The 131371-nt window shown below is 45.3% G+C and overlaps 1 long non-coding RNA gene across 1 annotated transcript; it reads right to left on the reverse strand.

Moving 5' to 3' along the window:
* Positions 1 to 3801: 3801 nt before the first annotated feature.
* Positions 3802 to 103334, reverse strand: LOC140484549 (uncharacterized). Its single transcript, XR_011962288.1, has 5 exons — positions 103194 to 103334; positions 40005 to 40128; positions 30936 to 31059; positions 11770 to 11921; positions 3802 to 3981 (listed from the first exon to the last, which is right to left on the reverse strand). It is a non-coding gene; the product is annotated as an uncharacterized lncRNA (long non-coding RNA).
* Positions 103335 to 131371: the final 28037 nt, after the last annotated feature.

Below are 131371 nucleotides of genomic sequence, written 5' to 3' on the forward strand. Positions count from 1 at the left end.
CAGTTAAATCGAAAATTTTAAAGATTTCATCACTTGTAACAAATTTGAGTTCCAATCATGAGCAAAAGCCTGAAAGAGATCCAATCGTGGAATACATCGCGGATAAAGAGTGTTGTTAATGAAAGGAAGAGTTGTGCACAGCTGATGTTGGGTTGTGGGAGGCGTTTTCTGGTGCAGTGGTAATGTGCTAAATGTATAATATATATATAAAGCTGACGTTAAACACCAGGCCTGGGGACGTGAACATTTTCTAATCCTGTAAAGCAGGGAGTAACAAAATAATGCATGGAATTAAACTGGTGAGTTCAAACATGTGTTTGAAACCATTTTCTATAGATAAAGCAAAATGTGCTCAGAAAAGACAAATATGTGCACTTGATTGGCAGCAGACGAAAACCTGCAATTGGGATAAAGTGAATAACAGAGAAATAAAGCTGTTATTTTGGGCCTGTCTTTTTTTTAGATTAGATTACTTACAGTGTGGAAACAGGCCCTTCGGCCCAACAAGTCCACACCGCCCCGCCGAAGCGCAACCCACCCATACCCCTACAGTTACCCCTTTACCTAACACTACGGGCAATTTAGCACGGCCAATTCACCTGACCTGCACATCTTTGGACTGTGGGAGGAAACCCACGGCGAGGACGTGCAAACTCCACACAGTTAGTCGCCTGAGGCGGGAATTGAACCCGGGTCTCTGTCGCTGTGGAGGCAGCAGTGCTAACCACTGTGCCACTGCGCCGCCCACAGAGGTGAAAATTTGCTAAGTTTCTCAACAGTACAATAGAAGCAATACCCTCGTCAAAATCAGGAGATAAACGAGTTGGTCATGAGCAAACAGAAGTAGTACTGGAGAAAATAATCCTGGAATCTGAAAACCAACGTCTCATTATCGATTGCAGTCATCGTGCATAATCGTACATATGTTGCTGGTTATCTTTCCAAATTCTGTGATGTTAGGTATGGCATCAATCCCAGTGAAATATAAGAATGCATTGTAAACGATGATGTAAGTGGACACTTAAAAATAAAATGGTCTGATTGGATGGAGTCAATGCAAATCTATGAAGATAGACATTATTTCACAAACTCTGTTGAGGTTCCTCCTTGGAAGAATTAACTGGCAGAATGCTTACAATGTAAATAGGGAGGGTTTGGTATCCAATATGACAGAGGGCATGTAACTGTGGGTAACAAACTGGTTAGCATTCAGCATTGTTTAATGGGCAGCAAACAAATAATAGGAATACATATGCCATCCTCGGGTTATTTGTTGTGACCAGAATGCTCCCAAAAGGACCAGCCTTTTCACACCAACCAGTCCCAATCAGTATGCATAGTTTAAATTTCACCATAAAACCATAGGATATCAGAGTGGGAGTTAGGCTATTCAGCCCATCGAGTCCACTCCGCCATTCAATCATGGCTGATGGGCATTTCAACGCCACTTACCCGCACTCTCCCCATCTCCCTTAATTCCTTGCGAAATTAAGAATTTACCAATCTCTGCCTTAAAGACATGTACCGTCCCAGCCTCCACTGAGCTCCATGGCAGTGAAATACACAGGCCCACCGCTCTTTCCATTCTAAATTGACCCCCTCTAACTCTAAGGCTGTGCCCATGAGTCCTACTATCCCTGTTTGATGGAAATAATTTCCTACTGTCCACCCTTTCTAAGCCATTATCTTGAGGTTTCTATTAGATCTCCCCTCAACCTTCTGAACTCTAACAAATACAATGCCAGGATCCTCAGCCGTTCATCGCATGTTAGGCCTTCCATTCCAGGGATCATCCGTGTGAATCTCCGCTGCACACGCTGCAGCGCTAGTATGTCCTTCCTGAGGTGTGGGGCCCAAAACTGGACATAGTATTCTAAATGGGGCCTAAGCAGAGGTTTATAAAGTCTTAGTAGCGCCTCACTGCTTTTAAATTCCAACTCTCTTGAAATAAATGACAACATTACATTTGCTTTCTTAACTATGGACTCAACTTGCAAGTCAATCTTTTGAGAATCCTGTACCAGTACTCCCAGATCCCGGAGTACATTGTCAGACAGTCAATCCTCAATCCATGACAATAGCTCACCTCGAACACCACGGGCCCTCACCTTACTCAGTAGCCTCTCGTGAGGCACCTTATCAAAGGCATTTTGGAAGTCTCCGTAAATAACATCTATTGGGTTTCCCTGGTCTAAACTACTTGTTACCTCTTCAAAGAATTCTAACAGGTTTGTCAGGCATGACCTCCCCTTACTAAATCCATGCTGACTTGTTCTAATTCGACCCTGCACTTCCAAGAATTTTGAAATCTCATCCTTAACGATGGATTCTAGAATTTTACCTACAATCGAGGTTAGGCTAATCGGCCTTAATTTTCCATCTTTTGTCTTGATCCTTTCTTGAACAAGGGGGTAACAACAGTGATTTTCCAATCATCTGGGACTTTCCCTGACTCCAGTGATTTTTGAAAGATTACAACCAACATCTCCACTATTTCTTGAGCTACCTCCTTCAGAACCCTACGATGTAGCCCATCCGGGCCAGGAGATTTATCAATTTTTAGATCTTTTGGCTTATCAAGTACAGAGGAACCTCAATTATCCAAATGCCAATTATCCAAAAATTAGCCTGCTCCCTTGTGGGATCTATCACAAGCTGTTCCAAATGCCATCCTGTAAGCATTCCATGAATTCCCTTTCTTTGGATCTACTGGCAACATAATTCACCCAGACCATTTGCACATTGAAGCCCTATGATCACCATGACCTTGCCTTTCTGACATGCCCTATCTATTTTCTGGTACATCTTGCACCCCTGGTCCTGACCACTGCTGGGAGGTCTGTACATAAATCCCATTGTTTTTTTTTGCCTTTGTGGTTACTCAACTCCATCCAGACAGACTCCACATCATCTCACCCTAAGTCATTCAGTGCCATAGATTTAATTTCATTCTTAACGAACAAGGAACCCCGCCCCCTCCGCCCACCTCACTGTCTTTTCGATAAGTTGTAAATCCTTGGATGTTTAACTGCCATGTTTAAACGGAAGCTAGGGAACTTGGGGAAATAAATAGTGATGTCTTGAAAGCTGTCCATATTACAGAGGAAGAGATGCGAGAGACCTTAACATCAATAAAGGTAGATATTTCCCCAGGACCTGATCAGGTAATTCCAGAACTTTTTAAGAAGCCAGAGAAGAGATTGCTGGACACCTTCCTGAGATAGAGGATGGCAATAGAGGGTTATTTTCCTGAGATAGAGGATGGTGACTGAGGGTTACTTTCCTGAGATAGAGAGCGGCACGGTGGCACAGTGGTTAGCACTGCTGCCTCACAGCGCCAGAGACCCAGGTTCAATTCTCACCTCAGGCGACTGACTGTGTGGAGTTTGTACGTTCTCCCCGTGTCTGTGTGGGTTTCCTCCGGGTGCTCCGGTTTCCTCCCACAGTCCAAAGATGTGCAGGTCAGGTGAATTGGCCATGCTAAATTGCCCGTAGTGTTAGGTAAGGGGTAAATGTAGGAGTATGGGTGGGTTGCGCTTCGGCGGGTCGGTGTGGACTTGTTGGGCCAAAGGGCCTGTTTCCACACTGTAAGTTCTCTAATCTAATCTAAGAATGGTGATAGAGGGTTATTTTCCAGACTGGAGGCCTGTGACCAGGTTCAGTGCAGGTTCCACTGCTTTATGTCATTTATAAAAATGGTTTGGATGTGAATATAGGTTTGTAAGTTTGCAGATAGCAGCAAAATTGGTGGTGTGTTGGACAGTGAAGAAGTTTGTTTGACAGTACGACAGGACAATAGGCTGAGGAGTGGCAGACGGACTTTAATTGTGATGAATGTGACATGTTATATTCTGCTTAGGCAAACCATGCCCCTCCCCTCACAGCATGTTGCCGCCACGACTCAGTCCCTCTTCCTCCTTGCAGCTTGTCACGGCTGTGCCGCCGACTCGGCCGATCCTCCACTTCGCGGTGTCAGCGGACCTGAAACATTAATTCAGATGTTTCTTCACAGATGCTGCCAGATCTGCTGAGCTTTTCCAGCAATTTTTGTTTTAGTCTCTCACTGAGGCTAGCCTGATCTCCACACTTCCCAATAACTATACACGAATTATGAAGAGTATCGGAGTGACCCTGGCCTGCTCTCCACACCTCCCAGTAACTACACACTGACTGTAAGCAGTCTCACAGTGATTCTGGCCTGCTCTCCACACCTCCCAGTAACTACACACTGACTGTAAGGAGTCTCACAGTGATTCTGGCCTGCTCTCCACACCTCCCAGTAACAACACACTGACTGTAAGGAGTCTCACAGTGATTCTGGCCTGCTCTCCACATCTCCCAGTAACTACACACTGACTGTAAGGAGTCTCACAGTGATTCTGGCCTGCTCTCCACACCTCCCAGTAACTACACACTGACTGTAAGGAGTCTCACAGTGACTCTGGCCTGCTCTCCACACCTCCCAGTAACGACACACTGACTGTAAGGAGTCTCACAGTGATTCTGGCCTGCTCTCCACACCTCCCAGTAACTACACACTGACTGTAAGGAGCCTCACAGTGATTCTGGCCTGCTCTCCACACCTCCCAGTAACAACACACTGACTGTAAGGAGTCTCACAGTGATTCTGGCCTGCTCTCCACACCTCCCAGTAACAACACACTGACTGTAAGGAGTCTCACAGTGATTCTGGCCTGCTCTCCACACCTCCCAGTAACTACACACTGACTGTAAGGAGTCTCACAGTGATTCTGGCCTGCTCTCCACACCTCCCAGTAACAACACACTGACTGTAAGGAGTCTCACAGTGATTCTGGCCTGCTCTCCACATCTCCCAGTAACTACACACTGACTGTAAGGAGTCTCACAGTGATTCTGGCCTGCTCTCCACATCTCCCAGTAACAACACACTGACTGTAAGGAGTCTCACAGTGATTCTGGCCTGCTCTCCACATCTCCCAGTAACTACACACTGACTGTAAGGAGTCTCACAGTGATTCTGGCCTGCTCTCCACACCTCCCAGTAACTACACACTGACTGTAAGGAGTCTCACAGTGACTCTGGCCTGCTCTCCACATCTCCCAGTAACAACACACTGAATGTAAGGAGTCTCACAGTGATTCTGGCCTGCTCTCCACACCTCCCAGTAACAACACACTGACTGTAAGGAGTCTCACAGTGACTCTGGCCTGCTCTCCACACCTCCCAGTAACTACACACTGACTGTAAGGAGTCTCACAGTGATTCTGGCCTGCTCTCCACACCTCCCAGTAACTACACACTGACTGTAAGGAGCCTCACAGTGATTCTGGCCTGCTCTCCACACCTCCCAGTAACAACACACTGACTGTAAGGAGTCTCACAGTGATTCTGGCCTGCTCTCCACACCTCCCAGTAACTACACACTGACTGTAAGGAGTCTCACAGTGATTCTGGCCTGCTCTCCACACCTCCCAGTAACTACACACTGACTGTAAGGAGTCTCACAGTGATTCTGGCCTGCTCTCCACACCTCCCAGTAACTACACACTGACTGTAAGGAGTCTCACAGTGATTCTGGCCTGCTCTCCACACCTCCCAGTAACTACACACTGACTGTAAGGAGTCTCACAGTGATTCTGGCCTGCTCTCTACACCTCCCAGTAACTACACACTGACTGTAAGGAGTCTCACAGTGATTCTGGCCTGCTCTCCACATCTCCCAGTAACTACACACTGAATGTAAAGGGTCTCACAGTGAGCCTGCCCTCATCTACATACCTCTGTGTAACTGTACAGTGTCTGTAAACAGTCTCACACTGAGTGTGGCCTCATTTACACACCTCCAAGTCAGTATAAAGTCATTGTAAAACAGTCTCTCAGTGAACCTAGCCTCATTGACGCACCACCCAGTTACAATATGGTGAGTATAAACAGTCTCATTGAGAGTCTGGCCTCATCTGCATGCCACCCAGTTACTACATGGTGATTGTGAACAATCTAACGCTGAGCTTGGCTTTTTCTTTTTAAATTTCAAAATTATATTTGATTCATCCAAAATATCTTTCTATATATACATAGTCACAAATGCAGTTTGGTCCTTTACAGTTGCATATCACATGACAATAAAGGATATTACAACAAAGAATAATCTATTCAAGTAAACAAACATTGGACTTTGGACGAACCAAAAACCCAAAAAAGGTCTCTTACATCATTATATATACATCATTATATATCTGGGAGACACTGGGAAGGTCCGATAACTGAATGGACCCCCATTTCCCTTCAGCAGGAAAACCTTAGACAGTGGTCTTACCCCCCACTGCACCTTGGCAGCAGTTGCCCCAAGCTTTAGTCCATCCCTCAGCATGTAATCCTGGACATTAGGATGTGTCAGTCTGCAACATTCAGTCAGGGTCAACTCCTCGCTCTGGAAGACCAACAAGTTCCGGGCAGACCAAAGAGCATCACTTACTGAGTTGATGATCCTCCAGGCTCAGTCAACATTTGTCCCAGTAACTATTTGGTGACTGGAAACAGTCTCACAGTGAGCCTGTATTGTTCACCCTTCTACCAGTGTCTGTTGCCTGTTTCACAGTCAGCCTAGCCTCATCCTTACTTCCTGTGAGTCAATCCTTTGTGTCCTCTTCCATTTAGCCCCTGCCTTTGGGAATGCAGCCAGAGATCTCTCCAACCGCATTTCATTCTCCTCACTGTCTTAGTGTTCCCACTTACACCACTTGTCTTTCCCTCTCCCTCCTGACTAGATTTTGTGAACCCCAACCCTCTTCCCTGACCCCCACCATCCAGCTGCAATGTTCGAGAATCCCCACCATGGACGCTGCCATTACTTCTCCAGCTCATTCATATTTCTTCACAAAACAGAAACATAACTCATTGACAGGAATAAGTGGCAGGTGAATGAGATAAATCATTCTGTTTTCAGATTGCTGTTCAATGGTGAGATTAACTTTATTTTATGTGTATAAATCAAAAGCAAAAAAATCACGTGTAGTTCTGCATGCAAATCATTTCATTGAATACAGCTGTGCAAAGAAATGATATCTCTCTGTTCAAACCATTCCAACAGTACAACATTGGAGAGAGAACATTTGGAAATGATGCAGAAACTGCAGATCAATTAAGGGGAAACTGAAGGCATGCTCTGCACCGAAACTCTTAATCCATTTCACAAAGGAAATACTTTGTTCAGGCGATTAAATCTGTTTTTACTGGTCTCCTTCCCATTCAATTTTCATCCACTTTCTGGGTCGCCTCAAATGTGTGACTCCCTTTCCTTTCCAGTATGGCCTTACCCCTTCCTTTTCCCCGGGTATGTAACTGATTCTCTTTAGTGTGTGCTTTATTTCCAGGGGAAATATGAATTCCAGTGGTTGTGACCAGGACAGCCAGCTGGACCTCATAGAATATGAGTTCCCTGATTGGAGCTGTTAATCTGGACCAAGCGGGGAGCCCTGGCTGACAGATGAGAAGGGTCAATGTCAGAGATGCGGTCTCTGAATGAGGTCGTGATAAAGTCAAGGACAGTTCATGTGTAAATAGAAGGGGACTTGGAGAAGGCCACAAGCCTCAGTGCAGATTTCTTCACATCCATCTCCAGCACTGGGTTTAAACATTACTGCATACTCTTCCTTTTAGAGTCACAGGCATAGAGTCAAGAGATATACAGCACGGAAACTGACCCTTCTGTCCAACACAACCATTCCAACCACATATCCTATATAAATCTAGTCCCATTTCCAGCATTTAGCTCATATCCCTCTTAGTCACATACTCATTCAGATGCCTTTAAAGAGCGGTGGTTATGATCTACATGAACGTCAATGAGGTGTTCGACAAGGTTCCTCTACTGCTCACCCGTAGACTGCTGAGCAAGGTTAGATCACATTGAACACAGGGTAAAAACAAGGACTGCAGATGCTGGAAACCAGAGTCTAGATTAGAGTGGTGCTGGAAAAGCACAGCACGTCCTTGGATGCTGCCTGAACTGTGTTTTTCTAGCACTACTCTAATCTAGACTCATAGTGAACAGTCTATTCAGTCTCTCCCTATAGCTCAAACCCTGTAACCCTGGCAGCATCCTTGGAAATCTTTTCTGAATCTTTTCAAGTACAGTAGCGCCTCGACATACGAACGACCCCGTTCACGAACAAATTGGTTTACGAATAAGTACGTAAAACTTTGCTTCAACAAATGTACAAAATTCAAGGTGCGAACGCAAAAAGCCCGTGTGCGACCACGTGGTTTCATTGTTCTGCTTTGCTACGCACTTGTTGAACACAAATGCTCTCGGGCCCCGCATGATCTCATTCAGTTCGTGTTTGGCGCGTGCACTGTGAACAACCGTCCAAGCATTCTTACGCTATCCAAGCAATGGGAAAAATTGATTCAGTTCGCGAACTGGGTCCCAGAACGGATTAAGTTCGTAAGTCGAGGTGCTACTGTACTGTTGTCCAACATCTCAGTTTCAGTAAAGCGTTTGATAAGATTATCTACGGTAGGCTATCCCAGAAAATACGGAGGCATGGGATCGAGAGTGATCTAGTGGTTTGAATCATTAATTGGCTGGCTGTAAGAAGACAAAGGGTGGTGGTTGATGGGAATTGTTTCATCCTGGAGTTCAGTTACTCGTGGTGTACTGCAAGGATCTGCTTTGGTGCCACTACTGTTTATCAGTTTTATAAATGACCTGCATGATGGCATAGAATGATGGGTTAGTACATTTGCCATTAACGTTGGTGAAGTTGTGCCAAAGTATGTTATAGATTACAGTGAGACATAGATAGGCTGAAAAGCTGGGATGAGAGGTGGCAAATGGAGTTTAATGCAGAAAAATGTGACATGATCCACTTTGGATTGAATAACAGGAACACAGAGTACTGAGCTAATGGGTAAGATACTTGGTAATGTGGGTGAGCAGGTAGATCTCAGTGTCCATGTTAGAGCCCTGAAAATTTCCACCCAGGTTAAAGGGTTGTTAAGATGGCATATGATGTGTTAGGTTTTATTAGTAGAGGGATTGAGTTTTGGAGCCATGAAGTCATGTTGCAGCTGTACGAAACTCTGGTGTGGCCACACTTGGAGTTATTGTGCACAGTCCTGATCACCGCATTATAAGAAGGATGTGGAAGCTTTGGAAACGATGTAAAGGAGATTTACCAGGATGTTGCCTGGTGCGGAGGGTAGGTCTGATGAAGAAAGCTGAGGGACTTAATGCTGTATTCCGTAGAGAAAAAAAGGTTAAAAAGTGACTTGACAGAGGCACACAAGATGATCAGAGGAATAGATAGGGCAGACAGTGAGAGCCTTTTTCCTCGGATGGTGATTGCTAGCACAAAGGGGGCATAGTTTAAACTGAGGGGTGATACATATAGGACAGATATCAGAGATAGATTTTTTATTCAGAGAGTAGAATGGGCATGCAATGCCCTGCCTAGATCAGTAGAGGACTCGCTAACTTTAAGGGCATTTAAATGATCACTGGATAAACATGGATGATAATGGAAAAGTGTCAGTTAGATGGGCTTCAGATTGATTTCACAGGTCGGCAAAAAATCGAGGGCCTAAGAGCCCTGTACTGCGCTGTAATGTTCTACGTTCTAACACACCCTATCCCTGTAAGCTTGTTCAGTCTCTCAAACATTCTGTATCTATGTTCTATCTCTGTCTGCAGTGAGCAGCAGGGTTAGAATAAAACTGATACTGAGAATGTGGGACCAGTATTGGGTTGCATTTGCAGATGTGTTGATGGACAGGAAAAAGAGGTTGTGAATGGAATTGATTTTGACTGTGATGGATTCTTGAATTTATTGAGTTGATAATTGACTTTTATTCTCCGATGACATCTCATTTGATTCATTGAATGTTAAGCAGAAAGGATATGTTGGTAAATTTAAATTTTTATATTGTTTTGAAATGTGATTGATGTATTTGAATAGGCACTGCACCCATTTTCAGAAATTCCCAGATCCCTTAGTATGTTAAATCAATTATTGGAGTCTGTTCGATGCTGTATTCTGGAGTGGAGCATTCTTTACACCCGATTGGGTATTCCATAGCACACCTTCTGACATGAAACCCGGTATTCTCCACTGGAGCCAGCTTTTCCCGGATTTCCTGATGTCACCTCTGATCTGCATCATGTGCAAATATTTTACTGAAGCCAAAATGCTTGTGAATGTCTGGTTCAGTCCATATGTCCCGAAATGGGGATTTTTGCAAGGCAGGGATGATCTGACAATTCCCCGTGTTACTGAAACAGTGATCTAGACATGGGCTGTAGGTGGTGTAGAGAATGATACAGCCCACTGGCTGGTTATTGTGCTGGAGTCTGTTATTCAGCAGAGTTTGGAAAAGCTGAGACGCGGTGCGGTTCCTGTTGATCTGGACGGGGTTCAGCAATTTACTTTCTGGGCAACGACTGCTGCTGTTCGGGAAGACAGCGAGGTAATTTCTACCTGGGTAGTTTTGGAAAAAGTTCACATCGGAGGTAATGAAAGGATGTATTGATATGCTGGGGTTCAAGTCTATATATCTATTGGAGTTTCCGCACTGGGAAGCAGGTAAAGCCACCAGGAAGGCGAAGTGTTCTCTCCCATAATCAGACGCCCGGTGTCCAGCACCAAGCGGAAACTGAAAGGGGTAAAGTCAGGGTGTGAGTCTAGGGACAGACTTCAGGTGAAACATTCTCTGTGCAGTGTTAGTGGGCCCTGTTTGAGATGTGTTACTTGGAACAATGCCCATCATATTAAAGAAAAGGTGAAACCCTGCAATTCGCATTTCAAATTATTGCATGGGAAGGTCAATGTTGCTTCAGTTTGTATCCCTATCTCAGTGTTGTAGTAAATTCTGGGATCAGTGTCAGGTTTAAAGACAGAACCAGGGTGATGCGACAGAGCACAGAACATTGTTACTTATTTTTGTACAAATCCTCCTGCAATGAATCACAGAATGCCACAAGCCTTCTTGATAACTCACTGTACCTTCACCATAAGGTCCTTTGACTGATGCACTACTCGATGCTCCATGCCAGACATATTGATTAGAAACAGAGAGAGATGGGGAGAGAGAAAGAGAGAGACAATGAAGGCTACAGGAGCAGTGAACTCGAACTGGAGGTAGAGAGAATCCTGGAAGAATTGGAAAATAGAAAAAGTTTGGGGCATAAGGACAAGGTGTGGAGCAACGAGAAAGCAAGGGAACAGAAGAAAGGGACAGAGAGAAAACAAAGACTTGCAGACTGACAGGAAATGGGAATAATAGTGAAGGAGACAGAGGGAGACAAAGGGAAACTGAGAGGTGGGTGAGGCGATTCAGTAAACAGTAAAATGTTGCCTGTGAGTGGGATTTGGGCATTTTCTCCAAAAATCACTCCGATGTATTTCACTGTCTCCTTTATTTCAGGGTCAGCGGATGCTATCGATTTCACTCTTAGTGATGTACAGCACCTCCCCCCCCCCCCCCCTCCTCTGCTTACAGAGCTTTTTTTTTAGATTACTTACAGTGTGGAAACAGGCCCTTCGGCCCAACAAGTCCACACCGACCCGCCACCCACCCAGACCCCCACATTTGCCCCTTCACCTCACACTATGGGCAATTTAGCATGGCCAATTCACCCGGAGGGGAGAATATGCAAACTCCAGTCAGTCGCCTGAGGCGGGAATTGAACCCAGGTCTCTAGCACTGTGAGGCAGCAGTGCTAACTGCTGTACTACTGTACTACCGTGCCGCCCTGATCAGGTAAGAGCTGTTTCACTGACACTTACCTTTTAAAAATGCCAGTCACGGCATGGTTATCCAGTGCAGCCGCATCTGACATGGGGATTGTGAGCAGCACCAACACGAATAGGCAGAGTGTCCGCATTTTTCAGATTTGTCAGCACCCTTTAACCGTACGATAGGAAACACACAGACAAAACTGGAAAAGATGAAAGAAAAACTTGTTCAATTCAAAACTACATTGGCAAGAGCATGAAAGATATGCAGGGACACAGATGTTGGCAAACATAAACGTCCTGGGTGGTGTTTGCCATTAATTAAGCAGAAGGTCTGGTTACCTCCCATGAGTACAATTTGCAGGTGAAGGTTAGAGTTTCTTCCAGGAGTTATGGGGTATAGCCAACCTTTCAGAATAGGTGCAACAGGCCCACAGCTCTCTTGGAAGGGGTCGGTGGAGGAGATGTGTTCTCAGACTCCAAATACAACAGGACTTTGAAAATGTCCAAAACAATGTGCACTTACATAGAACCTTTAAAGGATTGAAACATCCCACAGGATATTGCACAGGTTCCCAGTATCATTCACTGATCACAAACTGACTCTGGTGCAGGTCCAGTTAATCACAATACATATCACCAATTTGGATGGGTGAATCAAGTATAAAATATCTAGATTTGATGACAATTCAAACTTGTGCATCATTGTGACTGATGTACAGGAGGTAAGAAGGCTTCAGAATAATATGAACAATTTCAGTAAATTGGGAAACACATGGAAGGTGCAAATGGGAAATTGTCCACGTCAATAGGAAATAAGATACATATTTGTAGAGTATTATTCAAATAGTGATCGAATGGAGCAATATTGTCATCCATAAGGAGAGGAGGGATAGGCTGGGACATTAATTCACTGGAATGTAGGAAGTTGAGGGGTGACCTTAGAGAGGTTGAAAAATCATGAGGGGCGTAGATGAGGTGATTAGCAACGGTCTTTTTCTAAAGATAGGGGAGTTCATAACCGGAGGGCACAGTGTTTAGGTGAGAGAAGAGAGATTTAAAAGGGACCTGAGGGGCAACATTGTTACACAGAGGATGGTTCGTGTGTGGATTGAACTGCCAGAGGAAGAGGGAGATGCATGTACAGTTACAACATTTAAAAGACAATTGGACAGATACATGGATAGGAAATGTTCAGAGAGATATGGGCCAAATGCAGCACAATGGAACTAGGTTAGTTTGGGAAACCTGATGAGTGTGGACACATTGCACTGAAGGGTCTGTTTCCATGCTGTAGGAATCTATGGATGGCCTTTTCCAGAGGTCACTGAAATTCAAAAGGAAGGTGCAGCTGGATAAAGCAACATGTTAGAAAGACAAACCGCCTGTTGGCCTTCATTGGCTGTGGATTTCAGTACAGCTTGAAAGCTTATACAGTTGGTGAGACCACAGCTGGAGTATTTTGTACATTCTTGATTCAAGTACCAATGGAAATTGATACCTACTGCGAGGAGACAGCAGTAAGGGTTTATCAGAATAATTGTTGCTGTGCCAGGTTGGTCCTATGAGGAGTGTTGGGGTTGGGTGGGCCGGCATTCACTGGAAGGTGAAGTGTCTCACTGATGTGTATAGGATTCTGACAGGGCTCAGGATGCAATGTTTCCCGGGCCTGGGAATCCAGAGAAAGGGGCCAGGGTCTTAGCATACACACGGGACACCATTTCTGACTGAGATGCTGAGAAATGCCTTCACTCAGACAGTGGTGACCATCTGGAGACCTCGACCACAAATGACTCTGGAGGCAAAGTCACTGGGTTTTTTTTAAAGAAAGAAACATATTGATTTCCAGGAGCTAAAAGTGTCAGTGGGTCTGAGAAAACAACAGGTATGTGACTGCGTGATAAAGGATCAGCCAGGATCATATCGGAAGATGGAGCAGGGCTGATGGGAAGGTCACCCTTTGTTTCATTGTCCATTCTCTCCTATTCTTAGCATCTATTATCACATATTCAACTTTTCTTCTATCCTGGCTTGCTCTCCATTATCTCCTTGTTTTCCCAGCCCTTTTGTATTTTATGGAACAGACTAAATGCCCTGAAGACTATCAAGGAGATAGCCTGGACTGTAACCATTATCTTATTTTGAGGCGAGTTTAAGGTGCTGCATTCCAGATGTGATTTGATTGGTCAATCTCATCGGATTTAAGCAAAAGCCACTTCGTTCTTACCCCACAGTTAGAAAATATGCAAAACAAAAAAATGGCTAATTTTAATTCTGTCGACATACTTAACAAAATAGTGTATTATTTAACTAATACTCATCAACGTCCTAGTATAGCAACATCACATAAATGCAGCCTTGGCCAAGGCAAAATCCAGCAGATTCTAGTCCAGGAGAAGGAACACTAACAGCAGGAATCTGGCAGCAGGAAGAGAGAGAGAGAGAGACCTGTATCTGGCAGCTTCAATTCCAAAACCCCCAACTTCAACAGCTGAAAGCAACCCCTAAAACCCTGGGTCTGTGTGTGAGGCTCACTGCACCCATTCATGCTTCTGTCCTTTCCTTTAAACTGTGACACTGCTCTCACTTTCACAAGGTTGTTTTGTCCCTGGGTTTTTTTTTAAGAGACATCTTAAAGGCAGAGGTGCTGATGGGTCTGGAAAGAACTGAGTTTAACAACGGCGGAGAAGTGGCCAGTTCTCCCAGTTCAGGGGGTTTTTTTCAAGTTTTGTTTAGCCCACAGTCTGAACATGATGGATTCCAGGGAAGATTGAAAACTTCAGCAGATGATTCCTCATTGCCTTTCTCTCTGAAATCGCTTTGGAAGTTATCCCCGCCTCTCTGTAAGAAGCTGTGTTGCAATTTACCTTTTTGCCAAGGGGTGTGTTGACGAGGTGTTGCTGTACTGGACCAGTGACCTAGTAGGAGTTACTGGACTGTGTCGGTTAATGCTTTCCATAGTTCGGTTATTTTAAATTCCGTTTTGTTTAGTTTGTGTTTCAACTGTAGGGTTTAAATAAATTCTGTTTTGCTTAAAGCTCAGTTATTTGAGCAGTTGCTTTTCACCGGGAATATCCACTTCACATCTGCCTTTAAAACAGGATGAAGTTAGGGTCTCGGCTACCTTCTTAAAACATTTTGAGGGGTTCTGGCCTGGTCTGTAACAAAATAAAAGCTACTTAGTCTGCTTTCCATGGAGCAGACATCCCAGCATCTCTTGAAAAGAAGCAGAACAGAACCAATCTCTCTTAAATGCGCATGTTATCACACACATCTCTCTCTCTCTGTCTCTCTGGGCTTCATCTCCATCTATCCACTCAGATCTCCCTTTCCCCCCACAGCACACCCAACCCAGTCTTCACTATAAATACCCCTTATTCCCTGCTGCTATCTGTTCTGATGAAGGGTCAACAGACTCGAAGCATTAACTCTGGTTTCTTCCCACAGATGCTGCCATAAATTCGCGGTCCATCGTATTCATTACAAAGATGGATGGATGGATAATAAGGGTTGATTTAGCCAGTGAATACACCAAAGTGCAAAAGCTGAGGTTTTTCCACTGCTACCTCAGAGGTTCGAAAACTGCACTTCCCTCCAGACACCGTACTATCTCTGAGCACAGATACTTCCAAAGTGCAAATCCAAGCAGATGCTTCTGCCTCCTGGAACACAATGTCCAGATAATCACCCCCTCAATGAGACATCAGAATGATCGAAGTTCAGACTCCATTACATTAGCACTGAGCTGATGTTCCTTGACCTGCAGGCATTTGCTCTGAGAGTTGTTGGTATCGATCACACTGGTGTGCACCACCCTACCCACAGTACAGCTGGAAAATATCATTTACCATCTATCCAAATTTTGGGCTTGAAGAATTAGAATTCAATGGTTCAAACAGGACCTTTTCCACACTTCTCTTACATTACCTTGTGAAACCCAGTAATTATAAATATAATGTTATGACTTCAGCAACCTGCTTCAGATAGAGAGAGACAAATGGGGGGGGGGGAGGGGGAGAGAGAGGCGGGCTGACAGACTGAGTGAGAGAGAAAACCAGACAGACGTGGAGAAACAGTGAGAGAAAGAGACACAGATACAGACAATGAGAGAAACAGTTTGTGAGAGAGACACAGACAGACAGACAACCAAAGATGCAGAGTGGGAAAGAAGGACCGAGAGGAGGTGAGACAGAGACAGTGGCAGAGAGAAAAAGACAGAGTGTGAGAGGCAGAGAAGGAAAGAGTGAGAAAGAGAGTGAGAGGCAGACAGGGAGTGAGAGACAGATAGAGACAAAGAATATGTGTGTGTGAGAGAGGGAGTTAGTGAGTGACTAAGTGGCAGAAAGAGAGAAAGACAGTGAGAGTGCAAGAGGAAGAGAGAGGCAGAAAAAAGAATGAGAGAGACATAAATGGTGAAAGAACAAGAAATACGGACAGAGAGAGCGACAGCAAGAGATCAAAAATGAGAGAAAGAGAGTGTGAGAGAGGTGATGTGAAGGACAGAGAGAGTGAGATAGAGTGAGTCAGAGACAGAGTAGAAACAGAGAGATACAGGAGAGAAAGATAGAGAGACATGAGAGAGAGGGGGCTGAAGGAAGAATAAGGAACTGAAAGAGTCAGTGAGAGAGAGACAGAGAAAGACATGAGAGAGAGGGGGAAGTAAGAATGAGGAATAGAGTCAGTGAGAGAGGGAGAGAGAGACAGCATGTGTGTCAAAGAGAGATACCCTGAGGGAGAAAGCAAGACAGTGTGAGGGTGGGGGAGTGACAGAGACAGTGAGAGACTCAGAAAGAGAGAGTGGGAGACTGTGACAGAGAGAGAGTCACTGAGATAGAAAGACAGTGGGAGAGATACAGTGAGGGAGATAGAGGGAGACAGAGAATGAGGAAGTTAGAGTCAGTTAGACAGAGAGAGGGAGAGTTACTGCGGCTGAAAGAGCGAGAGATAGAGACAGAAAGCACGAGAGAGAGACACAGGAAGAATGAGAAAGAGGGACAGAGTGAGATCAATAGTGTGAGAGAGAGACAGTTTAAGACAGAGAGTTTAAAAGAGAGAGAGAGACAAGAGACATACTGAAGGACAGAGAGAGAGAGGAATTCAGAAGCAGAGTACACCGAGACATATGAGAGAGAGAGGGGGAACGAGCAAGAAAAAGGAACAGAGAGAGATTCATTGAGGGAGCCAACAAGACAGTGAGAGAGAAGAGTGACAGAGACAGTGAGAGAGAGAGACATTGAGAGAGAAAGATACAGTGGGAGAGGAAGAGAAACAGCATAAGAGATAGACAGACAGAGTGCGAGAGAGGGAGAATCAGTGAAAGAGAATGAGACCGACGGAGAGAGGCACTGAGACAGAAAGAGCAAGAGAGGGAGAGGGACAATGATAGCGAGAGAGATGCAGAGTGGGAGACAGTGAGAGAGAAAAAGAGAGAGAGCCAAGTGAAGAGAAACAGACAGAGAGGCATAAAAACTTTTCACCAACCTGAACCACCTCTCCTCTGAACCAGTTAATGACTCTGCCCTTCAGCCCTCAATTTATGTCACTGTCCCTGTTGGGCCACTCCTTCTTTTGAGTCGGCCAGACATTTACATCTTGCAAAACAATCCTGTTGACCAAATGAACCACAGCACATCCACCCATCTCTTATCTCAACAGGGAGAGAATGCAAAGTGTAAAAACAATTTGATTCCATTTGCATGTTCCTTTGCTTCAAACCAAATTAATGCTAATACTCTGGTGGCTGGTTCCAAATTCTCCTCAAGGTGAGACATTGATTCAACAACCATTGCTTTGGGTGGTCTGGTGGCTCAGTGGTGAGCACTGCTGCCTTCCAGTGCCAGGGACCTGGGTTCGATCCCAGCCTCAGGTAACTGTATGTGTGCAGTTTGCACATTCTTCCCACGTCTGTGTGTGTTTCCTCCCATAGTCCAAAGATGTGCAGATTAGGGTGGATTGGCCATGCCTACAGCATCCAGGGATGTGGAAGCTAGGTGAGTTAGCTAGGAGAATGGACTGGGTGTAGGTCAGGCACTGTTTGGTGTGTCAGTGTGGGCCGAATGGCCTGCTTCCCCACTGTAGGGATTCGATGAAGCTGATCAAGTTTACAAATGTCAGTATTTCTGACAACTTTTAGAGTGGGTACGGTGGCTCAGTGGTTAGCACTGCTGCTTCACAGTGCTAGGGACTCGGGTTCAATCCCAGCCTCAGGCAACTGTCTGTGTGGAGTTTGTACGTTCTCCCTGTGTCTGTGTGGGCTTCTTCCGGGTGCTCTGGTTTTTTCCCACAACCCAAAGACGTGCATGCCAGGTGAATTGGCCATAGTGTATATTACCCATAGTGTCAAGGGTAAATGTAGGGGAATTGGACTGGGTGGATTGCTCTTTGGTGGGTTGGTATGAACTTATTGGGCCGAAGGGCCTGTTTCCTTACCAAGGGGGATCTGATCTAATCTAATCAACCAACAATTCAATGTGTGTGTTTAATTAAATAAACTCTACTTTTTTTTTAATGAGGTAAATACTTACTGTCAGAAGCAAGTACTTCATTTGAAGAAATATTTTCTTATTGATCTCTCCACTGGCAGCATACCCTTCCCTCATAAGATCAGCGATAATGTACACTTTATTCAAAGACACAACCCAGCTGACATCTGGCAAGTGGACAACCTGAGAGTGAAGCATTACCTCCCCACTGCTCCTGATAATGTGACAGTCTGTATACTCTGCAGTCTGGTTCGCTTGCAGTTAAATCAAAGATTTAATTGTTTCATCATTTGTAACAAATTTAAATTCCAATCATGAGCAAAAGCTCAACAAGATCTACTCATGGAATACAGGGAAAGGTAAAGATTGTTGTTAATTAAAGGAAGGGGTGTATAATGATGATGTTGGGGAAAGGGTGACATTTTGTGATGCAGCGGGAATGAACAAGGTGCTTTAAAAAAATGGGGATTCAGAATATCTTTTTACATTCAGTACAGTCGGACTAAAAAAATGCATTGAGAGAAAACAACATCAAATTCAACCAGTGACAGAGATGAAAATGTTTGAAAAAGCTTTCTATAGGTGAAGCAAAACATGATCAGAACACACAAATATGTACCGGAGTGGCAGTGAAAGATCATGATCACTGCAACCAATATTCTGAGGATTTTGAATGTTGATCTTTAGATTCTGGAATTATATTAATTTCCCAGTACGACTTCTGTTCACTCATGACCAATTCAGCAATCTGCTCATTTTCACTAGGACATTGCTTGTATTGTATTATTGAGAAGTGGAGTGAATGTTCCTCTCTGAAGACAGACCCAAAATATCATCTTTATTTCTCTGTTATTCACACCGTCCCAATTGCAGGTTTTCCTTCCTCTGCCAGTTGTCTTTTCTGATCACCTTTTGCTTTATCTTGAGAAAGCTATTTCAAACACATGTTCTTGTCTCTCACTAGTTTAATTTCATGTTGTTTTCTCTCTCAATGCATTATTTTGTTAATCCTGCTTTACTGAATTCGAAAGTGTTTTGAATCCACAGGCACAGGCTTAAACGTCAGCTTTTTATGTAGAATTTTTTAAAAAAATAACCTTTTCAGAATCAACCTGTTCAGAGATGTTAACACACACACCTCTGGAGCATGGGTAGGGACACCACCACTGTATCACAAGACACCCCTCCCACCCAACATCAGGTTTATACCCGTCTTCCTTTAATTAACAACAACCTTTACCTTCCCCTGGATTCCATGATCAGATATTGTTGAGCTGGTTTCTCATGTTTGGAACTTAAATTTGTCATAAATGATGCAACAGTTAAAATCTTTGATTTAATTGCTAGCTAGGCAGACTGCAGAGTATACAGACTGTCACATTATCAGGAGCAGTGGGGAGGTAATGCTTCACTCTCAGGTTGTCCACTTGCCAGATGTCAGCTGGGTTGTGGCTTTGAGTAAAGTGTACATTATCGCTGATCAGATGAAGTATTCACTTCAGACTGTAGCCTTGCACACAAAACCCTTTTTCACTCATTTTTTTAAAAAGTAGTTTATTTAGTTAAACACACACATTGAATTGTTGGATAGTGAATAAATGTCTTGCCTCGAGGAGAGTCTGGAACCAGCCATGGGAATGTCATCATCAAATGGGTCCGAAGCAAGGGAACATGCAAATCAGATTGGATTGTATTTGCATTTTACATTCTATCCCCGTTGACTTAAGAGATGGTTTAAATGTGCTGTGACTCGTTTGGCCAAGAGATTGTTTTGCCAGTTGCACTAAATTGGAAGAAGGCAAATTTTGATGGTGTTTGGCAAGAACATTCAATAGTTGATTGGTAGCAGATACTCGCAGGTGAAGGAACAGCTAAACAAAAAGGAAGCCATCAAAACTGAGATAATCAGAGTAGAGACACAAGGTGAAATACAGGGCTGGTAGGTGTAAGGTGGAGTAAACATTCCCATTAGATTCCCTGGACAAAAACCATCTGAACTTGGGACATGAGTTTGTGGAATTCACATTTAAACTGAGAGTCGCTGGGACAGACGAGGCAATATGCAAGCTCAGGGGCAGCAGTCTGGAACGGGGTAAGATAAAGGAAGGCCCCCACAAATGCATCAGCTCAAAGACAATAAAGGAGAAAGTGAGGACTGCCGATCAGAGTCGAAAAGTGTGGCACTGGAAAAACATAGCGGTCAGGCAGTACCTGGATTTGGCAGTGGAGGGGTCCCAGCACCTGCATGTCCTTGGCAGCGTGGGAGGGGGGAGTTGAACTGTTCAGCCACAGGGCAGTGGGGTTTGTTTGTGCGTGTGTCCCAGAAATGTTCCCTGAAATGATCGAGTGCAACAGACACCGCAGATGAGGTGTTTGGATGTGCAGGAAAATCTCTGTTGGATGTGGAAGGATCCTTTGGGGCCTTTGTTGGAGGTGTGGATGCAGGCTTTACACAGTGACAAGTGGAGGGGAGGATGGGTTAGTGGGAAGTGTGGACCTAACCAGGGAGTCACGGAGGGAAAAGTCTCTGTGGACCGCTTCCATATTCACTCCGTGACTCCCTGGTGAGGTCCATGCCCCCCACTAACCCCCTCCTCCACTCCCGGCACCTTGCCCTGCCACAGCACGAAGTGTAAAACCTGCACTCACACCTCCCTGCTCACTCTGTCCAAGGCCCCAAAGGATCCTTCCACATCCTGCAGAGATTTTCCTGCACATCCAACCACCTCATCTACTGTGTCTGTTGTTCTTGATAGTGTCTCCTCTACAATGGGGAGACAGGATGCCAACTTGAGGAACGTTTCAGGGAAAATCACTGGGACACATGCACCAAATAACCCCACCGTCCTGTGGCTGACCACTTCAACACACGGCATTAACGTCGACTTCACCAGTTTCCTCATCTCCCCTCCACACCACCTCTTGCTAGAACCAACCCTCCAACTCAGCACCACCCTCTTGAACTGTCCTACCTGTGCATCTTCCTCCCCACCTATCCACTCCACCCTCTGCTCCGACCTATCACCATCATCCCCTCACCTTCACCCACCTATCACCTTCCCAGCTACCTTCCCCAAGCCCCACTCCCACCGTCATATTCATCACTCAGCCCCCGTCCCCCAGCCACATATTCCCGATAAAGTGATTTTGCCTGAAACATCGACTCTCTTGCTCCTCGGATGCTGCTTGACCTGCTGTGCTTTTCTAGCACCACACTCTAAAAGACAATGAGCACCAGCCTGCAGAGCAAACAACAGAGACATTCTGCAGCTTGCAACATTACACGACCATTCAACTTGTAATCATTTGCTCGGACGCAGAGATCCTGAACACTCTACACCTTTGTACGAACATTTCACACCTTTGTTTGTCTTGAATGGGAAGGCCATCACACCATCAGCAACACCTTAACCTGCATCCCTCGAAGAGAAATAATGGACATTTAAAACTATTGTACACCCACTGACTTTAATTGGAAAACCATTCACACTCATCGAATACTCAGGAAGCTCATTCAGCCCCGAGAGGAGGACCAACAGCTCAGTGATCCAATCCAGATTTGGCAGGAAACATGGGGAACCTCCAGCCGGTATAACTGGGGAACCCTAATCTCTGGGGTTTGTTCAGTTAGAGGTCCGGCCATCATCAAGGGAATCAGTTACAGCCAGTCACAGACTCAGGAAAAGAAGGAGAGCGAGCAATCTTCTTATCCACAACCCTCTAACTACTGATGAGATGTGAGTGGAGAGCCAAGAGACTGACTAGGGCAGTGCCAGCGACACCCACCACTCTCCAAACCAGCACAAGCCAGTCTGGGGGCGAGCAGAAGGTCATCGAGACCCTCTGTCCCAGCTCAGTAAGAGAGGGGAGAAAGGGTGGGCTACAGGGCTGACAGTGCAGGGCAGTCCCCAGGGGAGGGAAGTATGAGAGGATCCCGGGATTCGTGTTTACTCTCTGTCACTCTCTCTCTCTATCCTTTCCCCTGTCACTCAGTAATTAACAGCTCTCTGTAATTCAAACCACACTGTACCAAGTCAAGACTGCAAGGGTTAACTGGGGAGTTAACAACAGTCAGATAAGTCTGATTTCACTCGATGCATCGCACTGTTTTTTTTCAAAATATTCATTTACCTGTCAATGTTTTAATAAAATCGGAATTTTCTTTGCCTCTGAAGCACCTCCATACCGTGTTTTTCACCACACCATGTCTCATCACATAAGCCCATTGTCAGAACCAGGGAGCTGTTGGATAATAAACTGACCCTCACTCCTTACATAGGGACAGGAGTGCAGAGGGACTGGAGAAGGTAAGGTTTTAGTCACAAAAAAGAAGGCAGCATACGTCAGGAATAGACAGCAGGGATTGAGTGAATCCCTTGAAGAGTATAAAGGCAGTGCAAGTATATTTAAGAGGGAATTCAGGAGGGCAAAAAGGGAACATGGGATAGCTTTGGCAATCGGGTTAAGAAGAATCCAAAGGGATTTTTACACATACATTGAGAACAAAGAAGTAACGAGGGAGAAAATAGGGCCCCTGTAAGATCAGCCTATGTGTGGAATTGCAGGAGATGGGGGAGATACTAAATGAATACTTTGCTTCCGTGTTCACTTTGGAAAAAGATATGAAAACCAGAGAATTGGAGAAATAAATGACGCCATCTTGAACAATGTCCACATTACAGAGGGAGGAGGAGCTGGATGTCTTAAATCACAGAAAGGATGATGAACACGTGGAACCTGATCAGGTGTACCTGAGAACTCTGTAGGAAGCTAGGGAAGTAATTTCTGGGCCACTTGCTGAGATACACGTTTCATCGATAACCACAGGTGAGGTGCCGGAAGACTGGAGGTTGACTAATGTGGATGGGAAAGATGGGAAGGAAAATCCAGGGAATTATAGACTGGTGAGCCTGAAATCAGTGGTGGGAAGGTTGTTGGAGGGAATTCTGAGGGACAGCACTTACATGAATTTGGAAAGGCAAGGACTGATTCGGGAAAGACAATATGGCTTTGTCATGGGAATTCATGTCTCACTGACCTGATTTTTTGAAGAATTGTCGAAGAGGATTGATGAAAGCAGAGCGGTGGTCTTAATCTATATGGACTTCAGTAAGGCACTTGACAAGGTTCCTCATGGTAGCCTGTTTAGTGGGGTTAGATCATGTGGAATAGAGGGAGAATTTTGATGTGGAATTGGCTCAAAGGGAGGAGAAAGAGGGTGTTGGTTATTTTTCAGTCAGGAGGCCTATGACCAGTGGTGTCCCACTGGGTTCTGTCAGTTACATAAATGACTTGGTTGTGAACATAAGAGGCAGAGTTCCTAAATTGCAGATGATACTAAAGTTGGAGGTGCAGTGGACAGGGAAGAAGCTTTCCCTCACAGTACAATGGGATCTCGATCAGATGGGCCAGCGGGCTGAGCAGTGGCAGATGGATTTAATTTAGATAAATGTGAGGTGCTGTATTTTGGGAAGGTAAATCAGGCAGGACCTACACAGTTAATGGTAAGGTCCTGGGGAGTGTTGCTCAACAAAGAGACCTTGGAGTGCAGGTTCATAGTTCTTTGATAGTGGAGTTGCAGATAGATAGGATAGTGAAGAATGCGTTTGGTATGCTTTCCTGTATCGGTCAGAGCATTGAGTATAGGAGTTGGAGGGTCATGTTGTGGCTGTATAGGACATTGGTTCAGGCCATGTTTGGAATACTGTGTTCACTTCCGATCTTCCTGCTTATGCTGTGAAATTTGAACGGGCTCAGAAACGATTTATGAGGATGTTGCCAGGGTTGGAGGGTTTGAGCTATAGGGAGAGGCTGAATAGACTGGGGCTATTTTCCCTGGAGCACCGGAGGCTCAGGGGTGACCTTACAGAAGTTTATAAAATTGTGACGGGCATGGACAGGGTGAAGAGCTAAAGACTTTTCCCCGGTGTTGGGGGACTTCAGAACTGGAGCGCGTAGGTTTAAGGAGAGGGGAAAGATAGAAGGGGCAACTTTTTCACGCAGATGTGGTGCATGTATGGAATGAGCTGCCAGAGGAAGTGGTGGATGTAAATACAGTTACATTGAAAAGGCACCTGGATGGGTATGTTAATAGGAAGAGCTTGGAGGGATATGAGTGAAATACGAGCAAATGGGGCAGGAGAAATTGAGGATATTTGGTCTTAATGGACGAGTTGGACAGCTCCATGACTCTGTGACTCCATTTGGAGCGTTACACAGCAACGAGGCCAGTCCCATCGTTCCCAACACCGGGGACAGGTAGAACCTCAGTACATGGTGACAATTGGTGTCTATGTACCAAGGGTCTACACACAGCTTGATGCAGCCGCACACAAAGGGGGCAATCAGGGTGAGGGTGATGTTGGGTATGTTCGCATACTACACTCGCATGGCACCTGCCCCATCCATTGTGCATTCGCCATGTTGTGGCCCCTTCTGAAAACCCAAAACTTGATTCTTCACCAATTCACACGTGGCCCCCTCACGCACTCCTGACCACATTCCCCAATTCGAAACCACCCCCCCCATTCCACCACCCACCCACCCAGAGGACTACCGTTGGGATGAAAGAGCAACTGGGTGATAATAAGAGCACATCTGCAGTTAGAATCCAGAGGCTCTCGAGATTGAGACGCTGTTACCGCCACCTTTGTTTGGCATTGTCTCTGTCTCTCTCTTCCTGTCTCTATTTCTGTCTCCCACTATGTGCTATCTCTGCTTCGCACTGTCTCTCTCTCTCTCTCTCTCTCTCTGTCCCTCTTTCTCTCTGTGTCAATGTCTCCCTTTCTATTTCCTCTTCAGTTTGCTGAGTAAAACACTCACTGCCTGCATCAATGGCATTGCCCATGCAATGGTTGCACAGCACGATCCCAGCCCAGCGCCACAGTAGCAGCCGGCCTGAGAATCTGATTACTTTCTCCTCTGTGATGCTGTTTCAGTGTTAACTGTTGATCCAGAAACCAACTAATCTCAAATGTCTCTCTCTATACACACACACACACATCATAAAAGTGATGAGCTTAGAGCATGGATCCGTACCTGGTGATAAGATGTTGTGGCCATAACAGAGACGTGGGTTTCTCAGGGGCAGGAATGGTTGCTGGATGTTCCAGGGTTTAGAACATTTAAAAAGAATAGGGAAGGGGGGGGGGGAAGAGGACGGGGTGTAGCACTGCTAATCAGAGAGGGTATCACAGGTACAGAAGTTACCATTGTCGAGGAGGGTTTGCCTAAAGAGTCAGTATGGGTGGAAAATAGGAACAGTAAGGGAGCAGTCACCTCATTAGGGGTTTACTACAGGCCCCCCTAATAGCAGCAGGGAAATTAAAGAAAGCATAGGTTGGCAGATTTTGGAAAAGTGTAAATGTAGTAGGGTTGTTGTAATGGGTGACTTTACCTTTCCCAATATTGATTGGAATCTCCTTCGAGCAGATGGTTTGGAAGGAGCTGTTTTTGTAAGGTGTGTTCAGGAGGGTTTCATAACTCAGTACATTGACAGGCCAACAAGGGGAGAGGCCATTTTGGATTTGGTGCTCGGCAATGAGCCGGGGCAGGTGTCAGATCTTGCGGTGGGAGAGCATTTTGGTGATAGTGACCACAACTGCCTCACATTCTACATAGCGATGGAGAAGGAGATAAGCAGCCACAATGGGAAGATATTTAATTGGGGAAAAGGAAACTATGATACTATCAGACGTGCGTTGGGAAGCATGGACTGGGAGCAATTGTTCCATGGAAAAGGCACTACAGACATGTGGAGACTGTTTAAGGAACAGTTGTTGTGAGTGATGCAGAAATGTGTTCCTCTGAAACAGGCAAGAAAGGGTAAGATAAAGGAACCTTGGATGACGAGAGCGGAGAAGCTTCTCGTCAAAAGAAAGAAGGCAGCTTACATAAGGTGGAGGAAACAAGGGTCTTGCTCTGCTCTAGAGGATTACAGGCAGGCGAGGAAGGAGCTCAAAAATGGTCTGAGGAGAGCCAGGAGGGGGCACGAAAAAGACTTGGCAGGAAGGATTAGGGAGAATCCAAAGGCATTTTACACTTATGTGTGGAATAAGAGAATGATCAAAGAAAGAGTAGGGCCGATCAGGGATAGCATAGGGAACTTGTATATAGAGTCTGAGGAGGTAGGGGAAGCCCTAAGTGAGTTTTTTGCTTCTGTCTTTACTAAAGAAAAGGACCTTGTAGTGAATGAAACCATTGATGAGCAGGTAAGCATTCTGGAACAGGTAGAGATTGAGGAAACTGATGTGTTGAAAATTTTGACAAACATTAAGATTGACAAGTCGCCAGGGCCAGACCAGATTTGTCCTCGGCTGCTTTGGGAAGCGAGAAATGTGATTGCTTCGCCGCTTGCCAAGATCTTTGCATCCTCGCTCTCCACTGGAGTCGTACCTGAGGACTGGAGGGAGGCAAATGTAATTCCTCTCTTCAAGAAAGGAAATAGGGAAATCCCAGGCAATTACAGACCAGTCAGTCTCACGTCTGTCGTCTGCAAGGTGTTAGAAAGGATTCTGAGGGGTAGGATTTATGACCATCTGGAAGAGCATGACTTGATTAAAGGCAGTCAGCACGGCTTTGTGAGGGGCAGGTCATGCCTCACAAACCTTATCGAGTTCTTTGAGGATGTTACTGGACAGGTTAATGAGGGTCGAATGGTGGACTTCAGTAAGGCATTTGATAAGGTTCCCCATGGTAGGCTTGTTCAGAAGGTCAGGAGGAATGGGATACAGGGAAATTTAGCTGTCTGGATACAGAATTGGCTGGCGACGGAAGACAGCGAGTGGTTGTGGAAGGAAAATACTCTGCCTGGAAGTCAGTGGTGAGTGGTATTCCACAGGGCCTCTACTCTTTATAGTTTTTATTAATGACTTGGATGAGGAGATTGAACGATGGGTTAGCAAGTTTGCAGATGACACTAAGGTTGGAGGTGTCTTTGACAGTAGAAGAGGACTGTTGTAGGCTGCAGCGTGACATTGACTGGACGCAGAGATGGGCTGAGACGTGGCAGGTGGAGTTCAACCTGGACAAGGGACAGCTGAAAAATGGGAAGCCTTCAGAAATGAGATAACAAGGATCCAGAGAAAGTATATTCCTGTCAGGGTGAAAGGGAAGGCTGGTAGGTATAGGGAATGCTGGATGACTAAAGAAATTGAGGGTTTGGTTAAGGAAAAAAAGGAAGCATATATCAGGTATAGACAGGATAGATCGAGTGAATCCTTAGAAGAGTATGAAGAAAGTAGGAGTACATTTAAGAGGGAAATCAGGAGGGCAAAACAGCGAAATGAGATAGCTTTGGCAAATAGAATTAAGGAGAATCCAAAGGGGTTTCACAAATATATTAAGGACAAAAGGGTAACTAGGGAGAGAATAGGGCCCCTCAAAGATCAACAAGGCGACCTTTATGTGGAGCCACAGAAAGTGGGGGAGAGACTAAATGAATATTTTGCATCAGTATTTACTGTGGAAAAGGATATGGAAGATATAGACTGTAGGGAAATAGATCTTGCAAAACGTCCAGATTACAGAGGAGGACGTGCTGGATGCCTTGAAACAGTTAAAGGTGGATAAATCCCAAGGACCTGATCAGGTGTACCTAAGAACCCTGTGGAAAGCTAGAGAAGTAATTGCTGGGCCTCTTGCTGAGATATTTGTACCATCGATAGTCACAGGTGAGGTGCCGGAAGACTGGAAATTGGCAAACGTGGTGCCACTGTTTAAGAAGGGTGATAAAGACAAGCCAGGGAACTATAGACCGGTGAGCCTGACCTCGGTGGTGGGCAAGTTGTTGGAGGGAATCCTGAGGGACAGGATGTACATGTATTTGGAAAGGCAAGGATAGTCAACATGGCTTTGTGCATGGGAAATCATGTCTCACAAAGTTGATTGAGTTTTTTGAAGAAGTAATAAAGAAGATTGATGAGGGCAAAGCAGTAGATGTGATCTATATGGACCTCAGTAAGGTGTTCGACAAAGTTCTCCATGGGAGACTGATTAGCAAGGTTAGACCTCATGGAATTCAGGGAGAATTACCATTTGGATACAGAACTGGCTCAAAGGTCGAAGACAGAGGGTGGTGGTGGAGGGTTGTTTTTCAGACTGGAGGCCTGTGACCAGTGGAGTGCCACAAGGATTGGTGCTGGGCCCTCTACTTTTTGTCAATTACATAAATGATTTGGATGCGAGCATAAGAGGTACAGTTAGTAAGTTTGCAGATGACACCAAAATTGGAGGTGTAGTGGACAGCGAAGAGGGTTACCTCAGATTACAACAGGATCTGGACCAGATGGGGCAATGGGCTGAGAAGTGGCAGATGGAGTTTAATTCAGATAAATGAGAGGTGCTGCATTTTGGGAAAGCAAATCTTAGCAGGACTTATACACTTAATGGTAAAGTCCAAGGGAGTGTTGCTGAACAAAGAGACCTTGAAGTGCAGGTTCATAGCTCCTTGAAAGTGGAGTCACAGGTAGATAGGATAGTGAAGAAGGCGTTTGGTATGCTGTCCTTTATTGGTCAGAGTGTTGAGCACAGGAGTTGGGAGGTTATGTTGCGGCTGTACAGGACATTGGTTAGGCCACTGTTGGAATATTGTGTGCATTTCTGGTCTCCTTCCTATCGGAAAGATGTTGTGAAACTTGAAAGGGTTCAGAAAAGATTCACAAGGATGTTGCTAGGGTTGGAGGATCTAAGCTATAGGGAGAGGCTGAACAGGTTGGGGCTGTTTTCCCTGGAGTGTCGGAGGCTGAGGGGTGACATTATAGAGGTGTATAAAATTATGAGGGGCATAGATAGGATAAATAGACAAAGTCTTTTCCCTGGGGTCGTGGTGTCCAGAACTAGAGGGTTTAGGGTGAGAAGGGAAAGATATAAAAGAGACCTAAGAGGCAACTTTTTCACGCAGAGGGTGGTACGTGTATGGAATGAGCTGCCAGAGGATGTGGTGGAGGCTGGTACAATTGCAACATTTAAGAGGCATTTGGTTGGGTATATGAATAGGAAGGGTTTGGAGGGATATGGGCCGGGCACTGGCAGGTGGGACTAGATTGGGTTGGTTGGCGTGGACGGGTTGGACCGAAGGGTCTGTTTCCATGCTGTACATCTCTATGACTCTAAATGTGAAGTGATGCATTTTGGAAGGTCGAACTTGAAAGTTGAATACAGGATTAAAGACAGGATTCTTGGCAGTGTGGAGGAACAGAGGGATCTTGATGTGCAGGTTCATAGATCCCTTAAAATTGCCACCCAGGTGTTCAGGGTTGTTAAGAAAGCAAATGGTGTTTTGGCTTTCATTAACAGGGGGATTGAGTTTAAGAGTCGTGAGATCTTGTTGCAGGTCTATAAAACTTTGGTTAGACCGCACTTGGAATACTGTGTCCAGTTCTAGTCGCCATATTATAGGAAAGATATGGATGCTTTGGAGAGGTTTCAGAGTAGGTTTACCAGGATGCTGCCTGGAATGGAGGGCTTATTTTACGAAGAGAGGTTGACTGAGCTCGGATTTTTTTCATTGGAAAATAGAAGGAAGGGAGGGGACCTAATTGAGGTGTACAAGAAAATAAGTGGCATAGATAGAGTTGATAGCCAGAAACTTTTTGTCAGTGCAGAAATTGTTAACACGAGGGGTCATAGCTTTAAGCTGTTTGGTAGAAAGTGTAGAGGGGATGTCAGAGGCGGGTTCTTTACGCAGAGAGTTGTGAGAGCATGGAATGCGTTGCCAGCAGCAGTTGTGGAAGCGAGGTCATTGGGGATATTTACGAGACTGCTGGACATGCATATGGTCGCAGAAATTTGAGAGTTCGTACATTAGGTTTACTTCACATGAGGATCAAGAGTCGGCACAACATCGTGAGCTGAAGGGCCTGTTCTGTGCTGTACTGTTCTATGTTCTATCACTCTGTGTATTACTCTCTATCTCTCTCTTTCTCTCTCCCCACACAGACAATCTCAACCAGAGAGAGCTGCTCTCTCTCTCACGACAGAGAGAGAAATAATGAGTTGAGAATTAATTTGAACATTCTTCTGCAGATTTATTCTCCCTGAGGGGTTCACTGTCTCCATCCCAGTGTGTCGACACATTGCAATGTCTCTCAGTCCCCTCCCAGAGAGCTGCCTGTACCATTGAGATGTTAATGTCAGGACTTGAACTTTGTTGGATCTCCCTGAACATTGTCATGTTAATTCTAGCACAGGAAAGCTTGACCATTCCTTGTTTCCTTTTAAGTTTTTTCGCCATTTTTATGCTTTCTAATGTATATCAGTGCAGTTTGAAAACATTAAACATTGACCCCTCAGTAGCCTTGAAGATTGTCTGTCCCTAAATCTACCATCAAACACAGAACTGGCCAGACCGTGGGAATACTTGCTGAAGTTTCTTCGGGGTTTTCCTGCTGTCAGTGTGACTCCCAGCTATAGCTCTCTCTCTCTCTCTCTCTCTCTCTGTCTTTATCCGTGTCTCTTCCATCCTCCCCCACACATCACACATTACTCTGACATTATACCAAGTCTTTAAGGAGAGTTTCACATTCAGGGTTTTAATTTCCTCTGTGGGGAGTCCTGTGTGTCAGACACTTAAAATGTTTGTGTCAAATCCCAAGGCCCTGGTTATTTTAACCCCAGGCTTCAAACTTACTTTAAAATGACAGAGCCACAGTTAACCAGAGTTAACCAGAGACCCTTAAAAATCCAGGGTGTCCCAGAGGAAATCAAACCTTGGGGTAACAAACAGACACAACTCACACGGGCCCCATGGGGTGTGGCCTGTCGAATAGGCCTCAGGCCGATGTCCGCCCCTCCCCTCTGGAGGAAACTTCTGTCCAAGGGAAGGATTTCTTGTCCTGTCGTAGTTTCAAAATAGCAATTCCTGCAAGGGGTGGGTGGAGAGAGTGGGAGGGAAAAAGATTATTGGAATTGGAAAGCGGGGGAGATTTTCAAACAAATTACACAGCAAGAGCTCATTCCTTCACACACAACATCCCTTAGCAAAACCAAGTATGATCAAATTGAGAAAATAGTTTGGGGATTTCAATCCCAGGTCCATTGGTCAGCCTTAAAACTATGGGTTCATCGAAACAGTTGTTGCTTCGAGTGCATTACCGCAGGCTGTCAGAGCACAGCAGGATCTCACAACAGCAACATGTCAGCAGCAAGATCTGATCAATTTTTCTGATGGAGGCTGCTTAAATGTTCAATATTTGTTACAACTACACGCACGGACATAACTGCTATTTCACAATTTCAAATGCCTCTCCCTCCTTCCCTCTCTCTCTTTCTCTTGTCTCTCTCCCATTTACAAGTCTCGCTCTCACACCCAAAGTCAATTTTAACATCCACACATTATTACTCTGACATTATCACAAGTCTTCAAGAGACATTTTAACATTTAGGGTTTTCATTTTCTATTTGGGAAGTCCTGTCCCTCAGACACTTGCTGTGGGTGGGGATGTGGAGGTTAACAAATTTGGGTGTCAAATCCGAAGACCTTGGTTACTTTAACCCTAGGCTTCAAACCTGTTTTAAAATGACAAGGCCACAATCTGACAGGACCCAGTTAACCAGAGGCCTGTTAAAAAAAAAAGGGTCCAACAGAAGCACCCACTCTTTGGGGGAATAAAGGAACACAACTGAGGTGGGGCCCCATGGAGTGCGGCCTGTGGAACAGGCCTCAGGACGGTGTGCCCTCTTGGAGGATGCTCTTGTTCAAAATTCACCTTGTCCCAAACTCTCTTTGGATCTTCTAAGTGACTATAATTCCCTGGGAAAAAAAGAGACGGGATCAATTAAAAGACGGAGCAAGAAAACGCTAAGAGAGATGGCACAGCAAGATTCCAGGGATTTGTCTATTGTCTATTTCCTCTCTCAGTAACATCCAAACATTAAACATGTCAGCTGAAAGTTGAATTTTCAGGCCAGACCCTTTTGAAAACTTTACACAATGAGGTTTTAGCTGATGAGAATACTCACAGCCTGCCAAGATAGTGTGATGGCAATTGATGCACAACAAGATCCCAGATGGAACAATGTTGGAGCAGCCAGATCATCCGGTTCCTTTCTCCTCTGTAATGCTAGTCAAGTATTGATTATTTGCTCCAATGCCAGAAACTAACGTTACTGCTGTTTCACAATCTCAAATAGCTCTCCCTCTCTCTCCTCCTGGAAGTGGGTATTGACACTCACTCTGTGGAATGGGTATGGAACAAACTCCTGGAGCTGCAGCTTGCTCAGGCCTTGGATCCTCCAAAAGAACACAGAACAACACAGCAATAGGAACAGGCCCTTCAACCCTCCAAGCCTGTGCCAACTCATTTTGTCCTTACTTTCGAAAACTGTCTTGGAAAACTGTCATTTTTTTCCTCCAGACGTCGGGTGGCTTGGATTTGGCAGTGGAGGAGGTCCAGGACTTGCATGTCCTTGTCAGACTAGGAGGGGGAATTGAAGTGCTCAGCCACAGGGCGGTGGGGTTGTTTGGTGTGTGTGTGTGTCCCAGAGATGTTCCCTGAAACATTCCTCAAGTTGGCATCCTGTGTCCTCAATGTGGAGGAGACACCATCAAGAGCAACAGACAGTAGATGAGGTGGTTGGATGTGCAGGAAAATCTCTGCCGGATGCGAAAGGATCCTTTTGGGGCCTTGGACAGAGGTGAGCAGGGAGGTGTGGGTGCAGGTTTTACACTTCATTCGGTGGCACGGCAAGGTGCAGGGAGTGGAGGAGGGGGTTAGTGGGGGGGCATGGACCTCACCAGGGAGTCACGGAGTGAATGTGGAAGCGGTCTGCAGATACTGTTCCCTCCATGACTTCCTGGTTAGGCCCACACTCCCCACCAACCCACACTCCATTCCCGGCACCTTCCCTTATCACGGCAAGAGGTGTAAAACCTATACCCACATCTCCCCCCTTACCCCCGATCAAGGCCCCAAAGGATCCTTCCACATCTGGCAGAGATTTTTCTGTGCATCCAAACACCTCATCTATTGTGTCTGTTGCACCCGATGTGGTCTCTTCTACATTCGGAGACAGGACACCACTATGCGGATCGTTTCAGGGAACATCTCTGGGACACACGCACCAAACAAACCCCACTGCCCTGTGACTGAACACTTCAACTCCCTCGCTGACTCCACCAAGGACCAAGGACGTCCTCCACTGGGAATCCTCCACTGCCAAGTCCAAGCCACCCGACGCCTGGAGGAGGAACACCTCAGCACAGTTACTGCCTTTGCTGTTTGAATTCATGTATCGCTGGACATCGGGGTGCATCTGGGAAAATTAACAAGCAGTGAAATTCACAACTAATCTTGGAGGAACTGTTGGGCGAAGTTCACAGCACAGAATCAGATCAGTTAATTGTTGTTTTAAGTCTGTCCAAGAGAGAGGCTGCAGTAGTGGGTACAGTGGATTCTTTCTTGATTATATGTTTTTGGAGATAAGGCTCTTGATTAAACTTAAAATATAAGCCAGAGCTATTCATTTAACCGAGGGCAGTGTTTGTAGAGGAATAAGATGGTGTATTTTCTGGGTCTGTAGATTGTGAAGGAGCAAAAATGGCCTTTTGCAGTGATATGTACTTCATGTCAGATGTGGGAGTTTAAAGAGAGTTTAAGGGTTACTGCGGATTATATCTGCCATAAATGCTGTTGGATGCGAATGTTATCAGATCGAGTGGATCGGTTGGAGAGACAGATAGAAGCAATGAGGAATTTGCAACAGCAACAGTATGTGATGGATGACAGATATAGGAAGGGGGAAAGTCTCAGATACAGTCACATAGATGGGTTAACTCCAGGAAGGGTAGGAGAGGTAGGCAGCTAGTGCAGGAGTCTTTTGTGGATATACCCATTTCAAACAGGTATGCTGTTTTGGAAAATGTAGGGGGTGATGGATTCTTAGGGGAATGTAGCACGAACAGCCAAGTTTCTGGTATTGAGACTGGCTCTAATGCAACGAGGGGTACGTCGGCTTCCAAGATATCAATAGTGTTTGGGGATTCTGTAGTCAGAGGTAGAGACAGACGTTTCTGTGGCCAGCAGAGAAAAAGCAGAATGGTGTGTTGTTTCCCTGGTGCCAGGATCAAGGACGTCTCAGAGAGGGTGCAGAATGTTCTCATGGGGAAGAGGGTTCAGCAGGAGGTCATTGTCCACATTGGAACCAACAACATTGGAAGGGAAAAGGTTGAGACTCTGAAGGGAGATTACAGAAAGTTAGGCAGAAATTTAAAAAGGAGGTCCTCAAGGGTAGTAATATCTAGATTACTCCCAGTGCTATGAGCTAGTGAGGGCAGGAATAGGAGGATAGAGCAGATGAATGCATGGCTGAGGAGCTGGTGTATGGGAGAAGGATTCACATTTTTGGATCATTGGAATCTCTTTTGGGGTAGAAGTGACCTGTACAAGAAGGACGGATTGCACCTAAATTGGAAGGGGACTAATATACTGGCAGGGAAATTTGCTAGAACTGCTCGGGAGGATTTAAACTAGTAAGGTGGAGGGGTGGGACCCAGGGAGATAGTGAGGAAAGCGATCAATCTGAGATGGGTACAGCTGAGAACAGAAGTGAGTCAAACAGTCAGGGCAGGCAGTGACAAGGTAGGACTATAAATTAAATTGTATTTATTTCAATGCAAGGGGCCTAACAGGGAAGGCAGATGAACTCAGGGCATGGTTAGGAACATGGGACTGGGATATCATAGCAATTACGGAAACATGGCTCAGGGATGGGCAGGACTGGCAGCTTAATGTTTCAGGATACAAATGCTACAGGAAGGATACAAAGGGAGGCAAGAGAGGAGAGGAAATGGCATTTTTGATAAGGGATAGCATGACAGCTGTGCTGAGGGAGGATATTCCCGGAAATACATCCAGGGAAGTTATTTGGGTGGAACTGAGAAATAAGAAAGGGATGATCACCTTATTGGGATTGTATTATCGATCCCCCCAGTAGTCAGAGGGAAATTGAGAAACAAACTTGTAAGGAGATCTCAGCTATCTGGAAGAATAATAGGGGATTTTAACTTTCCAAATATCGACTGGGACTGCCATAATGTTAAAGGTTTAGATGGAGATGAATTTCTTAAGTGTATACAAGACAGTTTTATGATTCACTATGTGGATGTACGTACTAGAGAAGGTGCAAAACCTGACCTACTCTTGGGAAATAAGGCAGGGCAGGTGACTGAGGTGCCAGTGGGGGAGCACTTTGGGGCCAGCGACTATAATTCTATTCGTTTTAAAATAGTGATGTAAAAGGATAGACCAGATCTTAAAATTGATGTTCTAAATTGGAAAATGGCCAATTTTGACGGTATTGGCAAGAACTTTCAAAAGATGATTGGAGGCAGATGTTTGCAGGTCCAGGGACAGCTGGAAAATGGAAACCCTTCAGAAATGAGATAACAAGAATCCAGAGAAAGTATATTCCTGTCAGGGTGAAAGGGAAGGCTGGTAGGTATAGGGAATGCTGGATGACTAAAGAAATTGAGGGTTTGGTTGAGAAAAAGAAGGAAGCATATGTCAGGTACAGACAGGATAGATCGAGTGAATCCTTAGAAGAGTATAAAGAAAATAGGAGTACACTTAAGAGGGAAATCAGGAGGGCAAAACAGGGACATGAGATAGCTTTGGCAAATAGAATTAAGGAGAATCAAAAGGGGTTTCACAAATATATTAAGGACAAAAGGGTAACGAGGGAGAGAATAGGGCCCCTCAAAGATCAGCAAGGCAGTCTTTGTGTGGAGCCACAGAAAGTGGGGGAATTATTAAATGAATATTTTGCATCAGTATTTACTGTGGAAAAGAATATGGAAGATAGGGAAATCGATGGTGACATCTTGAAAAATGTCCAGATTACAGAGGAGGAAGTGCTGGATGTCTTCAAACGGTTAAAGGTGGATAAATCCCCAGGACCTGATCAGGTGTACCCTAGAACTCTGTGGGAAGCTAGAGAAGTGATTGCTGGGCCTCTTGCTGAGATATTTGTATCATCGATAGTCACAGGTGAGGTGCTGGAAGACTGGAGGTTGGCTAACGTGGTGCCACTGTTTAAGAAGGGTGGTAAAGAGATGCCAGGGAACTATAGACTGGTCAGCCTGACCTCGGCGGTGGGCAAGTTGTTAGAGGGAATCCTGAGGGACAGAATGTACATGTATTTGGAAAGGCAAGGACTGATTAGGGATAGTCAACATGGCTTTGTGCGTGGGAAATCATGTCTCACAAACTTGATTGAGTTTTTTGAAGAAGTAACAAAGAAGATTGATGAGGGCAGAGCAGTAGATGTGATCTATATGGACTTCAGTAAGGCGTTCGACAAGGTTCCCCATGGGAGACTGATTAACAAGGTTAGATCTCATGGAATACAGGGAGAATTAGGCATTTGGATACAGAACTGGCTCAAAGGTAGAAGACAGAAGGTGGTGGTGGAGGGTTGTTTTTCAGACTGGAGGCCTGTGACCAGTGGAGTGCTGGTCACAGGGATCAGTGCTGGGCCCTCTACTTTTTGTCAATTACATAAATGATTTGGATGCGAGCATAAGAGGTACAGTTAGTAAGTTTGCAGATGACACCAAAATTGGAGGTGTAGTGGACAACGATGAGGGTTACCTCAGATTACAACAGGATCTGGACCAGATGGGCCAATGGGCTGAGAAATGGCAGATGGGGTTTAATTCAGACAAATGTGAGGTGCTGCATTTTGGGAAAGCAAATCTTAGCAGGACTTATACACTTAATGGTAAGGTCCTAGGGAGTGTTGCTGAACAAAGAGACCTTGGAGTGCAGGTTCATAGCTCCTTGAAAGTGGAGTCGCAGGTAGATAGGATAGTGAAGAAGGCGTTTGGTATGCTTTCCTGTATTGGTCAGAGTACTGAGTACAGGAGTTGGGATGTCATGTTGCGGCTGTACAGGACATTGGTTAGGCCACTGTTGGAATATTGCGTGCAATTCTGGTCTCCTTCCTATCGGAAAGATGTTGTGAAACTTGAAAGGGTTCAGAAAAGATTTACAAGGATGTTGCCAGGGTTGGAGGATCTGAGCTATAGGGAGAGGTTGTTTTCCCTGGAGTGTCGGAGGCTGAGGGGTGACATTATAGAGGTTTACAAAATTATGAGGGTTATAGATAGGATTAATAGACAAAGTCTTTTCCCTGGGGTCGCAGAGTCCAGAACTAGAGGGCATAGGTTTAGGGTGAGAGGGGAAAGATATAAAAGAGACCTAAGGGGCAACTTTTTCACGTAGAGGGTGGTACGTGTATGGAATGAGCTGCCAGAGGATGTGGTGGAGGCTTGTACAATTGCAATATTTAAGAGGCATTTGGATGGGTATATGAATAGGAAGGGTTTGGAGGGATATGGGCCGGGCGCTGGCAGGTGGGACTAGATTGGGTATGGGATATCTGGTCGACATGGACAGGTTGGACCGAAGGGTCTGTTTCCATGCTGTACATCTCTATGACTCTATCTTCTACCTTGGGACCCTCCGACCACGCAACATTACCATCGACCTCACCAGTTTCCTCATCTCCCCTCCCCCACCTCATCCCAAAACCAACTCTCCAACCCAGAACCCCATCTTGACGTGTCGTAACTGTCCATCTTCCTTCCCACCTATCCACTCCACCCTCCCCTCCAATCTATCAACCCTCCCCCCCCCCCCCACCCCCCCCACCACCACCTGCATCTACCTATCACCTTCCCAGCTACCTTCACCCCAGCCCCACTGCCAACCCCTGTTTATGTTTCAGGCCCCTTCCTCCCGTCCCACATTGCTGATGATGGGCTTATGGCTGAAACGTCGACTCTTCTGTTCCTTGGATGCTGCCTGCCCTGCTGTGCTTTTTCAGTGCCACACTGTTTGACTCTGATCGCCAGCATCTGCAGCCCTCACTTTCTCTTTTGAGCTGAGGCATTTGTGGGGGCCTTCCTTTATCTTACCCCTGTTCCAGACTGCTGCCCCTGGGCTTGCATATTGCCTCGTCTGTCCCAGCTCAGAGAGCTCAGTGACTCTTAGTTTAAATGTGAATTCCACAAACTCATGTCCCAAGTTCAGAGGGTTTTTGTCCAGCGTATCGAATGGGAATGCTTCCTTCACCTTATACCTACCAGCCCTGTATTTCACCTTGGTTCTGTACTCTGATTATCTCTTTAATCCCAGGTAAAGGAACAGCTTCCCATTTTTTAGCTGTTCCTTTACCTGTGACTATCTGCTCGCAATCAACTATTGAATTTGCCTTCCTCCAATTTAGTATAACTTGCAAATCAAGCTCTTGGCCAAACGAACCACAGCACATTCAACCATCTCTTAAGTCAACTGGGGTAAATGCTGAGTGCAAATACAATGTGATTGTATTTGCATGTCCCTTTGCTTTGGACCCATTTGATGACTACATTCTCGTGGCTGGTTCCAGACTCTCCTCCAGGTAGAATATTTATTCAGCATCCAACAATTCAGTGTGCGTGTGTTTTCTTAAATAAACTCTCCTCTTTTTTAAATGAGGAAATAGGGTTTTGTGTGTGATGTTACTGTCAGAAGTGAGCACTTCTGAAGAAATACTTTTATATTGATCTCTCCACTGGAAGCATATCCTTCCCTCATACGATCAGCGATAATGTGCACTTTACTCAAAGACACAACCCAGCTGACATCAATCCCAGCCCAGCACAGCAGCAGCCGGCCCAAGAATCTGATTTTCTTCTCCTCTCTGATGCTGTTTCAACGTTAACTGTTGCTCCAGATACCAACTAATCTCAAACATCTATCCCTCTCTCTCTCTCTACACACACATCATTCTGTCAAACCCTCTCTCTCTCCCCCCCACCCCTTCACCACACAGACAGAGAGAGCTGCTCTCTCTCGACAGACAGAAAAATAACATGAGAATTAATTTGACATATTCTTCTGCAGATTTATTCTCCTTGAGGGATTTGCTGTCTCCAACCCAGTGTGTCGGATACATTGCAATGTCTCTCAGTCCCCTCCCAGAGAGCTGCCTGTCCCATTCAGATTTTGGATTAGTGGTGCTGGAAGAGCACAGCAGTTCAGGCAGCATCTGAGGAGCAGCAAAATCGACGTTTCGGGCAAAAGCCTGGTTTTTGCCCGAATAGTCGATTTGGCTGCTCCTCAGATGCTGCCTGAACTGCTGTGCTCTTCCGGCACCACTAATCCAAAATCTGGTTTCCAGCATCTGCAGTCATTGTTTTTACCCTGTCCCATTGAGATGCTAATGTCAGGACTTGGACTTCATTAGATCTCCCTGAACATTGTCATGTTAATTCTAGCACAGGAAAACATGATCATTCCTTGTTTCCTTTTAAGCTTTTTACGCCTTTTTTCAGCTTTGTAAAGTATATCAGTGCAGTTTGAAAACATTAAACATTGACTCCTCAGTAGCCTCGAAGATCCTCTGTCCCTAAATCTACCCCCAAACACAGAACTGGCCGGACTGTGAAGATTTTCGCGGAGGTTCTCTCTTGGGATTTTCCTTCTGTCAGTGTGACTGCCAGCTATAACTCTCTCTCTCTCCCCGTCTTTATCCGTGTCTCTTCCATCTTGCCCCACACATTACACATTACTCTGACATTGTACCAAGTCTTTAAGGAGAGTTTCACATTTAGGGTTTTAATTTCCTCTGTGGGGAATCCTGTGTGTCAGACACTTAACATGTTTGTGTCAAATCCCAAGGTCCTGGTTACTTTAACCCCAGGCTTCAAACTTACTTTAAAATGACAGAGCCACAGTTAACCAGAGTTAACCAGAGACCCTTAAAAATCCAGGGTGACCCAGAGGAAATCAAACCTTGGGGTAACAAACAGACACAACTCACACGGGCCCCATGGGGTGTGGCCTGTCGAATAGGCCTCAGGCCGATGTCCGCCCCTCCCCTCTGGAGGAAACTTCTGTCCAAGGGAAGGATTTCTTGTCCTGTCGTAGTTTCAAAATAGCAATTCCTGCAAGGGGTGGGTGGAGAGAGTGGGAGGGAAAAAGATTATTGGAATTGGAAAGCGGGGGAGATTTTCAAACAAATTACACAGCAAGAGCTCATTCCTTCACACAAAACATCCCTTAGCAAACCCATGTGCGATCAAATTGGTAAAAAAGTTCAGGGATTTCAATCCCAGACCCATCGGGTCCTGTCGGTTTATCGAAACAGTCCTTGTTTCGATCGCATTGCCACAGGCTGTCAGAGCACAGCAGGATCTCACAGGCAGCAACATATCAGCAGCAAGATCAGCTCGATATTTCTGATGGGAGCTGCTTAAATGTTCAATATTTGTTGCAACTACAGACACTGACATAACTGTTATTTCACAATCTCAAATGCCTTTCCCTCCCTCCCTCTCTTTCTCCTGCCTCTCTCACATTTACAAGTCTCTTTCTCACTCCCAATGTCAATTTTAACACTCACACATCATTACTCTGACATTATAAAAAGTCTTCAAAAGACAGTTTGACATTTAGAGTTTAATTTCCTCTTTGGAAAGTCCTGTCTCTCAGACACTCGCTGCAGGTGGGGAACGTGGGGGTTAACAAGTTTGTGTCAAATTCAAAGACCTTGGTTACTTTAACCCCAGGCTTGAGACCTGTTTAAAAATGACAGGGCCACAATCTGACATGACCCAGTTAACCAGAGGCCTGTTAAAAAACGAGGGGCAACCACTCTTTGGGGAAATAAAGGAACACAACTGAGGTGGGGCCCCACGGAGTGCGGCCTGTGGAATAGGCCTCAGGACGGTGTGCCCTCTTGGAGGATGCTCTTGTTCAAAGTTTAGCTTGCCCCAAACTCACTCTCTTTTTGGATCTTTCAAGTGAATAATAATTCCCTGGGATAAAAGAAACAGAATCAATTAAAAGACAGAGCTAGAAACTTTAGAGCAATGGCACAGCAAGATCCCAGAAATTTTCTCTCTCAGCAACATCTAAACATTAAACAAGTCAGCTGGAAGTTGATTTTTCAGGCCAGACCTTTTTGAAACCTTTACAAAATGAGGAGTTAGCTGATGAGAAGACTCACTGCCCGCAAAGGTGGCATGATGGCAATTGATGCACAGCAAGATCCCATCTGGAACAATGCAGCAGCAACCAGATCATCTGATTCCTTTCTTCTCTGCAATTCTGGTCAATTGTTAATTAGATTAGATTAATTACAATGTGGAAACAGGCCCTTCGGCCCAACAAGTCCACACCGACCCTCCGAAGAGCAACCCACCCAGACCCATTCCCCTGTATTTGCCCCTTCACCGAACACTACGGGCAATTTAGCATGGCCAATTCACCTAGCCTGCACATTATTTGCTCTAATGCCAGAAACTAACATTACTGCTGTTCCACAATCTCAAATAGCTCTCCTCTCTCTCCTCCTGTGGAAGGGGTATTGACACTCACTCTGTGGAATGGGTATGGAACAAACTCTTGGAGCTGCAGCTTGCTTAGGTCTTGGATGCTAGAACACAGAGAAGAGGAGAACACAGAACAGCACAGCACATGAACAGGTCCTTTGACCCTCCAAGCTTGCGCCAACTCATTTTCTCCTTTCTTTCTAAAACTGTCTTCACTTACAGGATCCGTATCCCTCTATTCCCTTCCTAATCATGTATTTGTCCAGGTGTTCCTGAAAGCTGCTGTCGTGTCTACTTCCACTACTTCCTCTGGCAGCACATTGCAGGTACTCACCAACCTTTGTGTGAAAAACTTATCTCTCGAATGTATTTTAAACTGCTCCCCTCCCCCGTCCCTCACACCTTGAACCTGTGACCCCCAGTAACTGTCCCCTTCAACCCTGGGAAAAAGCCTCATACTGTCCACTCTATCCATGTCATTAATAATCTGAGAAACCTTGATCAGGTCCCCCCTCAACCTCTTGCATTCCATTGAAAACAAGCGCAGTCTATCCAACCTTTCTTCACAGCTCAACTCCTCCATACCAGGCAACATCCAGGTAATCTTTTTCTGTACCCTCTCCAAAGCATCCACATCCTTCTGGTCATGTGGTGACCAGAACTGCACACAGTATCCCAAGCGTGGCCTCACTAAAGTTCTATAAAGCTGCAGCATAACTTGTCAATCCTTATCCTCAATGCCCCTTCCAATGAAGGCAAGCATGTCATCGGCCTTTTTTCACTACCTTGTCTATCTGAGCTTACATCTTCAGTGATCTGTGAACCTGCACACCCAGTTCGCTCTGCATGTCAATGCAACTCTTCAGGGTTTTGCCATTCACTATTCAATCTCCATCTGTACTTGACCTTTCAAAATGGATCACTCCCATTTGCCTGGACTAAACTCCTAGATTTCTGCCCATGCCGCCAAGTGAACTATATCCTGCTGTATCCTCTGACAATCTTCCTCAATATCTCCAATTCCACTAATCTTTGTATCATACACAAACTTACTAAATAACCAGTTCTGTATCCATCTTGCCAGCCCATCCCGATACCAAGTGACTTCACCTTTTGTATGAGACTGTCATGGGGGAGATTGAAGTACATGTAGACTTTTTTCTCACGAATCATGGAGTCTTAGAGATGTACAGCATGGAAACAGACCCTTCGGTCCAACCCGTCCATGCTGACCAGATATCCCAACCCAGTCTAATCCCACCTGCCAGCACCTGGCCCATATCCCTCCAAACCCTTCCTATTCATATACTCATCCAAATGCCTCTAAAATGTTGCAATTGTACCAGCCTCCACCACTTCCTCTGGCAGCTCATTCCATTCACTTTCTACCCATTGCGTGAAAAAGTTGCCCCTTAGGTCTCTTTTATATCTTCCCCCTCTCACCTTAAACCTATGTTCTCCAGTGCTGGAATCCCCCACCCCAGAGTTTTCTGAACCCTTTCAAGTTGCACAACATCTTCCTATCTTTCCGATAGGAAGGAGACCAGAATTGTACACATTATTCAAAAGTGGCCGAAACAATGACCTATACAGCTGCAACATAACCTCCCAACCTCTGCACTCAATACTCTGATCGATAAAGGAAAGCATACCAAACGCCTTTTCACTATCCTATCAACCTGTGAGCTATTTCAAGGAGCTATGAACGTGCACTCCAAGGACTCTTTGTTCACCAACAGTGTCTAGGATCTTACCATTAAGTGTGTAAGTCCTGCTAAGATTTGCTTTCCCAAAATGCAGCACCTCGCATTTAGATTAGATTAGATTACTTACAGTGTGGACAACAGGCCCTTTGGCCCAACAAGTCCACACCGACCCACCAAAGCGCAACCCACCCATACCCATTCTCCTACATTTACCCCTTCGCCTAACACTACGGGCAATTTAGCATGGCCAATTCACCTGACCTGCACATTTTTGGACTGTGGGAGGAAACCGGAGCACCCGGAGGAAACCCACACAGACCCGGGGAGAATGTGCAAACTCCACACAGTCAGTCGCCTGAGGCGGGAATTGAACCCGGGTCTCTGGCGCTGTGAGGCAGCAGTGCTAACCACTGTGCCACCGTGCTGCCCACAATTTGTCAAAATTCAACTCCATCTGCCACTTCTCATCCCATTGGCCCCTCTGAGCAAGACCCCATTGTACTCAGTGGTAACCTTCTTTACTGTCCACTGCACCTCCAATTTTGGGGTCACCTGCAAACTTACTAACTTATTCTTATGCTCACTTTCAAATCATTGATATAAATATATTTTCATATATAAATGATAACATATATTTTCGTCATGTCCTCAATAAACTCAATTCATTAACTGACGCATGGTGTCCCCCACACAGAGCCATGCTGTCTATCAAGCTGTATTCAGCTCGGTGGGATTTGACTGTCCAGGACCTGCTGGAGGTGTATGACAGTTTGCTGCTGGCAGGTACCAGAAGGGACTCCATGAGGAAAATCATTCTCACCCTCATCGACAAGCAGAATGGGGGGAGGAAGGAAATTAGAAATTGGGGCCAATATGAATGAAGACTACAAAATACTGTCTAAGGTCATTACTAATTGGGTCAGATCTGCTCTGAGAACAGTGATCCACCCCAACCAAACCTGTGCTGTACTGGGTGGGACCATATCATTGAGAGCCTTATGGTCCTCAGGGATACGATCACCTACATACAGGACAGGGGGGTGGACGCCTTCCTCATCAGCCTGAACAAGGAGAAGACCTTTCACAGGGAATCACACAAACCTACACGTGGGACCTACTCTCCAAAATGAACTTCGGGGAGGGAGTCTGCAATTAGATCCGACTGCTCTACACCAACAATGTTAGCGCAGTCTCAATCAACAGGTAGGAATCTGAAAGCTTCCTGATCAGATCCGGAGTCAGGTAGGGCTGCCCACTCTCTCCAGCCTTGTTTATGTGTTGTATACAACCCTTTGATGAGTCCATCAGGAAGGATGTGACCTCGAGAAGGGTGACTATTCCAGGCAGAGAAGGCCAGCAGGTCAAAGCCTCCCTGTACATGGATGACGTCACCGTTTTCTGCTGCGACCCCCTGTCAGTGCACAGACTCATGAGCATCTTGGAAGAGTTCCAACTGGCCTCGGGAGCCAAGGAAAATCCAGGCAAGATGGAGGCCATGTTCTCTGGGAACTGGGCTGACTGATTCTCCATTCCCTTCACAGTCAGGACACATTACCTGAAGGTGCTGGGGTGTGCATAAAATTTACAGAGGAGTGCAGTGAAGCAGACACACTCCCTCCCCCTTGTGGGTCTGATGCATTGCCCAAAACTACACTGTTTCAGTCACCCGAGGCATCTTCCACTTCATCAGGCAGCCTAAGATAGACCGTGTCTGCAGGGACTCCATGTACAAAACTCTGGGTAAGGTAGGGGATGGACATACCTACATCGCCCTCATCCTGATGGCCCCCTTTGTGTGCGGCTGCATCAAGCTGTGTGTAGACCCTCAGTACACAAACACCAAGTGTAACTACGTACTGAGGTTCTACCTGCCCCTGGTGTTGGGAAGGATGGGACTGGCCTCGTTGCTGTGCAATGCTCCAACAGAGTCACAGAGTCATGGAGCTGTTCCGTACGAAAACAGACTCTTCCATCCCACTGGTCCATTCAGACCAAATATCCTCAATTAATCCAGTCCCATTTACTCGCATTTCGCTAAACTCTTCCTATTCATGTATCCATCCAGGTGCCTTTTAAATGTAACTGTACAAGCATCCACCACTTCCTCTGGCAGCTCATTCCATAGACACACCACTATCTGCATGAAAAAGTTGCTCCTCAGACATCGTTCAAATCTTTCCCCTCTCCTTAAACCTACACCCCCAGTTCTGGAAACCCCCACACCAGGGAAAAGTCTTTAGCTCTTCACCCTATCCATGCCCCTCATAATTTTATAAACTTCTGTAAGGTCACCCCTCAACTTCTGATGCTCCAGGAAAAATAGCCGCAGTCTATTCAGCCTCTCCCTATAGCTCAAAACGTTCCAACCCTGGAAACCTCTTTGTAAATCTTTTCTGAACCCTTTCAAGTTTCACAGCATCCTTGCTACAGCAGGAAGACCAGAAGTGAACACAGTATTCCAAACATGGCCTAACCAATGTCCTGTACAGCCACAACATGATCTCCCAACTCCTATACTCAATGCTCTGACCAATAAAGGAAAGCATACCAAATGCCTTCTTCACTATCCTATCAACCTGCAACTCCACTATCAAGGAACTATGAACCTGCACTCCAAAGTCTCTTTGTTCAGTAACACTCCCCGGACCATTCCGTTTAGTGTATAACTCCTACCCTGATTTGCCTTCCCAAGATGCAGCACCTCACATTTATCTAAATTAAATTCCATCTGCCACTCCTCAGCCCATTGACCCATCTGTTCGAGATCCTGTTGTACTCTGACGTAAGCTTCTTCGCTATCCACTGCACCTCCAACTTTAGTATCACCCGCAACTTAGGAACTATGCCTCTTATGTTCACTTCCAAGTCATTTATGTAATTGAACCCAGCACCGATCCTTGTGGGACACTGCTTATTGATAGGCCTCCAGACTATCCACCCACACCGTCTGTCTCCTCCCTTTGAGCCAATTCTGCACCGAAATGGCTAGTTCTCCCTCTATTCCACATCATCTAACCTTGCTGACCGTCTACCATGAGGAACCTTCTCAAGTGCCTTACTGAAGTCCATATAGATCATGACCACCACTCTGCTTTCATCAATGTATTACTTTAATGGATGACTACATAAATTGATGACTGTCTTAATAGTCAAAATGTGAATTGATTTTTCTTTCTAAAATAAACACGTCACATAAGCTAAATTGTTGTGGCTCTTTTGAGACAACTATTTGAACAGTAAGCAACTAAAGATTCTCTGTAGTTTTCTTCTTGGCCTCCATAATTCACTTGTTGTTACTCCCCTTAGGTACCAGTCCCTCTTCCCTTTTAAGGAGAAAGGTGATACCGAGTTTTATGATTTGTAGCTCAGGTTGAGGTTCTGGATGTAGGTTTCCTCACTGAGATGGAAGGTTTGGTTTCAGACGTTTAGTCACCACATTAGGTAACATCATCAGTGAGCCTCCGGATGAAGCACTAGTGGTGTGGCCTGCTTTTTATTTATTTGGCTTTCCTTGGGTTGGTGGTGATGTTTCTTGTTCTCTTTCTCAGGATGGTGGATGGGGTCCAGATCCATGTGTTTGTTGATGGAGTTCCGGTTGGAGTGCTATGCTTCTGGAAATTCTCAGTGCCAGTCTCTGTTTGGCTTGTCTTGGCATGGATATGTTGTCCCAGTCGAAGTGATGTCCATCTTTATCTGTGTGTGGGGATACTAGTGAGAGTGGATCATGTCTTTTTGTGAAGAGTTGACGTTCATGTATCCTGGTGGCTCACTCTCACTGGTGTCTTCTCATGTAGATGGGGAGGAGCGCCACTTTTACTGAAACAGCACATCCATTCTGGGACAGGGCAGGCGGAGATATGTGTGGGGATTCCTGGAGGCATGACATTCCAATCAGAGCTCTGTTGGGTGCGTCAACTTGGATTCCATTTGCCGTCCCCAGGGGGGAGCGGGCGGTCGCCGGCCCACAATAGCCTAAACGCACAAGTGGAGAGCGGGCTGTGCCACTGGTGCTTCATCTGGAGGCTGTGTTACCTAGTATGGAGGGGAGAAAATTGAGTTAATGTTTTGGTCTAGTGACCTTTCTTCAGGTTCTGAATGCTCAACCTCTTGTATCCCTGTCTGCCAAAAAAAGTTGCTACTCAGCTTAACCTCACTTTCCTGCTCCTGGCCTACAATGGAAATGTGCTGGAAAAGCACAGTTAATCAGACAGCATTTAAGCAGGCGAGTCGATATTCCAGGCAAAAGCCCTTCATCGGGAATGTGGAGGGAATGGGGGTGCAGGAAAGTAGGTGGGAAGGTGGGATGCAGTAATGTTGGGTGGGGAGGGTGGACTGGATAGATGGGAAAGAAAATAGACAGGTAGGGCAGGTCAAGAGGGCAGTGTTGAGTTTGAAGGATGGATCTGTCAGGGGGGAGGAGAGAGATTTTGGAAAGCTGTAGATTACAGTATTCCCAAGTACAATTCTAACATTCTTTTAAAATTTGAGTTTTTAGCACCACTGCTTTCTCATACCAGAGCTGCACCACTTGGAGATGGGAAAAAAACACATGAATTCTTCCCTCCCTTAATCCTATTATGAGTGACCTCAGATCTAAGCAAACCAGTTACTTCCTGTTTTAATCAAAAAGTTTGTATCTATCCTAGACCAAGTGCTCAATTTTATATAATCTTAAATTTACCCCCAGCTTTCATTGTTTTAAAGAAATCACCCAACAGTCTGAACTTCTCATAGCTAACTTTCAACTCTGAATAATGTCCTTCTACCACCTCAGATCTGCAATTGCATCCTATGTATCACTGGACGTTGGAGTGCATCTGGGAAAATTAACAAGCAGTGAAATTCACAACTAATCTTGGAGGAACTGTTGGGCAAAGTTCACAGCACAGAATGAGATAAGTTAATTGTTGTTTTAAGTCTGTCCAAGAGAAAGGCTGCAGTAGTGGGTACAGTGGATAATTTCTTGATTATATGTTTTTGGAGATAAGTCTCTTGATTAAACTCAAAATATAACCTAGGGCAGTGTTTGTAGAGGAATAAGACGGTGTTATTTTCTGGGTCTGTAGATTGTGAAGGAGCAAAAATGGCCTTTTGCAGTGATATGTACTTCTTGTCAGATGTGGGAGTTTAAAGAGAGTTTAAAAGGTTATTGCGGATTATATCTGCCATAAATGCTGTTGGATGTGAATCTTATCAGATCAAATGAATCGGTTGGAGAGACAGATAGAAGCGATGAGGAATTTGCAAAAGCAACAGTATGTGATGGATGGCAGTTATAGAAAGGGGGGAATGTCTCAGATACAGTCACATAGATGGGTTAACTCCAGGAAGGGTAAGAGAGGTAGGCAGCTAGTGCAGGAGTCTTTTGTGGATATACCCATTTCAAACAGGTATGCTGTTTTGGAAAATGTAGGGGGGTGATGGATTCTCAGGGGAATGTAGCATGAACAGCAAAGTTTCTGGTATTGAGACTGGCTCTAATGCAACGAGGGGTATGTTGGCTTCCACAAGATCAATAGTGTTAGGGGATTCTGTAGTCAGAGGTACAGACAGACGTTTCTGTGGCCAGCAGAGAAAAAGCAGAATGGTGTGCTGTTTCCCTGGTGCCAGGATCAAGAATGTCTCAGAGAGGGTGCAGAATGTTCTCATGGGGGAGAGGGCCAGCAGGAGGTCATTGTCCACATTGGAAGGGAAAAGGTTGAGACTCTGAAGGGAGATTACAAAGAGTTAGGCAGGAATTTAAAAAGGAGGTCCTCAAGGGTAGTAATATCTAGATTACTCCCAGTGCTATGAGCTAGTGAGGGCAGGAATAGGAGGCTAGAGCAGATGAATGCATGGCTGAGGAGCTGGTGTATGGGAGAAGGATTCACATTTTTGGATCATTGGAATCTCTTCTGGTGTAGAAGTGACCTGTTCAGGAAGGACAGATTACACTTAAATTGGAAGGGGACTAATATACTGGCAGGGAAAGTTGCTGGAACTGCTTGGGGGGATTTAAACTACTGAGGTGGGGGGGGGATGGGGGCGAGGGGGGGGGGGGGGTGATGGGGGCGAGGGGGGTGGGACCCAGGGAGATAGTGAGCAAAGAGATCGATCTGAGATGGGTACAGCTGAGAACAGAAGAGAGTCAAACAGTAGGGCAGGCAGTGACAAGGTTGGACTAATAAATTAAACTGCATTTATTTCAATGCAAGGGATCTAACAGGGAAGGCAGATGAACTCAGGGCATGGTTAGGAACATGGGACTGGGATATCATAGCAATTATGGAAACATGGCTCAGGGTTGGGCAGGACTGGCAGCTTAATGTTCCAGGATACAAATGCTACAGGAAGGATAGAAAGGAAGACAAGTGAGGAGGTGGAGTGGCATTTTTGATAAGGGATAGCATTTCAGCTGTGCTGAGGGAGGATATTTCCGGAAATACATCCAGGGAAGTTATTTGGGTCAAACTGAGAAATAAGAAAGGGATGATCACATTATTGGGATGTGTGGGAAGCTAGAGAAGTGATTGCTGGGCCTTTTGCTGAGATATTTATATCATCGATAGTCACAGGTGAGATGCCAGAAGACTGGAGTATGGCAAACGTGGTGCCACTGTATAAGAAGGGGGGTAAAGACAAGCCAGGGAACTATAGACCAGTGAGCCTGACCTCGGTGGTGGGCAAGTTGTTGGAGGGAATCCTGAGGGACAGAATGTACATGTATTTGGAAAGGCAAGGACTGATTAGGGATAGTCAACATGGCTTTGTGCGTGGGAAATCATGTCTCACAAACTTGATTGAGTTTTTTGAAGAAGTAATAAAGAAGATTGATGAGAGCAGAGCAGTAGATGTGATCTATATGGACCTCAGTAAGGCGTTCGACAAGGTACCCCATGGGAGACTGATTAGCAAGGTTAGATCTCTTGGAATACAGGGAGAATTAGCCATTTGGATGCAGAACTGACTCAAAGGTAGAAGACAGAGGGTGGTGGTGGAGGGTTGTTTTTCAGACTGGAGGCCAGTGACCAGTGGAGTGCCATAAGGATCGATGCTGGGCCCTCTACTTTTTGTCATTTACTTAAATGATTTGGATGCGAGCAAAAGAGGTACAGTTAGTAACTTTGCAGATGACACCAAAATTGGAGGTGTAGTGGACAGCGAAGAGGGTTACCTCAGATTACAACAGGATCTGGACCAGATGGGCCAAAGGGCTGAGAAGTGGCAGATGGAGTTTAATTCAGATAAATGAGAGGTGCTGCATTTTGGGAAAGCACATCTTAGCAGGACTTATACACTTAATGGTAAAGTCCTAGGGAGTTTTGCTGAACAAAGAGACCTTGGAGTGCAGGTTCATGGGTCCTTGAAAGTGGAGTCGCAAGTAGATAGGATAATCAAGAAGGCGTTTGGTATACTTTCCTTTATTGGTCAGAGTATTGAGTACAGGAGTTGGGAGGTCATGTTGCAGCTGCACAGGACATTGGTTAGGCCACTGTTGGAATATTGTGTGCAATTCTGGTCTCCTTCCTATCGGAAAGATGTTGTGAAACTTGAAAGGGTTCAGAAAAGATTTACAAGGATGTTGCCAGGGTTGGAGGATCTGAGCTATAGGGAGAGGCTGAACAGGCTGGGGCTGTTTTCCCTGGAGCAGAGGCTGAGGGGTGACCTTATAGAGGTTTACAAAATTATGAGGTGCATGGATAGGATAAATTGAGAAAGTCTTTTCCCTGGTTTTGAGGAGTCCAGGACTAGAGGGCATATGTTTAGGGTGAGAGGGGAAAGATATCAATGAGACTTAAGGGGCAACTTTATCACGCAGAGGGTGGTACGTGTATGGAATGAGCTGCTTGAGGATGTGGTGGAGGCTCATACAATTGCAATATTTAAGAGGCATTTAGATGGGTAAATGAATAGGAAGGGTTTGGAGGGATATGGGCCGGGTGCTGGCAGGTGGGACTAGATTGGGTTGGGATATCTGGTCGGCATGGACGGGTTGGACTGAAGGGTCTGTTTCCATGCTGTACATCTCTATGACTCTAACTGTCTTCAACAATTCCTCAAAAAAATCAAGTCAGTGAGACAGGAATTCCCATGCACAAAGCCATATCCCGAACCAGTCCTTGCTTTTCCCAAACATGCAAGCTCTGTCTCTCTGGATTCCCTCCAACAACCTTCCCACTACTGATGTCAGACTCACCAGTGTATAGTTCTCTGGATTTTCCTTCCCGTCTACATTAGCCAACCTCTGGCTCCTCACCTTTGGCTAACGATGATCCGAATATCTCAGCAAGTGGCCCAGAAATTACTTCCCTAGCTTCCCACAGAGTTCTCAGGTACACCTGATCACGTCCTGGGTGTTCATCATCCTTTCTGTGATTTAAGACATCCAGCTCCTCCTCCCTCTGTAAGGTGGACATTGTTCAAGATGGCGTCATTTATTTCTCCAATTCTCTGGTTTTCATATCTTTTTCCAAAGTGAATACTGAAGCAAAATGTTAATTTATAATCTCCCCATCTCCTGAATTCCCTCTTAAATATACTTGCACTGCCTTTATACTCTTCAAGGGATTCACTCAATCCCTGTTGTCTATCCCTGACATATGCTGCCTTCTTTTTCGTGACTCAACCCTGACCTTCTCCAGTCCCCCAGCACCTATGTAGGGAGTGCGAGTCAATTTATTAACGAGCTCCCTGGTTCTGACACTGGGCTCATGTTGTGAAAAACACAGGAGGGAGATACTTCAGAGGCAAAGGAAACTCCGATTTTATTAAAACATTGACAAGTAAATGAATATTTAGAAAAAAACAGTGCAATGCATCAAGTGAAATGTGACTTGTTGTTAACTCCCCAGTTAACCCTTGCAGTCCTGACTTGGTATGTGGGGTATGAATTACAGAGAGCTGTTAATTACTGAGTGAGAGGGGAAAAGAGAGACAGAGAGTAAACACGAATCCCGGGATCCTCTCATACTTCCCTCCCCTGGGGACTGCCCTGCACTGTCAGCCCTGTAGCCCACCCTTTCTCCCCTCTCTTACTGAGCTGGGACAGAGGGTCTCGATGACCTTCTGCTCGCCCCCAGAGTGGCTTGTGCTGGTTTGGAGAGTGGTGGGTGTCGCTGGCACTGCCCTAGTCAGTCTCTTGGCTCTCCACTCACATCTCATCAGTAGTTGGAGGGTTGTGGATAAGAAGATTGCTCGCTCTCCTTTTCCTGAGTCTGTGTCTGGCTGTAACTGATTCCCTTGATGATGGCCGGACCTCTAACTGAACAAACCCCAGAGATTAGGGTTCCCCAGTTATACCGGCTGGAGGTTCCCCATGTTTCCTGCCAAATCTGGATTGGATCACTGAGCTGTTGGTCCTCCTCTCGGGGCGGAATGAGCTTCCTGAGTATTCGATGAGTGTGAATGGTTTTCCAATTAAAGTCAGTGGGTGTACAATAGTTTTAAATGTCCATTATTTCTCTTCGAGGGATGCAGGTTAAGGTGTTGCTGATGGTGTGATGGCCTTCCCATTCAAGACAAACAAAGGTGTGAAATGTTCGTACAAAGGTGTAGAGTGTTCAGGATCTCTGCGTCCGAGCAAATGATTACAAGTTGAATGGTCGTGTAATGTTGCAAGCTGCAGAATGTCTTTGTTGTTTGCTCTGCAGGCTGGTGCTCATTGTCTTTTAGAGTGTGGTGCTAGAAAAGCACAGCAGGTCAAGCAGCATCCGAGGAGCAAGAGAGTCGATGTTTCAGGCAAAATCACTTTATCGGGAATATGTGGCTGGGGGACGGGGCCTGAGAGATGAATATGACGGTGGGAGTGGGGCTTGGGGAAGGTAGCTGGGAAGGCGATAGGTGGGTGAAGGTGAGGGCTTAATGGTGATAGGTCAGAGCAGAATAGGTGAATAGGTGGGAAGGAAGCCTTTGATAAGTGTGCATACGGTAGGCTGTTGGAGAATATGCAGAGGCAAGGGATTGTGGGTGATTTAGCAGTTTGGATGAGAAACTGGCTTTCTGAAAGAAGGCAGTGAGTGGTGGTTGATAGAAAATCTTCAGTCTGGAGTACGGTTACTAGTGGTCTGCCACTTAGATGCGGGAGTAGGTGATGGATTAGTAAATTTGCAGATGACACTAAAGTCAGTGGACTCGTGGACAGTTTGGAAGAATGTTACAGGTTGCAGGGGGACTTGGATAAACTGCAGAATTGGGCTGAGTTGGGGCAAATGGAGTTCAATGCAGCTAAATGTGAGGTGATGAGCTCTGGGAAGAATAACAGGAAGGCAGAGTACTGGAGCAATGGAAAGACTCTTGGTAGTGTGGATGTGCAGAGGGATCTTGGAGTCTATGTACATAGATCCCTGAAAGTTGCCACCCAGGTGGATAGTGCTGTGAAGAAGGCATACGGTGTGTTAGGTTTCATTGGTAGAGGGACTGAGTTCCGTAGCCGCAATACCATGCTGCAACTATACAAAACGCTAGTGCAGCCAACTTGGAATATTGTGCACAGTTCTGGTCGCCATATTTCGGAAAGGATGTGGAAGCATTAGAAAAGGTGCAGAGGAGATTTCCCAGGATGTTGTGTGGTCTGGAGAAAAGATCTTATGAGAAAAGACTGAGAGACGAGGGTCTGTTCTCATTGGAAAGAAGAAGGCGAAGAGGGGATTTGACAGAGACATACAAGACGATCAGAGGATTAGATAGGGTAGACAGTGAAAGTCTTTTTCCCAGGATGATGACGTCAGCTTGTATGAGGGGGCATAACTACAACTTGAGGGGTGATAGATTTAATACAGGTATCAGAGGCAGCATGGTATTGCGGCTATGGAACTCAGTCCCTCTACCAATGAAACCTAACACACCGTATGCCTTCTTCACAGCACTATCCACCTGGGTGGCAACTTTCAGGGATCTATGTACATGGACTCCAAGATCCCTCTGCACATCCACACTACCAAGAGTCTTTCCATTGCTCCAGTACTCTGCCTTCCTGTTATTCTTCCCAGAGCTCATCACCTCACATTTCGCTGCATTGAACTCCATTTGCCCCAACTCAGCCCAATTCTGCAGTTTATCCAAGTCCCCCTGCAACCTGCAACAGGTTCTTTACGCAGAGTGTTAAGGGCATGGAATGCCCTACCTGCCAATGTAGTTAACTCAGCCATATTAAGGAGATTTAGGGTAAGCCGGGAGGTGTGGGTGCAGGTTGTACACTTCATGCGGTGGCAGGGCAAGGTGCAGGGAGTGGAGGGTGGGTTGGTGGGGCATGGACCTCACCAGGGAGTCACGGAGTGAATGTGGAAGCAGTTTACAGATACTGTTCCCTCTGTAACTCCCTGGTTAGGTCCACGCTGCCCACCAACTCACATTCTATTCCCAGCACCTTACCTCGTCACCGCAAGAGGTGTAAAACCTGCACCCACACCTCCCTGCTCACCTCTGTCCAAGGGCCCAAAGGATCCTTCCACATCCGGCAGAGATTTTCCTACACATCCAACCACCTCATCTACTGTGTCCGTTGCACCTGATGTGGTCTCCTCTACAATGGGAGACAGAATGCTAAGTTGCGGATCATTTCAGGGAACATCTCTGGGACACGCACAAAACAAACCCCACTGCTCTGTGGCTGAACAGTTCAACTCCCTCTCCCAATCTGCCAAGGACACGCAGGGCCTGGGACTCCTCCTCCGCCAAATCCAGGCTAGCCAGCACCTACAGGAAGAACACATCATCCCTCTTGGGACCCCCGACCACACGACATTAACTTCACCAATTTCCGCATCTCAGGACCAACTCTCTAACTCAGCACCACCCGCTTGAACTGTCCTACCTGTCCATCTTCTTTCCCACCTATCCACTCCACCCTCCGTTCCGATCTGTCACCCTCCCCACCACCTACCCAGCTACCTTCTCCCCAGCCCTACCACCCCCTGTTTATGTTTCAGCTCCCTTCCCACCTGGCCTGCATTCCTGATGATGGGCTTATTCCGAAACGTCAACTCTCCTGCTTCTCAGATGTTTTAGATTAGCTTCCCTACAGTGCGGAAACAGGCCCTTTGGCTCAACAAGTCCATGTCAACCGTCCGAAGAGTAACCCACCCAGACTCCTTTCCCTACTCATGCACTTAACACTACGGACAATTTAGCATGATCAATTCACCTGACCTGCACATCTTTGGATTGTGGGAGGAAACCGGAGCACCCAGAGGAAACCCGCACAGACACGGAGAGAATGTGCAACCTCCACGCAGTCAGTCGCCTGAGGCTGGAATTGAACCCACCTCCCTGGTGCTGTGAAGCAGCATTGCTAACCACTGATCCACCATGCTACCATGTTGCCTGACCTGCTGTGCTTTTCCAGCGCCACACTTTTCGATTCTGATTGCCAGCATCTGCAACCCTCACGTTCTCCTTTATTGTATTTTAGCTGAGGCATTTGTGGGGGCTTTCCTTGATCTAACCCCTGTTCCAGATTGCTGTTCCTGGGCTTGCGTGTTGCCTAGTTTGTCTCAGCCAGAGAACTCGGTGACTCTTCGTTCAAACGTAAATTCCACAAACTAATATCCCAGGTTCAGACGGCTTTAGTCCAGGTTATCTAATGGGAAGTTTTACCCCACGTTATACCTACCAGCCCTCTATTTCACCTTGGTATGTACTCCGATTATCTCATTTTTGAGCTGTTCTTTAGCTGTTCCTTTACCTGCTAGTATCTGCTACCAATCAACTATGGAATGTTCTTGTCAAATACCATCAAAATTTGCCTTCCTCCAATTAAATACAACTTGCAAAACAATCTCTTGGCCAAATGAACCACAGCACATTCATCCATCTTTTAGGTCTACAGGGATAGAATGCAAATTACAAAAACAATATGATTTTATTTGCATGTTCCATTGCTTTGGATCCATTTGATGACTACATTCTCGTGGCTGGTTCCAGACTCCTCGAGCCAAGACATTTTATGTGTGTGTTTAATTAAATAAACACTACTATTCTTCTTCAATAAGATAGGATTCTGGTTAATCCAAGATGGAGGACAGGAAAAATCTCTGGCTGTAACAGCTGCTCCTTTTTTGAGGTATTTTGGGTGTTGGAAGTGATTTCTTCGAATTCCAGGAGCATCAATTACTGTTTTATATGTTGTTGCATTGTTTTGGAACTTGAGAAAAAAAAAATCAAACAATAGCACTTTTAAAAGGGAGAAGACCAGACAAAGGAAGCACGTGATGAGGTCAGTGCAGGGAAGAGAGGAAGAGAGAGAGAGAGAGAGAGAGAGACAGAGAGAAATTCACAACTAATCTTGGAGGAACATGGTTGGGAGAGGTCACAGCATAGAAACAGAAGTGAATATTTAAGTCTGCAGTAGTGCATAGTGTGGGTTCTGTCTTGATTATATATTTTACTGAGATATGTCTCTTTATTAAACTTCAAATATAAGCCATAACTATTAATTTAACCTGGAGCAGTGTTTTGTAGAGGAATAAGATGGTGCAATTTTCTGGATCTGTAGATTGTGAAGGAGGAAAAATGGCCTTTAGTAGAGTGATATGCTCTTCTGGTCGGATTTGGGAGTTCACAGAGAGTTTTACCGGTTACTAAGGGTTGTATCTGCAATAAATGCCGTTAGTTGCGAATCCAATCAGATCGAATGGTTCAGTTGGAGAGACTGCTGGGTGCAATGAGGAATTTACAAGAGCAAGGGGTTGTGATGTATGGCAGTTGTAGGAAGGGGAAAGTCTCAGATACAGTCACATAGATGGGTTAACTCCAGAAAAGGTAAGAGAGGTAGGCAGCTAGTGCAAGAGTATTCTGTGGCTATCCCCATTTCAAACAAGTATGCTGTTTTGGAAAATGTAGGGGTAATGGATTCTCAGGGGAACATAGCACGAACAGCCAAGTTTCTAGTATTGAGACTGGCTCTAATGCAATGAGGGCTACATCGGGTTCCAAGAGATCAATTGTGACAGGGGATTCCCTAGTCTGAGATACAGACAGACATTTCTGTGGCCAGCAGCAAAAAATCCGAATGGTGTGTTGCTTCCCTGGTGTCAGGATCAAGGATGTCTCAGAGAGAGTGTGGAATGTTCTCAAAAGGAACATTGTACACATTGCACACATTGGAACCAACAACATCGGAAAGAAAAAGGCTGAGATTCTGAAGGGAGATTACAGAGGGTTAGGCAGGAACTTCAACGGGAGATCCTGGAGAGTAGTAATATCTGGATTACTCCCGGTAATATGAGCTAGTGAGAGCAGGAATAGGAGAGTAGATGAACGCATGGCTGAGAAGCTGGAGTATGGGAGAAGGACTCACATTTTTGGATCATTGCAAGCTGTTTTGGGGCAGAAGTGACCTGCACAAGAAGGACAGATTGCAACTAAATTGGAAGGGGACTAACATACTGGGAGATTTGCTAGTGCTGCTCTGGAGGATTTAAACTAGTAAGGTGGTGGGGTGGGACACAGGGAGATAGTGAGGAAAGAGGTCAATCTGAGACTGGTACAGTTGAGAACAGAAGTGAGTCAAACAATCAGGGCAGGCAGGGACAAAGCAGGGTACAAGGGAGAACTGATAAATTAAACTGCATTTATTTCAATGCAAGGCGCCTAACAGGGAAGGCAGATGAACTCAGGCCATGATTAGGAACATGGGACTGGGATATCATAGCAATTACAGAAACATGGCTCAGGGATGGGCAGGACTGGCAGCTTAATGTTCCAGGATCCAAATGCTACAGGAAGGACAGAAAGGGAGGCAAGAGAGGTGGGGGGTGTGTGGCATTTTTGATAAGAGATAGCATTACAGCTGTACTGAGGGAGGATATTCCCAGAAATACATCCAGGGAAGTTATTTGGGTGGAACTGAGAAATAAGAAAGGGATGATCACCTTATTGGGATTGTATTACAGAACCCCTAATAGTCAGAGGGAAATTTAGAAACAAATGTGGAAGGAGATCTCAGTTATCTGTAAGAATAATAGGATGGATATGGTAGGGGATTTTAACTTTCCAAGCATAGACTGAGACTGCCATAGTGTTAAGGGTTTAGATGGATAGGAATTTGTTAAGAGTGTACAAGAAAATTTTCTGATTCAGTACGTGGATGTCCCCTGGGCCGGATGGGATCTATCCTAGGATCCTCTGGGAAGCAAGGGAAGAGATTGCCGAGCATTGATCTTCAAATCATCATTGTCTACAGGAATAGTGCCTGAGGACTGGAGGATAGCAAATGTGATTCCCTTGTTCAAAAAGGGTAGTAGAGACAACCCTGCTAATTACAGACCAGTGAGTCTCACTTCAGTTGTTAGTAAAGTGTTGGAAAAGGTTATAAGAGATAGGATTTATAACCATCTAGAAAAGAATAATCTGATCAGGGACAGTTAGCACGGTTTTGTGAAGGATAGGTCGTGCCTAACGAATCTTATTGACTTTTTTGACAAAGTGCTGAAAATGTGTTGCTGGAAAAGCGCAGCAGGTCAGGCAGCATCCAAGGAACAGGAGAATCGACGTTTCGGGCATCAGCCCTTCTTGGATTTCAGCAAGGCATTCGATAAGCTTCCCCACAGTAGGCTATTATACAAAATGCAGAGGAATGGGATTGTGGGAGACATAGCAGTTTGGATCAGTAATTGGCTTGCTGAAAGAAAACAGAGGGTTGTAGTTGATGGAACATGTTCATCTTGGTGTCCAGTTACGAGCGGTGTACCGCAAGGGTCGGTGTTGGGTCCACTGCTGTTGGTCATTTTTATAAATGACCTGGATGAGGGCCTAGAAGGGTAGGTTAGTAAATATGCGGATGACACTAAGGTCGGTGGAGTTGTGGATAGTGACGAAGGATGAAGGAGATTGCAGAGAGACATAGATAGGATGCAGAGCTGGGCTGAGAGGTGGCAAATGGAGTTTAACGTGGACAAGTGTGAGGTGATTCACTTTGGATAGAGTAATCGGAATGTAAAGTACTGGGCTAATGGTAAGATTCTTGGGAGGGCAGATGAGCAGAGAGATCTCGGTGTCCATGGACACAGATCCCTGAAAGTTGCCACCCAGATTGACAGGGTTGTTAAGAAGGCATACAGTGTTTTGGCCTTTATTAACAGAGGGATTGAGTTCCAGAACCAGGAGGTTATGCTGCAGTTGTAAAAAGCTCTGATACAGCCACACTTGGAGTATTGTGTACAGTTCTGGTCACCGCATTATAAGAAGGATGTGGAAGCTTTGGAAAGGGTGCAGAGGAGATTTACTAGGATGTTGCCTGGTATGGAAGGAATGTCTTATGAGGAAACGCTGAGGGCCTTAAGGCTGTTCTCGTTAGAGAGAAGAAGGTTGAGAGGTGACTTAACAGAGACATACAAGATAATCAGAGGGTTAGATAGGGTGGACAGGGAGAGCCTTTTTCCAAGTATGGGAACGGCAAGCACGAGGGGACACAACTTTAAAGTGAGGGGAGATAGGTATAAGACAGATGTCAGAGATAGTTTCTTTACCCAGAGACTAGTAATGGTATGGAAAGCTTTGCCTGCAACGGTAGTAGATTCGCCAAGTTTAAGTGCATTTAAATCGTCATTGGACAGGCATATGGACGTACATGGAATAGTGTAGGTGGGATGGGCTTCAGATTAGTATGACAGGGTGGCACAACATCGAGGGCCAAAGGGCCTGTACTGCGCTGTAATGTTCTATGTTCCAAATTCTACGAGAGAAGGTGCAAAACTTGACCTACTCTTGGGAAATAAATCAGGGCAGGTGACTGAGGTGTCAGTGGGGAAGCACTTTGGGGCCTGCGACCAGAATTCTATTAGTTTTAAAATAATGATGGAAAAGGATAGACCACATCTAAAAGTTGAAGTTCCAAATTGGAGAAATGCCAATTTTGACAGTATCGGGCAAGATCTTTCAAAAGCTGATTGGGGGAAAATATTCGCAGGTAAAGGGACGGCTAGAAAATGGGAAGCCTTCAGAAATGAGATAATGAGAATCCAGAGAAAGTATATTCCTGTCAGGGTGAAAGGGAAGGCTGGTAGGTATAGGGAATGCTAAATGACTAAATAAATTGAGGGCTTGGTTAAGAAAAAGAAGGAAGCATATATCAATTGTAGGCAGGATAGATCGAGTGAATCCTTAGAAGCGTATAAAGGCAGTCGGAGTATACTTAAGAGAGGAATCAGGAGGGCGAAAAGGGGACATGAGATAGCTTTGGCAAACAGAGTTAAGGAGAATCCAAAGGGGTTTTTCAAATACATTAAGGACAAAAGGGTAACTATGGAGAGAATAGGGCCCCTCAAAGATCATCTCTTTTTGTGGAGCCACAGAAAATAGGGGAGATATTAAATGTGTATTTTGCATTAGTATTTACTATGGAAAAGGACATGGAAGATATAGAATGTAGGGAAATAGACGGTGACATCTTGAAACATGCCCATATTACAGGCAAGTGCTGGATGTCTTGAAACGCAGAAAAGGTGGATAAATCCCCAGGACCTGATCTGCTGTACCCGAGAATTCCATGGGAAGCTAACGAAGTGATTGCTGGCCCTCTTGCTGAGATATTTGTATCATCGAAAGTCACAAATGAGGTGCCAGAAGACTGGAAGTTGGCTGACGTGGTGCCACTGTTTAAGGTGGTAAGGACAGGGCAGGGAACTATAGACCAGTGAGCCTGACGTCGGTAGTGGGCAGGTTGTTTATTATTTAAATAGGTAAAAGCTGTAGAAAGCTGCAACACAAAAACTGGGAGGAACTTGTGAAGGAAACATAGAAAGCTCGCAGATAGAGGACAGTAGATAATGCTAATTGAATGTTTGCCCTAATTTCAAGTGGGTTGGAGTATAAGAGTTGGGAAGTGTTACTGCAGCTACACAAGATGCTGATGAGACCACATGGGGAGAACTGTGAGCAGCTTTGCTTCCTTTCAGGAAAGATTTCATTTCATTTGGATGCAGTTCAGAGAAGATTCACTTGGATGATCTGTGTTTTGGGAGATTGTCTTAGGAACAAAGGTTTAACAGGCTGGGGCATTACTTACTGCAGTTTAGAAAAATGAGAGGTGATCTCATGGAAACATTCCGGATTCTTAACGGGCCTGACAGGATAAATACTGACAGGAGGTTTCCCCTCATGGGAAAGTCTAGAACCAGAGGACAGTCTTAAATTAGCGCCCCTTTATTCTAAGGCAGAGATGAGGAGAAATTTCCTCTCTGAGGGTTGTCTTTGGAATTCCATGCCATAGAGAGCTGTGGGGGCAGAACCATTGAGTCATCCAGCATGGAAACAGACCCTTCAGTCCTCCCAGTCCATGCCAAACATAATCCCAGACTAAACTAGCCCCACCTGCATGCTCCCAGCCCATATCCCTCCAAGCCGTTCCTATTCATCTACCTATGCAAATGTCTTTTAAATATTGCAATTGTACCCACACCCACCACTTCCTCAGGAAATTAATTCCACATGGGAACCACCCTCTCAAAAAAAATTGCTCACAGGTCTTTATGAAATCTCTCTTGCCTTAAAAATATGCACCTGAATCTCGAAATCCCCCATCCTCGGGCAAGACAACTACAAATTAACTCATTATTTTATAAACTTCTACCATGTCTCTTCTCAACCTCCTGTGAACCAGTGGAAAACGTCCCAGCCTATCCTGCCTTTCCTTATAACTCAAACCTTCGATACTCGTAAGTAATGGCAGCTTTATTAATAACAGTCATGACTAGCACTAAAAATAATGTCGTGTTGTTATTGAAATAATAACTGTTAGTTGTCATCACATATAGAACCAGATACTTATAATCACAGTCTCACACAATCTGGTAATTACCTCAGAATCTATATTTTAAAGTTTGGAATCCCTAGAGCCACAGACAGTTATTTCATTCCCAAATTACAATTTATCATCACTTTGGGTCAGATCCATCACTGACCAAAGTGCAGGGAGAGCAGAAGTAAGATCCTTGGACACTGACATGATTCATCCTAGAAATTGGATCAAATAAAGGGAAATAATGGAAAACAGAAAATATACCTTGTGCACACTTCAGTATGGACAAGGATACTGCAGCTATGTACAGTATTTACAGTATAAAGAGCACTGTTACTGTTGGGAGTATATTTGTACGATCAATTCTAACAAAAGTGAACCATATTTAACAATACCAATACGACACCATTTTTATGAATAACAATGGTAATGTACTGTATTTATTATTCTCACTGAGTATGGTAAAGAAAGTATTATTGATATTAATAATGTGCAGTGCTTTTTAATTGTTACTGATCCAGTACATTGTCTGACAATGTCAAACACAATGCCACAAAGTCTGGTACTTCCTGCAGTTTTCCAGTTTGTATTCCTCAGTCACACACAATCCTTTCACTGGTACAGATACAGAGTACACGAGATTGCCTGGTTCTTCTGTACCACTTAGGTTCAATCAATTCAGAGTTTGATTAGTGGGTGGGCCTGCAAGAACTGGCAAATATGATGCCATCTGTTTTACCGCTCCACTCTTGTCCAATTTCACTTCCACTGTTTGGTATTAATGATACGCTTAAACTTGCACACTTTTTATTAAGTGTACAGTGTCAGACATCTCGTCATAATAAACACCTCACATTCTGCTACTTACTTCAGTCCCTGTATTTTGCAATTTTATTTCCAGATGTAATTTTATTCCTGAATCTCCCGGTCATTACTCTGGAGACTAAACAAAGTAGCGAGAAACATATTTAGTCAAACCAAAATGTATTTCACTGTCAATTCACTATCACTGGTCTTATGCTGTGGTGAAGTCTGATATCACTCAGAATCACAGAAGTGCAAAAGTGCAGAAAGAGACTATTTGGCCCATTGTGCCTGCACTTCCTTCTAAATGAACAACATTACTAGTGTTAATCGCCTGCTTTTCTCTCCCCATATCATTGCACATCATTTCTATCCAAATGATCATCAAATGCCTTGTTGAATGCCTTGATTGAACCTGCTTTCACCACATTCCCAGATATACAATCCATTCATCAGCTATTTGCTAAGTGAAGAAATTTCACTTTACTTCACCTTTGCTTCTTTTGCAAATGACCTCTTTTGGTATTTATTAATTACTTGGATCTTCTGCAAAGCAACAATCAATGGAGAGTCAACTGCTCAAATGTTTCCAATCTCAGATGTTATTTGGTATTTCTAGGAGTGTCGTTTAAGCCTGGCTTCTCCAGAATTGAGAAGTCTAGCATCCCTTGGATATCTTTGTTGATATGCTGCAGGCTCAAGGGAAGCAGAAGACAACTCATTTTGGCACGTGTGTGTGTGTGTGTGTGTGTCTGAATGAATGACTGAATCAGCGAGTGAGCGAGTGATTGAATGGACTGCAACAGTTCAAAAAGGCAGAACAGTACTAACTTCCTGAGGGCAAATAGGGATGGGCAATAAATGCCCACATCTTGTGAGTGAATTCACAAAAGGCCAAGGTGGGCATGTGGGTGAGATAAGTAGCGGGAGTGGCAGGTTAAGAGGGTGGTGGTTGGACAGGGTGGCAGACTCCTGAGGTAAGTCAAAATTAGTCAGTGAGTCAGGAGATAGTCAGTTCAAGGGCTAGTCAACACTGATGAAGGGGTGCAGTCAGACTGAGTGTTAGTTTTGTGTTGTTGTGTAAAGTTCACTCACATTGTTGTCCATGTTGAATTACTCTAACTGGTGTAAAGCACTGTTAAAAAGCTGCTGAATAAAATTATCAGTGCTTGGGATCTTCCCTGAGAAGGGCTCATCAACCCCTATCCCTTTCAACTTCCTTCAACCATCTCTTATGGGTCCCAGAGCCCTATTTGGACGTGATTTATTTCACCTCATTGACACAGTTTTCCTGGAATTCCTCTGTTAATCAACAGTTCTGATCCGGAAACGAAAAACATCACTGTTCCTGCTGCTAGCCTGTGTGCTGTTGTAAGGGGTGTTTGTGTGGGTGCTGGGTGTAGACACTGCAGCATCCCCACTTAAATGGTGTTGGTGTAGGACGCACTGGTGATGCTGCCTCTTTGTATTTGTCCTTATCCCAGTCTTACTCAGCTATCTTGCTACAGCCAGTACTTTCATTACTTTCTTTACGACATCCCCTTCAATCAGCTCGATATTGAGTAACTTCATTGACCAGTTTTCAGTTTCCACAAATGTGCTTTTTTCAATGGACCTTCTATGGTACCTTTCTCCTGACTTCACTTTCTCCAATTCCATTTCAGACAATTGCCTCCTTGTCAATTGCATGTATAAGCTCACAGACTCCCATACCTATCATCCTCCCCACCCCATCGCCATTTCCTTGTCCTGTTGATACTACTGTCCATGCTAGTGCTTCAGAAATAGTGCTCAGCCCCTTCCTTACACCAATCTCTTAGTTCATATGCTCAATAGCGAAGGAGGTTATCTGAGATTACAAAGGGATCATGATCAATTGGGAAAATAGGCTGAGAAGTGGCAGATGGAGTTTATTGCATTTTTGTACAACAAGGGCAGGATTTAATCAGTTCAAGGTGGAGCCCTGGGTAGTGTTTTGAGCAGAGACCTAGAGGTTAGGGGGTGAGGAGGTGGAACGTTGGGAGACAGCCAGAGGAAGCTCTCTGGACAGGTACGTGAATCGGTAAACTTCAGAGGGATGTAAACCAAATGCAGACAAATCGGACCACTTTAATTTAGGAAAACTGGTTGGATTGGTTGGTATAAAGGATCTGTTGTTTCCATGTTGCATGATTCCAAGATTTTGGAGAGATGGTATGTTCATGTCAGTGACTATGAAGTCAGTTTTACAATCTCACAGGAGTTAAGACTTGGCTTCATACTATCTTTTTCACTTCTACAAAGAATCACGGATAGAAGGGAAGAGCATTTCTTCAATGGTAAAAGTTTGAAAATATTGAGGTACAGAAGGACCAAAATACTCCTGTTCACAAGGTACTAAACATTAACGTGTCGGTGCAGAAAGCAATTCAGAAGGGAAATCCTCTGTTAGCTTTTGAATTTTCTTTCTGGAGGTGAGATCTCGTCTGGAGTATTGTGCGCACTTCTGGTCCTCTAGCCTATTTACTTCAGAGGGAATATAGGGCTTTTCAGTAAACTGATTGATGGGTTGGTGGGACTGTCCTATCAATTAGCAATTGAGGAGATTGGGCATGTTTTCTCTGGAGATTAGAAGAATAAACAATGTTCTTTGAAAGTTACAACATTCTTGAAGGGATAGACAGATTAGATGTAGAAAGCATCAACCATCTACAAGGCGCAAATCAGGAATACGATGAAATAACCTCCAACTTGCCTGGATGAGCAACACTGGAAAAGATTGATATGTGACCGGTCAAATCCGAATCGCATGTTGCATCCTATCCACCACCTTCAAAATTCACTCCCTTCACAACCAACACTGAATGGCAGTAGTGTGTGTCATTGACAAGAATCACTACAACAACTCATCAAAGATCCTTAGACAGCACCTTCCAAGCCACTAACCACCTTCCAAACCTCAATCATCGTGAAGGACAAAGGCATCAAATACATGGATCCATTTGCAAGATCCCCTCCAAGTCATGTACCATGAAGACTTGGAAGGAGTTTGCTGTCGCTTCACTGTTGCTCAGTCAAATTAGTGTTTGGTGACCAGGAGCAGTCCTCATCAAGCAGCTCCTTCGTTACATGTCTAGAAAATGGAGAAACACCAAGACAAAGAGGTACCCAACACTTGAACAGGAGACTGTTGCCACAAGCTACACAGATCAATACACCCTACACCCTACACCATATGCCTGTTTGTTCTCAGAGATCAGTAAACCACTCTCAACTGACACAGATCATACATTTTTCCTCTCTATGTATCATAACTAAACAGTAGCTTTGTCAGGAACGTAAGAAACATTCCACTAGCATTATCTACTGCACCCTGTCTGCTAGCTTTGTATTTCCTGCACAGGTTCCCCTCAGTTTTTGTGTTGCAGCTTTCTGCAGCTTTTCCCTATTTAAATAATACTGATCTTTTGTTCTCCTTTCCAAAATAAACACCTTTATTTCTATCAGAGTGCCCATATCAAATTTCACATCTGCTTCACTTTAATTTCCCCCCTCTCTCCATCTCTAAACCCAAGCCCGACAAATGCTGGCCTCTCAAATTCTGGTGCTCATGATCTTGTTTCTGCTCTCACTATGAATCAGTCACTAACATTTCTGAAGCTGAGCAATAAGAAACTGGGAGATTCAGAGGGGGAGCTATTGACATCAAACTGAAAAATACAGACATGGGGGCGAGGGAGGGGCAGGCGAAGTACTGAACATTCATTCATAACAAGTGGGTGGCTACAATTAGAGTCATAGAGATGTATAGCACGGAAATAGACTGCTTGGTCCAACTCGTCCATGACAGATATCCCAACCCAATCTAGTCCCACCTGCCAGCACACGGCCCAAAACCCTCCAAACCCTTCCTATTCATATACCCATCCAGATGCCTTTTAAATGTTGCAATTGTACCAGCCTCCACCACTTCCTTTGGAAGCTCATTCCATACACATGGACCACCCACTGTGTGGAAACGTTGCCCCTCAGGTCTCTTTTTTTATCTTTCCCCTCTCACCCTAAACCTATGTCCTCTAGTTCTGGACTCTCCCACCCCAGAGAAAAGACTGTCTTATTTATCCTAACCATGCCCCTCACGATTTTGATAAACCTCTATAAGGTTTCAGCTTCCGACGTTCCAGGGAAAACAGCCCCAGCCTGTTCAGCCTCTCCCTATAGCTCAGATCCTCCGACCCTGACAATATCTTGTAAATCTTTTCTGAACCCTTTCAAGTTTCACAACATCTTTCCGATAGGAAGGAGACCAGAATTGCACACAATATTCCAACAGTTCCTGTACAGCCGCAACATGACCTCCCAACTCCTGTACTCAATACTCTGACCAATAAAGGAAAGCATACCAAATGCTTTCTTCACTATCCTATCTACCACTTTCAAGGAGCTATGAACCTGCACTCCAAGATCTCTTTGTTCACCAAAACTCCCTCGGACCTTACCATTAAGTGGATAAGTCCTGCTGAGATTGGCTTTCCCAAAATGCAGCACCTCACATTTATCTAAATTAAACTCCATCTGCCACTTCTCAGCCTACTGGCCCATCTGATCAAGATCCTGTTGTAATCTGAGGAAAACTTCTTTGCTTTCCACGACACCTCCAATTTCGACATCATCAGCAAACGTACGAACTATACCTCTTATGTTCACATCCAAATCACTTATATAAATGATAAAAAGTAATGGACCCAGCACTGATCCTGTGGCACTCCACTGGTCACAGGCCTCCAGTCTGAAAAACAAACTTCCACCACCACCCTCTGTCTTCTAGTTTGTGCTAGTTCTGTATCAAAATGGCTAGTTCTCCCTGTATTCCATGAGATCTAACCTTGCTCACCAGTCTCCCCTGGGGATCCTTGTCGAACCCCTTTCTGTAGTCCATTATATACCACATCCACCACTCTGCCCTCATCAATCCTGATCAGGTCCTGGGGATTTATCCACTTCTATGCTTTTCAAGACATCCCGCACTTCCTTCTCTGTAATATGGACATTTTTCAAGATGTCACCATCAATTTCCCTCCAGTCTATATCTTCCATATCCTTTTACACAGTAAATACTGATACAAAATACTTGTTTAGTATCTGCCCATCTCCTGCAGCTCCACACAAAGGCCGCCTTGCTGATCTTTGAGGGGCCCTGTTTTCGCCCTAGTAACCCTTTTGTCCTTAATGTAATTGTAAAAACCCTTTGGGTTCTCCTTAACTCTGTTTGCCAAAGCTATCTCATGTCCCCTTTTTGCCCTCCTGATTTCCCTCTTAAGTACACTCTTACTGCATTTATAGTATTCTAAGGATTCACTCGATCTATCCTGTCTATACCTGACATATGCTTCCTTCTTTTTCTTAACCAAATCCTCAATTTCTTCAGTCATCCGGCATTCCCTATACCGACCAGCCTTTCCTTTCACCCTAACAGGAATATACTTTTTCTGGACTCTCGTTATTTCATTTCTGAAGGCTTCCCATTTTCCAGCCGTCCCTTTACCTGCAAACAGCTTCTGAAAGTTCTTGCCGAACACCATCAAACTTGGCCTTCCTCCAGTTGAGAACTTCAACTTTTAGATCTGGTCTGTGCTTTTCCTTCACTATTTTAAAACTAACAGAATTATGCTTGCTGGCCCCAAAGTCCTCCCCCACTGATATCTCAGTCCCCTGCCCCTGCCTTATTTCCCAAGAGTAGGTCAAGTTTTGCACCTTCTATAGTGGGTGCATCCACATAATGAATCAGAAAATTTTCTGATTCACATAACAAATTCATCTCCATCTAAACCCATTACACTATGGCAGTCCCAGTCTCTGTACCTTGTTCTCTGCTTTCTCCTTGCCTGCCCTGACTGCTTGACTCGCCTTCGTTGTCAACTGTACCAGTCTCGATTGAAATCTTTCCTCACTATCTCCCTGGGTCCCACCAAACTTACTAGTTTAAATCCTCCTGAGCAACTCGAGCAAATCTCCCTGCCAATATATTAGTCCCCTTCCAATTTAGGTGCAATCCATCCTACTTATACAGATCACTTCTACCTCCAAACAGCTTCCAATGATCCAAAAATGTGAATCCTTCTCCCATACACCAGCCCCTCAGCCATGCATTCATCTGCTCCATACTCCTATTCTCTCCCTCACTAGTTTGTAGCACCAGGAGTAAACCAGATATTACTACTCTCAAGCACCTCCTTTTTAAAGTCCTGCCTAACTCTCTGTAATCTCCCTTCAGAATCTCAACCTTTTCACTTCCTATATCATTGGTTCCAGTGTTTACAATGAACTCCTGCTGGCCCCTCTCCCCCTGGAGAACATTCTGCACCCTCTCCGAGAGATCCTTGATCCTGGCACCATGGAAGCATTCTGATTTTTCGCTGCTGTACCTCAGACTAGAGAGTCCCCTAACACAATCGATCACTTGGAACCCAACGTACCTCTCATTACATTAGAGCCAGTCTCGATACCAGAAACTTGGCTCTTGGTGCTATGTTCCCCTGAGAATCCATCACCCCCTACATTTTCAAAAACAGCACAGGTTTTTGAAATGGGGATAGCCATAGAAGACTCTTGCACGACCTGCCAACCTCTCTTTTCCCCGCCTTCCTATAATTGCCATCCATCACGTCCCCTTGCTCTTGTAAACTCCTCATTGCCTCTGACTGTGTCTCCAACCGATTCATTCAATCTGATAGGATTCACAACCAACGGCATCTGTTCCAGGTATAATCCTAAAGGCCATTTTTGCTTCTTTCAATGGACAGACCCAGAAAATAGCACCGTCCTAATCCTCTACAAAACACTGCTCCAGGTTAAATTAATATTATGGCTTATATTTTAAGGTTAATTAAGAGACAAAGCTCAATAAAACATATATAATCATGAAAGAACCCACTCTACTCACTACTGCAGACTTATTTTAAAGCCATGCTTAAAATCCACTTATCTGCTTGTGTACTGTGACCTCTCCCAGACAGGTTCCTCCAAGATCAGTTGTGAATTTCACTGTGTTTTAATTTTCCCAGACGCACTCCGATGTCCAGTGATACATGAATTCAACAGCAAAGGCAGTAACTAATAACTCTCAGTTGGTCAATGTGGGTTTCTCTCTCTCTCTCTCTCTCTCTCTCTCTCTCTCTCTCTTTCTCTCCTGCACTGACCTCACCATGTGCTTCGTTTGTCTGTTCTTCTCCCTTTTAAAGGTGCTGTTGTTTTGACTTTTCTTTCCTCCAAAATTCCAAAACAATGCAACAACATATAAAACAGTTATTGCTGCTCCTGAAATTCAAGGAAATCAATTCCAACGCCCAAAATACCTCAAAAAAGGAGCAGCTATTACAGCCTGAAATCTTTGCAGTCTTCCATCTTGAATTACCTAGAATCTATTTGAGTCTCATCGTTTGCATAATTGAACCTGTTAAATTTGAGATAAAACCATTTCAGAGATTACTGCAAAAAAAGATGCCATTTAGAAACTCTGCCAGCTTTCCTCACAAACACCTGCATAGCTTTTTTTTGTCCCCTTCACGCTGTCAATTTACACATTTTGCTTTTCAGAAAATAATCCTTTGCTGTCTTGAATGCCTGATTTGTACCGACCTCACCACACATTCAGGCAGAACACTCCAAATCCTAACCATTTCATGCAGGAAATAACTTCCACATGTTGCCATTGCTTCTTTTTCCACTTATCCGAAATAAATTCTTTTACCAATGGGAATGGTTTTTACCCAATGTACTCTGAGTTAATGAATGCACTATGTTCCGAAAATATTTTATGCTATCTACTTAATTTTAAAACTGGTTACCTTCACTATGCATGGAATAATCAAGAAAATTGAAATCTTCCTCTGAATTGAATCTGATGAGATTTAAGGAAGGTATTGATATAACCTTCCTTACTTTGACTTGGTCCTTTGTAATGACATTTCTACGTTCTTTACTGTTGCTCATGCAGAAATTTTCTGCACTTAATTCAAATATTAACTCATCTTGATTTTAGCATTTTGAGCTTTGACAACTAAAGGGCATTGTTCTGTAAGTGGGACTGAGGGCTAAATATCAATCTCAGTACATGTTTCTATATCCTTGTGCACTTGGTTGACACCACATCCACAAGCATCCCCAGACCCTCCATCACCGACGCTCGGGAGCAGCAGTGCGTATTACCTACAAGATTCACCGCAGAAGTTCACCAAAGATCCTTCGGCAGGATCTTCTCAATCCATAACTACTTCCATCTAGAAGGACAAGTGCAGCAGATACATAGGAGCACCATCCCTGCGAGTTCCCCTCCAAACCATTCACCATCCTGAGTTGGAAATATCACTGTCTCTGGGTGAAAATCCCTCTCGAAGGCATTGTGGGTCCACCCACAATGGACAGTTAGATTGCAGCAGCTCAAGAAGCTCATCCCCACCTTTTGAATTTGGCAAGTAGGAATGAGCAATAAATGCTGGCTCAGCCAGCGATGCCTGATTCCCATGACTGTAAAAAAAGAGAAAAGCTCAATTGGGAATTGTGATTTATTGCTCTCGATGCCAGGGAAGGCACTGCTTGAGTTCTGATGGGATACTCCCAGGCTTCTCATTGTCATCTATGTCATTCAGGACTTGGGAACATTCCACCTGCTTCCTGTCTTCAGTTTACTGGAACAGAATATCCCATATTGTACAGTTATGTCTGTGTCAGAAATACTGCTGTTAATAAACTTTGGTTCCTGCTCTTTCATTGTCTTCGCTAGGGTATGTACTGCTGCCTTCTCAGTGTTTTGTGCTGAGAAACTTGCCTTCGCTCTCAGTACAGACCAGTCACTGATGGAGTTGTCCATCTCATCAAACATCTTAACCAACAATTCTGTCCCCTCATTGTTCCACCGTGTACAAACTGCAGTGTCTGCAATGGATCAAATGAGTGTTTATGAGCTGCTTTAGTATTAGAAATTCAATATAGATTAGGTTCAACATGGTTCTATATTTATAACTAAACACTAACCCCAGTCTCCCCGTTATTTACACCGTGTTTCCATCTCTTTAGTTTCTGTTTAATCTTCAATGTGTTTCAGATTGTGGGGAAATGAGGTCACTCCAAATGGGTATAGAAGAGAAATTTGAAGTCACTCCGATCCAGACTGAGAGGGACTGTGTCGATCTTGGAAATGATCAGCATCATGTGAATATTTTTGGCTGATTCTGCACCCCACCCACACATCTTTCAACTGGCTGTGTTCAAGGTTGAAACTCTATTGACCATTTCCCAGTCTCCACTCGAGCTAAGGAAGGACCATCTCATTGTGAGGTCAGAGGCCCAGTCACTCAGAGACATGGCCTCACAGTATGGTTTCTACAGGATATCTCTGCCTCAATGTTTCCTGCTGGGGACATGCACAGGCATGAAGGAACCAGAGTGGGTCTCTGTCTGGGCTGCAATGGAACAGTGACAATTACCCTCAATATTCGTGGGCCTGTGGGGTACATTACTCCAGGAAGCAGGAGATTCAGCTCCAGTTCCCAGTTACACTGCTGGGAGGAGAAACTGTGTCGGAGTGAAAGGGAACTGTGTGTCTCAGCTGAGATGGACTCCTCTGCCAACAACATCCACTTTCTCTGATTCACTCGGTGAGAACCATTTTTTGGATATTCCTGGGCTTTTGTTTTCCTGGAATTGGACTCCACAATAAAGCAGCTCCAGTGACAGAGAAATAAAGATACGGCTTGTGAATGGAACAGTGAGCACAAAATCCTGGGTTCCTGCACAAACTAATGTGTCCACAGAAGTAAATTGCAGGACTCTGCTGGGAGCTATTTCTCACTGAGTGACAGAATGTTCCTACATTTTGTTCGAATGACCTCCCCTCTCTCTCTTGCATTACATTGAAGTATTTGCAGCATTGTTTTTCTTTCGAAGAGAATATTCGATCAGTGACAGTATAGTGACCGGAAATGGCAGAATGGAAGCATGCATGAAAGCCAAATATGAAGACCAAACCTTCTGATCATACATTTCACAGAAAGATTGTCTCATTTCTTTCTCTGCCGTGCCATATGCTGATCCTGATCCAGGAACTGGCGTACAAGACAGCATGCCATTGACACTCGGACAACAATGCGGAATAAAAACGGAAAGAACTCTAGATGCTGTAAATCAGAAAGAAAAATAGAAATTGTTGGAAAACCTCAGCAGGTCTGGCAGCATCTGTGGAGGGAAATCCCTTCTGACGATGGGTCACTGCCGGAAGTTTTAACATTGATTTCTCTCAACAAATGCTGCCAGACTTGCTGAGCTTTTCCAGCAATTTTTAGTGTCATTTCAGAAGACAATTCAGGCTCACTGCTGATGACGGCTATTCCTGGAGCATTGTTTTATTTTCAGGGATTCACAACTTGTTCGATATTTGGTGATTTGGCCCATTCACAGATGCAACTGATATTGGGTTGGCTGGCCAGGCTAGAATTTTTGTCCCACCCTAATTGCTCAGAGTGTAAGTGAGTGAACCACATTGCTGTAATTCTGAAATCACATGCAGGTTAGATGAGGTAAGGAAGACAATTTCCTTCCCTATACATCAGTGAAACTGATGGGTTTATTTTTCCCAATTAGCAATAATGGTTTCATGGTCCTCATTAAACTCTCCATTCCAGGATTTTACTGAATTCTGATTCCACCGTCTGCTAAGACAGGATTTGAACCCAGTTCCCAGACCATTACCTGGGTCACTGGATTCCTGGCCAGTCATGTCCATATCCTGTGAATAAAAAGAAATCACCTTGCACATTGTGGTCCATGTGGGTATCAAGGACGTAGGGGGGACAATGAAAGGGATTCTGCTGAGGGAACCTGGCCATCTGAGGTTTAAATTAAAACACAAGATGCCAATTTGAATAGACTCTGCACTGCTATGGTGAAATTGTAATGGTTGAAATCCGATCTTATTTTGGCATCTGTAACTCAATAAATTGATGTCGGACAAATGAGTTTTGATTCATGGGACACTGACACCAGTCCTGGGTGAAAGAGGATGATAAACTGTTGGGACAGTCTTCATTTTCACTGAGCACAACTACTCTTTGTAATTCTCTTCCACAGAGAGCAGCAGATGCTGAGTTGTTATCAAGAATCATGTTGGATCTACAAGCAAATTAATTAATGATTGTGGGAGTGGAGGTGGAGTCAGGCTGGAATGTGCAGAAGATCAATCTTCTTTCATGGGGAGGCTTAATTGCCCCCAAGATGCTGTGCTGCTTGTGGTGAGGTGACATGGGAGGCAAATACCTGACTCAGTGTTCCTGTCACAATTGACATTTTGTGACATGATTGTTGCTAGACTGACCATGGACATCCCCTGAAATTAAGCTTGTTAATTTCTTCCTTTCAATAATATTAATTATACTACAGGCCTTTTAATCACTCCAACCAATCACACTACAGTCCAAACATGCGACCATAGTGAATTTCAGTGAGTGGACTGCAACAGTTTCACTTGTAGAAGTACTCACCCCACCGTCCTCTAACTGCTTTCGAACTTAGAGCTTTTGAAGATGCACTTAACCTGCACAATCTTATAAAAGTTACTGCTCTCCTCTCAAGCTGCTTTAAGCAGAAATCAACGCTATCGTGAACCGCATCCTCACAATCTGTTTCAGTGATACTGACCTGCAGCACACTCCTTCCAGTCCGTTTCACAGTGATAATGACCTGCAGCATATGCATATCACTGTCTGTGTCAAAACATTTCCCTTCAGTTACCCTTTCATTCTTCACCCACTAACTTTAAACTGATGCCCTCTCGTCCCCAATTTCCAAGCCTGGGAAAAAGATTGAATGCCCTCACCCTTTCCATGCCTTTCATGATCTGGTACACTTCGAAAAGATCCAACCTCAGTTTCCTGCACTCTGAAGAAATGTCCTAACTTACCCAATCTCTCCTTAGAACTCAGACAGTTGAGTCGTGGCAACATCCCAGTAAATTTTAGTTTGGTAACATCCTTCCTGGAGCAAGGTCACCAAAACTGAACACAATGCTCCCAAGTGCAGCCTTATCAACGTTCTGTATAACTGCAACATCACTTCCCAACTTCTGTATTCAGTGCTGTAACTGATGAAGGTCAGTGTGCCAAATGCCTCCTTCACTATCCTGTCTACCTGTAACTCCACTTTCAGAGAACCATGCATCTGAACTACAAGGTTGCACTACACTCCTTAAAGCCCTAACATTCAGCGTGAAATTCCTGTCTTGATTTGACTTTCCAAAATGCAAGACCTTCAGTCAGAGAGGTGCGTAGCATGAAAACAGACGCAACCCGTCCACGTTGAGTAGATATCCCAACCCAACCTTGTTCCACTTGCCAGCACCAGGCCCACATCTCTCCAAACCCTTCCTATTTATATACCCATCCAGATCCTTTTAAATGTTGCAACTGTACCAGCCTCCACCACTTCCTCTGGCAGCTCATTCTACACACACACTACCCTCTGCAAGAAAATGTTGCCCCTTAGGTCTCTTTTATATCTTTCCCCTCTCACTCTAAACCTATGCTCCCTAGTTCTAGACTCCCCACCCCAGGGAAAAGATTTTGTCTTTTTACTCTATCCAAGCCCTTCATAATTTTATAAACCTCTATAAGATCACTGCTTAGCCTCTGATGCTCCTGGGAAAACATCCCCAGCCTATTCAACCTCTCCCTCTCGCTCAAATCCTCCAACCCTGACAACATCATTGTCAATCTTTACTGAATCCTTTCAAATTTCGAGATATCCCTCTGATCGAAAGGAAATCAGAATTGCACAAAATATTCCTAAATATTGTTGGCTTCATCAACATCCGCAAAATTACCTCCTAACTCCTATACTCAATATCCTGACCAGTAAAGGAAAGCATACCAATTGCCTTCTTTACTATCGTTTCTACCTAGGATGCCACTTTCAAAGAGCTATGAACCTGCACTCCAAACTCTATTTGTTCATCAACACTCCCTAGGACCTTACCATTAAGTGCACAAGTCCTGATAAGATTTGCTTTCCCAAGATGCAACACTCCCCATTTATCTAAATTAAACTCCATCTGCCACTCCTCAGCCCATTTGTCCATCTGATCAAGATCCCATTGTAATCTGAGGTAGACAATAAATAATAGGATCAGGAGTAGGCCATTCTGCCCTTCAAGCCTGCACCGCCATTCAATATGATCATCGCTGATCGTCCTTAATCAGTATCCTGTTCCTGCCTTATCTCCATAACCCTTGACTCCACTATCTTTAAGAGCTCTATCCAACTCTTTCTTAAATGAATCCAGAAACTGGGCCTCCACTGCCCTCTGGGGCAGAGCATTCCACACAGCCACCACACTCTGGGTGAAGAAGTTTCTCCTCATCTCTGTCCTAAATGGTCTACCCCATATTTTTAAGCTGTGTCCTCTGGTTCGGCACTCACCCATCAGCAGAAACATGTTTTCTGCTGCCAGAGTGTCCAATCCTTTAATAATCTTATATGTCTCAATCAGATCCCCTCTCAGTCTTCTAAACTCAAGGGTATATAAGCCCAGTCGCTCCAGTCTTTCAGTGTAAGGTAATCCTGCCATTCCAGGAATTGACCTCGTGAACCTAAGCTGCACTCCCTCAATAGCCAGAATGTCTTTCCTCAAATTTGGAGATCAGAACTGCACACAGTACTCCAGGTATGGTCTCACCAGGGCCCTGTACAGCTGCAGAAGCACCTCTTTGCTTCTATACTCAATCCCTCTTGTTATGAAGGCCATAATGCTATTAGCCTTCTTCACTATCTGCTGTACCTGCATGCTTACCTTCATTGACTGGTGTACAAGAACACCTAGATTTCTCTGTACTGCCCCTTTACCTAAATTGATTCCATTTAGGTAGCAATCTGCCTTCCTGTTCTTGCCACCAAAGTGGATAACCATACATTTATCCACATTAAACTGCATCTGCCATGCATCTGATCACTCCCCTAACTTGTTCAGGTCACTCTGTAATCTCCTAACATCCTCATCACATTTCACCCTGCCACCCAGCTTAGTATCATCAGTAAATTTGCTAATGTTATTGCTACTTCTTTGTTGACCACTACACCTCCAATTTTGGTATCACCTGCAAACTTACTAACTATATGTCCTATGTTCACATCCAAATTATTCATACAAATGACAAAAATTAGTGGACCCAGCACCGTTTCTTGTGTCACTCCATTGGTCACAGGTCTCCAGTTTGAAAAACAAACTCCACCACCACCATCTCTCTTTGACCTTTAAGCCAGTTTTGTATCCAAATGGCTCCCTGTATTCCATGAGATCTAACCTTGCTAACAAAGTCTCCCATGGGGAACCTTGTCAAACCCCTTACTGAAGTCCATATAGATCACGTCCACCGTTCTGCCCTCATCAATCCTCTTTGTGACTTCTTCAAAAACCTCAAATAAGTTCTTGAGACATAATTTCCCACACACAAAGACATGTTGACTATCCCTAATGAATCCTTGGCTTTCTGAATAGGTGTAAATCTTATCCCTCCAACAACTTGCCTACCACCAAAGTGAAGCTCACCATTCTACAGTTCCCTGGCTTGTCCTTACCACCTTTCTTAAATCGTGGTACCACGTTTGCCAATTCCAGTCTTCCGGCACCTCACCTGTGACTATCAATAAGACAATTATCTGAGCAAAGGGCCCTGCGATCATTTCCTGAAATTCCTCTCAAGTTCTAGAGGACACCTCATTGGGTCCTGGGGATATTAAACTCCATTTGCTATTTCTCTGCTCACTTCCCCAGCTGATCAAGGTCCTGCTGCATTTTCTATAATCTCCCTCACTGTCCACGATACCACCTATTTTAGTGTCATCAGCAAACTGACTACTCATACCTTGTACACTCTCACCCAAATCACTGATATAGACAACAAACAGCAATGGGCCTAGCAATGACTCCTGAGGGACTCCAATAGTCACAGGCCTGCAATCGGACAAGCATCTTTGACTATTACCCTCTGTTTCCCACTCTCAAGCCAATTGTGTATCCAATTTGCCAGCTTGCCCTGGATTTCGTGAGATCGAACCTTTCAGAGCAGCCGACCATGTGGAACCTTATCAAAGGCCATATGGCTCTGTTTCTGGTTCCCAGTTACTGTTTGTCCTTTATAGGGATCACTTTAAAACTTAATCATCCCAAAGTTTGTGAGAAGATTTGTAGCTCGGGTGCTGGTTGTTGTGGTTGTGTTCGCCGAGCTGGGAATTTGTGTTGCAGACGTTTCGTCCTCTATCTAGGTGACATCCTCACTGTTTGGAAGGCTCCTGTGAAGTGCTTCTGTGATGTTTCCTCCAACACCGAATGGAGAATTCACCACAAAGGTATACAGGAAAGCCACACACACAGACCAAGTCCTGAACTAAGAAAGCAACCACCCCAACACACACAAAAGAAGTTGCATCAAGACACTATTCAAAAGGGCCACAACATACTGCAGCACACCAGAATTGCAAAAACAGGAAGAAAACACCTCTACAATGTATTCACCAAAAATGGATACCCCTGCAATTTCATCAACAGATACCTAAGGGAAAAACAATGGAATGAGGACATGCCACAACTCAAAGGAGTGGCCACGTTACCATACATCAAGAACATTTCTGAACTGACAGCCAGACTACTGCAACCACGAGGACTCATAACAGCACACAAACCAACAGCCACGCTCAGACAACAACTCACCAGGACAAAGGACCCGATACCCAGCATGAGCAAACCAACGTAGTGTACAAAATCCCATGCAAGGGCTGCACAAAACACTACATAGGAGAAAAAGGAAGACAGCTAACGTATCCATGAACACCAACTAGCCACGAAACGACATGACCAGCTATCCTTAGTAGCAAATCATGCAGATGACAGGCAACATGAGTTCAACTGGGACAACGCTACTATTATAGTACAAGCCAAACAGAGAACAGCCAGGGAATTCCTAGAGGCATGGCACTCATCCACAGATTCTATCAACAAACACATCGACCTGGACCCAATATACCGGCCACTGCAGCAGACAGCTGGAACTGACAACTGGAAGCGGCAGAGACAAACCACTATAAATGCTGGAGGAAACATCACAGAAGCACTTCACAGGAGGCTCCCAAGCGCTGAGGATGTCACCTAGACAGGGGATGAAATGTCTGCAACACAAATTCCCAGCTCGGCGAACAGAACCACAACAACCAGCACCTGAGCTACAAATCTCACAAATCTCGATGAGACTGTTTGCAGTGACTGTATGGTCACAGGGAGGTGTGTAGGTGAGTACAGATTCTCTATGTGACTGTTTGCAGTGAGTGTATGGTCACAGGGAGGTGTGTAGGTGAGTACAGATTCTCTCTGTGACTGTTTGCAGTGACTGTATGGTCACAGGGAGGTGTGTAGGTGAGTACAGATTCTCTATGTGACTGTTTGCAGTGAGTGTATGGTCACAGGGAGGTGTGTAGGTGATTACAGATTCTCTCTGTGACTGTTTGCAGTGACTGTATGGTCACAGGGAGGTGTGTAGGTGAGTACAGATTCTCTATGTGACTGTTTGCAGTGAGTGTATGGTCACAGGGAGGTGTGTAGGTGAGTACAGATTCTCTATGTGACTGTTTGCAGTGACTGTATGGTCACAGGGAGGTGTGTAGGTGAGTACAGATTCTCTATGTGACTGTTTGCAGTGACTGTATGGTCACAGGGAGGTGTGTAGGTGAGTACAGATTCTCTATGTGACTGTTTGCAGTGAGTGTATGGTCACAGGGAGGTGTGTAGGTGAGTACAGATTCTCTCTGTGACTGTTTGCAGTGAGTGTATGGTCACAGGGAGGTGTGTAGGTGAGTACAGATTCTCTATGTGACTGTTTGCAGTGACTGTATGGTCACAGGGAGGTGTGTAGGTGAGTACAGATTCTCTATGTGACTGTTTGCAGTGACTGTATGGTCACAGGGAGGTGTGTAGGTGAGTACAGATTCTCTATGTGACTGTTTGCAGTGACTGTATGGTCACAGGGAGGTGTGTAGGTGAGTACAGATTCTCTATGTGACTGTTTGCAGTGACTGTATGGTCACAGGGAGGTGTGTAGGTGAGTACAGATTCTCTATGTGACTGTTTGTAGTGAGTGTATGGTCACAGGGAGGTGTGTAGGTGAGTACAGATTCTCTATGTGACTGTTTGCAGTGACTGTATGGTCACAGGGAGGTGTGTAGGTGAGTACAGATTCTCTATGTGACTGTTTGCAGTGAGTGTATGGTCACAGGGAGGTGTGTAGGTGAGTACAGATTCTCTATGTGACTGTTTGCAGTGACTGTATGGTCACAGGGAGGTGTGTAGGTGAGTACAGATTCTCTATGTGACTGTTTGCAGTGAGTGTATGGTCACAGGGAGGTGTGTAGGTGAGTACAGATTCTCTATGTGACTGTTTGCAGTGACTGTATGGTCACAGGGAGGTGTGTAGGTGAGTACAGATTCTCTATGTGACTGTTTGCAGTGAGTGTATGGTCACAGGGAGGTGTGTAGGTGAGTACAGATTCTCTATGTGACTATTTGTAGTAATGTATGGTTACTAGCATCTGTGTCAGTGGGTACAGGTTCTTTTATGAGACTATTTGCAGTGACTGTATGTTTACTGGCAGCTGTGAAAGTGGGGACAGGGTCTCTATGACACTGTTTGCAGTGACTGCATGGCTGTTTGGAGGTGTGTTGATTAGGACATGCTCTCTGAGACTGGTTGCAGTGACTGTACGGTCACTGGGAGATGTGTACATGAGGACAGGCTTTCTATGAGACTGTTTGCAGTGACTGTATGGTTACTGGGAGGTGTGTAGGTGAGGCCAGTCTCACTGGGAGACTGTTTGCAGTGACTGGGTGGTGACTGGGAGGTGTGTAGGTGAGCACAGCCTCTCTATGTGACTGCAGTGACTATGGTTACTGGCAGCTGTGTACCTATGGTACCGGTTCTTTATGAGATGATTTGCAGTGACTGTATGTTTATTGGGAGCTGTGAAAATGGGGACAGAGTCTCAATGATACTGCTTGCGGTGACTGTGTGGTTCCTGGGATGGATGTAGTTGTGGATAGGCCCTCTATGAGTCGTTTGCACTGACTGTATGGTTGTTGGAAAGTGTGTAGATGAGGATAGGCTCACTGTGAAACTGTTTGCAGTGACTGTATGATCACATGGAGGTGTGTGCATGAGGCCAGGCTTTCTGTATGATCACTGGGAGGTGTTTACATGAGGACAGACTCGCGATGAGACTGTTTGCAGTGACTGCATGGACACTGTCGGCTGTTTAGATGAGGGCAGTCTCACTGTGAGCCTATTTGCTGTGACTATTGTTTCTGGGAGGTGTGTAGATGAGGACAGGCTCTCTGAGACTGCTTGCAGTGACTGTATGGTTACTGGGAGGTGTGTAAGTAGGGACAGGCTCTCTCTGATACTGTTTGCAGTGAGTGTATGGCCACTGGCAGATGTGTAAGTGGGGATAGGTTCTCTATCACACTGAGTGAAATGACCTGGTTACTATGAGGTGTGGAGATGAGAGTAGTCTCACTGTAAGACTGTTTGCAATGACGGTATGGTTTATGTGGGATGTGTAATCGAGGAGGGCCTCTCTAAGAGAGAGTGTTTGCAGTGACTGTATGGCTATTGTGAGCCTATTTGCCGTGACTGTATGGTTACTGAGAGGTGTGTGCACAAGGACAGGCTTTCCATGACACTGTTTGTGAAGACTGTATTATTTATGGGAGGTGTGTACATGTGGGCAAGGTCTCTCAGATTGATTGCAGTGACTCTATGGTTACTGTGAGGTCTGTAGTTGAGGATGGCCTCTCTATGAGACTGTTTGCAGTGACTGTATAGTTACTGGAAGGTGTGTAAGTTGGGGCAGGTTCTCTATGATACTTTTTGCAGTGACTGCATGGTTACTGGCAGCTGTGTAAGTGGGGATAGCCTCTCTGAGACATCTTGAAGTGACTGCATGGTCACTGGGAGGTGTCTCCATGAGGACAGTCTCACCATGAGAATGTTTGCAGTGTCTGTATCGTTACTGGGAGGTGTTTAGATAAGGGCAGGTTCACTGTGAGACTAATTGCATTGACTGTATGGTTACCGGGAGATGTGTAGATGAGGACAGGCTTTCTGAGAGACTGTTTGAAGTGACTGTATGGTTACTGGGTGGTATGTAGGTAAGGACAGGCTTTTTATGAAACTGTTTGCAGTGACTGTATAGTCACTGGGAGGTGTATAGATGAGGACAGGTTCACTGTGAGACTGATTGTGCTGACTGCATGGCTACTGGGAGGAATGTCAATGAGGACAGACTCTCTCTGTGACTGTTTGCATTGAATGCATGGTTACTGGAAGGTGTGTGGATGAAAATAGGCGCTTTCTGAGACTGTTTGCAGTGATAGTATGGTTACTTGGAAGCGTGTAGATGAGCACCGGTTCTCTATGATACTGTGTGCAGTGACTGCATGGTCACTCGGAGGTGTGTAAGTGCGGACAGGTTCTCTGAGACTGTATTGTTTCTGGGAGGTGTGTAGTTGAGGACTGTTTCTCTATGAGATAGTTTGCAGTGACTGGTTACTGGCAGCTGCGTAAGTGAGGCTAGGCTCCCTATGAGACTGCGTGCAATGACTTGTATGGTCACTGGGATGTGTGTAAGTGGGGACAGGTTCTCCATGATACATTTTGCAGTGACTGCATGGCTACTGGCATCTGTGTAAGTGGGGATAGTCTCTCTGAGACTGTTTGCAGTGACTGTATGAGCACTGGGAGGTGTGTCAATAAGGACAGGCTTTCTATTATACTATTTAAAGTTCCTGTGTGATGACAGGGAGGTGTGTATATGTGGACAGAGTCTCCATGAGACTGATTGCAGTGACTGTATGGTTACTGGGAGGTGTGTGGATGAAGACAGGATCTCTATGAGACTTTTTGCCATGACTGTACAGTAACTGGGAGGCATGTTGTTGAGGCCTGTCTCACTGTGTGACGGTGTGCAGTGTCTGTATGGTAACTGGGAGGTGTGTAGATGAGGACAGGTTCACTGTGAGACTGATTGCACTGACTGTATGGCTACTAGGAGGCATGTCAATAAGGACACTCTGAGACTGCTTACAGTGACTATGGTTACTGGGAGGTGTGTGGATGAAAACCGTCTCACTGTGAGACTGTGTGCAGTGACTGTATGATTACTGGAGGTGTGTAGAAGAGGCCAGTATGACTGTGAGACTGTGTGCAGTGAATGAATAGTTTGTGGGAGTTGTGTAGATGATGCCAGTCTCACTGGAAGACTGTTTGCAGTGACTGTATTGTAATCGGAAGGTGTGTTGATGAGGACAGTCTCACTGGGAGACTGTATGCAGTGACTGTATGAATACTGGGAGGTGTGTACATGAGGCCAGTCTCACTGTGAGACTCTTTGCAGTGACTGTGTGATTACTGGGAGGTGTGTAGAAGAGGCCAGCATCACTGTGAGACTGTTTTCAATGACTGTATGGTTACTGGGATATGTGTAGATTAGGCCAGTCTCACTGTCAGACTGTTTGCAGTGACTGTATGGTTACTGGGAGATATGTAGATAAGGACACGCTTTCTATGGTACTATTTGCAGTGACTGTATGGTTACTGGGAGATATGTAGATAAGGACACGCTTTCTATGGTACTATTTGCAGTGACTGTATGGTTAATGGGAGCTGTATAGAAGAGGCCAGTCTCAATGTGAGACTCTTTGCAGTGACTGTATGGTTACTGGGAGGTGTGTGGATGAGAACAGGCTCTCTCTGAGACTGTTTGCAGTGACAGTATGGTTACTTGGAAGTGTGTTGATGAGTACTGCTTCTCTATGAGACTGTGTGCAATGACTATCGTCACTGGGAGGTGCGTAAGTGGGTACAAGTTCTCCATGATACTTTCTGCAGTGACTGGTTACTGGCAGCTGTGTAAGTGGGGATAGTCTTTCTGAAACTGTTTGCAGTGACTGTATGAGCACTGGGAGATGTGTCGATAAGGACAGGCTTTCTATTATACTATTTGCAGTTCCTGTATGGTGAAAGGGAGATGTGTACATGTGGACAGGGTCTCTATGAGACTGATTGCAGTGACTGTCTGGTTACTGGGAGGTGTGTAGATGAGGACAGGCTCTCTCTTAGACTTTTTTCAGTGACTGTATGATTACTGGGAATTTTGTTGGTGAGGTCAGTCTCACTACGAGTCTGTTTGCAGTGACTGTATGGTTACTGCATGTATGTAGTTGAGGACAGGCTCGCTATGAGAGTGTTTGCAGTGACTGTATGGTTACTAGGAGGTGTGTAAATATAAGGCCAGTCTCACTGGGAGACTCTTTGCAGTGACTCTGTGGTCACTGGGAGGTGTGTAGATGAGGCCAGTCGCCCTCGGAGATTGTGTGCAGTGACTGTCTGGTTACTGGAATGTGTGTGGTTGAAGACAGGATCTCTATGATACTATTTGCAGTGACTGTATAGTTACTGAATAGTGTGTAGATGAGGCCAGTCTCACTGGATGATTGTGTGCAGTGACTGTATGGTTGCTTAGAGGTGTGTAGATTAGGCCAGTCTCACTATGAGACTGTTCGCAGTGACTGTATAGTCACTGGGAGGTGTGTGCATGAGGTCAGTCTCACTATGAGACTGTGTGCAGTGTCTGTATGCATACTGGGAAGTGGGTTGATGAGGCCAGTTTCACTGTGAGTCTGTGTGCAATGACTGGATGGTTACTGGGAGATGTGTGGATGAGGGTCGGCTCACTCTGAGACTGCTTACAATGACTGGTTAGTGGAAGGTGTGTGGATGAAAACCGTCTCTCTATGAGACTCTTTGCAGTGAATGTATGGTTGCTTAGAGGAGTGTAGGAGAGGCCAGTATCACTGTCAGACTGTTTTCAATGACTGTATGGTCACCGGGAGATGTGTAGATAAGGACACGCTATCGATGGTACCATTTGCAGTGACTGTATGGTTAATGGGAGCTGTGTAGAAGAGGCCAGTCTCAATGTGAGACTCTTTGCTGTGACTGGATGGTTACTGGGAGGTGTCAGGATGAGAACAGGCTCTCTCTGAGACTGTTTAGAGTGACTGCATAGTCACTGAAAAGTGTGTAGGTGAGGATAGGTTCACTGTGAGAATGATTGCGGTGACTGTATGGTTACTGAGAGGTGTGTAGATTAGGCCAGTCTCACTGTGAGACTGTTTGCAGTGACGGTATGGTTACTGGGAGGTGTGTGGATGAGAACAGCCTCTCTCTGAGACTGTTTGCACTGACTGTTTGGTAACGTGGAGGTGTGTAGATGAGGACAGGCTCTCGATGAGACTGTTTGTAGTGACTGTATGATTACTGGGAGGTGAGTAGATGAAGACAGGCTGTCTATGAGTCTGTTTGTGTTGACTGCATGGTTACTCGGAGGTGTGTAGCTGAGGACAGGCTCTCTATGAGACTGTTAGCAGTGACTGTATGGTCACTGAAAGGTGTGTAGAAGAGGCCAGTCTTACTTCTACTCCCCATGGGATACTGATTAGCAAGGTTAGATATCATGGAATACAGAGAGAACTAACCATTTGGATACAGAACTGGCTCAAAGGTAGAAGACAGAGTGGTGGAGGGGTGTTTTTCAGACTAGAGGCCTGTGACCAGTGGAGTGCCACAAGAATCGGTGCTGGGCTCTCTACATTTTGTCATTTACATGAATGATTTGGATGCGAGCATAAGAGGTACAGTTAGTAAGTTTGCAGATGACACAAAAATTGGAGGTGTAGTGGACAGCGAAGAGAGTTACCTCAGATTACAACAGGATCTGGTCAAATGGGCCAATGGGCTGAGAAGTGGCAGATGGAGTTTAATTCAGATAAATGCGAGGTGCTGCATTTTGGGAAAGCAAATCTTAGCAGGACTTATACATTTAATGGTAAGGCCCTAGGGAGTGTTGCTGAACAAAGAGACCTTGGAGTGCAGGTTCATAGCTCCTTGAAAGTGGTAGATAGGGAAGTGAAGAAGGCATTTGGTATGCTTTCCTGTATTGGTCAGAGTATTGAGTACAGGAGTTGGGAGGTCATGTTGCGGCTGTACAGGACATCGGTTAGGCCACTGCTGGAATATTGCGTGCAATTTTGGTCTCCTTCCTATCGGAAAGATGTTGTGAAACATGAAAGGGTTCAGAAAAGATTTACAAGGATGTTGCCAGGGTTGGAGGATTTGAAATATAGGGAGAGGCTGAACAGGCTGGGGCTGTTTTCCCTGGAGCGTTGGAGGCTGAGGGGTGACCTTCTAGAGGTTTACAAAATTATGAGGGGCATGGATAGGATAAATAGACAAAGTGTCTTCCTTGGGGTCGGGGAGTCCAAAACTAGAGGGCATAAGTTTAGGGTGAGAGGGGAAAGATATAAAAGAGACCTAAGGGACAACTTTATCACATAGAGGGTGGTACATGTATGGAATGAGCTGCCAGAGGAAGTGGAGGAATTGCAACAATTTAAGAAGTATTTGGATGGGTATATGAATAGGAAGGTTTGGAGGGATATGGGCCGGGTGCTGGCAGGTAGAACTAGACTGAGTTGGGATATCCTGATTTGCACGGACAGGTTGGACCGAAGGGTCTGTTTCCATGCTGTACATCTCTATGTCTCTATGACTGTTTGGTTACTGCGAGGTGGGTAGATGAGGCCAGTCTCAGTGGCAGATTGTTTGCATTGACTTTGCGGTTGCTGTGAGGGGTGCAGATAAGGACAGGTTTGTATTGAGACTGTTTGTAATGACTGTATGGTGACTGGGAGTTGTGCTGATGAGGCCAGTCTCACTGGGAGACTGTGTGCAGTAATTGTATGGTTACTGGGAGGTGTGCGGATGAGGACATGCTCTCTGAGAGGCTCTTTGCAGTGAATATGTGGTCATGGAAGGTGTGTGGATGAAGACAGGCTCTCTATGAGACAGTTTGCAGTGACAGTATGGTAACTGGGAGTCGCGTTGATGAGGCCATCTCACTGTGAGACTGTTTGCAGTGACGGTATGGTTAATGGGAGGTGTGTGGATGAGAACAGCCTCTCTTTGAGACTGTTTGCACTGACTGTTTGGTAACGTGGAGGTGTGTAGATGAGGACAGGCTCTCGATGAGACTGTTTGTAGTGACTGTATGATTACTGGGAGGTGTGTTGATTTGGCCAGTCTCACTGGATGACAGTATGCAGTGACTGTATGGCTGCTTAGAGATGTGTAGAAGAGGCCAGTCTCACTTTGAGATTGTTTTCAATAACTGTATGTTTACTGGGACATGTGTAGATTAGGCCAGTCTCACTGTCAGACTGTTTGTAGTGACTGTATGGTCACTGAAAGGTGTGCAGAAGAGGCCAGTCTTACTTCTACTCCCCATGGGATACTGATTAGCAAGGTTAGATCTCATGGAATATAGGGAGAACTAGCCATTTGGATACAGAATTGGCTCAAAGGTAGAAGACAGAGAGGGTGGTGGTGGAGGGTTGTTTTCAGACTAGAGGCCTGTGACCAGTGGAGTGCCACAAGGATCGGTGCTGGGCCCTCTACTTTTTGTCATTTACATAAATGATTTGGATGCGAGCATAAGAGGTACAGTTAGTAAGTTTGCAGATGACACCAAAATTGGAGGTGTAGTGGACAGCGAAGAGAGTTACCTCAGATTACAACAGGATCTGGACCAGATGGGGCAATGGGCTGAGAAGTGGCAGATGGAGTTTAATTTAGATAAATGCGAGGTACTGCATTTTGGGAAAGCAAATCTTAGCAGGACTTATACATTTAATGGTAAGGCCCTAGGGAGTGTTGCTGAACAAAGAGACCTTGGAGTGCAGGTTCATAGCTCCTTGAAAGTGGTAGATAGGGAAGTGAAGAAGGCATTTGGTATGCTTTCCTGTATTGGTCAGAGTATTAAGTACAGGAGTTGGGAGGTCATGTTGCGGCTGTACAGGACATCGGTTAGGCCACTGCTGGAATATTGCGTGCAATTTTGGTCTCCTTCCTATCGGAAAGATGTTGTGAAACATGAAAGGGTTCAGAAAAGATTTACAAGGATGTTGTCAGGGTTGGAGGATTTGAAATATAGGGAGAGGCTGAACAGGCTGGGGCTGTTTTCCCTGGAGCGTCGGAAGTTGAGAGGTGACCTTCTAGAGGTTTACAAAATTATGAGGGGCATGGATAGGGTAAATAGGCAAAGTTTCTTCCTTGGGGTCGGGGAGTCCAGAACTAGAGGGCATAGGTTTAGGTTGAGAGGGGAAAGATATAAAAGAGACCTAAAGGCAACTTTTTCATGCAGAGTGTGGAATCTGTATGGAATGAGCTGCCAGAGGAAGTGGTGGAGGCTGGTACAATTGCAACATTTTAAGAGGCATTTGGATATGAATAGGAAGGTTTGGAGGGATCTGGGCCAGGTGCTGGCAGATGGGACTAGACTGGGTTGGGATATCTGGTCGGCATAGATGGGTTGGACCGAAGGATCTGTTTCCATGCTGTGCATCTCTATGACTCTATGACTGTATGGTTACTGCGAGGTGGGTAGATGAGGCCAGTCTCAGTGGCAGATTGTTTGCATTGACTCTGTGGTTGCTGTGAGGGTGTAGATAAGGACAGGTTTTGTATGAGACTGTTTGTAATGACTTGGTGGTTACTGGGAGTTGTGTTGATGAGGCCAGTCTCACTGGGAGACTGCGTGCAGTAATTATATGGTGACTGGGAGGTGTGCGGATGAGAGGCTCTTTGCAGTGAATATGTGGTCATGGAAGGTGTGTGGATGAAGACAGGCTCTCTATGAGACAGTTTGCAGTGACAGTATGGCAACTGGGAGTCGTGTTGATGAGGCCATCTCACTGGGAGACTGTTTACAGTCTCTGTTTGGTTACTGGGAGGTGGGTGGATGAGGCCAGTCTCACTGGGAGAGTATTTGCAATGATTGTGTGGTTACTGGGTGGAGTTTAGATAAGGGCAGGTTCTCTATGAGACTGTTTGCAGTGACTCTATGGTCACTGGGAGACGTGTAAATAAGGACACACTCTCTATGATACTGTTTGCAGTGACTGCATGGCAACAGGGTGGTGTTTACATGAGGGCAGGTTCTCCATGAGACTGTTCACAGTGACTGTTTGGTTCCTGGGATGTGTGTAGGTGAGGACAGGCTCTCTATGTGACTGTGTGCAGTGACTGTATATTTACTGGGAGGTGTGTCGATGAGGCCAGTCTCACTGGGAGACTGTGTGCAGTGACTGCATGGTTAGTGGGAGGTGTGTGGATGAGAACATGCCCTCTATACGTCTGTTTGCAGTGACCGTATGGTTACTGGGAGGTGTGTTGATGAAGCTAGTCTCACAGTGAGACAGTTTACACTGACTGTCTGGTACAGTTGGGTGTGTAGATGAGGCCAGTCTCACTGAGACTGTTTGCAGTGACTGTATGGTTACTGGGAGATGTGTAGATGAGGCCAGTGTCACTGTGAGACTATTTGGAGTGACTGTATTGTTACTGGGATGTGTGTAGTTGAGGATCGGCTCCCTGAGACTGTCCACTGTGACTGTCTGGTTACTGGGAGGTGTGTCGATAAGGGCAGGTTCTCTCTCAGACTGTTTGCAGTGGCTATATGGTTACTGGCATGTGTATTGATGAGGCCAGTCTCACTGTCAGTCTGCACGGAGTGACTGTGTTGTTGCTGGAACGTGTGTAGCTGAGGACAGGCTCTCTATGAGACTGTTTGCAGTGACTGTATGGTCACTGGCAGATGTGTGGATAAAGACACGGTATCTATAAAGACTGTTTGTAGTGACAGGCTCTGCATGAGACTGTTTTCAATGACCGTATGGTTACTGGAAGGTGTGTGGATGAAGACAGGCTCACTCTGATACTGTTTGCAGTGTCTGTATGGTAACTGGGAGGTGTGTAAATGAGGCCAGGCTCACTGTGAGACTGTTTGCATTGACTGTGGGAGAACTGTAGTTGAGGACGGTGGGGATGGAGGTGATAGGTCAGGGAGAAGGGTGGAGTGGATAGGTGGAAAGGAAGATAGGCAGGTAGGACAAGTCATGGGGAGAGTGCTGAGATGGAAGTTTGGAACTGGGGTGAGGTGGGGGAAGGGGGAAGGAGAAATGAGGAACCTGTTGAAGTCCACATTGATGCCCTGGAGTTGAAGTGTTCTGAGGCAGAAGATGAAGCTTTCTTCCTCCAGACGTTGGGTGGTGAGGGAGCGGCGGTGAAGGAGGCCAAGAACCTCCATGTCCTCGGCAGAGTGAGAGGGGGAGTTGAAATGTTGGGCCATGGGGTGGTGTGGTTGATTGGTGCGGGTGTCCCAGAGATGTTCCCTAAAGTGACTGTATGGTTACTGTGAGGTGGGTAGATGAGGCCAGTCACCGTGGGCGAATGTGTGCAGTGACTGTGTGGTTACTGGGAGGTGTGTAGATGATGCCAATCTCACTGGGAGACTGTTTGCAGTGACTGTATGGCTACTGGAACTTGTGTAGATGAGGACAGGCTCTCTATGAGCCTGTTTACAGTGACTGTATGGTCACTGGGAGGTGTGTAGATTAGGACAGGCTCTCTCTGTGACTGATTGCAGTGACTGTATGGTTACTGGGAGGTGTGAGGTTGAGGACAGGTTTTCCATAGACTCTTTGCAGTGAAAGTATAGTTACCGGGAGGTCTGTAGATTAGGACAGGCTCTCTTGAGACTGTATGGTTACTGTGAGGAGTGTGGATGAAGACAGGCTCTCTATGGTACTGTTTGCAGTGACTATATGGTTACTGGGAGGTGCGTAGGTGAGCAAAGACTCTCTGTGACTGTTTGCAGTGACTGTATGGTTAGTGTGAGGTGTGTAGATGAGGACAGGCTCTCTATGAAATGTTTGCAGTGACTGTATAGTTACTGGCAGCTGTGTAAGTGGGGAAAGGGTCTCTATGTGACTGTTTGCAGTGACTGTATGGCTACTTGAACTTGTGTAGATGAGGACAGGCTCTCTAATATAATGTTTGCAGTGACTGTATGCCAACTGGGAGGCGTGTTGATTTGGACAGGCTCTCTATGAGACGGTTTGCACTGACTGTATGGTCACTGGGAGGTGTGTAGATCAGAACAGCCTCTATCTGAGACTATTTTCAGTGACTGTATGGTTACCGGTAGGTGTGTAGATGAGGCCAGTGTCACTGAGAGACTATTTTCAGTGACTGGATGGTTACTGGGTCGTCTGTAGTTGAGAATAGACTCTTTATGAGAGTGTTTGCAATGACTGTATGGTTACTGAGAGGTGTGTGAATGAGGAGAGGTTCACTGTGAGACTGATTGCGTTGACTCTAATGTTACTGGGAGATGTGTAGATGAGGTCAGGCTTTCTATGAGTCTGTTTGCAGTGACTGTATGATTACTGGGAGGTGTTTACATGAGGCCAGTCTCGCTGGGAGACTGTGTGCAGTGACTGCGTGATTACTGGGAGGTGTGTAGATGAGAATAGACCCTTTATGAAACGGTTTTCAGTGACAGTAAGGACAGGATCTCTATTATACTATCTGCAGTGACTGTGTGGTCACTGGGAGGTGTGCGGTTGAGGTCATTCTCACAGTGATACTGTTTGCAGTAACTGTATGGTAACTGGGAGACTTGTTGATGAGGCCAGTCTCACTAGGAGACTGTGTGCAATGAATTTATGGTTACTGGGAGGTGTGTTGATGAGGCCAGTTTCACTATGAGATTCTTTACAGTTTCTGTTTGGTGACTGAGAGGTGTGTGGGTGAGGACAGTCTCTCTCTGAGATGGTTTACGGTGAGTGTATGGTTACTGGGAGGTGTATAGCTGAGGCCAGTCAGCCTTGGAGACCGTGTGCAGTGACTGGTTACTGGGAGGTGTGTAGATGAGGATAGGCTCTCTCCGAGACTGCTTGCAGTGACTGTACAGTCACAGGGAGGTGCGTATATGAGGCCAGTCTCACTGGGAGACTATGTGCAGTGAATGTATGGTTAGTGGGAGGTGTGTAGATGAGGAGAGTCTCTCTATGAGACTGTTTGCAGTCACTATATCATCACTTGGGGGTGTGCAGTTGAGAAAAGTCTCTCTGTGAGACTGTTTGCAGTGACTGTATGGTTACTGGGAGGCGTGCTGATGAGGCCATTCTCACTGTGATACTGTTACCAGTGACTGTATGGTTACTGGGAGGTGTGTGAATGAAGACATGATCTCTATGAGACTGTTTGCAGTGACTGTATGGCTACTTGAACTTGTGTAGATGAGGACAGGCTCTCTAATATAATGTTTGCAGTGACTGTATGCCAACTGGGAGGCGTGTTGATTTGGACAGGCTCTCTATGAGACGGTTTGCACTGACTGTATGGTCACTGGGAGGTGTGTAGATCAGAACAGCCTCTATCTGAGACTATTTTCAGTGACTGTATGGTTACCGGTAGGTGTGTAGATGAGGCCAGTGTCACTGAGAGACTATTTTCAGTGACTGGATGGTTACTGGGTCGTCTGTAGTTGAGAATAGACTCTTTATGAGAGTGTTTGCAATGACTGTATGGTTACTGAGAGGTGTGTGAATGAGGAGAGGTTCACTGTGAGACTGATTGCGTTGACTCTAATGTTACTGGGAGATGTGTAGATGAGGTCAGGCTTTCTATGAGTCTGTTTGCAGTGACTGTATGATTACTGGGAGGTGTTTACATGAGGCCAGTCTCGCTGGGAGACTGTGTGCAGTGACTGCGTGATTACTGGGAGGTGTGTAGATGAGAATAGACCCTTTATGAAACGGTTTTCAGTGACAGTAAGGACAGGATCTCTATTATACTATCTGCAGTGACTGTGTGGTCACTGGGAGGTGTGCGGTTGAGGTCATTCTCACAGTGATACTGTTTGCAGTAACTGTATGGTAACTGGGAGACTTGTTGATGAGGCCAGTCTCACTAGGAGACTGTGTGCAATGAATTTATGGTTACTGGGAGGTGTGTTGATGAGGCCAGTTTCACTATGAGATTCTTTACAGTTTCTGTTTGGTGACTGAGAGGTGTGTGGGTGAGGACAGTCTCTCTCTGAGATGGTTTACGGTGAGTGTATGGTTACTGGGAGGTGTATAGCTGAGGCCAGTCAGCCTTGGAGACCGTGTGCAGTGACTGGTTACTGGGAGGTGTGTAGATGAGGATAGGCTCTCTCCGAGACTGCTTGCAGTGACTGTACAGTCACAGGGAGGTGCGTATATGAGGCCAGTCTCACTGGGAGACTATGTGCAGTGAATGTATGGTTAGTGGGAGGTGTGTAGATGAGGAGAGTCTCTCTATGAGACTGTTTGCAGTCACTATATCATCACTTGGGGGTGTGCAGTTGAGAAAAGTCTCTCTGTGAGACTGTTTGCAGTGACTGTATGGTTACTGGGAGGCGTGCTGATGAGGCCATTCTCACTGTGATACTGTTACCAGTGACTGTATGGTTACTGGGAGGTGTGTGAATGAAGACATGATCTCTATGAGACTGTTTGCAGTGACTGCATGGTTACTAGCAGATGTGTAAATGGGGATAGGCTCTCTATCAGACTCTGTGCAGTGACTGTATGGTTACTGGGAGGTGTGTGAATGAAGACATGATCTCTATGAGACTGTTTGCAGTGACTGCATGGTTACTAGCAGATGTGTAAATGGGGATAGGCTCTCTATCAGACTCTGTGCAGTGACTGTATGGTTACTGGGAGGTGTGTGAATGAAGACATGATCTCTATGAGACTGTTTGCAGTGACTGCATGGTTACTAGCAGATGTGTAAATGGGGATAGGCTCTCTATCAGACTCTGTGCAGTGACCGTATGGTTACTGGGAGGTGTGTTGATGAAGCTAGTCTCACAGTGAGACAGTTTACACTGACTGTCTGGTACAGTTGGGTGTGTAGATGAGGCCAGTCTCACTGAGACTGTTTGCAGTGACTGTATGGTTACTGGGAGATGTGTAGATGAGGCCAGTGTCACTGTGAGACTATTTGGAGTGACTGTATTGTTACTGGGATGTGTGTAGTTGAGGATCGGCTCCCTGAGACTGTCCACTGTGACTGTCTGGTTACTGGGAGGTGTGTCGATAAGGGCAGGTTCTCTCTCAGACTGTTTGCAGTGGCTATATGGTTACTGGCATGTGTATTGATGAGGCCAGTCTCACTGTCAGTCTGCACGGAGTGACTGTGTTGTTGCTGGAACGTGTGTAGCTGAGGACAGGCTCTCTATGAGACTGTTTGCAGTGACTGTATGGTCACTGGCAGATGTGTGGATAAAGACACGGTATCTATAAAGACTGTTTGTAGTGACAGGCTCTGCATGAGACTGTTTTCAATGACCGTATGGTTACTGGAAGGTGTGTGGATGAAGACAGGCTCACTCTGATACTGTTTGCAGTGTCTGTATGGTAACTGGGAGGTGTGTAAATGAGGCCAGGCTCACTGTGAGACTGTTTGCATTGACTGTGGGAGAACTGTAGTTGAGGACGGTGGGGATGGAGGTGATAGGTCAGGGAGAAGGGTGGAGTGGATAGGTGGAAAGGAAGATAGGCAGGTAGGACAAGTCATGGGGAGAGTGCTGAGATGGAAGTTTGGAACTGGGGTGAGGTGGGGGAAGGGGGAAGGAGAAATGAGGAACCTGTTGAAGTCCACATTGATGCCCTGGAGTTGAAGTGTTCTGAGGCAGAAGATGAAGCTTTCTTCCTCCAGACGTTGGGTGGTGAGGGAGCGGCGGTGAAGGAGGCCAAGAACCTCCATGTCCTCGGCAGAGTGAGAGGGGGAGTTGAAATGTTGGGCCATGGGGTGGTGTGGTTGATTGGTGCGGGTGTCCCAGAGATGTTCCCTAAAGTGACTGTATGGTTACTGTGAGGTGGGTAGATGAGGCCAGTCACCGTGGGCGAATGTGTGCAGTGACTGTGTGGTTACTGGGAGGTGTGTAGATGATGCCAATCTCACTGGGAGACTGTTTGCAGTGACTGTATGGCTACTGGAACTTGTGTAGATGAGGACAGGCTCTCTATGAGCCTGTTTACAGTGACTGTATGGTCACTGGGAGGTGTGTAGATTAGGACAGGCTCTCTCTGTGACTGATTGCAGTGACTGTATGGTTACTGGGAGGTGTGAGGTTGAGGACAGGTTTTCCATAGACTCTTTGCAGTGAAAGTATAGTTACCGGGAGGTCTGTAGATTAGGACAGGCTCTCTTGAGACTGTATGGTTACTGTGAGGAGTGTGGATGAAGACAGGCTCTCTATGGTACTGTTTGCAGTGACTGTATGGTTACTGGGAGGTGCGTAGGTGAGCAAAGACTCTCTGTGACTGTTTGCAGTGACTGTATGGTTAGTGTGAGGTGTGTAGATGAGGACAGGCTCTCTATGAAATGTTTGCAGTGACAGTATAGTTACTGGCAGCTGTGTAAGTGGGGAAAGGGTCTCTATGTGACTGTTTGCAGTGACTGTATGGCTACTTGAACTTGTGTAGATGAGGACAGGCTCTCTAATATAATGTTTGCAGTGACTGTATGCCAACTGGGAGGCGTGTTGATTTGGACAGGCTCTCTATGAGACGGTTTGCACTGACTGTATGGTCACTGGGAGGTGTGTAGATCAGAACAGCCTCTATCTGAGACTATTTTCAGTGACTGTATGGTTACCGGTAGGTGTGTAGATGAGGCCAGTGTCACTGAGAGACTATTTTCAGTGACTGGATGGTTACTGGGTCGTCTGTAGTTGAGAATAGACTCTTTATGAGAGTGTTTGCAATGACTGTATGGTTACTGAGAGGTGTGTGAATGAGGAGAGGTTCACTGTGAGACTGATTGCGTTGACTCTAATGTTACTGGGAGATGTGTAGATGAGGTCAGGCTTTCTATGAGTCTGTTTGCAGTGACTGTATGATTACTGGGAGGTGTTTACATGAGGCCAGTCTCGCTGGGAGACTGTGTGCAGTGACTGCGTGATTACTGGGAGGTGTGTAGATGAGAATAGACCCTTTATGAAACGGTTTTCAGTGACAGTAAGGACAGGATCTCTATTATACTATCTGCAGTGACTGTGTGGTCACTGGGAGGTGTGCGGTTGAGGTCATTCTCACAGTGATACTGTTTGCAGTAACTGTATGGTAACTGGGAGACTTGTTGATGAGGCCAGTCTCACTAGGAGACTGTGTGCAATGAATTTATGGTTACTGGGAGGTGTGTTGATGAGGCCAGTTTCACTATGAGATTCTTTACAGTTTCTGTTTGGTGACTGAGAGGTGTGTGGGTGAGGACAGTCTCTCTCTGAGATGGTTTACGGTGAGTGTATGGTTACTGGGAGGTGTATAGCTGAGGCCAGTCAGCCTTGGAGACCGTGTGCAGTGACTGGTTACTGGGAGGTGTGTAGATGAGGATAGGCTCTCTCCGAGACTGCTTGCAGTGACTGTACAGTCACAGGGAGGTGCGTATATGAGGCCAGTCTCACTGGGAGACTATGTGCAGTGAATGTATGGTTAGTGGGAGGTGTGTAGATGAGGAGAGTCTCTCTATGAGACTGTTTGCAGTCACTATATCATCACTTGGGGGTGTGCAGTTGAGAAAAGTCTCTCTGTGAGACTGTTTGCAGTGACTGTATGGTTACTGGGAGGCGTGCTGATGAGGCCATTCTCACTGTGATACTGTTACCAGTGACTGTATGGTTACTGGGAGGTGTGTGAATGAAGACATGATCTCTATGAGACTGTTTGCAGTGACTGCATGGTTACTAGCAGATGTGTAAATGGGGATAGGCTCTCTATCAGACTCTGTGCAGTGACTGTATGGTTACTGGGAGGTGTGTGAATGAAGACATGATCTCTATGAGACTGTTTGCAGTGACTGCATGGTTACTAGCAGATGTGTAAATGGGGATAGGCTCTCTATCAGACTCTGTGCAGTGACTGTATGGTTACTGGGAGGTGTGTGAATGAAGACATGATCTCTATGAGACTGTTTGCAGTGACTGCATGGTTACTAGCAGATGTGTAAATGGGGATAGGCTCTCTATCAGACTCTGTGCAGTGACCGTATGGTTACTGGGAGGTGTGTTGATGAAGCTAGTCTCACAGTGAGACAGTTTACACTGACTGTCTGGTACAGTTGGGTGTGTAGATGAGGCCAGTCTCACTGAGACTGTTTGCAGTGACTGTATGGTTACTGGGAGATGTGTAGATGAGGCCAGTGTCACTGTGAGACTATTTGGAGTGACTGTATTGTTACTGGGATGTGTGTAGTTGAGGATCGGCTCCCTGAGACTGTCCACTGTGACTGTCTGGTTACTGGGAGGTGTGTCGATAAGGGCAGGTTCTCTCTCAGACTGTTTGCAGTGGCTATATGGTTACTGGCATGTGTATTGATGAGGCCAGTCTCACTGTCAGTCTGCACGGAGTGACTGTGTTGTTGCTGGAACGTGTGTAGCTGAGGACAGGCTCTCTATGAGACTGTTTGCAGTGACTGTATGGTCACTGGCAGATGTGTGGATAAAGACACGGTATCTATAAAGACTGTTTGTAGTGACAGGCTCTGCATGAGACTGTTTTCAATGACCGTATGGTTACTGGAAGGTGTGTGGATGAAGACAGGCTCACTCTGATACTGTTTGCAGTGTCTGTATGGTAACTGGGAGGTGTGTAAATGAGGCCAGGCTCACTGTGAGACTGTTTGCATTGACTGTGGGAGAACTGTAGTTGAGGACGGTGGGGATGGAGGTGATAGGTCAGGGAGAAGGGTGGAGTGGATAGGTGGAAAGGAAGATAGGCAGGTAGGACAAGTCATGGGGAGAGTGCTGAGATGGAAGTTTGGAACTGGGGTGAGGTGGGGGAAGGGGGAAGGAGAAATGAGGAACCTGTTGAAGTCCACATTGATGCCCTGGAGTTGAAGTGTTCTGAGGCAGAAGATGAAGCTTTCTTCCTCCAGACGTTGGGTGGTGAGGGAGCGGCGGTGAAGGAGGCCAAGAACCTCCATGTCCTCGGCAGAGTGAGAGGGGGAGTTGAAATGTTGGGCCATGGGGTGGTGTGGTTGATTGGTGCGGGTGTCCCAGAGATGTTCCCTAAAGTGACTGTATGGTTACTGTGAGGTGGGTAGATGAGGCCAGTCACCGTGGGCGAATGTGTGCAGTGACTGTGTGGTTACTGGGAGGTGTGTAGATGATGCCAATCTCACTGGGAGACTGTTTGCAGTGACTGTATGGCTACTGGAACTTGTGTAGATGAGGACAGGCTCTCTATGAGCCTGTTTACAGTGACTGTATGGTCACTGGGAGGTGTGTAGATTAGGACAGGCTCTCTCTGTGACTGATTGCAGTGACTGTATGGTTACTGGGAGGTGTGAGGTTGAGGACAGGTTTTCCATAGACTCTTTGCAGTGAAAGTATAGTTACCGGGAGGTCTGTAGATTAGGACAGGCTCTCTTGAGACTGTATGGTTACTGTGAGGAGTGTGGATGAAGACAGGCTCTCTATGGTACTGTTTGCAGTGACTATATGGTTACTGGGAGGTGCGTAGGTGAGCAAAGACTCTCTGTGACTGTTTGCAGTGACTGTATGGTTAGTGTGAGGTGTGTAGATGAGGACAGGCTCTCTATGAAATGTTTGCAGTGACTGTATAGTTACTGGCAGCTGTGTAAGTGGGGAAAGGGTCTCTATGTGACTGTTTGCAGTGACTGTATGGCTACTTGAACTTGTGTAGATGAGGACAGGCTCTCTAATATAATGTTTGCAGTGACTGTATGCCAACTGGGAGGCGTGTTGATTTGGACAGGCTCTCTATGAGACGGTTTGCACTGACTGTATGGTCACTGGGAGGTGTGTAGATCAGAACAGCCTCTATCTGAGACTATTTTCAGTGACTGTATGGTTACCGGTAGGTGTGTAGATGAGGCCAGTGTCACTGAGAGACTATTTTCAGTGACTGGATGGTTACTGGGTCGTCTGTAGTTGAGAATAGACTCTTTATGAGAGTGTTTGCAATGACTGTATGGTTACTGAGAGGTGTGTGAATGAGGAGAGGTTCACTGTGAGACTGATTGCGTTGACTCTAATGTTACTGGGAGATGTGTAGATGAGGTCAGGCTTTCTATGAGTCTGTTTGCAGTGACTGTATGATTACTGGGAGGTGTTTACATGAGGCCAGTCTCGCTGGGAGACTGTGTGCAGTGACTGCGTGATTACTGGGAGGTGTGTAGATGAGAATAGACCCTTTATGAAACGGTTTTCAGTGACAGTAAGGACAGGATCTCTATTATACTATCTGCAGTGACTGTGTGGTCACTGGGAGGTGTGCGGTTGAGGTCATTCTCACAGTGATACTGTTTGCAGTAACTGTATGGTAACTGGGAGACTTGTTGATGAGGCCAGTCTCACTAGGAGACTGTGTGCAATGAATTTATGGTTACTGGGAGGTGTGTTGATGAGGCCAGTTTCACTATGAGATTCTTTACAGTTTCTGTTTGGTGACTGAGAGGTGTGTGGGTGAGGACAGTCTCTCTCTGAGATGGTTTACGGTGAGTGTATGGTTACTGGGAGGTGTATAGCTGAGGCCAGTCAGCCTTGGAGACCGTGTGCAGTGACTGGTTACTGGGAGGTGTGTAGATGAGGATAGGCTCTCTCCGAGACTGCTTGCAGTGACTGTACAGTCACAGGGAGGTGCGTATATGAGGCCAGTCTCACTGGGAGACTATGTGCAGTGAATGTATGGTTAGTGGGAGGTGTGTAGATGAGGAGAGTCTCTCTATGAGACTGTTTGCAGTCACTATATCATCACTTGGGGGTGTGCAGTTGAGAAAAGTCTCTCTGTGAGACTGTTTGCAGTGACTGTATGGTTACTGGGAGGCGTGCTGATGAGGCCATTCTCACTGTGATACTGTTACCAGTGACTGTATGGTTACTGGGAGGTGTGTGAATGAAGACATGATCTCTATGAGACTGTTTGCAGTGACTGCATGGTTACTAGCAGATGTGTAAATGGGGATAGGCTCTCTATCAGACTCTGTGCAGTGACTGTATGGTTACTGGGAGGTATGTAAGTGGGGACAGGTTCTATATGAGACTGTTTGCAGAGACTGTAATGTTTCTGTGAGGTGTGTGGATGAGGACAGGCTCTCTCTAAGCCTGTTTGCATTTACTGTATGGTCACAGGGAGGTGTATAGAATAGGCCAGTCTCACTGGAAGACTGTGTGCAGTGTCTGGGTAGTTATTGGGAGGTGTGTAGATGAGCATAGAATCCCTATGGGTGTTTACAGTGACTGTATAGTTACTGGGAGGTGTGTAGATGAGGGCAGTCTCTCTGAGACTGTTTGCAGTGACTGTATTGTAATTGGGAGGCGTGTTGATGAGGACAGTCTCACTGGGAGACTGTATGGATACTGGGAGGTGTGTACATGAGGCCAGTCTCACTGTGAGACTCTTTGGAGTGACTGTGTGGTCACTAGGAGGTGTGAAGATGAGGACAGGCTCTCTAAGAGACTGTTTGCAGTTACTCTATGGTTAATGGGAGGTGTGTATAGATGAGGCCAATCTCACTGTGAGACTCTTTGCTGTGACTGTATTGTTTCTGGGAGGTGTGTAGATGTGGACAGGCTCTCTGAGACTGCTTGTAGTGAGTGTATGGTCACTGGGAGGTGTTTACATGAGGACAGACTCTCGATGAGACTGTTTGCAGTGACTGCATGGACACTGGGAGGGCAGGTTCTCCATGAGACATTTTGCAGTGACTGAATGGTCACTGGGAGGTGTCTCCATGAGGACAGTCTCACCATGAGAATGTTTGCAGTGTCTGTATCGTTACTGGGAGGTGTTTAGATAAGGGCAGGTTCACTGCGCGACAGATTGCACTGACTGTATGGCTACTGGGAATCATGTGAATGAGAACAGGCACTCCGAGACTGTTTGCAATGACTGTATATTTACTAGGAGGTGTGTCGCTTACAAAGGCTCTCTATGAGACTGTTTGTAGTGACTGTTTGTTACTGGGAGGTGTGTAGATGAGGAAAGGTACACTGAGACTGTTTGCAGTGATAGTATGGTTGGAAGCACCGGTTCTTTATGAGACTGTGTGCAGTGACTGTATGGTCACTGAGAGGTGCGTAAATGGGTACAAGTTCTCCATGATACTTTTTGCAGTGACTGGTTACTGGCAGCTGTGTAAGTGGGGATAGTCTTTCTGAAACTGTTTGCAGTGACTGTATGAGCACTGGGAGATGTGTCGATAAGGACAGGCTTTCTATTATACTATTTGCAGTTCCAGTATGGTGACAGGGAGATGTGTACATGTGGACAGGGTCTCTATGAGACTGATTGCAGTGACTGTCTGGTTACTGGGAGGTGTGTAGATGAGGACAGGCTCTCTCAGACTTTTTTCAGTGACTGTATGATTACTGGGAATTTTGTTGGTGAGGCTAGTCTCGCTAAGAGTCTGTTTGCAGTGACTGTATGGTTACTGGGATGTATGAAATTGAGTATAGTCTCTCTTTGAGAGAGTTTGCAGTGACTGTATCGTTACCCGGTGGTGTGTAAGTGAGGACAGGCTCACTATGAGACTGTTTGCAGTGACTGTATGGTAACTGGGAGGTGTGTAGATGAGGACAGGTTCACTGTGAGACTGTTTGCAGTAACTGTATGGTCACTGAAAGGTGTGCAGAAGAGACCAGTCTTACTTCTACTCCCCATGGGATACTGATTAGCAAGGTTAGATCTCATGGAATACAGAGAGAACTAACCATTTGGATACAAAACTGGCTCAAAGGAAGAAGACAGAGGGTGGTGGTGGAGGGTTGTTTTTCAGGCTAGAGGCCAGTGACCAGTGGAGTGCCACAAGGATCGGTGCTGGGCCCTCTACTTTTTGTCATTTACATAAATGATTTGGATGCGAGTTAGTAAGTTTGCAGATGACACCAAAATTGGAGGTGTAGTGGACAGTGAAGAAGGTTACCTCAGATTACAACAGGATCTTGACCAGATGGGCCAATGGGCTGAGAAATGGCAGATGGAGTTTACTTCAAATAAATGCGAGGTGCTGCATTTTGGGAAAGCAAATCTTAGCAGGACTTATACACTTAATGGTAAGGTCCTAGGGAATGTTGCTGAACAAAGAGACCTTGGAGTGCAGGTTCATAGCTCCTTGAAAGTGGAGTTGCAGGTAGATAGGGAAGTGAAGGAGGCATTTGGTATGCTTTCCTTTATTGGTCAGAGTATTGAATACAGGAGTTGGGAGGTCATGTTGCGGCTGTACAGGACATTGGTTAGGCTACTGTTGGAATATTGCATGCAATTCTGGTCTCCTTCCTATCGGAAAGATGTTTTAATACTTGAAAGAGTTCAGAAAAGATTTACAAGGGTTGGAGTATTTGAGCTCGGGGAAGAGGCCGCACAGGCTGGGGCTGTTTTCCCTGGACCGTCAGAGGCTGAGGGGTACTTTATAGAGGTTTACAAAATTATGAGGGGCATGGATAGGATAAATAGGCAAAGTCTCATCCCTGAGGTTGGGGAGTCCAGACCTAGAGGGTGAGAGGTTTAGGGTGAGAGGGGAAGGATGTAAAAGAGACCTAAGGAGCAACGTTTTCATGTCGAGGGTGGAACCTATATGGAATGAGCTGCCAGAGGAAGTGGTGGAGGCTGGTACAATTGCAACATTTTTAAAAGAGGCATTTGGATGGGTATATGAATTGGAAGGGTTTGGAGGGATATGGGCCGGGTGCTGGCAGGTGGGACTAGATTGGGTTGGGATAGCTGGTCGGCATGGACGGGGTTGGACCGAAGGATCTGTTTCCATGCTGGGGACATAGATATTCTGGAGGACTCAGGTTTGCAAAGAGACAGCCAGAATGATAATGCAGCCTTTTAGATGGGGATATCAAAAGTAAGACCGACAAATTATTTATCTTCAGGTTATGAAATACAGACGGTCGGAAAACAATTTGGAAGGATGATGCACCAGGAATTGCAAAGGGAAGAACAGTTTCGAGCCTGCTTAACAGCACTGAATTAAACAGGAATTTATGGAGTTGTGAAAAGCAATTTAGGGGACTTCGATCTTCAATCACATTGGAAAGAGTGATCCCGAAGAAGAATTTGTAGAATATTTTTGTCAGTGTTTGTTGGAACAACAACATTGTTCACTGACTGGGGATGTACCTGTTTCAGATCCAGCATGAAGCTGAGTAAATGAGTCACGTCACAGTAAGAGATCCTTCAGGAAATTGGGAATAAGATGAAATTCAGAGTGATGATGAAGTTTTAAAGTGCTCCCAATAAAGGACAAACAATAACTGGGGACCAGAAGCAGAGTGCCATGAGTTGAATCTGAGAGGGAGCACTGTCCGAGATAAACAAGGAAACAGTGAAATGTCTGGCTGCAACTGATCAGGGACAAACATGGCAAGGAACGGGCTCAAATATTCAACAAAAAGGTACATTCTTTAGCTCTGGGCACTCTCACCATCTGTTCCCCTCGATCGACAACACAAATCCCAGCAATTTCCAGCAGCTCCTTCCCGTTCTGATCAAGAGTAACATCAGACTCTAGACATTAACAAATGTTTCTCTCTCCACATTACTCAGCAGCTCACTTCACCAGCAGTGTGGACTACATTACCCATGCTGCCCTAGTAGATAGCGCCTCTGCACTAAAGGTAAGTGGCCTTGGTGTCGTGGAGGATTGGTTCGCGGGGCCTTTTGGGAGTTGTAGTTCTGGCTGGCACACAGGCGTTCCGCGGCGCTTGGCGGCCACCAGCTGGAAGTCCGCGGGAGCCCCAGAGCGGAGGTGACCTGGTGCGGCTGGAATTGGGGGAGCGCTCCTATAAATACCCGGGGAGGGGTGGGGTAATACACTGACCAGTTGCTGCAGAAAATGGTCATCAACAGCTTCCGTCCAAACCTGGGGACATGGGAGAATAGGGAAATGGCACAGATATTACATCAATGTTTTCGCTCATTTTTGTGGGTTATATAAAGAAAATTACTAATTGTAGGGCACAAGGTCCTAAGAACTATAGACTAATAAACCTAACATCTGTGGTGGGTGAGTTACTTGATACGATTGTGAGGGACAAGATGTACATGCATTTGAAAAGATAGGGTTTGATTAGGAACAGTCAGCATAGCTTTGTGGATGGGAGATCATGTCTCACAAATTTGTTAAGAGTTCTTTGATGAAATGACCAGCAAAGTTGACAAGGGCAGGGCGGTAGACGATGTCTGGATGGAGTTTGTGGAATGTTTTTGTAAGGGTTTGTTGGAACAACAACATTGTTCACTGACTGGGGATGCACCTGCTTCAGATCCAACATTGCATCATGAAGCTGAGGAAATGAGTCATGTCACAATAAGAGATCCTCGAGGAAATTGGAAATAAGATGGATGATTAAGTTTTAAAATGATCCCTATAAAGGACAAACAATAACTGGGAACCAGAAACAGAGCCATATGGCCTTTGATAAGGTTCCACATGGTCGGCTGCTCTGAAAGGTTCGATCTCACGAAATCCAGGGCAAGCTGGCAAATTGGATACACAATTGGCTTGAGAGTGGGAAACAGAGAGTAATAGTCAAAGATGCTTGTCCGATTGCAGGCCTGTGACTATTGGAGTCCCTCAGGAGTCATTGCTAGGCCCATTGCTGTTTGTTGTCTATATCAGTGATTTCGGTGAGAGTGTACAAGGTATGAGTAGTCAGTTTGCTGATGACACTAAAATAGGTGGTATCGTGGACAGTGAGGGAGATTATAGAAAATGCAGCAGGACCTTGATCAGCTGGGGAAGTGAGCAGAGAAATGGCAAATGGAGTTTAATATCCCCAGGACCCAATGAGGTGTCCTCTAGAACTTGAGAGGAATTTCAGGAAATGATCGCAGGGCCCTTTGCTCAGATAATTGTCTTATTGATAGTCACAGGTGAGGTGCCGGAAGACTGGAATTGGCAAACGTGGTACCACGATTTAAGAAAGGTGGTAAGGACAAGCCAGGGAACTGTAGAATGGTGAGCTTCACTTTGGTGGTAGGCAAGTTGTTGGAGGGATAAGATTTACACCTATTCAGAAAGCCAAGGATTCATTAGGGATAGTCAACATGTCTTTGTGTGTGGGAAATTATGTCTCAAGAACTTATTTGAGGTTTTTGAAGAAGTCACAAAGAGGATTGATGAGGGCAGAACGGTGGACGTGATCTATATGGACTTCAGTAAGGGGTTTGACAAGGTTCCCCATGGGAGACTTTGTTAGCAAGGTTAGATCTCATGGAATACAGGGAGCCATTTGGATACAAAACTGGCTTAAAGGTCAAAGAGAGATGGTGGTGGTGGAGTTTGTTTTTCAAACTGGAGACCTGTGACCAATGGAGTGACACAAGAAACGGTGCTGGGTCCACTAATTTTTGTCATTTGTATGAATAATTTGGATGTGAACATAGGACATATAGTTAGTAAGTTTGCAGGTGATACCAAAATTGGAGGTGTAGTGGTCAACAAAGAAGTAGCAATAACATTAGCAAATTTACTGATGATACTAAGCTGGGTGGCAGGGTGAAATGTGATGAGGATGTTAGGAGATTACAGAGTGACCTGAACAAGTTAGGGGAGTGATCAGATGCATGGCAGATGCAGTTTAATGTGGATAAATGTATGGTTATCCACTTTGGTGGCAAGAACAGGAAGGCAGATTGCTACCTAAATGGAATCAATTTAGGTAAAGGGGCAGTACAGAGAAATCTAGGTGTTCTTGTACACCAGTCAATGAAGGTAAGCATGCAGGTACAGCAGATAGTGAAGAAGGCTAATAGCATTATGGCCTTCATAACAAGAGGGATTGAGTATAGAAGCAAAGAGGTGCTTCTGCAGCTGTACAGGGCCCTGGTGAGACCATACCTGGAGTACTGTGTGCAGTTCTGATCTCCAAATTTGAGGAAAGACATTCTGGCTATTGAGGGAGTGCAGCTTAGGTTCACGAGGTCAATTCCTGGAATGGCAGGATTACCTTACACTGAAAGACTGGAGCGACTGGGCTTATATACCCTTGAGTTTAGAAGACTGAGAGGGGATCTGATTGAGACATATAAGATTATTAAAGGATTGGACACTCTGGCAGCAGAAAACATGTTTCTGCTGATGGGTGAGTGCCGAACCAGAGGACACAGCTTAAAAATATGGGGTAGACCATTTAGGACAGAGATGAGGAGAAACTTCTTCACCCAGAGTGTGGTGGCTGTGTGGAATGCTCTGCCCCAGAGGGCAGTGGAGGCCCAGTTTCTGGATTCATTTAAGAAAGAGTTGGATAGAGCTCTTAAAGATAGTGGAGTCAAGGGTTATGGAGATAAGGCAGGAACAGGATACTGATTAAGGACGATCAGCGATGATCATATTGAATGGCGGTGCAGGCTTGAAGGGCAGAATGGCCTACTCCTGATCCTATTATTTATTGTCTACCTCAGATTACAATGGGATCTTGATCAGATGGACAAATGGGCTGAGGAGTGGCAGATGGAGTTTAATTTAGATAAATGGGGAGTGTTGCATCTTGGGAAAGCAAATCTTATCAGGACTTGTGCACTTAATGGTAAGGTCCTAGGGAGTGTTGATGAACAAATAGAGTTTGGAGTGCAGGTGCATAGCTCTTTGAAAGTGGCATCCTAGGTAGAAACGATAGTAAAGAAGGCAATTGGTATGCTTTCCTTTACTGGTCAGGATATTGAGTATAGGAGTTAGGAGGTAATTTTGCGGATGTTGATGAAGCCAACAATATTTAGGAATATTTTGTGCAATTCTGATTTCCTTTCGATCAGAGGGATATCTCGAAATTTGAAAGGATTCAGTAAAGATTGACAATGATGTTGTCAGGGTTGGAGGATTTGAGCGAGAGGGAGAGGTTGAATAGGCTGGGGATGTTTTCCCAGGAGCATCAGAGGCTAAGCAGTGATCTTATAGAGGTTTATAAAATTATGAAGGGCTTGGATAGAGTAAAAAGACAAAATCTTTTCCCTGGGGTGGGGAGTCTAGAACTAGGGAGCATAGGTTTAGAGTGAGAGGGGAAAGATATAAAAGAGACCTAAGGGGCAACATTTTCTTGCAGAGGGTAGTGTGTGTGTAGAATGAGCTGCCAGAGGAAGTGGTGGAGGCTGGTACAGTTGCAACATTTAAAAGGATCTGGATGGGTATATAAATAGGAAGGGTTTGGAGAGATGTGGGCCTGGTGCTGGCAAGTGGAACAAGGTTGGGTTGGGATATCTACTCAACGTGGACGGGTTGCGTCTGTTTTCATGCTACGCACCTCTCTGACTGAAGGTCTTGCATTTTGGAAAGTCAAATCAAGACAGGAATTTCACGCTGAATGTTAGGGCTTTAAGGAGTGTAGTGCAACCTTGTAGTTCAGATGCATGGTTCTCTGAAAGTGGAGTTACAGGTAGACAGGATAGTGAAGGAGGCATTTGGCACACTGACCTTCATCAGTTACAGCACTGAATACAGAAGTTGGGAAGTGATGTTGCAGTTATACAGAACGTTGATAAGGCTGCACTTGGGAGCATTGTGTTCAGTTTTGGTGACCTTGCTCCAGGAAGGATGTTACCAAACTAAAATTTACTGGGATGTTGCCACGACTCAACTGTCTGAGTTCTAAGGAGAGATTGGGTAAGTTAGGACATTTCTTCAGAGTGCAGGAAACTGAGGTTGGATCTTTTCGAAGTGTACCAGATCATGAAAGGCATGGAAAGGGTGAGGGCATTCAATCTTTTTCCCAGGCTTGGAAATTGGGGACGAGAGGGCATCAGTTTAAAGTTAGTGGGTGAAGAATGAAAGGGTAACTGAAGGGAAATGTTTTGACACAGACAGTGATATGCATATGCTGCAGGTCATTATCACTGTGAAACGGACTGGAAGGAGTGTGCTGCAGGTCAGTATCACTGAAACAGATTGTGAGGATGCGGTTCACGATAGCGTTGATTTCTGCTTAAAGCAGCTTGAGAGGAGAGCAGTAACTTTTATAAGATTGTGCAGGTTAAGTGCATCTTCAAAAGCTCTAAGTTCGAAAGCAGTTAGAGGACGGTGGGGTGAGTACTTCTACAAGTGAAACTGTTGCAGTCCACTCACTGAAATTCACTATGGTCGCATGTTTGGACTGTAGTGTGATTGGTTGGAGTGATTAAAAGGCCTGTAGTATAATTAATATTATTGAAAGGAAGAAATTAACAAGCTTAATTTCAGGGGATGTCCATGGTCAGTCTAGCAACAATCATGTCACAAAATGTCAATTGTGACAGGAACACTGAGTCAGGTATTTGCCTCCCATGTCACCTCACCACAAGCAGCACAGCATCTTGGGGGCAATTAAGCCTCCCCATGAAAGAAGATTGATCTTCTGCACATTCCAGCCTGACTCCACCTCCACTCCCACAATCATTAATTAATTTGCTTGTAGATCCAACATGATTCTTGATAACAACTCAGCATCTGCTGCTCTCTGTGGAAGAGAATTACAAAGAGTAGTTGTGCTCAGTGAAAATGAAGACTGTCCCAACAGTTTATCATCCTCTTTCACCCAGGACTGGTGTCAGTGTCCCATGAATCAAAACTCATTTGTCCGACATCAATTTATTGAGTTACAGATGCCAAAATAAGATCGGATTTCAACCATTACAATTTCACCATAGCAGTGCAGAGTCTATTCAAATTGGCATCTTGTGTTTTAATTTAAACCTCAGATGGCCAGGTTCCCTCAGCAGAATCCCTTTCATTGTCCCCCCTACGTCCTTGATACCCACATGGACCACAATGTGCAAGGTGATTTCTTTTTAATTTACAGGATATGGACATGACTGGCCAGGAATCCAGTGACCCAGGGAATGGTCTGGGAACTGGGTTCAAATCCTGTCTTAGCAGACGGTGGAATCAGAATTCAGTAAAATCCTGGAATGGAGAGTTTAATGAGGACCATGAAACCATTATTGCTAATTGGGAAAAATAAACCCATCAGTTTCACTGATGTATAGGGAAGGAAATTGTCTTCCTTACCTCATCTAACCTGCATGTGATTTCAGAATTACAGCAATGTGGTTCACTCACTTACACTCTGAGCAATTAGGGTGGGACAAAAATTCTAGCCTGGCCAGCCAACCCAATATCAGTTGCATCTGTGAATGGGCCAAACCACCAAATATCGAACAAGTTGTGAATCCCTGAAAATAAAACAATGCTCCAGGAATAGCCGTCATCAGCAGTGAGCCTGAATTGTCTTCTGAAATGACACTAAAAATTGCTGGAAAAGCTCAGCAAGTCTGGCAGCATTTGTTGAGAGAAATCAATGTTAAAACTTCCGGCAGTGACCCATCGTCAGAAGGGATTTCCCTCCACAGATGCTGCCAGACCTGCTGAGGTTTTCCAACAATTTCTATTTTTCTTTCTGATTTACAGCATCTAGAGTTCTTTCCGTTTTTATTCCGCATTGTTGTCCGAGTGTCAATGGCATGCTGTCTTGTACGCCAGTTCCTGGATCAGGATCAGCATATGGCACGGCAGAGAAAGAAATGAGACAATCTTTCTGTGAAATGTATGATCAGAAGGTTTGGTCTTCATATTTGGCTTTCATGCATGCTTCCATTCTGCCATTTCCGGTCACTATACTGTCACTGATCGAATATTCTCTTCGAAAGAAAAACAATGCTGCAAATACTTCAATGTAATGCAAGAGAGAGAGGGGAGGTCATTCGAACAAAATGTAGGAACATTCTGTCACTCAGTGAGAAATAGCTCCCAGCAGAGTCCTGCAATTTACTTCTGTGGACACATTAGTTTGTGCAGGAACCCAGGATTTTGTGCTCACTGTTCCATTCACAAGCCGTATCTTTATTTCTCTGTCACTGGAGCTGCTTTATTGTGGAGTCCAATTCCAGGAAAACAAAAGCCCAGGAATATCCAAAAAATGGTTCTCACCGAGTGAATCAGAGAAAGTGGATGTTGTTGGCAGAGGAGTCCATCTCAGCTGAGACACACAGTTCCCTTTCACTCCGACACAGTTTCTCCTCCCAGCAGTGTAACTGGGAACTGGAGCTGAATCTCCTGCTTCCTGGAGTAATGTACCCCACAGGCCCACGAATATTGAGGGTAATTGTCACTGTTCCATTGCAGCCCAGACAGAGACCCACTCTGGTTCCTTCATGCCTGTGCATGTCCCCAGCAGGAAACATTGAGGCAGAGATATCCTGTAGAAACCATACTGTGAGGCCATGTCTCTGAGTGACTGGGCCTCTGACCTCACAATGAGATGGTCCTTCCTTAGCTCGAGTGGAGACTGGGAAATGGTCAATAGAGTTTCAACCTTGAACACAGCCAGTTGAAAGATGTGTGGGTGGGGTGCAGAATCAGCCAAAAATATTCACATGATGCTGATCATTTCCAAGATCGACACAGTCCCTCTCAGTCTGGATCGGAGTGACTTCAAATTTCTCTTCTATACCCATTTGGAGTGACCTCATTTCCCCACAATCTGAAACACATTGAAGATTAAACAGAAACTAAAGAGATGGAAACACGGTGTAAATAAAGGGGAGACTGGGGTTAGTGTTTAGTTATAAATATAGAACCATGTTGAACCTAATCTATATTGAATTTCTAATACTAAAGCAGCTCATAAACACTCATTTGATCCATTGCAGACGCTGCAGTTTGTACACGGTGGAACAATGAGGGGACAGAATTGTTGGTTAAGATGTTTGTTGAGATGGACAACTCCATCAGTGACTGGTCTGTACTGAGAGCGAAGGCAGGTTTCTCAGCACAAAACACTGAGAAGGCAGCAGTACATACCCTAGCGAAGACAATGAAAGAGCAGGAACCAAAGTTTATTAACAGCAGTATTTCTGACACAGACATAACTGTACAATATGGGATATTCTGTTCCAGTAAACTGAAGACAGGAAGCAGGTGGAATGTTCCCAAGTCCTGAATGACATAGATGACAATGAGAAGCCTGGGAGCATCCCATCAGAACTCAAGGAGTGCCTTCCCTGGCATCGAGAGCAATAAATCACAATTCCCAATTGAGCTTTTCTCTTTTTTTACATTCATGGGAATCAGGCATCGCTGGCCGGGCCAGCATTTATTGCTCATTCCTACTTGCCAAATTCAAAAGGTGGGGATGAGCTTCTTGAGCTGCTGCAATCTAACTGTCCATTGTGGGTGGACCCACAATGCCTTCGAGAGGGATTTTCACCCAGAGACAGTGATATTTCCAACTCAGGATGGTGAATGGTTTGGAGGGGAACTCGCAGGGATGGTGCTCCTATGTATCTGCTCCACTTGTCCTTCTAGATGGAAGTAGTTATGGATTGAGAAGATCCTGCCGAAGGATCTTTGGTGAACTTCTGCGGTGAATCTTGTAGGTAATACGCACTGCTGCTCCCGAGCGTCGGTGATGGAGGGTCTGGGGATGCTTGTGGATGTGGTGTCAACCAAGTGCACAAGGATATAGAAACATGTACTGAGATTGATATTTAGCCCTCAGTCCCACTTACAGAACAATCCCCTTTAGTTGTCAAAGCTCAAAATGCTAAAATCAAGATGAGTTAATATTTGAATTAAGTGCAGAAAATTTCTGCATGAGCAACAGTAAAGAACGTAGAAATGTCATTACAAAGGACCAAGTCAAAGTAAGGAAGGTTATATCAATACCTTCCTTAAATCTCATCAGATTCAATTCAGAGGAAGATTTCAATTTTCTTGATTATTCCATGCATAGTGAAGGTAACCAGTTTTAAAATTAAGTAGATAGCATAAAATATTTTCGGAACATAGTGCATTCATTAACTCAGAGTACATTGGGTAAAAACCATTCCCATTGGTAAAAGAATTTATTTCGGATAAGTGGAAAAAGAAGCAATGGCAACATGTGGAAGTTATTTCCTGCATGAAATGGTTAGGATTTGGAGTGTTCTGCCTGAATGTGTGGTGAGGTCGGTACAAATCAGGCATTCAAGACAGCAAAGGATTATTTTCTGAAAAGCAAAATGTGTAAATTGACAGCGTGAAGGGGACAAAAAAAAGCTATGCAGGTGTTTGTGAGGAAAGCTGGCAGAGTTTCTAAATGGCATCTTTTTTTGCAGTAATCTCTGAAATGGTTTTATCTCAAATTTAACAGGTTCAATTATGCAAACGATGAGACTCAAATAGATTCTAGGTAATTCAAGATGGAAGACTGCAAAGATTTCAGGCTGTAATAGCTGCTCCTTTTTTGAGGTATTTTGGGCGTTGGAATTGATTTCCTTGAATTTCAGGAGCAGCAATAACTGTTTTATATGTTGTTGCATTGTTTTGGAATTTTGGAGGAAAGAAAAGTCAAAACAACAGCACCTTTAAAAGGGAGAAGAACAGACAAACGAAGCACATGGTGAGGTCAGTGCAGGAGAGAAAGAGAGAGAGAGAGAGAGAGAGAGAGAGAGAGAGAGAGAAACCCACATTGACCAACTGAGAGTTATTAGTTACTGCCTTTGCTGTTGAATTCATGTATCACTGGACATCGGAGTGCGTCTGGGAAAATTAAAACACAGTGAAATTCACAACTGATCTTGGAGGAACCTGTCTGGGAGAGGTCACAGTACACAAGCAGATAAGTGGATTTTAAGCATGGCTTTAAAATAAGTCTGCAGTAGTGAGTAGAGTGGGTTCTTTCATGATTATATATGTTTTATTGAGCTTTGTCTCTTAATTAACCTTAAAATATAAGCCATAATATTAATTTACCCTGGAGCAGTGTTTTGTAGAGGATTAGGACGGTGCTATTTTCTGGGTCTGTCCATTGAAAGAAGCAAAAATGGCCTTTAGGATTATACCTGGAACAGATGCCGTTGTTTGTGAATCCTATCAGATTGAATGAATCGGTTGGAGACACAGTCAGAGGCAATGAGGAGTTTACAAGAGCAAGGGGACGTGATGGATGGCAATTATAGGAAGGCGGGGAAAAGAGAGGTTGGCAGGTCGTGCAAGAGTCTTCTATGGCTATCCCCATTTCAAAAACCTGTGCTGTTTTTGAAAATGTAGGGGGTGATGGATTCTCAGGGGAACATAGCACCAAGAGCCAAGTTTCTGGTATCGAGACTGGCTCTAATGTAATGAGAGGTACGTTGGGTTCCAAGTGATCGATTGTGTTAGGGGACTCTCTAGTCTGAGGTACAGCAGCGAAAAATCAGAATGCTTCCATGGTGCCAGGATCAAGGATCTCTCGGAGAGGGTGCAGAATGTTCTCCAGGGGGAGAGGGGCCAGCAGGAGTTCATTGTAAACACTGGAACCAATGATATAGGAAGTGAAAAGGTTGAGATTCTGAAGGGAGATTACAGAGAGTTAGGCAGGACTTTAAAAAGGAGGTGCTTGAGAGTAGTAATATCTGGTTTACTCCTGGTGCTACAAACTAGTGAGGGAGAGAATAGGAGTATGGAGCAGATGAATGCATGGCTGAGGGGCTGGTGTATGGGAGAAGGATTCACATTTTTGGATCATTGGAAGCTGTTTGGAGGTAGAAGTGATCTGTATAAGTAGGATGGATTGCACCTAAATTGGAAGGGGACTAATATATTGGCAGGGAGATTTGCTCGAGTTGCTCAGGAGGATTTAAACTAGTAAGTTTGGTGGGACCCAGGGAGATAGTGAGGAAAGATTTCAATCGAGACTGGTACAGTTGACAACGAAGGCGAGTCAAGCAGTCAGGGCAGGCAAGGAGAAAGCAGAGAACAAGGTACAGAGACTGGGACTGCCATAGTGTAATGGGTTTAGATGGAGATGAATTTGTTATGTGAATCAGAAAATTTTCTGATTCATTATGTGGATGCACCTACTATAGAATGTGCAAAACTTGACCTACTCTTGGGAAATAAGGCAGGGGCAGGGGACTGAGATATCAGTGGGGGAGCACTTTGGGGCCAGCAAGCATAATTCTGTTAGTTTTAAAATAGTGAAGGAAAAGCACAGACCAGATCTAAAAGTTGAAGTTCTCAACTGGAGGAAGGCCAAGTTTGATGGTGTTCGGCAAGAACTTTCAGAAGCTGTTTGCAGGTAAAGGGACGGCTGGAAAATGGGAAGCCTTCAGAAATGAAATAACGAGAGTCCAGAAAAAGTATATTCCTGTTAGGGTGAAAGGAAAGGCTGGTCGGTATAGGGAATGCCGGATGACTGAAGAAATTGAGGATTTGGTTAAGAAAAAGAAGGAAGCATATGTCAGGTATAGACAGGATAGATCGAGTGAATCCTTAGAATACTATAAATGCAGTAGGAGTGTACTTAAGAGGGAAATCAGGAGGGCAAAAAGGGGACATGAGATAGCTTTGGCAAACAGAGTTAAGGAGAACCCAAAGGGTTTTTACAATTACATTAAGGACAAAAGGGTTACTAGGGCGAAAACAGGGCCCCTCAAAGATCAGCAAGGCGGCCTTTGTGTGGAGCTGCAGGAGATGGGCAGATACTAAACAAGTATTTTGTATCAGTATTTACTGTGTAAAAGGATATGGAAGATATAGACTGTAGGGAAATTGATGGTGACATCTTGAAAAATGTCCATATTACAGAGAAGGAAGTGCGGGATGTCTTGAAAAGCATAGAAGTGGATAAATCCCCAGGACCTGATCAGGATTGATGAGGGCAGAGTGGTGGATGTGGTATATAATGGACTACAGAAAGGGGTTCGACAAGGATCCCCAGGGGAGACTGGTGAGCAAGGTTAGATCTCATGGAATACAGGGAGAACTAGCCATTTTGATACAGAACTAGCACAAACTAGAAGACAGAGGGTGGTGGTGGAAGTTTGTTTTTCAGACTGGAGGCCTGTGACCAGTGGAGTGCCACAGGATCAGTGCTGGGTCCATTACTTTTTATCATTTATATAAGTGATTTGGATGTGAACATAAGAGGTATAGTTCGTACGTTTGCTGATGATGTCGAAATTGGAGGTGTCGTGGAAAGCAAAGAAGTTTTCCTCAGTTTACAACAGGATCTTGATCAGATGGGCCAGTAGGCTGAGAAGTGGCAGATGGAGTTTAATTTAGATAAATGTGAGGTGCTGCATTTTGGGAAAGCCAATCTCAGCAGGACTTATCCACTTAATGGTAAGGTCCGAGGGAGTTTTGGTGAACAAAGAGATCTTGGAGTGCAGGTTCATAGCTCCTTGAAAGTGGTAGATAGGATAGTGAAGAAAGCATTTGGTATGCTTTCCTTTATTGGTCAGAGTATTGAGTACAGGAGTTGGGAGGTCATGTTGCGGCTGTACAGGAACTGTTGGAATATTGTGTGCAATTCTGGTCTCCTTCCTATCGGAAAGATGTTGTGAAACTTGAAAGGGTTCAGAAAAGATTTACAAGATATTGTCAGGGTCGGAGGATCTGAGCTATAGGGAGAGGCTGAACAGGCTGGGTCTGTTTTCCCTGGAACGTCGGAAGCTGAAACCTTATAGAGGTTTATCAAAATCGTGAGGGGCATGGTTAGGATAAATAAGACAGTCTTTTCTCTGGGTGGGAGAGTCCAGAACTAGAGGACATAGGTTTAGGGTGAGAGGGGAAAGATAAAAAAAGAGACCTGAGGGGCAACGTTTTCACACAGTGGGTGGTCCATGTGTATGGAATGAGCTTCCAAAGGAAGTGGTGGAGGCTGGTACAATTGCAACATTTAAAAGGCATCTGGATGGGTATATGAATAGGAAGGGTTTGGAGGGTTTTGGGCCGTGTGCTGGCAGGTGGGGCTAGATTGGGTTGGGATATCTGTCATGGACGAGTTGGACCAAGCAGTCTATTTCCGTGCTATACATCTCTATGACTCTAATTGTAGCCACCCACTTGTTATGAATGAATGTTCAGTACTTCGCCTGCCCCTCCCTCGCCCCCATGTCTGTATTTTTCAGTTTGATGTCAATAGCTCCCCCTCTGAATCTCCCGGTTTCTTATTGCTCAGCTTCAGAAATGTTAGTGACTGATTCATAGTGAGAGCAGAAACAAGATCATGAGCACCAGAATTTGAGAGGCCAGCATTTGTCGGGCTTGGGTTTAGAGATGGAGAGAGGGGGGAAATTAAAGTGAAGCAGATGTGAAATTTGATATGGGCACTCTGAATAAAGGTGTTTATTTTGGAAAGGAGAACAAAAGATCAGTATTATTTAAATAGGGAAAAGCTGCAGAAAGCTGCAACACAAAAACTGAGGGGAACCTGTGCAGGAAATACAAAGCTAGCAGACAGGGTGCAGTAGATAATGCTAGTGGAATGTTTCTTACGTTCCTGACAAAGCTACTGTTTAGTTATAATACATAGAGAGGAAAAATGTATGATCTGTGTCAGTTGAGAGTGGTTTACTGATCTCTGAGAACAAACAGGCATATGGTGTAGGGTGTAGGGTGTATTGATCTGTGTAGCTTGTGGCAACAGTCTCCTGTTCAAGTGTTGGGTACCTCTTTGTCTTGGTGTTTCTCCATTTTCTAGACATGTAACGAAGGAGCTGCTTGATGAGGACTGCTCCTGGTCACCAAACATTAATTTGACTGAGCAACAGTGAAGCGACAGCAAACTCCTTCCAAGTCTTCATGGTACATGACTTGGAGGGGATCTTGCAAATGGTTCCATGTATTTGATGCCTTTGTCCTTCACGATGATTGAGGTTTGGAAGGTGGTTAGTGGCTTGGAAGGTGCTGTCTAAGGATCTTTGATGAGTTGTTGTAGTGATTCTTGTCAATGACACACACTACTGCCATTCAGTGTTGGTTGTGAAGGGAGTGAATTTTGAAGGTGGTGGATAGGATGCAACATGCGATTCGGATTTGACCGGTCACATATCAATCTTTTCCAGTGTTGCTCATCCAGGCAAGTTGGAGGTTATTTCATCGTATTCCTGATTTGCGCCTTGTAGATGGTTGATGCTTTCTACATCTAATCTGTCTATCCCTTCAAGAATGTTGTAACTTTCAAAGAACATTGTTTATTCTTCTAATCTCCAGAGAAAACATGCCCAATCTCCTCAATTGCTAATTGATAGGACAGTCCCACCAACCCATCAATCAGTTTACTGAAAAGCCCTATATTCCCTCTGAAGTAAATAGGCTAGAGGACCAGAAGTGCGCACAATACTCCAGACGAGATCTCACCTCCAGAAAGAAAATTCAAAAGCTAACAGAGGATTTCCCTTCTGAATTGCTTTCTGCACCGACACGTTAATGTTTAGTACCTTGTGAACAGGAGTATTTTGGTCCTTCTGTACCTCAATATTTTCAAACTTTTACCATTGAAGAAATGCTCTTCCCTTCTATCCGTGATTCTTTGTAGAAGTGAAAAAGATAGTATGAAGCCAAGTCTTAACTCCTGTGAGATTGTAAAACTGACTTCATAGTCACTGACATGAACATACCATCTCTCCAAAATCTTGGAATCATGCAACATGGAAACAACAGATCCTTTATACCAACCAATCCAACCAGTTTTCCTAAATTAAAGTGGTCCGATTTGTCAGCATTTGGTTTACATCCCTCTGAAGTTTACCGATTCACGTACCTGTCCAGATAGCTTCCTCTGGCTGTCTCCCAACGTTCCACCTCCTCACCCCCTAACCTCTAGGTCTCTGCTCAAAACACTACCCAGGGCTCCACCTTGAACTGATTAAATCCTGCCCTTGTTGTACAAAAATGCAATAAACTCCATCTGCCACTTCTCAGCCTATTTTCCCAATTGATCATGATCCCTTTGTAATCTCAGATAACCTCCTTCGCTATTGAGCATATGAACAAAGAGATTGGTGTAAGGAAGGGGCTGAGCACTATTTCTGAAGCACTAGCATGGACAGTAGTATCAACAGGACAAGGAAATGGCGATGGGGTGGGGAGGATGATAGGTATGGGAGTCTGTGAGCTTATACATGCAATTGACAAGGAGGCAATTGTCTGAAATGGAATTGGAGAAAGTGAAGTCAGGAGAAAGGTACCATAGAAGGTCCATTGAAAAAAGCACATTTGTGGAAACTGAAAACTGGTCAATGAAGTTACTCAATATCGAGCTGATTGAAGGGGATGTCGTAAAGAAAGTAATGAAAGTACTGGCTGTAGCAAGATAGCTGAGTAAGACTGGGATAAGGACAAATACAAAGAGGCAGCATCACCAGTGCGTCCTACACCAACACCATTTAAGTGGGGATGCTGCAGTGTCTACACCCAGCACCCACACAAACACCCCTTACAACAGCACACAGGCTAGCAGCAGGAACAGTGATGTTTTTCGTTTCCGGATCAGAACTGTTGATTAACAGAGGAATTCCAGGAAAACTGTGTCAATGAGGTGAAATAAATCATGTCCAAATAGGGCTCTGGGACCCATAAGAGATGGTTGAAGGAAGTTGAAAGGGATAGGGGTTGATGAGCCCTTCTCAGGGAAGATCCCAAGCACTGATAATTTTATTCAGCAGCTTTTTAACAGTGCTTTACACCAGTTAGAGTAATTCAACATGGACAACAATGTGAGTGAACTTTACACAACAACACAAAACTAACACTCAGTCTGACTGCACCCCTTCATCAGTGTTGACTAGCCCTTGAACTGACTATCTCCTGACTCACTGACTAATTTTGACTTACCTCAGGAGTCTGCCACCCTGTCCAACCACCACCCTCTTAACCTGCCACTCCCGCTACTTATCTCACCCACATGCCCACCTTGGCCTTTTGTGAATTCACTCACAAGATGTGGGCATTTATTGCCCATCCCTATTTGCCCTCAGGAAGTTAGTACTGTTCTGCCTTTTTGAACTGTTGCAGTCCATTCAATCACTCGCTCACTCGCTGATTCAGTCATTCATTCAGACACACACACACACACACACACACGTGCCAAAATGAGTTGTCTTCTGCTTCCCTTGAGCCTGCAGCATATCAACAAAGATATCCAAGGGATGCTAGACTTCTCAATTCTGGAGAAGCCAGGCTTAAACGACACTCCTAGAAATACCAAATAACATCTGAGATTGGAAACATTTGAGCAGTTGACTCTCCATTGATTGTTGCTTTGCAGAAGATCCAAGTAATTAATAAATACCAAAAGAGGTCATTTGCAAAAGAAGCAAAGGTGAAGTAAAGTAAAATTTCTTCACTTAGCAAATAGCTGATGAATGGATTGTATATCTGGGAATGTGGTGAAAGCAGGTTCAATCAAGGCATTCAACAAGGCATTTGATGATCATTTGGATAGAAATGATGTGCAATGATATGGGGAGAGAAAAGCAGGCGATTAACACTAGTAATGTTGTTCATTTAGAAGGAAGTGCAGGCACAATGGGCCAAATAGTCTCTTTCTGCACTTTTGCACTTCTGTGATTCTGAGTGATATCAGACTTCACCACAGCATAAGACCAGTGATAGTGAATTGACAGTGAAATACATTTTGGTTTGACTAAATATGTTTCTCGCTACTTTGTTTAGTCTCCAGAGTAATGACCGGGAGATTCAGGAATAAAATTACATCTGGAAATAAAATTGCAAAATACAGGGACTGAAGTAAGTAGCAGAATGTGAGGTGTCTAATATGACGAGATGTCTGACACTGTACACTTAATAAAAAGTGTGCAAGTTTAAGCGTATCATTAATACCAAACAGTGGAAGTGAAATTGGACAAGAGTGGAGCGGTAAAACAGATGGCATCATATTTGCCAGTTCTTGCAGGCCCACCCACTAATCAAACTCTGAATTGATTGAACCTAAGTGGTACAGAAGAACCAGGCAATCTCGTGTACTCTGTATCTGTACCAGTGAAAGGATTGTGTGTGACTGAGGAATACAAACTGGAAAACTGCAGGAAGTACCAGACTTTGTGGCATTGTGTTTGACATTGTCAGACAATGTACTGGATCAGTAACAATTAAAAAGCACTGCACATTATTAATATCAATAATACTTTCTTTACCATACTCAGTGAGAATAATAAATACAGTACATTACCATTGTTATTCATAAAAATGGTGTCGTATTGGTATTATTAAATATGGTTCACTTTTGTTAGAATTGATCGTACAAATATACTCCCAACAGTAACAGTGCTCTTTATACTGTAAATACTGTACATAGCTGCAGTATCCTTGTCCATACTGAAGTGTGCACAAGGTATATTTTCTGTTTTCCATTATTTCCCTTTATTTGATCCAATTTCTAGGATGAATCATGTCAGTGTCCAAGGATCTTACTTCTGCTCTCCCTGCACTTTGGTCAGTGATGGATCTGACCCAAAGTGATGATAAATTGTCATTTGGGAATGAAATAACTGTCTGTGGCTCTAGGGATTCCAAACTTTAAAATATAGATTCTGAGGTAATTACCAGATTGTGTGAGACTGTGATTATAAGTATCTGGTTCTATATGTGATGACAACTAACAGTTATTATTTCAATAACAACACGACATTATTTTTAGTGCTAGTCATGACTGTTATTAATAAAGCTGCCATTACTTACGAGTATCGAAGGTTTGAGTTATAAGGAAAGGCAGGATAGGCTGGGACGTTTTCCACTGGTTCACAGGAGGTTGAGAAGAGACATGGTAGAAGTTTATAAAATAATGAGTTAATTTGTAGTTGTCTTGCCCGAGGATGGGGGATTTCGAGATTCAGGTGCATATTTTTAAGGCAAGAGAGATTTCATAAAGACCTGTGAGCAATTTTTTTTGAGAGGGTGGTTCCCATGTGGAATTAATTTCCTGAGGAAGTGGTGGGTGTGGGTACAATTGCAATATTTAAAAGACATTTGCATAGGTAGATGAATAGGAACGGCTTGGAGGGATATGGGCTGGGAGCATGCAGGTGGGGCTAGTTTAGTCTGGGATTATGTTTGGCATGGACTGGGAGGACTGAAGGGTCTGTTTCCATGCTGGATGACTCAATGGTTCTGCCCCCACAGCTCTCTATGGCATGGAATTCCAAAGACAACCCTCAGAGAGGAAATTTCTCCTCATCTCTGCCTTAGAATAAAGGGGCGCTAATTTAAGACTGTCCTCTGGTTCTAGACTTTCCCATGAGGGGAAACCTCCTGTCAGTATTTATCCTGTCAGGCCCGTTAAGAATCCGGAATGTTTCCATGAGATCACCTCTCATTTTTCTAAACTGCAGTAAGTAATGCCCCAGCCTGTTAAACCTTTGTTCCTAAGACAATCTCCCAAAACACAGATCATCCAAGTGAATCTTCTCTGAACTGCATCCAAATGAAATGAAATCTTTCCTGAAAGGAAGCAAAGCTGCTCACAGTTCTCCCCATGTGGTCTCATCAGCATCTTGTGTAGCTGCAGTAACACTTCCCAACTCTTATACTCCAACCCACTTGAAATTAGGGCAAACATTCAATTAGCATTATCTACTGTCCTCTATCTGCGAGCTTTCTATGTTTCCTTCACAAGTTCCTCCCAGTTTTTGTGTTGCAGCTTTCTACAGCTTTTACCTATTTAAATAATAAACAACCTGCCCACTACCGACGTCAGGCTCACTGGTCTATAGTTCCCTGCCCTGTCCTTACCACCTTAAACAGTGGCACCACGTCAGCCAACTTCCAGTCTTCTGGCACCTCATTTGTGACTTTCGATGATACAAATATCTCAGCAAGAGGGCCAGCAATCACTTCGTTAGCTTCCCATGGAATTCTCGGGTACAGCAGATCAGGTCCTGGGGATTTATCCACCTTTTCTGCGTTTCAAGACATCCAGCACTTGCCTGTAATATGGGCATGTTTCAAGATGTCACCGTCTATTTCCCTACATTCTATATCTTCCATGTCCTTTTCCATAGTAAATACTAATGCAAAATACACATTTAATATCTCCCCTATTTTCTGTGGCTCCACAAAAAGAGATGATCTTTGAGGGGCCCTATTCTCTCCATAGTTACCCTTTTGTCCTTAATGTATTTGAAAAACCCCTTTGGATTCTCCTTAACTCTGTTTGCCAAAGCTATCTCATGTCCCCTTTTCGCCCTCCTGATTCCTCTCTTAAGTATACTCCGACTGCCTTTATACGCTTCTAAGGATTCACTCGATCTATCCTGCCTACAATTGATATATGCTTCCTTCTTTTTCTTAACCAAGCCCTCAATTTATTTAGTCATTTAGCATTCCCTATACCTACCAGCCTTCCCTTTCACCCTGACAGGAATATACTTTCTCTGGATTCTCGTTATCTCATTTCTGAAGGCTTCCCATTTTCTAGCCGTCCCTTTACCTGCGAATATTTTCCCCCAATCAGCTTTTGAAAGATCTTGCCCGATACTGTCAAAATTGGCATTTCTCCAATTTGGAACTTCAACTTTTAGATGTGGTCTATCCTTTTCCATCATTATTTTAAAACTAATAGAATTCTGGTCGCAGGCCCCAAAGTGCTTCCCCACTGACACCTCAGTCACCTGCCCTGATTTATTTCCCAAGAGTAGGTCAAGTTTTGCACCTTCTCTCGTAGAATTTGGAACATAGAACATTACAGCGCAGTACAGGCCCTTTGGCCCTCGATGTTGCTCCACCCTGTCATACTAATCTGAAGCCCATCCCACCTACACTATTCCATGTACGTCCATATGCCTGTCCAATGACGATTTAAATGCACTTAAACTTGGCGAATCTACTACCGTTGCAGGCAAAGCTTTCCATACCATTACTAGTCTCTGGGTAAAGAAACTATCTCTGACATCTGTCTTATACCTATCTCCCCTCACTTTAAAGTTGTGTCCCCTCGTGCTTGCCGTTCCCATACTTGGAAAAAGGCTCTCCCTGTCCACCCTATCTAACCCCTCTGATTATCTTGTATGTCTCTGTTAAGTCACCTCTCAACCTTCTTCTCTCTAACGAGAACAGCCTTAAGGCCCTCAGCGTTTCCTCATAAGACATTCCTTCCATACCAGGCAACATCCTAGTAAATCTCCTCTGCACCCTTTCCAAAGCTTCCACATCCTTCTTATAATGCGGTGACCAGAACTGTACACAATACTCCAAGTGTGGCTGTATCAGAGCTTTTTACAACTGCAGCATAACCTCCTGGTTCTGGAACTCAATTCCTCTGTTAATAAAGGCCAAAACACTGTATGCCTTCTTAACAACCCTGTCAATCTGGGTGGCAACTTTCAGGGATCTGTGTCCATGGACACCGAGATCTCTCTGCTCATCTGCACTCCCAAGAATCTTACCATTAGCCCAGTACTTTACATTCCGATTACTCTATCCAAAGTGAATCACCTCACACTTGTCCACGTTAAACTCCATTTGCCACCTCTCAGCCCAGCTCTGCATCCTATCTATGTCTCTCTGCAATCTCCTTCATCCTTCGTCACTATCCACAACTCCACCGACCTTAGTGTCATCCGCATATTTACTAACCTACCCTTCTAGGCCCTCATCCAGGTCATTTATAAAAATGACCAACAGCAGTGGACCCAACACCGACCCTTGCGGTACACCGCTCGTAACTGGACACCAAGATGAACATGTTCCATCAACTACAACCCTCTGTTTTCTTTCAGCAAGCCAATTACTGATCCAAACTGCTATGTCTCCCACAATCCCATTCCTCTGCATTTTGTATAATAGCCTACTGTGGGGAAGCTTATCGAATGCCTTGCTGAAATCCAAGAAGGGCTGATGCCCGAAACGTCGATTCTCCTGTTCCTTGGATGCTGCCTGACCTGCTGCGCTTTTCCAGCAACACATTTTCAGCACTTTGTCAAAAAAGTCAATAAGATTCGTTAGGCACGACCTATCCTTCACAAAACCGTGCTAACTGTCCCTGATCAGATTATTCTTTTCTAGATGGTTATAAATCCTATCTCTTATAACCTTTTCCAACACTTTACTAACAACTGAAGTGAGACTCACTGGTCTGTAATTAGCAGGGTTGTCTCTACTACCCTTTTTGAACAAGGGAATCACATTTGCTATCCTCCAGTCCTCAGGCACTATTCCTGTAGACAATGATGATTTGAAGATCAATGCTCGGCAATCTCTTCCCTTGCTTCCCAGAGGATCCTAGGATAGATCCCATCCGGCCCAGGGGACATCCACGTACTGAATCAGAAAATTTTCTTGTACACTCTTAACAAATTCCTATCCATCTAAACCCTTAACACTATGGCAGTCTCAGTCTATGCTTGGAAAGTTAAAATCCCCTACCATATCCATCCTATTATTCTTACAGATAACTGAGATCTCCTTCCACATTTGTTTCTAAATTTCCCTCTGACTATTAGGGGTTCTGTAATACAATCCCAATAAGGTGATCATCCCTTTCTTATTTCTCAGTTCCACCCAAATAACTTCCCTGGATGTATTTCTGGGAATATCCTCCCTCAGTACAGCTGTAATGCTATCTCTTATCAAAAATGCCACACACCCCCCACCTCTCTTGCCTCCCTTTCTGTCCTTCCTGTAGCATTTGGATCCTGGAACATTAAGCTGCCAGTCCTGCCCATCCCTGAGCCATGTTTCTGTAATTGCTATGATATCCCAGTCCCATGTTCCTAATCATGGCCTGAGTTCATCTGCCTTCCCTGTTAGGCGCCTTGCATTGAAATAAATGCAGTTTAATTTATCAGTTCTCCCTTGTACCCTGCTTTGTCCCTGCCTGCCCTGATTGTTTGACTCACTTCTGTTCTCAACTGTACCAGTCTCAGATTGACCTCTTTCCTCACTATCTCCCTGTGTCCCACCCCACCACCTTACTAGTTTAAATCCTCCAGAGCAGCACTAGCAAATCTCCCAGTATGTTAGTCCCCTTCCAATTTAGTTGCAATCTGTCCTTCTTGTGCAGGTCACTTCTGCCCCAAAACAGCTTGCAATGATCCAAAAATGTGAGTCCTTCTCCCATACTCCAGCTTCTCAGCCATGCGTTCATCTACTCTCCTATTCCTGCTCTCACTAGCTCATATTACCGGGAGTAATCCAGATATTACTACTCTCCAGGATCTCCCGTTGAAGTTCCTGCCTAACCCTCTGTAATCTCCCTTCAGAATCTCAGCCTTTTTCTTTCCGATGTTGTTGGTTCCAATGTGTGCAATGTGTACAATGTTCCTTTTGAGAACATTCCACACTCTCTCTGAGACATCCTTGATCCTGACACCAGGGAAGCAACACACCATTCGGATTTTTTGCTGCTGGCCACAGAAATGTCTGTCTGTATCTCAGACTAGGGAATCCCCTGTCACAATTGATCTCTTGGAACCCGATGTAGCCCTCATTGCATTAGAGCCAGTCTCAATACTAGAAACTTGGCTGTTCGTGCTATGTTCCCCTGAGAATCCATTACCCCTACATTTTCCAAAACAGCATACTTGTTTGAAATGGGGATAGCCACAGAATACTCTTGCACTAGCTGCCTACCTCTCTTACCTTTTCTGGAGTTAACCCATCTATGTGACTGTATCTGAGACTTTCCCCTTCCTACAACTGCCATACATCACAACCCCTTACTCTTGTAAATTCCTCATTGCACCCAGCAGTCTCTCCAACTGAACCATTCGATCTGATTGGAATCGCAACTAACGGCATTTATTGCAGATACAACCCTTAGTAACCGGTAAAACTCTCTGTGAACTCCCAAATCCGACCAGAAGAGCATATCACTCTACTAAAGGCCATTTTTCCTCCTTCACAATCTACAGATCCAGAAAATTGCACCATCTTATTCCTCTACAAAACACTGCTCCAGGTTAAATTAATAGTTATGGCTTATATTTGAAGTTTAATAAAGAGACATATCTCAGTAAAATATATAATCAAGACAGAACCCACACTATGCACTACTGCAGACTTAAATATTCACTTCTGTTTCTATGCTGTGACCTCTCCCAACCATGTTCCTCCAAGATTAGTTGTGAATTTCTCTCTGTCTCTCTCTCTCTCTGTCTCTCTCTCTCTCTCTCTCTCTCTCTTCCTCTCTTCCCTGCACTGACCTCACCACGTGCTTCCTTTGTCTGGTCTTCTCCCTTTTAAAAGTGCTATTGTTTGATTTTTTTTTCTCAAGTTCCAAAACAATGCAACAACATATAAAACAGTAATTGATGCTCCTGGAATTCGAAGAAATCACTTCCAACACCCAAAATACCTCAAAAAAGGAGCAGCTGTTACAGCCAGAGATTTTTCCTGTCCTCCATCTTGGATTAACCAGAATCTTATCTTATTGAAGAAGAATAGTAGTGTTTATTTTATTAAACACACACATAAAATGTCTTGGCTCGAGGAGTCTGGAACCGGCCATGAGAATGTAGTCATCAAATGGATCCAAAGCAATGGAACATGCAAATAAAATCATATTGTTTTTGTAATTTGCATTCTATCCCTGTAGACCTAAAAGATGGATGAATGTGCTGTGGTTCATTTGGCCAAGAGATTGTTTTGCAAGTTGTACTTAATTGGAGGAAGGCAAATTTTGATGGTATTTGACAAGAACATTCCATAGTTGATTGGTAGCAGATACTAGCAGGTAAAGGAACAGCTAAAGAACAGCTCAAAAATGAGATAATCGGAGTACATACCAAGGTGAAATAGAGGGCTGGTAGGTATAACGTGGGGTAAAACTTCCCATTAGATAACCTGGACTAAAACCGTCTGAACCTGGGATATTAGTTTGTGGAATTTACGTTTGAACGAAGAGTCACCGAGTTCTCTGGCTGAGACAGACTAGGCAACACGCAAGCCCTGGAACAGCAATCTGGAACAGGGGTTAGATCAAGGAAAGCCCCCACAAATGCCTCAGCTAAAATACAATAAAGGAGAACGTGAGGGTTGCAGATGCTGGCGATCAGAATCGAAAAGTGTGGCGCTGGAAAAGCACAGCAGGTCAGGCAACATGGTGGCATGGTGGATCAGTGGTTAGCAATGCTGCTTCACAGCACCAGGGAGGTGGGTTCAATTCCAGCCTCAGGCGACTGACTGCGTGGAGGTTGCACATTCTCTCCGTGTCTGTGCGGGTTTCCTCTGGGTGCTCCGGTTTCCTCCCACAATCCAAAGATGTGCAGGTCAGGTGAATTGATCATGCTAAATTTTCCGTAGTGTTAAGTGCATGAGTAGGGAAAGGAGTCTGGGTGGGTTACTCTTCGGACGGTTGACATGGACTTGTTGAGCCAAAGGGCCTGTTTCCGCACTGTAGGGAAGCTAATCTAAAACATCTGAGAAGCAGGAGAGTTGACGTTTCGGAATAAGCCCATCATCAGGAATGCAGGGCAGGTGGGAAGGGAGCTGAAACATAAACAGGGGGTGGTAGGGCTGGGGAGAAGGTAGCTGGGTAGGTGGTGGGGAGGGTGACAGATCGGAACGGAGGGTGGAGTGGATAGGTGGGAAAGAAGATGGACAGGTAGGACAGTTCAAGCGGGTGGTGCTGAGTTAGAGAGTTGGTCCTGAGATGCGGAAATTGGTGAAGTTAATGTCGTGTGGTCGGGGGTCCCAAGAGGGATGATGTGTTCTTCCTGTAGGTGCTGGCTAGCCTGGATTTGGCGGAGGAGGAGTCCCAGGCCCTGCGTGTCCTTGGCAGATTGGGAGAGGGAGTTGAACTGTTCAGCCACAGAGCAGTGGGGTTTGTTTTGTGCGTGTCCCAGAGATGTTCCCTGAAATGATCCGCAAGTTAGCATTCTGTCTCCCATTGTAGAGGAGACCACATCAGGTGCAACGGACACAGTAGATGAGGTGGTTGGATGTGTAGGAAAATCTCTGCCGGATGTGGAAGGATCCTTTGGGCCCTTGGACAGAGGTGAGCAGGGAGGTGTGGGTGCAGGTTTTACACCTCTTGCGGTGACGAGGTAAGGTGCTGGGAATAGAATGTGGGTTGGTGGGCAGCGTGGACCTAACCAGGGAGTTACAGAGGGAACAGTATCTGTAAACTGCTTCCACATTCACTCCGTGACTCCCTGGTGAGGTCCATGCCCCACCAACCCACCCTCCACTCCCTGCACCTTGCCCTGCCACCGCATGAAGTGTACAACCTGCACCCACACCTCCCTGCTTACCCTAAATCTCCTTAATATGGCTGAGTTAACTACATTGGCAGGTAGGGCATTCCATGCCCTTAACACTCTGCGTAAAGAACCTGTTGCAGGTTGCAGGGGGACTTGGATAAACTGCAGAATTGGGCTGAGTTGGGGCAAATGGAGTTCAATGCAGCGAAATGTGAGGTGATGAGCTCTGGGAAGAATAACAGGAAGGCAGAGTACTGGAGCAATGGAAAGACTCTTGGTAGTGTGGATGTGCAGAGGGATCTTGGAGTCCATGTACATAGATCCCTGAAAGTTGCCACCCAGGTGGATAGTGCTGTGAAGAAGGCATACGGTGTGTTAGGTTTCATTGGTAGAAGGACTGAGTTCCGTAGCCGCAATACCATGCTGCCTCTGATACCTGTATTAAATCTATCACCCCTCAAGTTGTCGTTATGCCCCCTCATACAAGCTGACGTCATCATCCTGGGAAAAAGACTTTCACTGTCTACCCTATCTAATCCTCTGATCGTCTTGTATGTCTCTGTCAAATCCCCTCTTCGCCTTCTCCTTTCCAATGAGAACAGACCCTCGTCTCTCAGTCTTTTCTCATAAGATCTTTTCTCCAGACCACACAACATCCTGGGAAATCTCCTCTGCACCTTTTCTAATGCTTCCACATCCTTTCCGAAATATGGCGACCAGAACTGTGCACAATATTCCAAGTTGGCTGCACTAGCGTTTTGTATAGTTGCAGCATGGTATTGCGGCTACGGAACTCAGTCCCTCTACCAATGAAACCTAACACACCGTATGCCTTCTTCACAGCACTATCCACCTGGGTGGCAACTTTCAGGGATCTATGTACATGGACTCCAAGATCCCTCTGCACATCCACACTACCAAGAGTCTTTCCATTGCTCCAGTACTCTGCCTTCCTGTTATTCTTCCCAGAGCTCATCACCTCACATTTCGCTGCATTGAACTCCATTTGCCCCAACTCAGCCCAATTCTGCAGTTTATCCAAGTCCCCCTGCAACCTGTAACATTCTTCCAAACTGTCCACGAGTCCACTGACTTTAGTGTCATCTGCAAATTTACTAATCCATCACCTACTCCCGCATCTAAGTGGCAGACCACTAGTAACCGTACTCCAGACTGAAGATTTTCTATCAACCACCACTCACTGCCTTCTTTCAGAAAGCCAGTTTCTCATCCAAACTGCTAAATCACCCACAATCCCTCGCCTCTGCATATTCTCCAACAGCCTACCGTATGCAAACTTATCAAAGGCTTCCTTCCCACCTATTCACCTATTCTGCTCTGACCTATCACCATTAAGCCCTCACCTTCACCCACCTATCGCCTTCCCAGCTACCTTCCCCAAGCCCCACTCCCACCGTCATATTCATCTCTCAGGCCCTGTCCCCCAGCCACATATTCCCGATAAAGTGATTTTGCCTGAAACATCGACTCTCTTGCTCCTCGGATGCTGCTTGACCTGCTGTGCTTTTCTAGCACCACACTCTAAAAGACAATGAGCACCAGCCTGCAGAGCAAACAACAAAGACATTCTGCAGCTTGCAACATTACACGACCATTCAACTTGTAATCATTTGCTCGGACGCAAGCCGGTGTTCTTCTCTGACCACTGCCTCCTGCTGGCCGACTGTCACCTACAGGACGAACAGCGGGCGGGCAAGGGAACGTGGAAACTGAACACTAAGCTGTTGACCCCGGGAAACATCGAAGAGCTCAAGAGGGATTACGCAGGTTGGAGAACCGTGAAGCCCCTCTTTGAGTCTCCAGCGGACTGGTGGGAAACGGTAAAAGGGAACATCAAGAGGTTCTTTATCCTCAAAGGTGTCCAGGAGGCGAGAGAGAGGCGGGGAAAACTGTCCCAGCTCCAGGAAAGTATGCAGAACCTGCTCCTGCTGCAGACGATGGGGGTGGATGTCACGGAGGACCTCAAGGAGGTGAAGGGCCAGCAAGCCTCGCTCTTTGCCTCGGAGGCCTCCAGGATAATCTTCCGGTCCAGGGTCCGCTCGGTGGAGCAGGACGAGACGTGCTCACGTTTCTTCTTCCAGAAGGTGCACAAAGAGAGCTCGGTGCTCAGCAGCCTGAAGAAAGAAGATGGCTCGGTAACGTCATCTCAGGCTGACGTCATGAGGATCAGCAAATCCTTCTACGCCAGCCTGTATGACTCGAAGCCGACCGACAGCGCGGCCTCCCAGTCGTTCCTGTCCTCTATCACGGAGGTCCTAGATGACGGAACACGAGAGAGGCTGGACCAGCCGCTATCTCTGGATGAACTGACCAAGGCCCTCGAGTCCTTCGAGAAGAATAAAACTCCCGGAAGCGACGGCTTACCGGTCGAGGTTTATTCCGCTCTTTGGGACTTGATCGGCCAGGACCTGCTGGAGGTGTATGTCAGTATGCTCCGGGCAGGTACCATGAGTGAATCCATGAGGAAAGGCATCATCACCCTCGTCTACAAGCGGAAGGGGGAGAGGGAGGAAATTAGAAATTGGAGACCGATCTCACCGTTAAATGCAGACTACAAAATCCTGTCAAAGGTCATCGCCAACCGGGTCAGGTCTGCTCTGGGATCGGTGATCCACCCGGACCAAACCTGTGCTGTACCGGGCAGGAAGATCTCTGAGAGTCTCGCACTCCTCAGGGATACGATCGCCTACGTGCAGGACAGGGGGGTGGACACCTGCCTCATCAGCCTGGACCAGGAGAAAGCCTTTGACAGGATATCGCATACATATATGAGGGATGTCCTCTCCAAAATGGGCTTTGGGGAGGGAATCGGAAATTGGATCAGACTGCTCTACACCAACATCGTCAGTGCAGTCTCAATCAATGGGTGGGAATCAGATAGCTTCCCTGTAAGATCTGGAGTCAGGCAGGGATGCCCCCTCTCACCCGCCTTGTTTGTGTGTTGCATAGAGCCATTTGCCGAATCCATCAGGAAGGATGCGAGCCTGAGAGGGGTGACTATTCCTGGCAGCGGGGGCCTGCAGGTTAAGGCCTCCCTGTACATGGATGACGTCGCTGTTTTCTGCTCGGATCCGCTGTCCGTGCACAGACTCGTGTGCATCTGCGACCAGTTCGAACGGGCCTCGGGGGCCAAGGTAAACCGAGGCAAGAGCGAGGCCATGCTCTTCGGGAACTGGGCCGACCAATCCTCTATCCCCTTCACCGTCAGGCCTGACCACCTGAAGGTGCTGGGTATTTGGTTCGGGGGGGCTGGGGCGTGCGCCAAGACCTGGGAGGAGCGGATCAGGAAGATGAGACAGAAACTAGGCAGATGGGGGCAACGGATGCTCTCCATCGCGGGAAAAAACCTGGTCATTAGGTGTGAGGTCCTCTCAGTATTGCTATATGTGGCACAGGTCTGGCCTATCCCCAGGACCTGTGCCGCCGCAGTCACCCGGGCCATCTTCCAATTCATTTGGAGATCAAAGATGGACCGGGTCCGAAGAGACTCTATGTACAAAGACTGGTGCAATGGGGGAAAAACACGCCCAATGCCACCCTCACCCTGATGGCCACCTTTGTGTGTGGCTGCATCAAGCTGTGCGTGGATCCCCGGTACGCAAACACCAAGTGTCACTACGTACTGAGGTTCTACCTGTCCCCGGTGTTGCGAAGGATGGGCCTGGCCTCGCTGCCGCGGAACGCTCCGAGTAGTTGGACCGTTCCGTA

Source organism: Chiloscyllium punctatum, chromosome 13, assembly GCF_047496795.1.
Source record: "Chiloscyllium punctatum isolate Juve2018m chromosome 13, sChiPun1.3, whole genome shotgun sequence".
In the NCBI taxonomy this organism is placed as follows: Eukaryota; Metazoa; Chordata; class Chondrichthyes; order Orectolobiformes; family Hemiscylliidae; genus Chiloscyllium; species Chiloscyllium punctatum.